Source organism: Rosa chinensis, chromosome 2 (genome assembly GCF_002994745.2).
Source record: "Rosa chinensis cultivar Old Blush chromosome 2, RchiOBHm-V2, whole genome shotgun sequence".
Classification (NCBI taxonomy): domain Eukaryota; kingdom Viridiplantae; phylum Streptophyta; class Magnoliopsida; order Rosales; family Rosaceae; genus Rosa; species Rosa chinensis.
In genome coordinates this window covers 28,104,238-28,248,416 of record NC_037089.1, presented here as the reverse complement: position 1 = coordinate 28,248,416, position 144,179 = coordinate 28,104,238, and the positions used below count along the sequence as shown (strand labels likewise).

The window sequence follows — 144,179 nt, the reverse complement described above, 5'->3', positions numbered from 1 at the left end:
GGGTCGCATCAACACCATCGACAGTGGTGCTCCCATCACCAACATGTCTCACAGAGCAAAGAAGCGCTACGTGCATGCCAACCACCCCAAGGAGTTGTGCAATATCCGTTATGAGCAGTCCGCCAAACTCCCAAAATTAGGTTGGGAGCCCATTACCTTCTCAGAGGAAGAGGAGCACGGAGTACATCTGCCCCACGACGATCCATTCTTGATTGACGCCATACTCGATAAATGGTCAGTGGGAAGGATCCTTGTCGACAGCGGGTCCGCTGTAAATGTCATCTTCAACAGGTGCTACGACAAACTCCGATGGAACAGAAAACTACTGCAGGATCATGAGCCATTGCATAGCTTCTTTGGTGACGTCACACAACCATTAGGTTCTGACTACATGTGACTGGTTATCGGTGCCAGCCCAAGAACGGCGGAAATCCATACGATGTTCATCATTGTGGACTGCTTCAGTTCATACAATGCCATCATTGGTCAACCAGCACTTAACAAACTCAAATGCATCATCGCCGGGTACATGCTCCTCATGAAGTTCCCTACTCCCAACGGCACAGGCTGTGTAAAGGGAAGCTAATAGTGGGAAATCATGCAGCGGAACCAGATATCTTCGAAGATCCCAGAGATGACGAGAAGAAGTATGTCAAAAAGGAGCCTATCAACCCGGAGACATCTTTGAGGGTTATCAGCATCTCTGATAAGCACCCTGAGCAGATAGTCCTCATCGGGGCTCAGCTAGACCCAGAGGTAGCGGCTGAACTCACCCAGTTTCTACGTGACAACGCCGCCATCTTTGCATGGTCCTACGCTGACATGTCAGGCATCTCCCCCGAGATCATCACTCACAAATTAAGTATCAAACCATCCGCCTACCCTACCAAGCAGTGGCAGAGGGCCTTTGATGAGGAGAGATACCGTGCTATAGCAGAGGAGGTTGCCAAGCTTCAGAGCATTGGATTCATCCGCCAGGTAAATTACCCTAAGTAGATTTCCAACTTGGTCATGGTCAAAAAACCCAGCGGAAAGTGGCGAATGTGTGTCGACTTCAAGGGCCTCAACAAGGCATGCCCCAAGGACAGTTTCCCACTACCCCGCATAGACCAACTGGTCGATGCAACCGCTGGGCACGAGCTACTCAGCATGATGGATGCCTTCTCCGGCTACAATCAGATCAAGATGCACCCTGGTGACCAAGAGTGCACCTCCTTCACCACTGACGAAGGCCTATACTGCTACAATGTCATGCCGTTCGGTTTGAAGAACGCCGGGGCAACTTACTAGCGGCTGATGAATGCTATGTTTGCTGAACATCTGGGCAAAATCATCGAGGTCTACGTGGACGATATGTTGGTAAAAAGCATAAAAGCCAGCGGACACGTAGCAAACCTCAGAATCATATTTGCCATTCTCTTGGCCTATGGTATGCGCCTCAACCCAGAAAAATGCTTCTTCGGCATCACCGCCAGCAAATTTCTGGGTTACATTGTCAGTGAGCGGGGCATAGAGGCCAACCCCGACAAGGTACAAGCCATCCTCAACATTAAGGCTCCAGAATGGAAAAAACACGTTCAGAGTCTCCAGGGCAAACTAACCGCCCTCTCTCAGTTTATCTCCAGACTAACTGACAGGTGTCTCCCATTTTTCAAAGTCCTGAAGACAACCCACAAGAAGGTCATCGACTGGAACCCGGACTGTGAGGCAGCGTTCCAAAGCTTAAAGGAGTACTTGGCGGCAGTTCCACTCCTCTCTATTCCTGTACAGGGGAGACACTATACATATACCTAGCGGTAAGCTGCGCCATTGTCCGGCTGGAAGGCTAGGATGTGCTCCCCGTATTCTACGCCGGCAGAGGCATGCACGGGGCCGAAATAAGATATCCACCCCTGGAACAGCTCGCTCTTGCACTCATCGTCGCCGATAAGCACCTCCGCCAGAATTTTCAGTCCCACACGATTCATGTCTTAACAAATCAACCGCTGAGGCAAGTAATGCAGAACCCTGAGCACTCAGGCCGCCTCAGCAAGTAGGCCATCGAGCTCAGTGAGTTCGACATTGACTACAAACCAAGAACCGCCAAGAAGGGCCAAGCGGTGGCGGACTTCATTGCTGAGCTCACTTAGCGTCAGGATGAACCCAACATAGAGGCAGAGCCCAGCACAGCAATGATAACCGCCGAGGAACCAGCCCCCCAGCAATCAGACTGGAACCTGCACGTGGACGGCTCCGCTTGTGCCAAGGCCAACGACGGCAGAGTTATCTTGACAGGACTAGGGGAATAAACGTAGAATACGCGTTGAAGTTCAATTTCAAAGTCTCAAACAACATGGCTGAGTATGAAGCGCTCATTGTCGGCTTACTCCTCACCATCGACTCAGGAGCTGACAGCGTCAACATATTCAGCGACTCCCAATTAGTCGTCAACCAGGTCAACGACAGTTTCCAGGCCAAAGACCAACAGTTGGAGGCATACTTGGGATACGTCTGGACGCTACTCAAAAAATTCAACTTTCACACCATCACTCAGATCCCCAGGGAAAAGAACGCCAAGGCTGATTCCCTAACAAGACTAGCAATCGCTCAACCACACCAAAGTCCAGCAGACACAAGGGTGGAATATCTTGACAGGCCTAGCATCACAAAAACCCTAGTGGAAATCTTCAACATAGAGGTCAATCCTAGTTGGAACGAGATCATAGAATATAAGCGTAACGGAACATTGCCAGAGGACAAGGTCAAAGCACGACAGCTCAAGCGGAGAGCAACCCGCTACAACATCCAAAATGGCAAGCTTTACCGCCAGGGGTTCACCCACCCCAACCTCTGGTGCCTAACCCCAGAAGAGGGAAATGTCGTGCTGGCAACGATACACAACGGAGAATGTGGCAACCATTCAGGCGCCAGGTCCTTAGCTAATCGCACAATGCGACAAGGCTACTTTTGGCCCACGCTCGGTGACGATGCCAGGAGGATATCAAGATCTTGCCACAAATGTCAACAATATGCTGATCTCCCATATGCCCCGGCGGAACCACTGTCGATCATCATTGGCCTATGGATTCACTCAACGTAGGGCCTTGACTTGATGGGTAAATTCCAAACCGCCAAAGGCCAGTTCAAGTACATCATTGTTGCCATTGACTACAATAGCAAGTGGATCGAAGTAGCACCACTAACGGCAATAACCACCGCTAATGTAACTCACTTCCTCTGGAAGAACATCTACTGCCACTATGGTGTCCCCCACACCATCATCATAGATAACGGTATGTAGTTCAATAACAAGGAACTCATATCTTTCACCGCTAACTTGGGTACCAAGATGAGTTTTGCATCTGTCGCTCACCCCCAAACCAATGGCCAAGTCGAAGCAGCAAATAAGATAATCAAGAAACTGCTAAAAAAGAAGTTCGATGACGCTAAGGGTTTATGGGCTGAGAAGCTGCCGGAAGTTCTATGAGCCATCAGAACCACCCCAACTTCCGCCACTGGTGAAACACCGTTCTGCATGATGTTCGGAACTGAGGCTGTCCTACCCATTAAGGTAACTCAACCTACCGCCAGGGTCGAAGGCTACTACCCCGAGACCAACGGCGAGGGCGTCAACCTCTATAGAGACCTCCTAGAAGAAAAACGACACAAGGCCCATTTGCACAATCTGCAAAACAAGCAGGCAACGGGTATCGCGTTTCTACAAAGCCAGGGTCAAGGCCCGGAACCTCCAGCTGGGGGACTGGGTAACGAAGAAGGTCATTCCACCGCCAACAGCACTCCGCCCAACTTGGGAGGGCCCATATAAAATAGTGGAAGTCGCTAGCCCGGGCACCTTCTACCTGATGAACAAAGATGGTATCACAACGACCCACCCTTGGAATACCAAACACCTTCGGTATTACTACAAATAGTCATACCGCTACCCTAGAGCATCTTGACTTAGCTAAATTTTTGACTCAGCTAAATTTTTGACTCAATATTTAGCTAAGGGAAGCTACCCAACGGGTACAACCCCACTTTTTTGTAAACGCTAACATATCAGCTATCAATGAAACGAGGAATTATTCAAACCATTGTCGCCAAGTCCAAGCACAAGAATCAACTGGCAACGCCAACAATATTAGGCGGATTACGTCCACTACATCATGCACTTGGAACAATTTTAATCCCTTTAATGTTTCACTGAGTCGCAAAACAGCAGCCAAAACTCTAGCAGTTCACAAGTATTCAAACAATACAATTAGCAAAGGCATCCACACTTGAAAAAATCTCAATATAAATACCAACTATATATTAAGGGTCGGGACTCCCCGCCCAAGAATATTGTTCAGTTACAATAGGCCTTAGCGGCGCAAAAAAAAAAAAAAAAAGACAAAAGCCTCAGCGGCACTACTTCAGGTGCTGGAGCCATCTTTATGGCTGAAGGGCATCAGTGGCAGCCTCGCCCTCTGGCAGCGGTTGTTGCTCAGACTGACCGCTTGTCTGATCGGACCCACTAGCAGTAGGGCTCGGCATTATAATGGTACGGGTGTGGGCGGCCAGAAAGCCAGCATGGGAGACCTTAGACTGAGTAGGAGGTGGGGTTCGCTGAGAATCGTCCGCTGGACGAGTACCACTCATACCACTACCTGAGCAGGCACCCTCAGCCTCAACAAGAACCACATCCCTCGCAGGAGGCGCATTCTGACCAGATGGCCGGGCGAGCTGAGATGCCTTGACCCAATTAATGGGGCCCTTCTGGTTCAGCAGTTCCACATTGGCCATGGCACCGGCCTTTGCAGCCTCGGCCATGGCTTTCTTGTATTCCGTTGACTGCTTAAATGTCGCCACAGCGATGGCTGCCACACGTTCCCCCTCAGCTCCCAGGCGAGCAACCTCGCTCTCCAGCTTCTTCACCTCAGTGGACCTGGCGGCGGTTTCCCGCTGAAGAATCTCAACTTTCTTATCCTTGGCCGCCACGCGATCCTGTAACAAGGCAATATCTTGCTCTAGCTTGGAGACGAGGTCATTCTGCTCCAAGTCCTGCTCAACGGTAACGACCAACTTGCCACCGGCGTCCGCCGCACCACAGTCTGCTTTGGTCAGGCACCGCTCCACATCCGCCAGTCTGTCCTTGGCCTCACCCAACTCCCCCTGGAGACCCCTGATCTCCTCCCTAAGCTCCCGCTCAACCCGAGGCTGGTCCGACGCCACCAGGAACAATTCATGCAGCCCAACCAAGAGATGTCCAAAGGCCGAGCTGAAGGGCGATTGGTTATCGGCGGTTGAGCGCACGATCCCCTCCAGGCCGCCAAACCCGAGCCGCTCGCAAAGGTGGAAGATAAACTCCCGCTCAGGCCCCGTCAAAAATTCAGCATATGCGGCAAACAAGTCGAGGTCGCCCGTCGACCCCTCTGGCCCAACGGTCACTGTTGCCTTCAAGGGGGCCTGCCTTGCCTTCTTCCGCTGATGGACCCCAATGGTCTCCACATCATCCTCGTCATCCTCGTCGACCGGAACGTTTTTTCACCGCTTCCCATGGTGTGCCACCCGAGTCACACCGGCGGCAAAGGGGAGTGCTCCCGTCTGCAGCTCCAGCCCCGCAATAGTCATTGGCCCCTTTGTGGCCGCCACCCTCTCCTTCGACCCAAGCCTAATGGCGGGCACCCTCTCTTTCTGCTGCACTGGCGCAGCAGTGACATTGCCGGCACCACGGGTGAGCCATCTGGGTGAGCCATCTGGGTCAAGGTGTGAGTGGTGCGGCATCGGCAACACCATGGAACTTTAGACTGGCTCAACGCTAATGTCTGAGGATCGACGATCGTCCGTTGGGCCTCTAGCCCAGAGGCATACATGCTCTCCAGGAAATTGTTTATCTCAGCGCGGTCCATGGCTTTCACAAACTCCTCGCGGCTTGCTCTGTTTTCCGGCGGAGAATCTGTACCAAAGCAATGGGTTAACCTGACGGTATTCAAACCCAAAGACACAACTACATAAGGTACTTACCAAGGGCTCATGTCAGTTGCTGATCGACCAACTGATCCCACCCAATAAGTAGGCAGAGATCTAGCAAATTGTGGTTCTGCCAGCAGCCGCGAATCCTTGCCAAGCGGCACTCTTCATCACGTGTCAAGCTATAACGCATGCCCACTACACACAAAAAAACAATGGTCATTACAAGGGGAATTGTCATGCAACAAAAAAAAAACCAACTCTAAACGGCAGCAGACCGACAACCTCGGATAGGTTGGAATTCCGACTTAATCCTGAATGTCGGCTCCCCCACATTCGACCCGGCTTAGTACTCCCACCCATTGGTGGCAATGTAGAAGGTCCCCAGCCAAGGTGACATGGAGTCCTTCAAGTTCTCGATTAGCTTGGGTGCCCCCTGGCGGCGACTCAAATTCACTTGTCCACTGCATCCTTGGCGTTTCACTTACACCAACTCGTAGAAGTGCAACACCTCCACCGCGGTTGGAACCTCACAACCGAACAGACGCCAAAGTGAGTTGAGCGCCATCAGCAACGGCCACATATTAGGGAAAATTTGCCCAAAGGCAATGCCAAATTCACAGACCAAAATCTGGAGATTTGGCAGCAGCAGGAGTGTCACTCCCTGGAGGAAGATCACCTCGTGCACGGCGGCATGCCCCGCTGATAGGACCGACGCTCTTTCATCCTTCAACGGCGATCGCAGCTTCACAACACTTGGCAGGCGGAACACCTGCTTCACACGGTTGACGGCATCCACCATCATCGGCCCTCCCGCCTAGTTAACCGTTGTACCATCGCGGAGAACCCGGGCTGACTCAACCTCTTCCCCGCTAGACTCTCTCCCCCCATCAGCAGAGCCGCTAGCGGCACTGTTACTCGCTAGTCTCTCCTCCCTCCTCTTGCGAGCAGCAGCATCCTCTCCTGCCCTAGAACTCTCAGGACGACCAGCACGACCCACGGTAACTTTCCAAGGTATGGCTTGTAGCGGTACAATGTCCAGCGGTTCGGACCAGGAAGTTCCTGCAGGGGCAGACGGAAGCAACGAGTCAATAAAAACCCTATCCGCCACATTAAGCGACTCGTCAGACCCGGAATCCTCACCGCTTGAAATCTCTATGAAGCTAGCCATCCCAAAACCCTAAAACTCAAACCAGTCAGTTGGAACAGGATCTAGGCTAGCCCTTTATCAGTTACATCCAGAAGCATCAAGAACACTCGCCCAGAAAACACCAAACAAGAACAGATTACCCATATACTCAAAAGCCTAGATTCGACCATCCAGCAAACCCCCAGACCCCAACCCTCTACCAAACACCAAACCCATCCCCGAAACTTGCTTTACACCCTCAGAGCACAGCGGAGAGGAACACAGTACCCCAAATTGAAAAGAACAAAAAAAACCCAGAAACCGATAAAAACAAACAAAGAAATCCAGTAAAACAGGGATGAGATTCAGAATACCAACCTCAAAGATGAAGACTAGAGTGCTACCGAAAACACTTCTCTTCACGGCAGAAGATCTTCGTGCTTCCAAACACTGGATATCTTCACGGAATCTCAGCAGTACTTCTCAGGACGCAGAGCGAAGCTTGAAGACGACGACACAACGTAAAAAGTACGAAGTGAAAAAACACAAGGTTTCCCTCTCTTTTATGTCAACGTCAAACAAATCTAGGCCATCCGCTGAAAAATGACATCGCACTATAACGGTACACATGCCTCACAAGCACACTTACTCTATGGATTAACCGAGGCGACGCCTCAGTTTCAAAATCAATAATTATCCACATTAATGGTGAGGCGATGGGCGTGCTGAGGAGACGTTATCGCACACGCTAATCCAATACATGTAGGCCACGTGTCTGGCACCATCCGAAGCGTCTGTCCAAGGTAAACATTGAAAAGCAAAATCCTCAATCATGGAAGCACTCAGCGAGATAGTCTTCGCTAAGCACAACTCCGCTAGTGGAACTTCTCCCTTTCCATCTTCCAAGCGAGATAGTCTCCACTAAGCGCAACTCCGCTAGCGGAACTTCTCCATTTCCATCTTCCAAGCGAGATAGTCTCCGCTAGCGGAAATTCTCCCTTTCCATCTTGCAAGCTAGATAGTCTCCTCTAAGCTCAAATCCGCTAGCAGAACTTCTCCCTTTCCATCTTGCAGGCGACAGTATCCGCTAAGCGCAACTCCGCTAACGAAACTTCTCTCTTTCCACTTCTCCCTCAACACCTGGGAAGACAGTCACCACTGACCACAATGCCATGCACCAGGCTACCGTCAGGCATGTCTTCACGATAATTCCGGCCACTTATCATCAGTGGAGGGACTTCCGCCAGCGGCGATTCCCGAGGCAACACCTCACTTTGATAACGAACGCAACGTGGCGTTGCAGTCAAAACATGATCCTCCAGGACAGGTAGAGGGAGGCGTCAACAATCTCCGACGGCCCTAATCAGGCACGTTGACCCCCGCCACTTAGGTATCAAGGATTGGGTTCGCTACCCAACACCCTCTGCTTAACGGAGCTCCCCTCCATAAACAATACATTGGCCAAACGGAGGTCTATCTTAGTCGGGGAGTGGGGGAGGGGCCTAACAGGGGCCCACCCGGAAGGGTCTAAAGCGTTTTCTCAGTAAGTCCATGGTTGACAACGCATTGACGCTAATTATGCTTTTTGCAAGACTGGCGGAAGCAACGCTTCGTATCGCTAGGCAACTCCCCAACCAAGATTGCCCTCCTTGATTGGGGACTTTGGGGACTTATACTTACATTGGCATTTGTAAGCATAATTAGCTATAATGAACCATGCTCATGATACCACCAGCGGTACCAACCACCGCCAATTGTGTGACCTACGGAAGCACAGCCAAACAGGCTACCGCCTGAGCCCTGGCTCGCCCCCAAATCACGGCTGATGCCCCGCCACGTGCCGCGCCAAGTTAGCATCAATAGCTTCAGAAGCTGGGGACTGAAGCACATCAGTCCCACATCAAAAACATGGAGAAGATCAATTCCCTCCTTACCTATAAAAGGTTCTTTCCTCTCTCCTCATTCATTACGCATTTAATACTTATCTATTGTTACTTTGTCAATATAAATACATCGACTAACTTAGGCATCGAAGAAGAAAAGACCGCCTAGCGCGGTCTCCCTCTGACGCCCTGTGTATTTTACTTGACAGGTAGCGGGGATTCTGAGTATCATCGATGACGGTCCGCCCATCAGACCAGCGTTAGTAAAGGTTTAGCTACTACTGAACTTTAAACATCAACAGATACATTCTCCAAACGAAAGTTCACTATAATGGGCTTTGCGACCAATAGCGATACACAACGACAACATGTTGCACATTAATACAAATGTGATACACGCCATAGCGCACGGGCGCGATACACATGCGATTATCCTCGTTTGTCCTCCTGAGTCTCGTGCAAGCTATCTCTAACCAAGTCTGATTCCTTAGAAAATGAGGAACTCCAGAAGAAGATCACTAAATTGGAGGATTGATAGGCTAGCAAGGCTTCGGTGGGAAAGACTGGGGGCAGTTCCATGGCACCACGCTCCGCCATATCGCCACCTGATCTCTATCGTTGTAACTCGCCGCACCTCCAGCAATCTTAGTCCTTGGATTTCTCACTTGGATAGGCTTTAGGGTTTAGGCAAAAGGGACTATTACCTAACAATGTCTATTCCCCATAAATTTCAGGTCCCAATGCAAAATAGGCATACCAAAAAGCAGACCAGCCAGTCAATGCCTCAAGAAAATCTAACGTATTTACACAGCAAGCAAGCCTATTACTCGCACCAAAAAAAAAAAAAAAAAACAACAACAACAACAACAACAAAACAATGCAGAAGCTAGGTCTCGCCTTCGGCACTACGTGTCTGCTCCCCTACTCGATCTCGCTCCTCCGCTCCATCTCGCTCTCCAACATTTTCACCTTGCACCTCGCCCTCTGTATCCACTCAGGCCTCCCGCTCGCCAGTAGAGCCCTCTGCCCCACGATCGCTAACTTGGCCCGACACATGCTCTGGTACAACCTGTTCCCGGATAACAACCCTAGCACCTCGACCACCACTCGCGGCACTGGCCAATGATCTCGCCGTCTTCTTGGCCTGCATATCCATAACCATCTTCTCCTGATCAATCCAACCGGCAGTGATATCATCTCGGTTTTAGTGTAGGGCCCCATTCGAGAAGGCCTTGTTCACCCTCTCTTGAAAATGGTCTGATCAAAGGTAGAGATGCACCGCCTTACTTGTGCCATCCCTCTTAATCTTCTAGATTTTGTCAAAATGTGTCGCGGCAACTGCGCACCTCGGCAAAGTTACTAGCCCAAGTCTGCTGCTCAGCTAACTCCTTCCTCAGTCACTCCATCTCTGCCTCCCTCTCGCCCGCCTCTAGCTCAACGTCTCACAAACGGTCAACCTCCCTTTGCAGAGTACCAACCTGCCCCTCCAAGTCCACTACGCTCTCGAAAAAATGAGCCAAACTCTCCAGAGCAGCCAAGCGAAGCTCCAACTCCGCATCGCATTCCCAAACTTGCCCTTTTAACTCTTGCAGGCGCTCTTCAGGCTCGCTAACCCGGGCCCTAACTTGATCTACCGCCTTCAGGCCATCCTCCGCCTGCTGTAGCTTCCTGATCAGATCCAAGTTGGACTCCCTCAGCGGAATGATAGAGTTCTCGGCCTCTTGATGATGAGCCCCCTCCACTGCGAGTGATCGCTCCAACTCCATCCTCCTCACGATCCCTTCATCCATTTCTCGCCTCATATCCTCGCACTCCACCTGGCCTTGGTCTAGTGCACTCTGAAGCTCGCATGCCCGCCCCCTCTCGGCATTCAGATCCCTCTGCAGTCGGGCTATCTCCTAATCAAAGTGGGCTACCAACTCAGCCGAGGCATGGTAATTCATGTTCATAGCCTGCACTGCACACCATGGTGTCAGCATACCTACACAAAAGAAATGAACAAAACATACAAACTCATAGCAATACATACCCTCATCAGCCTCTCCTGAGTGTCCCGATACCCCAGGAGAGGATTTTCAGCATTCGTACGACTGCAGTCACAATGACAGCTTCGTAAGTGGGCAACCATATGCAGGATGGCACCATCAGTAACTCCAATCTCGCCCAGGGTGCACACGAGACCACCGGCAACCTCATCGCGAGAACCCCGGGAGCCCCCACTCGTCGACCTCGAGTACGATACATTCTCAGTCCGAGACCTCTTGCCCCCTAGAGTATCGACACTCACATCGACTGGGGGACTCTAGAGCCGAAGCTACGATACTGTCCTTTTCTTCAACCTAACCCCGTCTGTGCGGGCACAAGTGTCCGTTACTCAGATCCCATCCCCCTCGCCAACCTGACCGTGGGCCTCGCCTCAGTAACCTGGGCACCCCCAATCACGCCTTCTCCAGACTCCGGTTGCACCTCAAGAACCTCAACCATCAGACCCGTCTCGCCTACAGCTTGACTGGTTACCTCCTCATCTCCACTATCAACAGTAATGACCACTCGCAAGACTAGACCGCCAGTGTCATTGCCAAAGACAGCATCCAGTTGTTCCAACACCGCATCCTGCACTAGATGAGCACGAGCGCTAGTATCGCTTTGGTGACGCTCCACTTCTTCTAGCAACTCCTCGATGGAGATCTCCACCTCAACCACTAGCTTAAAGGCCGAGCCACATCACCAAGCTCCACCCCTCCTGCCGAGACTCGGGGGGACTGTCTCGCTACATCTCGAGTCTAGGGGGACTGGTGCTCGCCAACAAATACTTGGGGACGCTCGCCCATTTCACCCACCTTCCTTGGAGGCCCCTGGGGACTTCGTGCCAGTTCTTGAGCAACCTGTGCCTCATGCCCCTCGGCACCAGCCTCCTTCGGCTTGTTGATTAAGATACTCCAGCACAGTATCAGGAAACCTCAGATACATCTCGTCGGGCAACAACATGTTCACCCGATGGTCAGTCATACGCACCTTATCCGGGAGATCAACATCAACTCACCTTGCAATCTCCGATTCTCGTAACAACCCTTGGATAATGGTATCAGGATCGACTTCAGCGTACGGGGCGTCGCTCTTGCTAGAGGCCTCGTTCATATCCGCTGCAACATACATGCACAATGTTAGCGAGGCCACAACCCAACAAACGATTTAACACCATGAGCAAAAAACAAAAACAAAATATAGAGAACCCCTCACCCGGACACCTCCCCAACTGAAACCTCTCGTATATCGGGAGCCTACACAGGAAATAAAACCCCTTCGCTCCCCAGGGAAACGCACCCATCACCCTCGCCACACACTTCCGCTCCAGCGTGCTCAGGTCAACCTCCTGCCTCACTAGGATACAAAGAAATGCTATTAGCATACACCACAGGCAAAAGTCTACCAAAAATGCAATCACGATACTCACAGATGGGTTGGAAACGGGTCAGAATCCGATACACCATGTCCAGGTTCTGCCAGCGGCCTCTAACCAAGCAAGGCCTTCCCCGCCAGTAAGCATAAATGTTTAATGGCAGGTCCTCAATAATAGCGGGGCCACGTGTCCTAAAATTTACAATCCGCTATCGCCAGCTTTCGTCAAGTACTGCATCTTAAACATAGACTTAAACTAGCCTATGCTGGGGCATAGCAGTCTGCTGAGCTTCCACAGCAACATTACCCCCATCAGTTGCCTCAGTGCGTTTGGCGATAGCTGCCGTAGCGATACATTTAGGCACGATAGCAAATACTGCAGCTCCTCTAGTATCGGGAACATCAACCCACACTTGAGCTGATATTTGTAAAAGCATGCCCACCCCACCTCGGGGTGGCTAAAATATTCACCATCCCTCAAAGGGCGCAACAAGACATTGCCCGGAATCCCCCAGGTTGCCCTAATTTCAGCGATCTGCTCCTCCGTCATACTCGGACCGGGCTGAGTAATGGGCATATCGCTAAGGAGCAACCGCCCCCGCGGCGAGTACAAAATCTCCAACACTTCAACATTCTCCACCTCAGGCATATCGGGACCCACAGTTGACCCAACCCTACTTGGAACTCCACGAAACGAACCCTTACCACTTCCTCGGGAAACACCCTCGCAGCCTCCTCGAGAACCGCCCACGGCACCCCCGCGGGGAACACCTTCGCCACTACCGCGAGAAGCGCCCTCACTCGAGGAAAAGTTAGAATGGTGACTGACTACAAAGATGTCAATAAAAAGACCATTAAAGATGGTTATCAAATGGCTCAAGCAAGAGTCTTGATCAATCAGCTCAAAGGAGCTAAAGTCTTTTCAAAATTCGATGCAAAGTTGGGTTTTTGGCAAGTCAAGATGCATTCAGATAGTGTTCCTCTCACTGCATTTGGAACACCACAATGTCATAACGAATGGTTAGTAATACCTTTTGGCCTAAAACAAGCCCCTTCAATCTTCCAGGGAAAGATGGATGACATCTTCAAACATGTTGCTTAATTCTGTGTTGTTTATATCGATGACATTTTGGTCTTCTCCAAAAACAGAGAAGGAACACATGAAACAGCTTTACAAGGTTGTTAAGTTAATAATTTAACATGGAATCATTCTAGGAGAAAATAAAATCTTTTTTATCCTAGATGAAGTTGATTTTTTTGGTATAAATATGGGCTAAATATAAATTACTACCCTGTGGTTTAGGTCCAAAATCAATTCAGTCCCTGTACTTCTAATTTCATCAAAAAAAACCCTGCACTTTCAATTTTGATCTAATAGGTCCAATTTGTTAGTTTTCCGACAATTGAGTTATTTACTTGTTAATGTGGCTCATATATGGCCTATGTTTTATGATGTGGTGTCAAGGTGGTCTACATGGTCAATTTAGGAGTGAGTCCTACTAATAAAAATAAATAGTTTTTCAACAAATAATCCAACTATAACTTGAACCCATAACAGAATATTAACGAATTGGACCTATTAGATCAAAATTGAAAGTGCAGGGGTGTTTTTGATGAAATTAGAAGTTCAGGGACTGAATTGATTTTGGACCTAAACCATAGGGTACTAACTAGTATTTAGCCCTATAAATATCAAGAATGAAGTGATAAAACTCCAACACCACATCCTTGAGAAAATCTGGAAATTCCCAGATAAAATTTCTGATGCGAAGAGTCTAGAAAGATTCTTGGGAGTCATCAACTATGGAAGAGATTTCATTCCCAAAATCTCAAGATTAACAGCGATGTTACCCCCTAAAACAAGTTCCAAAAGAAAATGGAACTTCACAGAAGATGATGAAAAAATTATGAAGCAGATAAAATCTCTCTGCAAGAATCTCCCTCCTCTACAACAACCAGAAGAAAATGATGAAATCATACTCCAAACTGATGCTAGTGATTATTACTGGTATGGTGTTGTTCTAGCAAAAACATGTAGAACTAACATTGAAAAGATCTATAAATTTTGTAGTGGCAAGTTCAGCCCTACAAAACAAAACTATCCTACAGGAGAAAAAGAAATCTTGGCAGTCAAGAAAACAATTTTAAATTCTCCAACTTTTCTAGGAAAACATTTTAATGTACGCACCGATTGTGCTAGAGTAAAAAATTTTAAAAATTTTAAACTTGATAAAGCTGCTGATAGAGGAAGATTGGCAAATTGGCAATTATTTCTTAACCAGTATGATTATAATGTTGAATTAATTATAGGAAACAAGAACTATCTTCCAAACGCCCTAACTAGAGAAATCCTAACTAGAGAAATAGCAATGTTCAACCGAAGAGAAGGCGATGAAGGTCGCAATCCTAGAAACATAAGAATAGGAAAAGAACCTGAAAATGCTGAGGAATCCAAAGAAAAAACCCTCAAAAGATTTTTTCTAGGTTCAAAAGGACTAGCCTCAACTGATCAATCCCAGGGTAAAGGATTAGCCAACCCGTCTCAAACAGCAGAAGGTAAAGGCACATCAAGACCGTTCAAGGCTGTTGCTTTGCTAAAAAGAAAAATAGCTCAATCTGGAGTTATAAATGTCTTTAATTATGAATTAAAAACTTTGAAGAACCTGTGTTTAGAACTAGCAAGAGATTAGCATACTACTAGAAGGCTATTTTAGATGACCTTTTATATGCTTTTTAGGAAAAAAAACAGTGGACTCATGTTCCCAGCTTTGTTTGCCCTAGCTAAAGAACTTCATGAAAATGCCAACCCGGCCAGAGTTTGAAGATTTTTATGAAAATACATAGCAGAGTGCTGTCCATAATAAAAAAATCCAGTATCTTGAAGATCTTGAGAGTGCTAGAGTTCCTGTTTTAGCACTAAAAGAATCAGATTGGTTCAACTTCCATAACCTTATTGGAAGTCATAATTTTGACTCATGTCGTCCTCCAACTCTCTTAATTTCTTAATTGGCTCTGGACCTTATGTTGGAAGATATGTGGCCAATGTTCAGAATGAACATCCTCAAGAACATAAGTTTTAGCTTGTTGAAATGGTTTTGTCCATAATCTCTGGACTAAAACCAATGATGATCTCAAGGGACTGCCACCCATCATAGTCAACACAGTCAAAAATGTTAGGAAAGATGACTGCATTCTTAGGTTAAAGTTCAGATCCACTCCACCAGAATGGATTCAGAAGAAAAATGGTGAAGTTGAGTATATTTCTCCTTATCATTATGTGAGAATTATCCAAGGAAGATATCTTCAACCTGCATGTGTAGGAATAATGGTCAAGCTAACTCTAGCATTCCTTGGATGAAAACTATGTCTCTGGAATACATCAAAAAGATCATTAAAGAAGACACTGAAAACACAGTCCTAGCAGCAGGAGAGAAAGTCATAATCACTGCCTATGATCACCCTGAACTTGTTAGCAGTGACCTTTTTCTATTACTCAAGAGAAAAGAAATCGACTCCACGTTAGCCTGTTTACAGTGGATCGAAAAGCTTGAATATGACAACCACTACAAAATGTATGCAGATACAGATGTAGAGGAAAATGAAACTAAAGCCAAGATGGAAAGCAACTCTTTTGTCCTTGGCCATAATTATGAAACAGATGAAAACATGTGAAGCAGCAGGTGTAGAAAGCATCGAAAGCAACTTTGGCTTTTTCCAAAAGATGCTTTTTACTTTTCAAAAGACGAAGCTGAAAAACATTTCACATAAAGGAATCTGCTTTTTGTCAATCAACCTCAATCATCTGGAGCACTCACAAGAGCATAAAATAATGGAGTTGTGCTATATATTTTGATGTTTTGAATTTTAGTTTGAATTCTGCTCCCTATATAAGGAGCCTTAGTTTCAGTTTGTAAGGCATTAGAAAATTTAGCAGAAGAGTCTTCTCTTAAGAAGTAAGAAAGTCATAGTAGCAGTGTGCTCTTTCCTTCCTGTCTAGTGTGGAGTGGTATGCTTTCTTTTTCAAGTAAGTATCTGTAATCGTTTTCAAGAAAGTCATGTTTACCTGAGAATGAGGCTCTGAATTTATAGCTTGTAATTATGTTTGAATAAATAGTTTCAGATTGCTCATCCACTTCGTCACTATTTCAATATTTCAGTTTTACGTTGTTTGTTCTATATTTGTGTTCAACGTTAATCTATCCTATCTTTAAGTTTAGATTTTCTGTTTCTTAGGAAGATTTGCTTCAGCTTAGGATAGAAATAAGCAGCAGTGATTCCGCCTGTTAAAGTAACTGTTAGGCAGGGAGCCGTTAGGTGAAAAACTTGGGCATGTTGAAGGCTAGTTTTGTTTTTCTCACAAGTTTGAATAGGTTTTTCTAAGAAAAAAGTAAATTTTAACCCAAAAGTCAACATAGGATACGTTAGGCACTATCCTAAAAATGACTACTCTTATGAGTCTTTTCTCCTAAGTTTTGTGTAATTGGGCAAAATACCAACTTGTTGGATTGATTGGGCAAAATACAAATTGATTTTAGGTAAACGGGCAAAACCCGAAAATTTTATTTCATATATAGCGAGGTACTTGGTTGTTCCACAAAACAGACTCCCTTTTCATCTGTCTTTGCTCTAATTCAGACTTTACCCTCGTTCCTGCAATCTTGAGAACACACACAGCTAGCATTTTCCCATAAGCCTAGATCATCCCTTCCCCAAAAGAAAAGAAAGAAAGAAAGAACCATATGTCGTCACTTGTATCAGGATCAGAACATGGTACGAATGAACATCAGAACATATAGCTCACAACATGATTGAATGCAAAAAAGTCGATAAAATAGCTGCTAGCTAGCTACGATACAGACAACTAGCTTTTGATAGTTTTATTTTCTAGAACAAGACCATAAGAGCATGTTTGTTGAGGAGGATTGGATAGGACTGGACGGGCTTAAGTGACAACAGGGATTCAATTAAATGTGACTATGCAGTCCCCAAAACGCTCCCTACACCTTCTTACACAATGACTCCAAAATTCATCGGACTGTGGAAGCAAGTCTTCTACACCGCTGAAATCTCATTGTTAGTCTTTCTTGGCTTGAGCCTCATCGTTCTCATTCACTCATTTCTTTCTCTTTAGTCTCCTTCGACTACTCTTTTTCAGGTTCAATTTCTCATGCTCTATCTCTTGTTTGATTATTGTTCACTCTCCCCTTCCAACGCCCTCTACCTTCTTCTTTCTCTGTCAACTGTAATTTATTTTATAAAAGACTATGGAGTGAGAACCTATTGTTATTTGTTTATGGGTTGTGATATTTTACAGATTTATTAAGGATTTGGTGTCTAGGTAGCTTGATATGCTAAGAAGTATGATCAATTTCATGACTGGGTTTATTGATTTGGGTGTTGGAATTGATGTACGTTGTTGAGTTAGAATTGCTATGTATTTTCAATTCCTTACTCCTTCCAAATTGGGACAGTTCAATCTTCTCATAGGCAGTTTGTCTTCTCTATGTTTCACATTATATTGGGTCATCTTGTTGGTACAAGAATCAGCCATAGAACAAATGGCCTTGTTCTGCTGAAAGTACAGTTCCTCCACTTAGAAGCAGGACTTTCTGGAAAGCTTGGCTAACAAGAACAAATGAGATTACTGCTTGTGTTCTGTCAATTTTAGTTTACTGGCTTGTTTATTTTGTTGTGTTAGACTACATTTGACAATCGTTCACTACACATTTATTCTAAACTCAACTGAAAATATTCTTAATTTTAAATATATAGGGTATAATTCAACATGATATACTTGATGCAAGTTCTTGAATACTCCTTCTATGTATATCGATACCTCATTTGCAAAAAGCATTTTATACACTACTACAAAAACTGCATCACACAACACCCATCAGACAAGAGATTAAAAGTTTACCGTCGTCTGATAACATGAACTCCATTGTACAACGGTGTTAATGAAGTTCTGTTGTGGGAATGCTACCAAATTGATGACTTTTTCTTCAGAGTTCTATCACACAACACAATTATGCATGTTCTGTTGTCTAAATGACACAAAATTTAGCGGTAGATATCCCGCTATCACTGAACTCAAAATTCTCTCCCAAGACAACTTCACCAATTTAATCACACAACATAATTATGTTTCATCTGTTGTAAGAATTCTGCATGCTACAACAGTGTAGTTGTTTCTGTTGTATGACTAGAACGGGGCGCCAAATTCTGCACCAAATTTTGAGTGGGTGGCAATGTTGTAACACTTTAACACCTTCTACTAGGTATACCGAGTGTGTGATATAAAAAAATGTCACAACAGATTGTGGGCATTCTGTTGTGTGAAAGCTCAATTCTATTTGAATTGCTTCCCCCAAACCTAGCCAGGCAGCCAAATTTCCCTCCCTAATTTGACATTGTATACTCTCCTACGACAGTTATTTAATTATCTGTTGTATGATGAACTTAACTCTTCTACGACTAATTTATTGAAGTATTCAAGTCTTACCAAACCTAGACAAATATTCTCACCAAACGTAGCTATCTATCGAGAGAAAGAAAAAAAAAAGAACCCAGAAACCTTCTTTCCCTCTCGATCACTATTAGAACTCTAAATCACTATCAAAACTTTCTAGCCCGAGTCAAAACACTCTCAATCGCTCTCAAAACCTAGATATCAGGTTCTAGCTCTCAAAACACTCTCAATCACTCTAACCAAATCGCAGTCGAAAATCTCGAGAAAATAATCCACACCCTCGCCGCCGACGGCCTCTCGGTCCTCCCCAACTGCCTCTACAATGCCTTCGCCGACCCCAAACCCGCCGTCGAGAAAGAGTCTTTGAGTCCACGCCAATTTCACATCCATCCATCTCACCAAAGGCTCAAGAACGCCGACTCCGGCGTGGGGGACGATGTCGCGACGCCATTGGGTTAGTTTACTGTGTTTATTGAATTCGATCACTCTATCAATTCTTTAATCTAAAATTTTGTTTACTGGGTTTATTGATTATAGGGAAATATCAAAGCTTTACATACAGAAGAGAGATTGGATTGTAGGAGTTGACGATTGACAAGTCTAGGTGACTGAATTTCTGTTTGTTTGAGTGTTTGATTTCTGGTATGCTTTCTTTTCAGCCCATTCTTTTCTTCTTGAGTGTTTGATTAAGTGTCTCAGCGAGTTTTGTCACTCTGGGCCATTTTTTTTTGGATTTTTTGGGTTTTGGAGTTGGTTTTAACTTTATTTGTTTATTTTTGGGGGTTTTCCCGATCTTCGTTTTTGTGGTTTCTTCTTTAGAGTTTTAGAAATCAGAGACTAGTTGGCGAAGGGTGATCATGATATATATTTGTTTATTGAGGAGGATGAGAAAGTAAGAACAATTTTGGTAGAAATCAACGAACCCCCTTCATTTGTGGTTTTTTTCCCTTTACTTAATTAAAATTTCTTGTATTTATTGATTGCACTAGTATTTTTCGTTATTATTTGTTACTGGAGATGATCGATTTTAGATATGGCATATGGTGTGCATTACTACATTAATGGCTGGTCACGTTTTTCCAATAATCTCATCCTGCATGAGAATAAAGAAGGATATTATGTGGGATTTCCTTTGTGGTTTGAAATATCCTATGAAACTATGATGATTGAAGAACCCTAAAAGATCGACAATTAGATGGTGAATTGCTGATGTGGTTGAGTAGACGAGTTTATACTTGAATTGTGATTTGAATGTCAAGTCTGGGCACTTTGATGTATTTTTCTATTTGTTTTTACACTTGTGTCAGATTGCTACTGAGTGTGTTTAGCTCAGATAATTGCTATTGATTTGGAATTGCTATTGTCTGTATATACATCTCAGTGGTGATAGAAACTTTGAAATTGCTATTGATCCAGGTATATATGGAAGATCTTAGCAACAGGTAGATTTTCTTTCATAGCACTGCAGTCGAAGAGTTATCCCATATTCCCATTTAGCAGGTAAAACTCTCACGAGGATATCACTGCGAGAAGTATAAGTCTAATGTTGTAGAACCTATTTATTGAAAAAGAATATTCTATCTGATATCTAAAGTATAGTATGTTATCTGTAATTAGCCTTTCGACATAGCCATTATCAACTTGTGTAGTTTCTCTGCTTTGCCTGTTCTTTTTTCCTTTCCTTTTTTCCCCTTTTTCCCATCCACTTGGGTTGGGTTTTAGGGGTCATGTATTCCCTTTTGCTTTTTCCCTTTGTTTTTTCTTTTACCCCTTAATGGGTAATGCTTTTCTTCTTTAGGGTGGTGACTACGCTAAGAGCTTGAAGGAGTTCAGTGCCAATAACATTAGGGACACCTTCAGAGTTATGCTTGAGATGGGTGTGGTTCTTATGTTCGGAGGACAAATGAATATTGTTAAGGTTAGATCTCTTGGTAGTGATTATTACAAGTTTCATTGTTATGTTATGTTATTTATTTTGTCTTTCAATGATTTTGAATAATGTGACGAAAATTGTGCGGTTGATTGATTTTTAGGTGGGAAGAATGGTGGATTGGGTCAGACGGGCATGGCAGCCCTCTGAAGATCAATTCTTGTCTGTCACACCAGTTTGGATGTTGTGGTCTTCATGCGCACTTTCATCTTCAGGTTAGTAATGGAGGGACTAGTAGTGTTAAAAGGGTATATTGAATATTTGAATTTAAGTTTGATTTTGAATTGGGTTTTATTTTATTTTCTATTTTGTGTCTGTGTGTGCAATTTGAGGGGTTTGGCTGCGTATTAGATCAGTTCTTTTGGTTGACCAGCTCCATCTTGGTGGTCTGTAGTTTTATCCTCATCTTATTGAATATATTGGTTTAGTTTCTTGTGGTTTTGCTTTAATATTAGTATTTATGAAGAGATGAGTTTGCAGTCTCTAATATGAATCATTTCATTATGTAGGAGGGAGAAAGTAGAAGAAGTACCTGAAATAACCCATAGAGTATACCTGGATATTGATATTGAGGAACAGCGCTTAGGTACAATTTCATGCCAATACTTTCATGTGAACTACCTTCTGCTGATTGCCTATTAATTTCTTATTAACTGATAATTTCCTATTACCTTTCATTTGCAGGTAGAATTGTGATTGGATTATACGGTCAGGTTGTACCAAAAACTCTTGGTATGTATTGATCTTATATCTTAATAATGTCTTTTCATCAGAACCTTAGAAACCTATTTTATTTCGACTTTCAATTTGTCACAAACTTGTTGGTTGAAGATAATCTACCTCTATTGACGCATGCAAATTTGATAGTTTCTAGTCCTTTACTTCATTTGATATGATTATGAGCTTTTCTTTTCTTATCAAAGTTTGTTGAAAGTTATTGAGACGATACTTTTTAATGCCCGATGGCTTACAACCTCAATTAGCACAGGCAAACTCTGTTAGTTGCAGTTTCTTGTCAAATGATCAAGGTTATCTCATACCAGTTAACTGCCTAATACCTGTATCTTTTTTCTCCTTTTGCAGAAAATTTCAGGGCATTGTGCATAGGTACTTGGACCTGCGATATTTGATTACCAACTGAACCTGTTCATGTTGTCATTATGCTTATTGAAACTTGCTTTAAATGCAGGAGAAAAAGGTAAAGGTGTTAATGGAAAACTACTCCACTATAAGGGAATACCATTTCATCATATCGTATCTGGGTTCATGATTCAAGGCGGAGAAATCATTCATGGTGATGGGAAGGGATATGAATCGATATATGGTGGCACTTTTGCTGATGAGAATTTCAAAGTGAAACATTCACATGCAGGTGTTTAACGTCAATGTTTTTGGCTGTCACTTTTGATTCCTGAATGATCTACAGTTTTGCACTAGATTTTTTATTATTATTAAAACTCTGAAACTGTATCTTCTGTGCAGGTACTGTTTCTATGGTGAATACAAGACCTGATTCCAATGGCTCACAGTTCTTTATCACCACAATCAAGGCAAGTTCGTAAGCTATTCTTCATGTTGAAATTCTGACTCCACAACTTCAACTCATAATGTTTTCTATTTGATAGCTCTAGCCAGCATTATAGACTAGTTGCAGGTGTTTTTTGGTGCCTTGTGGATCTGTTACTTTTCTTTTGCCTCTATATTCTCTGGAAAGTGATAAAATGAACAAAACAAAGTGGGGATGAGATTATCTTTAAAAGTATGGATCAACTATGCTCTTGAATTAGTTCAGATTGATTGAGAACAATCTGAAATGTTCTGGAGCACGTTGATACTAATCAAAATAATTGTAGTACTGATAAATTGGCAGGCTCCCTATGTTGAGATTCCACTGCACTCATTGATTAGTTTTAGTGAATAGCAGGAGACATGCCCTGTGTAATCTCAATCTGGTTATTGTTGATCATGAGAGCTGAATTTTGCTTGTATGATAATAATGCATGCTACACTGATTTATCTGTCAAGTATCAATCTATAGAACTATAACTAAAGTTGTTTTTTTTTTTTTGGTTAACAAGAAGTTATCTGCACATATTAGTTATATATGGTATGGTGCTTCCAATGAACTTAACTATTATTAAATACATAGGGTATTAGTTGTGCAGGTAAAATATGATATATCATTTTCCCCAGTTTCATCATATATCAATCAGACAAGCAAATAAGAGATGCTATGGAAAATAAAGTTTGGGCATCTATGTTTAAAGAAGATCACATTTGCCAATCGTTGGGTCCCAAGTGAAGGCTTTCCTCTATGTCCTCTAGGGAAGCCAACATGAATCTAAAATAATAACTGGTGGTCTTCCTCATTGTTATGTTTTTTCATTGTATCTGCTCTATAGCAATATTTGGAGCAGAAATATGTTGAGCTAATTAATAGTATTAACTTTCTTTCTGCAGGTTGAGGCTGAAGTGTAAAAGTTGGAGCAGCTCAAGTCAAGTAAGCTCAAACAGATCATTTTGAAAAAGAAGTTGGAACTAGAGCATCCACCCGACACATTAGGTGCAGCTCCCTTAGCACTACACTATGCAAGTATGAGAGAACTTTAGTCGCAAATATTTCTCTTGCAAAGATTTGTTTGTATCAGTTTTTGCTATTTTTCAATGTTAGCTAGAATGCAGCAGCTATCAAGCTAGCTAGAATGACTTCATTTTTGGTTTAATGGTGTGGATACATAAATGTATAGATGATTGACAAAGAATGCTAGCTCTTTTGGTACACTAGACACTTGAATTAGAGTACTTCATTACGTACCATATATTGAGCATTATATTTGTGCAAATATTCCAGGTACAATATCCATAATTCATGAACAATAGTGAATTAAATTACGTGGTATGAATACACATATGTCGTTAATCACACAACAAATAACTTGTAATCACACAACGGTCCCTATAAAATTTTATTGTCTCATTAGTACTCACACAACAGAACAAATACGTATCAGTTGTCCAATGCTAAATCACCCAACGGTATAGAAACAATGTCTTGAATGACTTGTGAAGAATTTAACACTGAGCCTCACACATACAACAGTTACTTACGATACTTGTTGTGTGAAGGAACAACCAACAACAGTCGCCATATTTTTCTGTTGTATGATAAGTTAACCAACAACAGCGTGTACTTACTTCTGTTGTCTGAATGTTATTTTTCTGTTGTGTTAGAAGTTAACCAACAACAGCATGTACGATCACCATAGAAAATGCGCCGCATCCAATTTCTGGCATTGGCATGGGCAGAATTGGTGCAACGGTAATAAGCAGTGCGTTGTGTCTATGATACACACAATGGTGTTTCACCGTTGTGAGAGTATGCTCATCACACAACATCGAGATAGATGATAGACATGGTCCACATCACACAACAGATTTCCACTGTTGTGTGATGCAGTTTTTGTAGTAGTGATAGTTGCATGAAGAAGATTGTATATGAAAGTGCTGCGTTGCACAAGAACTCTCCACAATAACAACCACCATCACAAAACTTAACCCAGAACAATTCTAAAATTCATTTATATGTGTGAAGGTACTCATATATGCCTGGTTTATGAACAAAGGAGCGAGTTGAAGCATAGGAAATTTGAAACCCATTGTTGATGTTGTTTGTGCTGAGGGTGTTGTCTTCCTATCAAATTTGGTATGCAGGAAGAGTTTCAAAGAAAGAAGAAAGAGTTTTGAAGAATGGTAATACTCCTTTATGAATCCTCTTCTAGTCTTCTATCATAAAAAGACTTGTAACCATAATTGAAAAGTTAGACCACAGAAGCATCAGGAATTAGATGTAAACTTGTTAATACAAGGTGAGTTGACACAAATACAAAGCTAGTGCATGTAGTGTGAAATATGCATCATAAGATTAAACTGTTTTGTATGATGGTACCGTTGTTCAATATGAAATAAAGATTATTGACTTAACACAAATACTCACAATCGTTGTACGAATCGTGTCAAGATAGGGAAGTATTAAGCCCAAAATTATCGTACCATGGGGATTAGTGGCTAACCTACAATCCTTTGGTAGTCGGAACTAAAGACACTTAGCATGCATGCAAAAGAAGAACAAAATAAACAAAAATTCTACTCTAAGGCACCAAGCCTTAGCAATGTTCGGCTTTGGTTCTCACCAAAGCCTAATCAAGACTAAGAGCATAGTGGTGGTTATTTACAATGAGTCGGAGTTTCAATATTTTGAGGGAGAATTTTAGATTAACAAAATGTGATGAAATGTAAAGCAATTAATAAAAATGAAAAGAAATTAATAAAAGTATAACCAAATAAATGGGAATGTCGGGTGTTAGGGAGGTTCCTTCACCCGAATTCTATGTGTCGAAGCTAATATAATGTAGATACAAATCTCTTACTTTGGCAGTAGTCGTATCCAAGGTAGTTCAAGGCTCAAAGACCGAAATTACCTTTCATGATATTCCTACTCCGGTTCAAGGGTCGTAGGAACTCACTTGACATGAATTAGAGCCGGTTCAAGGGTCCCTAATTCACATCAAGAGGCGTAGAGATTGAGGAATTAGACTACTAAGCGACCCGCCCGCACAATCACGCAACGGGTGTAAATCACCATGCTTATATCCCCTCGAATACGAAATTGAAGGTTTCTAGCTTAGGAATTAGAGGGGGTCAAGCCTCTAACTCCGTCCTAGACATGCTCAAAATACACACCCCAGAGTTGACTACGCTCCTAGATATGCATTTCAACCCAACAAAAATAGATATAAGCATCCATCATATGAAAATTGCATCATTACATTAAATTAAATATCTTTTACAAAAAATTTAGGCTAGGGCACACAACCCTAACCCCCCAACAAGGAAATTACTCACAACCCATAATCATAGACATCAAGATTACAAAATTCAAAGAGAAAAGAGTATAGAAGTGTCGGAGAAAACAAGGGTAGCCACAAATAACTAGAAAGCTAGCATGACTATCCTTGAATTACAACTCCCACAATTACCCAAGTCTTGAATCTTATAGAGATAAAGCCTTTGATGAATCCTTGAAGTTTTGAGTAGTCCTTCAAATTCCTAAAATAAAACTAAAGAAAGTATGGAAAATGGAGGACGATGAGAGGAGAGAAGTCCCAGATTCGACCAAAAGTCCTAGGGTGTAGAAAAATGGGTCTTGAGCTTGTGAAATGTGTGCAAAGGTGCTTAAATACCCTCTTGGGTTCAAGGGTCAAGATTGGACTTGTACCCTAGATCCAAGGGCTCAAAAACAAGTAGAAAATGGTTAAAATGAAAAGACTAAAACAACCTAATAAAAATGTAGAGAATTAGAAGATTAGAAAACATTTTGGAAAATATAAATAAAACCGAAGGGTAAAAGTGTAAGAGAGTGTGTGTCTAGTGTGAACACAAATAAATATCTCATCTACATATGTGATGTGTGTGACGTGTGGTCGATCCACTATTATTATTGTCATTACATCTATTTTGAATTTGAAATTTGAATACAAAGATGTAATACAAATGGGCTTGGGTTTTCACTTGTGCTTCTTTGGTCTTGGGCCTTGGACTTCATGCTATCGGACTAAGTTGACTTAGTTGACCCGGTGGTCAACTAGTTGACTTTTCATCATTTAGTCAGAGTTGACTTTTTGCTCGAATTCGCTACTTCTTTCATCTTTTTCCTCTCTTGACTATAAATTCCTACAAATGAAGAAAACAAAGTAATACTACGAAATAATGATTGAGTATTCACTAATTTCAAGATAATTAGGGCTAGAAACACACGTAAATTGCGTATGAATCAATTATGTGAGGCACTTGACTATATATCTGTTTCTTGTAATTGAGGATCCTTTTTTTTTTTGGAGTCCTCTAATGCTAGTTGTTCATGTCATTGACTCTCCAAGAACATAGACCTTGCTTGTTTGTTGTTTGTCCCTGCTGTTCTTGCTCTGTGTCTCAAGTTGGTTTCTTTTCCATAATAAAATGGGTCTTTGCAAGATAATATTCTTAGTCCACAACAAGCTGCTTCTCTTCATTGCTCTTTCAGGCAGTTCTCTGCCCTTTGGGTTGTTATAGCCAAAGAAGCTGTAAACGTAGATAGCATAAAGTTTTGGAAGGAAGTTGGACCTCCTTGGTTCAATGAGTATGTATTAGCTGATTTGTCTAGTTGATGAATAAGCGTGGCTCTCTACTTTGCAGAGGCCATTTTGACCCTTTAGGATGCCCTGTATGTCCACAGTTTATTAATGAAATTATTTCCTATTTGATAAAAAAAATGTAAAACTATCACTAGGCCAAAAAGCGAACAGACAACAGACCAAATTCGTTGTGTGATTTGGATGATCTCCGTTGTGTATCGGAGCGTTGTGTGATGAAAAATGGCACAACGGTGGAAACCCGTTGTGTGAATCACAAACAGTCAACACTTATTTGGTTAAAACTGTTGTGCCTTCTCTCGGCAGATGGCAACTGTAGTTGCCGCGCAGTCGTGCTGCACATGTCATTGGCATCATTCACACAACGAAAGTTGTTTCCGAGCCGTTGTATGAAAGGTGAATCAGACAACAGAATTTTATTTTCTGTGTTGTATGAGTTATCCTCACACTTCACTTTTGGAAATTTTATTGTTGTGTGTTAGTTTTAGATAACGTATTCTAGTTATTACAGTTGTGTAATTGTAAATCAGACAACGTATGTTTGTTAGAACCATTGCATGTTATATAAGGATTCATTGTGTGAACATCCAAATTGTTACTTCAGACAACATTATTAACATAAGAAATTATGTTGTGTGATAATCATCTTTTCTGGATTTTGTGCATTGTTAATAATGCTCCATTTTACCTAATGAACAGTGACTAATTATGTGAAGTTTACTATATTAGTGCTTGAAATCATTATCCAATGAACAATGGTTAATATTTACACCAAAAGCAATGTGATACATCAATAAAATTCCAATATATCCACCAAATATTGAATCCAAGTATTATGTCATTGCTATAAAGTTTCATAGCTAGCTGAATTTACATGATGAAAGAAAATATATTTTGCTTCATTGCTTGGTATTCCATGCTTGATCACTTAGTGACTCTTTAGGCAATATTTCACTAGATATTCCCAAACCTACAAACAAAATAAGCAAAATTCAAGGTTATGAAGGATTTAATCAAGTAAAATAAATGTCTGGTCATGGGAAGAGGATCTGATAACCTAGTTTTTCACTCATTTCTAAGTAATCAAAATTGCAAAAGCATTAAGATATGTCAACCAAAAAAATTGAAAACCCAGAAAACAAAAAGTTAGGGAAGTGTCATAACTAGCTGCTATCTTATCAAAGTTGGGTTCCTCCCTTGAGGGAATAATACCATATCTAGCTCGAGTAGGAAAATATCTGAAGTAAGGAAAATATATTACAACTAAGCATTAACTAAAAACAAATATTGTACTTCACCAAAAGAACATAATTCAACCCAGAAAAAGTTCACACTTGACAGCAGCAAAAATGGTATCAGAAGCTCCTAACAAGGCATTATTATAATGCTTCTGGGTGAAAAGACCTCCTAGCAAAATTTACAAGTCTACAACTCATTTATTAATACTCAGAACCTAGGACCTAAACCTTTACCTGCCCTCCCCACCAACTACCCACAACTCACCATCAGACCCATCAAACTATCTACCCAAAAGTACCTAAGCAACCAAAATTAATAGAATCTAGTTCGATGTTATTAAATTCAATTTCCTCTATTGAATTATAATAAGCTGTTTGAAATTGCTCATCTAGAAATGTAATTATCAGGTGCAAAGTTAAAAGACTCCAACCACAGACAAAATCACAACCAAAGAATGTCAAATATGAGTACACTGCAAACTCACCCTGCAACAGGCTGAAAGTAAAAGAGTTTATCTTTGATACTGTTGGGTCCATGGATTGCATGTCAACTATGTATCTTATATGTAGATGACTCACTGCTACTCTTGATTTCTCCAATGCTTCTGAGTTAGTACTACATTTCTTTAGCTTGCTCAGCGAGGCGACCTTCTTTTGGTACTCAAATTTCATAAGCTCACCTGCCTACCCAATAATAGTCAATCCCAAATAAAATCGAGTACACAGCTAGCTGATACATAGTAAAATAAATAACACACTAATCTGAAGTGTTAAACTGGTATATCTAGTTTTGTAATCTGAGGTTGCTGTGTATGACATTGATACTAGTATGACAAGAGACCGCAATCAACAAGAACAAAGAATTATAGAGACAATTTGACAAGTTAATTAGAGTCATTTAATTATATGAAAGTGCAAATGAATTCCTCTAAACATGATCAGTATAGTTCTGTAAGAAGCCGAAACGTACATTTCTTGCCCACATGATCAGTATAGTTCTGTAATAGAACAAAAAAGGTCAGAAGACTTCTTTTTAAGTCATAAACATTACTATTTTAACTCTTAATAAGCAGTCAGCTTGACCTGAATTGGTGCAGACAAACTAGATATATCCATCAGCTATATATTCAAAAAGAAAAGAAAAGTTACTTTAAGTAGATACAAGTTAATTGCAGTAGAAACTAGTAGATATATCCATCAGTTATATATTCAACAAAAACAGAGGTTACTTTAAGTAGATACAAGTTAATTGCAGTAGAAACTAGAAGCAAAATACAATACAATTGGCATAAATATGTGGTGTTTGTTTTCCAAATTAAGACAAAACACAATAAAACAATGACAATAGAAGCTAAATGAATAGAAACCAGTTTACTTGATTAATGCAAGTTAATGTTTACCAACTAATGTTACTTATAAACATCGAATTGATATAGTATAAGAATCGCAGGTATCACAACTACCACAAATAACCTAATAACAAAGACTAAGGAAAAAGTACCAAAGCATGCTTATAACAATCATATTCTTAAAACCAAATCCAGAACAGTGTATTAAAATATCAATGATATAACAAAATGTAAGACTTATAAAATTACATTTGAAAGACATCATATAACCAACTACCCCAAACTGAACACGAGTGAAATCATATGATATCAAGCACGCAAATTATCCTTAATCAATACCAGCAAGGAGCAATATTATCTAATCAGTCATCTAAAACCTCACCTGCCAATCCAGCAAATCAACAACAACATTCTCAGCCACCCCGTTTTTGGGTTAAAGCTCTTCCAACACTTTGGGATTGGAAACCTCAACAACTGTGGCAACTCTCGTGTTCTCGCTATCGAAAATCCCTCTCTCTTTGATCAAAAGAGGATCTATCAACGCAATCGCTGCTCAAATTCAAAATAAAACCCTTAAATGAAACTCAAATTCCATTCACAACAAAAACCCAGATCCAATTCCACCGAAAGCTTTCACCTTTATCAAAATCTCAATGTTACAGCAAAAACCCAACAAAACCCAAATGTAATTCCACCTAAAGCTTCCACCTTTATCAAAATCTCACACTTACAGCAAAAACCCAGATCAAAATAGACTCTAAAAGTTTAAATCAACTTACAAGACCAGTCATCGGCGAGTTTCTGACTCTGAAACAGGAAGGTGTTCCAGCCTCTCTCCACGGCGGCCGTCATGACCTGCTTGCTCTCTGTCCAAACCCACACCATCTTCTTCGAGCTCCCAAACGACGTCGTAGAAGAAGCAACTGATGAACTCTGGGTGGCCTTGGTTTCCATTGGGTGTTTATTATGTGAAGAAATCAATCTGCAAATAAAAGGCAACCACATAACCATAACAATAAAATAGAACAATTAACTAATAGACAATTAAATATACATTTATTGGGGTTGCTCGATGAGGAGTGCATGAACGGCTTGTTAGCCTTGTTGGGGTCGCCATTGGCTTCTCGAATCATCTTCTGCTCCCCAATGCTTTGTACTTTTCAGAATCTCAGACAAACTCAGCATGCTTTGTACTTGATATATGCCCACAGTTTACTTTACCTAAATAACTTAAGAAACTGGGTTTAGGGTTTAGACACTAAAAACATATCCTCAAAAGCATATTGAGGTTTACATCAGCAGCAATATCCAACAAACATAGTATATAGGAAATGAGGAAGTATAATTGCAAGTTTCTCCACATATATGTACGAAAAAGCTGTTATCTGTAGCAAATAATGGTACTCGATCCATAAACATATAGTTTCAAAATTTCATAATAAAATTCTCAACCGCACCAACTTACGCTGGTATCATCCTAACTATTAACCCTTCTTAATTCTTACAATTTTACTGCATGATCATGCTACAAGCGAAATCCATATGAATTGAATCAAACAGTGCTCTGAGTGTTTTGGCCTATACTTAAAAATCAAGCCCAAGCATGAATCCACACACACTACCTTAGTGCCCGAAATGACGTCGTCTGAGAACGAAGGGATATGCGAGTACTCTATAGCTGGAACCTCACCATGTCCATCACTTTGACCAAGTTTCAAAAGTCGTTGACTAGAATTTCTCGCAAAATCGTCAACATTAATTGCTACTCATAATGTCTATAACCCAAGTTATCTTATCAAAACTAACAAAAAATCATAAATTTCTAAGCAAAACATTTATGCTGAAAGGCATAAGTAAAAAAATTCAGATGAAGGTGTATTTGCCTAAAGGACTTTGGGACCGAGAAGATGAGATGACTTGAGAAGAGTGGCCGGGTTGGGTAACGACTTGGCTCCGACGGATTTGAGATCCATGTTGAGGAGCTCCGATTTCATTGACTTCACCACCGTGCGGGTTTCATCGGCAAATGCCCAGTGGATCAGGATCATCGCTTAGAGTTTCTCGAAGTCGCCTCCGAAGCACCATTCTCGGCTTCTTAGGGTTTCGATTGTGGCGTCGGAGAGAGCCCAGAGCTTTCCTTCCTTCAATAGCTTGTTTGGATTATAAATCTCAAGTCGAGACAACTCCCAACCCCCAATCTAAGCAGATGCAGAGAGGATGAGACAACCCCAACCCCTAATTTCTGAGAAACCCAATGACAAACCTAATAACAAACCCAGAACCCTTTGTACCAGAACACATAATCTTTCAATTTCCGTAAACAAACCTTTGTCGGCCGCTTTAGGGTTTGAGAGAGAGGATGGGGATGGTGAGAAGAGATTTGGGGATTTGAGAGGAAAGAGGAGAAGATATGGGGATTTGGGTCGGTATATCGAGGAAGAAATGCGGAGGAGGAGTGAGAGGGGTCCAGAGGTTTTGGGTCGGTATATCGGGGAAGAAAGGCGAAGAAGGAGTGAGAAAAGGTCGAGAGGTTCGAGAGGTTTTGTTTTCTATTTTTCCCTTTCGCACAAGATATGGCTAGGTCTAGGGTACGCATTAAACTTTATTGAATTCTCAAGTTGATCCCACAACAGAATTGTAGAACACTGTCGTAGGAGTGCACGACATAAAATCAAAATGTGGAAACATGGAGGGAAACAAGGCGCCTACAGCATTTTGGCTCAAAATGTTGCCGCCTAGTTCTAAGTTCACACAACAGAAAAGCTTAAATCTGTTGTACAATTTCTACAGCTTGCACTAGGTGTATCTAGTAGAAGACATTCAAGCAAGCTTCCTCAAAATTTGGTGCTCAATTTTTCAATCATACAACGGAAATAGTGAAACCGTTGTACCTAGTAGCCCAAATATATCTTCCTTGATCAGACAACACAAAAACAGAAACTGTTGTATGACATTTTGCAAGCTACACTCATACAACATATATAACTATTTTGTTGTCCTTTGGAGCACCAATTTAGAGCCAAATTTGAGTTAGGCTAAGAGGGAAATCTGCCGCTATTTTTTTTTTTCATTCACACAACGAACTATTCTTATAACTGTTGTGCAATGATCTACTAGCTAAAAAGTTCAGAATTTTAACCACCTTATACAACGCAAGTTTTGTAAACGTGTTGTATGATTCACTTTTCTTCATCACACAACACATTTTTTTTTTCGTTGTGCAAAAAGTGTTGTATGTTGAGGTTATTGGCCTAGTGTATATTAGAAATATTATCACTTATTAATAGATAATATTTTGCTCAAAAACAAAAATATTGTGGTATTCAAAATTAATTTAGTCCAGTATACCATCAAACATGGGATATCAATATTATGATTGTTCTGCTCATTAGTACTATGCCTACCAAACATGGGTCAGGTATTACTATAACATAAGCTAGGCTTGTGAAGTCCTGAACTGTTATAGATATTAAGGTGGGGTATAATAGTCATGTGAAACAAACATGCCCTAAGTGACATCAAACTAAGGTCCATGTCAAAGCCCTCTTCAGCACTACTGCACCTACTGTTGTTATCTTCAACCCAAAAGTTCATGAAGATATCTTCCTCAAGTACCAGTAGTTTCCACGCATCAATTCCATTCTCTATATGTGGTGATGATGGCAACGATTTATTTTTTAAATTACTATATGTTTGTCTTAGTTGCAGCTTTAGCACTTAGAGAATGTAAACGTTCGGTAAAGAAGCAAGCATTGCAATAGTTTTTCACATTATTTGATATGTTCTTCCTAGAAGATTGGTTAGAACATAGAATCAATGACTATCTTTATAGCACCAGAATAACTGATTAATTAAGAAAGACCCTCTGAATTATGGGGTCATTTTCAATTTGATACCGAACTATCAAAACTATCAAATTTTATTGTTTTGATACCAAGTTTGCTGCCATTAACAGTAGAGGGGTAAATTTGTCATTTTCGTATGTAATTTTGCAATCAAAATTGATTTTCATTGTATTGAGATGGGGTTTCGAACCCCTACACATAATGCTGCTTAAAAAGGCATCAAAACCACCATGCCACGCGAGATATGCAAAAGCTGCTCTCACCTTTGTACTTTCTAGTACTAGTACAGGCCCTCTACTTCATTCTCTTTATTACCCTATTTATCGAAAGAAAAATTGTGAATTATAAAGAGGAATTTGAATCTCCTTGTTCTTCCAAACATTAATAAATTTAAAATTCTTTAATGCATAACACTAAGTAAACCATATAGAAGATTGTTGTTATTTTTTTTGTTTTTTTTGTCCAAGTAGGTGATCATAAATTTTTGGGGACCATGAGATATTTTTAGAATAAATATTTTACTTTCATGACGTAGAAATCTTAAGGTCATTTTTGTCAAAGAAATCTTAAGGTATTGATACGAGTACTGTAGTAGTAGGTATATTGAATTTTTACTTTTGTTTATAGGAAATAACCATATTGACTATTCATTGCTTGTTTGAATTTGATAATAAGTTTATGAGAAAAGCAGTGTGGTTTTTAGTAGGAATGTTCATGCTAATATTCAAGCACAACTTTCTGCTATTTTGGAGGTCAAGTGCGTAACAGAACATGACAGATATCTGGGCCTCCTATTGCGAGTGCGTAAATCTAAAACTCAAATTTTTCAGTATATGAAGGATAAATTGTCAAAGAAGCTGGAGAATTGGAAAGCTAAAATCCTCAGTTGTGCTAGCAAGGAGATTTTAATTAAGGCTGTTGCTCAAACTATGCCTTTATACGCCATGAACTGTTACTTATTGCCGAAGGGATTGTGTGACGATATTCACAAGTTATGTGCGTCTTTCTTTTGGGGAGATACAGAGGACAAAAGAAGATTCATTGGAGAAGTTGGGAACTTTTGTGTCTTACAAAACATAAAGGAGGTATGGGTTTTGAAAATATATATGCGTATAACCTTGCAATGTTAGCCAAACAAGGATGGAGAATTGTCACAAACCCTTCGTCGCTTGTTGCCAAGTTGTACAAGGCTAGGTATTTTCCAAACTGTGATTTTTGGCAAGCAGAGTTAGGTGATGCACCTTCCTTTTCGTGGAGAAGTATTCTTGCAGGTAGACCTATACTCAAGGCTGGTACTAGATGGTGCATAGGGGATGGTACAAAAATTAATATATGGAATGAGTCATGGATACCAAACTGCTCACTGAGCCTTGTCCAGAGACCAACCCACTCTCCGGTTGAGATGGTGTCTGATCTCATTGATGCGTCTAATAAACAATGAATTCCTCCCATTATTCACGGGATTTTTTAATCTTCAGTGGCAGCCAAAATTCTTAGTATTCCTCTAGCACATCGGAACAGACTTGGTAAGCACTACTGGTATCCGGATCGCAGGGATTGGTACATGATCAAGAGTGCTTACTAGCTTGCTCGGAAATAGGTTCTTGGTAATGCCCTAGCCTGATCATCTAATGGAGATCTATTCAAGGAGTTATGGAGAAAGCTTTGGAGGGCACGGGTGCCTGGAAAAGTGCAGATTTGTGCATGGAGGGCTTGCTGCAATTTTCTTCCTACTCGTGAAAGACTTACAACTAAAGGGTATGAAGGTGATCTACACTGTCCTCTGTGCCATTATGTTGTTGAAGACTCTTCTCATCCCTTTTGTACATGTACTACGGCTACCATGTTGCTATCCCAAGCTCCCTTCTATCTGCAAAACTCATTGCTGCCTAATATCAACTTTAAAGAATGGATGCTGGAAAGGGCTATGCATCTCAAGATGGAAGTGTTTGAGAACCTTCTGATGCTTATATGGGGTTTGTGGAAAAATCAAAACTCAAAATTATGGGAAAACAAGGCCAGTTCGGCCTCTGACATCTTTCTCAAGTGTATAACTTGGTTGGATGAGTTTCACCAAGCTAGAAAGTCTGATGCTGCACTCCAAGTACAGGTCAGTAAAGGGTGGAGGCCGGCAAGCACAGCTACTCTTACTTTGAATGTGGATGGAGCGTTTCTTCCTCATATAACAAAAGGCCGGCTGGGAGGTGTTCTTCGTAATGCTAGAGGAGAGGTTCAGGCTGCATTTCAAGCTTAGTTCCGTTTGTCAACTCTCCAATGCATGTTGAACTTCTTGAAATTTAGTCGGGTTTGCAACTTGCCAGATTGAATAAAGTCCAGTCGGTTTGCATTCTGTTGGACTGCTTATTGGCTGTGCAAGACATCAATGGCAGCTCTCCTATTCTATCGGAGTATGGACCATTAATTGAAGACATCCAGCTCATGCTACAACAACGTCATCCAATCCAGGTTTCGTATGCACCTTGGGCTTGTAATAGATTAGCTCACAGGCTAGCTAGTTTAGCATATGAGTCAGAGCAAAGTGTGTGCTGGCTACATACAACCCCAGATTGTATCAGGGACATTGTACAAGAGGAGCTCCCTCCTCCCACTTAACTCAATGAAATCCTAGTCTATTTTACCTCAAAAAAAAAAAAAGATAATAAGTTTATGAGATTTACACACACACATAGAAGGCCCTTCTGTTAAGGGATCTTTTTTTGGCATTTGTGGGACCCACTTTTCGATCACATATCAGCATCTCGACCAGTCAGTTATTAGGACTCCATGAATAGATGACATCTGCAAATTTTCAGCTAAATTGATAATTTTTAAAAACTAAATAAAATCAATGGACGAATCAAATCTGTCCAACCTAAATTTCATGTATATAATTGTAAATAACAATTTTAAATGCCTTAATGATGTTCAATTTGGTTAAAGATTTACAGAAGAGATCTACTCATATAGACCTAAAATTAAACTGAACGGTCGAGATATTCATATGTGATTAAAAATTGGTCTAATAAGCAATCCTTTAAAAATTAAAATGACCAAAAAAAAAAAAGTTGCCTCACTAGAAGGACTATATATATATATATATATATATATATATATATATATATATATATATATATATATATATATATATATCAGATCCTATCCAGAGCGAGGTTAGGGTTTACGGTCACTTTTCGGTCTCATATCCACATCTCGACCGTTCAGTTTTTAGGTACTAATGTATAGATCATCTCTGCAAAATTTCAGCCAAATTGATGATCTATAAGGTATCCAACTCATTCAAACCAATGGACGAACTAAATCTGTCCAACCTGAACCGTACTAGCTTTAAGATAGTTGTCAATGCCTTAACGACCATTAATTTGACTGAAATTTACAGAGATGATCTATACATTAGTACCTAAAAACTCACCCCAACCTAGTGGATGAGCTGCATGCATCCTCACGCAACAAGAAAATGATGGAAATGACGAAGCTCATGTTTGCAATGCAACGCCAAAATTTTTGTTTGATTGCAATATTAAATACTGAAATGATGAAATTGACCCTCTACAACCTCTATTGCCAAGTCAACCGTTATTAGAGGTTCTTAATAGCGAGGTATGAAGTTGTTAACGATAACAAATTTGAGGTATCGAAACGACAAAATTTCTTTTTTCTTTTTTTTTGAAAAGTAGTTTCATTGAATCAGATAACGATTACTTCGTTTCGAATGGCATCCCTTATAAAGTTGGGAGCTAGTACAAACCACACTTGACTATCACTATCCAGAAGAGCACAAGAAGCCAAAGTATGAGCAACTACATTAGCTTCTTGACGCACATGATCAACATTAAATCCCATCTGGCCTTGTAATAGTTGCCTTACTTCCTCAATTAAGACATTCATCATAGACAAATCTTGTGAAGGAGAATTAATGGCTTGGACCAATACTGAACAATCACTTTCAAAAACAACAGCTTCATGTTGCAAAGACCAGGCTAATAGAATGCCATCCCTAAGAGCCATCAGCTCAGCATGAAAAGGTGATGTAAGTAGAGCATAAGGTCGCATCTGTCCAACTATAAACCTGCCCTCAGAGTTGCGCAGTACACAACCCACTCCTCCTCGTCAAGACGACGGTTGATAAGCACCATCACAGTTCATCTTATAGCAGCCCACTGCCGGATTTCTCCACCGTACCAGTTGTGGCCTAGACCTGTGAGGATATGTATTGTACTTCTTAAAATCTTCAAACCAACCCATAGTTAAAAGTAAAGTCTCCGAAGCATGCTTTCCTTTCTGTTCCCACACATGAGCATTCTGATTCTTCCATAATCCCCATATTAACATGAGAGCCTTATTCAATTCTTCCTGGGATAGCTTTGCAATCATAGCCAAGAACAAATCTTGAATAGACCCAATGGTCGGTCCCTGCATAGCTAATTGTGCTCTACTCCACACTTCACAAGCATATGGGCATCTAACGAATAAATGGAAACTATCTTCATAATTATGTGAACATAGACTGCACTCCATACTACCAATGTAGCCCTTAGTACTAAGACTAACACGTGTAGGGACTAGGGAGAATATTGCTTACCAACCTCCATGCATGCAATGCTACCTTACCGGGAACTTTTGCATTCCAAATAGCCTTCCATACTCCCCTCAACGGATCAATAGGTGGTTTAGGAGCTAGAACAAGTCCAAGTGCCAAGTCCTTTGCCACATAATAAGCATTATTAGTTGTAAAGAAACCTTTCTTATGAAAGTGCTAAACCTGTTGATCATCCCGTGTAACTTGGCTCAATGGTAAACCAAGTATCAACTCAATGTCCGCTGGAAGAAAATGCCTTTGTAACATGTTTAAATCCCAAGTCCGAGTGATTGGATCGATAAGCTCCGTAACAAATCGAGGAGCATCTCGACTAGGGGGAGAAAGAGGACATCTAGGATACACATCAGGGATCCAATTATGCCTCCATATTTCAATCTGGGAACCATCTCCGACCTGCCACCTAAGTCCACAGAAGAGAACTTGACATGCCTCCCAGATACTGCTCCAGGAAAAAGAAGGTGTGATTCCCACTTCAGCCGTCGCAAACTCATCAGTGGAAAAATATATAGCCTTGTATAATCTGGCAATAAGAGAATTGGGAGTATGCATCAACCTCTAACTCTGCTTCGCTAACATAGCTAGGTTAAACCAGTGCAGATTTTTAAACCCCATCCCACCATCCTATTTAGAAACACACAACCGCTCCCAAGACCTCCAATGGATCTTACTTTTTTCCTCTGAGTCCCCCCACCAAAACCCCGCACACAATTGATGCAAGTCATCATATAACCCCACTGGTAGCTTGTAACAATTCATCACATACATTGGAACATATTGTCCCATTGCCTTGATTAAAATCTCCTTTCCAGCACCACTAAAAAGCTTTGCTCTCCAACTCACCACCTTCTTCGTAAGCTTCTCTTTCAATTAGCTAAAAGCCGCTGATTTTTTCCTGCCTACATGCGTCAGTAATCACAAATATCTATCATGATTGTCCACACGCTTAACTCCTAGCAAGCCAGCCAGACTTTCATGTCGATGCAAATCCATACCCCGACTAAAAGCAACTTCACTCTTTTGTAGATTAACATGCTGCCCTGAAGCAATCTCATACGTATGCAATATATTTCTAAATTGTTGGCACTCCTCCTCAGTCGCAGTCCCAAAGAGAAAACTATCATCGGCAAAGAGTAGGTGATGCAACACCGGAGCACGAGAATTAATCTGAAGACCTTGCAGCCATTGTTGATGCACAAAATGTTCAATCAAACTAGTCAGACCTTCTCCACACAAAATAGATAGATAAGGTATAACGGGTCCCCATGTCTGATACCCCGAGTTGGCCGCATATAACCACGAACTTCCCCATTCAACTAGAAATTATCAACTCCACCCACTCCTCAGCAAACCCCAATCTTAGTAGCATGCTTCTCAGAAAATTCCACTCAAGCCTATCATAGGCCTTACTAATATCCAACTTTAAAGAGAAATGTTCACCGGACTCCCGTCGTTCATTATGTAAAAAGTGAGCGACCTCTGTAGCTACAAGTGTACTATCAGAAATCAAACGACCCAGTACAAATGCACTTTGCAATGGGGAAATCACCTGCCCCAACAAGATCTTCAAGCGGTTTGCCAATACTTCAGAACAAATACGATACAGCACATTACATAATGCTATGGGCTGTAAGTCTGTCATGTCCTTAGGCTCTTTAACTTTCGGGATCAGAGTAATGTAGGTAAAATTTACCTCTCGGAGAAGGTTACTAGATGTTTAAAAAAACCGTACCGCACTACAAACATCATTGCCCACCGTATTTCAATACTTTTAGAAGAAGAAAGGGACATGCCGTCAGGACCAGGTGACTTGGAGGGATGCATTTGGAAAGCAGCTGTTTTAACCTCATCATCAGTATACAGAGCTATCAACCCTCGGTTCATTTCACTTGTCACCTTTGGAGTCACCGTTTCCAGAATGAGATTCATGGCCGCTTCACTCATGCCTCTGTGGAAAACATCTTCCGATAGTATTTACTCACCACACTTTCAATTTGACTAGGTTCAACCACCCACTACCCATTATAGTCCAAGAGGCCCTTTATGGTGTTACGCTACCGGCGATTTGATGCCCGCCGGTGAAAGTATGTCGTATTCCTATCTCCAGACTTCAACCACATCTCTTTTGATCTTTGACACCAAATGGTCTCTTCTTGAGTCAAAAGCTCCTGCAATCGACTATTCAACGCCTGTTTCTCTTGGTGCATAGCAGAGTCCAAAGGGGCCTCCAACAACTCATTTAAGCGTGCCCTAACTGCCCGCATCTCCGTTTGCCTGAATTGAAACGTCTCCCTCTGCCAAACATGAAGGCTATCTCCCGTACGTCGAATTTTTTGACAAACCTTATTCATAGGGTCCCCCTGTGGCTCTCCTTGCCACCCAATCTTAATAACCTCTTCACACGCAACATGTTGTGCCCAAAATTGCTCAAACCTGAAAAGTCATTTTTTCCTCCCAACTTGCAGACTAGGGGATGTGCACACCTCAACCAAGAGTGGACTATGATCTGAGGAGCTAAAGTGTAACTGCGTTGTTGTAGAATAACTAAATAGCCGCCGCATGCCATTCGTCCAAAGACTACCATCAAGACGTTCTTTAGTTTGATAATCTGACCAAGTAAACGGACTCCCACGAAACCCCATATCAATCAAAGATCAGTCCATCACACACTCACGGAATGCTCGCATTTGGAGTGGCCTTCTCTCCCCTCCTCCAGTCTTCTTTGAACTCTCAAGGATCTCGTCGAAATCCCCACAAATCAGCCAAGGCAAGGATGACTGTCCTGCGAGCTGCCTCATTAGAGCCCATGTCTCCCTACAGTTTGAGCATAACCATAAATCCCCTTTAGCCGCCACTCATCCGGCCACCTCCTTACTCCTATGGATACATCCACATGCCTCTTCGAATAGTTAGGCACATCGTTCATCCATAACATGGCTATACCCCTCAACTCATCTCCCTTAGGTTCACATAAGCAGTTATCGAACCCTATCTTCACTCGCAGCATCTCCATTTGCTTTACATCACACAAAGTCTCAGAACGAAACAAGATCTGTGGCTTCTCCTGGCCTGATGATAATGATCAGATCCCTACGTCTGTAGTTCCCTACAATGCCCCGACAATTCCAGGCCAAAACCCGGAACGCCATGCCTTCTCCGGTCACCGTACGTGCGCCGCTTTTCATACAAACTCAGAGCAGGCTCTGCTAACGACAAAATTTCATTGTTGGGTACCAAATTGAAAATGACCCCATAATTCAAGGAGTCTTTAATTTGTAATTAATCCCATAATAAATTATGAAACCTGCTAGGAGAAAATATATAGAGAAACTGATCGATATTTGTAACATATATAAGTGAAGGAGAAGCGAAAATTACTAACTTTTGTAAAGCAACAACTGCATACATGTATATATGTACATGGGTAATAATGTGCATTTACTACGTACTACTTCCAACCGGCTAAATCATTCATAATTTTTCACCAATCATATCAGTTTTTTCTCAGCTGCATGAAGTTGAAAATTAAAGAAGATCAATGAGCTGCCAAATATGTTGTTTTCTTCGTTAGGACTCATAAAAGATGTATGAATCATAGAGGTACATGATGTTTCCAGTCAATAGTACTCGCTGAACGTGCCTGCTTGATGTCTTGCTATTTTCTCGGTACGTCGGTAACTTGGTGTATACCGGAACACCAAATTAACGAGTCCTCGCCATCAATGAATAATAGACAAGGACCACCGAGCATCTTCCTTTTTCTGGTGAATATGCACTGCATCAAGGCCAGCAAACCATGTGAAGATAGACTTGAAAAACGTACGTGTTGATGTCATAATTTGGTTCGACAACTACTTTTGACTTTTCAACCCATTCCATGTAGGACATGTTGAAATGTCAAAGAGCCCACATAGGACTATGACCCTTCAACGAACTTAAACCTTTCATCTAGAAAGAAAAGGAATTCTTAGACATAAATAACCATGACTAGTGAGATGCCAAACCATGGTATTCTACGTCTTTAACTCAGGACCTCCATCTCTTAAGCCTTGGACGGTCACCATGTGATCGACTCACCTTCATAGATGACAAGGCAAAAGCATATCATGACCTCACTACCAGAGAAGCATAATCCAAAGTTGATAACCTCCCGTATCTTAAATTAACCGTTTACTAGTCATTTGGATGGTAAACGACAACTACTTCTACTTTTTACTCTGTTTTGATACTTTTTAGTAGCCCTAAAAGTTGACTTTTTGTTCGGGTCAATATTTGAGAAAATGTTATTCATGAAAGTTGTAAAGGACGTTAAACCAAGCGCGTGCATATGTGGTACGTAAAAATCAGAGTTCGTATACGAAAGTTATGAGAAAAATACGAAGTTACTGTTCATAGTAAGAAATAAAAGGTGGAAACTACTGTGGTAAGTTTCCATTTCGGAAACTTACCGAGCTCTTTCTCTCTCCTCTCCCCCAATCTCTCCCTCCCTAATTTTTGATGGTTTCTTCTTCCCCACAATTCTTCGCGGTCCGGCCACCAACCGGTGGGCAGCCAGCCACCACATGATCGCCTCTTCCCCCTTTTCACGCTGGTGCCCTTGGATTTCGGCAATTTGGCCGGAAAACCTCGAATCAAAGCAAGGTTTCTCACGAGGGAAGTTTGAGCTTTTCCGGCTATTCAGCCATTTCCGGCAGTTTCCGACCACCAAATTTGGACAGTAGGGGCGCCTCAAGCCTGTGATCATTTCCCCTAAGGCCATTCACTTCAATTTGCAGTGTGGAGGTCGAATCGACGATTGCAAATTCTAGGGTTCGTAGGTTTTTCAGGGTTTTCTTCACCAGCCAATTTCGAGTGCTTTAAGGTAAAATTGGAATGTGTTGTAGTTGAGAAAATTGTTGGGTCTGTTGTGATGTTGTTGCTGCCAAAATTTGGTTGCTGCCACTGTTGGTGGCGCGTGGAGGCTAGTAGGGTAGGTTTTTAATTCCTGTTTTAGCCCAATTAAATCCTATAAATGCTATGGAGCTTGTATGTGAAGTTTGGTGGAAATTGAAGGAGTTTTGTATCGATTGAGTAATTCCGAAGTTTGGGATGTCGATAGTTGAATTACGAGAATCCGACCGTCAGATTTCTCTCGGTTCTGCCCTAGAACCTTTAAACTAATGAGTTGGTATTAAGGGTGAAGTTGGATTAAATTGGAAAAGTAATTGGAAGTTTGATTTAGGGGGATAAGATATTAGAATCGTATTTAATTGCCGAATCTTTATTCACGAATTATATTTATGTACAGGGCGACATACTGAGCTATTGCTCGACGAAGGAACTCGTACGCGTGATCGTCTAAATAGTACAATGAGTAGACTTTTGTTTTAAATAATGATGCATGCATTTATTTTGAAATTATTGATTTATTTAATTATCGTTTTATTTATCGAGCATAATATTTTGCTTTGGATTATAATTTTGACATTGTTTTTCCATATGAATTTCGGTCACGAATCTATTATACTTGGATTTGGATTTATGATTTATTTTCAATTATGATTCGGAAATGGAATTTTGAGCCTTCGATAAGTATCTCCGATATATGGCTTTTATTTGAAATCATGATTTAAGTGATTTTTTTTTTCGAAGAATTATTTTCCAAGGTGATTTCCGGAAATTTATAATACATTTCTATTTGTCAATATTGAGATTTCTAGAATATTTTTCGAAAATAGGATTTTCGATGGAATTATATTTATCGATCATTTCTCGCCTATTGGTTTATGAATTCCAGATTATTTTGGCTTGGGGGGGCCACGTCGTTGGAATATGTCTTTTCTCGTGAGTTATTGGGGAAGCCTTACTGATTTTCTATTTTCGTATGATTTTAACCCACCATACCTGGGTAGTCATATTTATTGCTAGGTAGCTCATTAGTACTCCTCCCTGCTTACTATGTGTTCGTGGGTGAGTAGAGCAGAGCATGGGATGCCCCAGAATGTGGGACACTCCAACCCGAGCCTGGGAGGCTCCCTTATTTGTATGGTGAGAACTTCTTCCTCATATTTGATTGATACCTTTAGCTAGCGGGGCTAGATCGATTTCTTTTGACCAGCGGGGCTGGAATGTTTTCACGAATTTTCGTGTTGCGAGAAACATGTTTTATCCATGTTGTATGCATCAAGGTTTTTATAAAAAAAAATGAACATGTGTGAAAGTATTAAAGCTTTACTTTCATTTGAATTATCTTACTTATTTATTTTTGTCCACGCACTCTAACGTGTTTTAAATTACTTTCCCATGGGCCCTTCTATTTCAAATGCCCAGTTTGCAGGCGAATTAGTGGAGGTCGGGTGTACATGGCATTTGAGGCATAGTTGTCACTACTTCTGCATTGTAGGATCTCCTGATCCTTTACTCTTCTTTTTATATATCCTTGTGTTTTAGTATTGCTCTGATAACCTTTGGGATTATTATTGTTAAGTTGTGTTTTGTGAAAGTGGAATTGATGGTAATTGGGAGCAGGGTGGCTCCAGGAGTATAAGGTTGGTTTGCTTGAAGTGTTTTGTGCGTTTTACAGGTTGTGGGTAATCCACTTTCGGCGGAAGTTCTGCCAAATTCTTGGTAGAATTCCTTCTAAGGTGGGCCTCGCAGGGCCTCTTCGGGTTTCAGGGTGAAACCTGGGGCGTGTCCAGTCAAATCAAGAGTTTCAACCCCCAAGCATAGAAGCCACGACCTCCAAGGTTAAGGCCTCGACTATCAGGATTACTCTTAGACAAAGATGTTGCAAAGGAGACATAATTAGCAGAAATCAAGGACCTCCTCTTACCTACTAGGCCAGGTGTCATGCGATGATGGCAAGTATGGTCCATGGGCATGGCCTACGAGTGATGTGAGGGGAAGAGAGCACACAGTGGTGACACTTGTCACCAACCCTGTCAAACCCATCATGGAGTGTCAGCAAGCACAGAGTACTAACACCCCGATTTTATGGGATTAAGCCCATGCCTTTCCGTTCCACCTCAACCACTCTTCTCTTATAAACACCAATCCTTTACAAGCAGAAAGAGGGGACTTCAACTCTCTCTTCTCTCCCAAAGCTATGTCAAAATGCATAGTCTCTTCTCTCTCTTTCTCTATTGACATGTCAACTTCATTCATATGTCAAAATGCTTAAGCATTATTCTTTCTTCTCCAATCTCCATAAATGTTCAAACACACTTATCTAACTTAGGCATCGGAGTGTGTTTGGCCGCCTTAGTCTGGCCCTCCGATAACCTTCCATCTCTTCACATCTGCAGGTCCTTTCCATAGAGGTCTGCCAACTCGAGGCAGTGAATGCCCAACATCAGGTGGAGGATATTGTACGCCCAAGCCAAACTTGATGCTTAAAAGGAGGTTGATATACGCCCAAGTCACAGATTGGACGCCCATGTCATAGATTGGACGCCCAATGTCATGTGGAGGAATCCCGTGACGTCAAGTAAAGGGAGTCTGAGACCAAACTATCAGTTTCACCCAACAATAGAGCTATTATGATGAACCTCCTCAAACTTCAAGTGGTGGACGTCCAACGTCATGAAGAAGACGATATAAGCCAGAGCTAGACTATCAGTTTCACCCAACAAAGAAGCATGGAGGCCAAACATCAGGTGAAGGAAGTCTGAGGTACCAGTTTCACTCAACTAAGGAGCATGGAGGCCCAACATCAGGTGAAGGAAGTCCCAAGTGAAGGAAGCCCGAGGCAAGGCTACCAGTTTCACCCAACCAAGGAGAATGGAGGCCCAACACCAGGTGAAGGAAGTCGGAGGCGAGGCTACCAGTTTCACCCAACCAAGGAGCATGGAGGCCCAACATTAGGTGAAGGAAGTCCGAGGCGAGGCTATCAGTTTCACCCAACAAGGGAGTTGGACACCCAACGTCAAGTGGAGGAAGCCCAAAGCAAGTTTATCAGTTTCATCCTACAAGGGAGTAGACAACAAACGGTCATACTTCCATCTATTCTCAAGAAGGAATGATAAAGGCCTTCCTGCCTCACTTAAGAAGAAAATAGCGCTATCTAAGGCCAAGTTTCCAATCTTACTCAAGGAGGTCAAAGGAAGAGGACCATCGAGGTCTTACTTCAGTAGTTTGGTTACAAGAGCTGGACGACCAAGACTAGGCACAGGACCACCAGGGCATACCTTCAGTCCCAAGTAGATGACCAAGGCTACTCACATAATCAACTAATCGAAGGAAAAGATATGCCCACTTGAAGAAAACAACCCCACTACTTTACACTTTGATTTCAACGGAACTTCTGTTGACTCGTTGATGCCGAAATTGGCATCATCAATACTTGTTCATCAGCAGGATAATTCCAAGAAGTAGTCGAAATTGGCTTCCATAATTCTTTGAGCGAGATCATCGTAAGTCTAAAAGTAACTAGACTGTTTGCAGAGGCTTATAGGTAAATCGATGAGATCCCATCATCCAGATGTGGGATTCAAATAGTTCAACCACTTATAAGTACAGTATCTAGAAGCTGATCGAAAATCAAGTGGGGAGGCTTTCCAGAGGATGGAATAGAGATCTATCTGGTCACTAATGTTGTCTAGTACGTCTAGTCCTAGCTTTTGATTATTTCATCCTCTGTAAAGTCTCCTTGCTATATCTTTATTCTTGAGCTTCGTAAGCTTCTATATCGCAAACAGACCAAAGGTAAAAAGTAAGACTCATACCCTAACTAAGATATGTTCTATGCCCGGCCAGGCTTTCTTTCATTATCTTTTCTTTGCATTTGTTGCTAAATACTATGGTTGGTAGATCGAAGGTATCAGAGTTCTTTGTTTCTTTTTAAGCAAAGTCACCCTGGTCATGAAGGTCCAGCGTGCCACATCCACCAGCGATGATGACAAGGCCAGTGGCAGTTAAGACCTTGATGGTTTTTTTTTCCCCTCCGCGAGAGAAAAACCCTCCGTAGATCAAGTTATTGAGATAATATTCAGCATAATTAAGCAATATGTATCAAATAGGGTTTTTCTGAATTACCTTTATATGATATAGAGAGCTATGTAGAGTGATTTAGAGTCCTATATAATTAAGGAATGTTTAAGGCGTAAATCATACTACAATTAAATTACTGTTTTAGGGAATCAGAAATCGAATCTCGCTGTGTATTCTCATTGATAATAGGGGCATCTTTATATAGAGGATTACAATGCATAGAATCTCAATCATACAAGGAAAGTAATCGTACATTTAATAGGAATCTAGATCCTTCTAATTTAACCCTATTACCACTAGAGCAAGTAACTTATAGTTTGGGCCAAACACAAATTAGGGTTTACTTAAACAATTACTTCTTTCTCGATTTTTGCAGAAAAAGACTCATAGAATCTTCATTTCCACGTCGGGCCGGCCCTTACTGGGCTTTACTTAACAGGTTTTTGCTGAATATGCCTGGACTATGTGGTTTCGTACTTTCAATCTGCATCACTCGATAAACTCGATCTAATCGAATTTTAATCTCTGCTAACTGCAATAGAATTCAACAATGACTGATTGAAGTGAGGCCACATCAATCCTGGGCTTTAGCTTATTTTGGACATTTGAACAATATGACTAATCTTCTCCGTGTAGATCAGGTTGAATTTATCCCCTATAGAGTTCCATCAGTTTCAGTTCTATTAAATTTAGATTCCTGTGGCAGCACAAAGTATGTGCTCTTCAGCTCTTCCATGACTAGCTCCGCTCTCCGCTTTTTCTTTTCCCTAAATTCTTGAAAGTTCATATTACTTGATTAAAATAGAGCGCCATCTTCACCTTATCCACCAAATACCTGAAAAGGCATACAAAACAAAATTGGTAAAGCCAGACACTACATTGATGTAAACAGTACTAGAAAAATAGTTCATTCCTCATTTGCTACTTAATTAGTCGAATTGTGTTCTAATGTGCTTTGTGATTCAACTTAATTTAGAAACAAAATAGATATCGACATTTGAGATATAATAAATCGATCAGTTTGGTTCCAGTACGAGCAATTAGGTAAAACGTGATACCAATGTGGGTAGAGTCCTACTATGAGATTCCGATTTTGGCCATTATTTTTACGGTTGTTCAAAGAAATTTACATTATATTCCCAAAAAAAAAAATTTGACATTATAGAATTATATATATACAGGATAATGGTTGCAAAATCTGCAATATAGACCTTGAAAATTTACATGTGTGTGTGAGCACACACACACACAAATAAGTAGCACTCGCTTGTTTCTCATATGAAAAGTCTCATTTTGATTTGTTATATTTGACTTTAAATAATGCAACCACCGTAATTAGCCTCCTGGGTCAAGCCTTTAAGGTGGTTGAATTATATGAAGGCAACTATATAATCAAAATACACACACAGAGATATATACACACACACACACACACACACAGAGATCCTATTCAGAGCGAGGCAACGCTCTGAAATTAAAGTGCGAGATTGGAGTTTAAGGTCACTTTTCGGTCGCATATCCACATCTCGACCATTCAGTTTTTAGGTACTAATATATAGATCATGTCTGCAAAATTGTAGCCAAATTGATGATCTTTAAGGTATCTAACTCGCTTAAACCAATTGATGAACTGAATCTGTTAAACCTGAACCGTACTCCCTTTAAATCAGTTATCAATGCTTTAATGACTATCAATTTAGCTGAAATTTTGCAGAGACGATCTATATATTAGTACCTAAAAACTGAACGGTTGAGATGTGGATATGCGACCGAAAAGTGACTCTAAACTCCAATCTCGCACTTTGATTTCAAAGCGAGGCCTCGCTCTGGATAGAATCAGTATATATATATACACACACACACACATACACACACATATAAATAAGCAACACTCAGCTTGTTTCTCATATGAAAAGTCTCATTTTGATATTTTATATTTGGCTTCAAATAATGCAACCACCGTAGTTAGCCTTCTTAGTCAGGCTTTTAAGGTGGTTGAATTATCTGAAGGCAACTATATAATCAAGAAACACATCTTAGCTAGCTCATCTTGCACCTGTTTAAACCTGCATAAGTAATGTAAAGAGACATGCCACTATATTTTTAAAAGGCTATCTCTCTCTCTCTCTCTGATAGAGTTCCCCGTTCACGACCCTTTTCTCACACCTCCTGAAAGGCTCCATAAGAAACCTGTATAAATAAAGGCAAGGGAACCTATAGTAACCTGGATATTAAGTTCATGCCACCGAAGAAGATACTATGGCCATTGACGTCCATTTCTTGTATCCACAAAACTGAAAAGGTTTACATAAAAGAAAAAGGACACAATCTGTTGCAGCAACACAATAATAGTTATTTTCATCACCTTCCTGATATATTGTTGGAAGAGATATTCAGGTAATTGGTGGGTCTTAGAGCAAGTTCACCCGTTGGGTCACCAGGTCACCCACTATTCACTACTTTTTAGTGTTAATTTCACCCTCTAGGTCACGAGTACAGTGTATTTCGTGCCCTGGGTCACCCTGTACAGTGTTCTGGGTCACCATGGCGACCTGCACAGTGTATTTCGTGCCCTAGGTCACGGGTACAGTGTATTTCGTGACCCATAGAATGAAAATATACACTAAAAAACATTGAATAGTAGGTGACCCGGTGACCCAACGAGTGAACTTGCTCTTATAAGGGAAGAGGTTGTCAGCTATATTTTCATTTTCAGTAGGCCAAAACCAGAACCAGAAAATTTCATTGTGGTCTTCACGTGGGATGGGGTTGGGGTTGGGGACGGGACCAAGTTTTTTTTTTTTTAAATATTTTTTTTATTTATGATGGGGCGGGACCAAGTTTACTCTTCCACTCTTAACTCTTGCACAGGTAATGTAAAGAGAGATGCCACTATACCGTAAAAAATACTCTCTCCCTCCCTCTCTCTCTGAGATATAGTTCTCCGTCGGTGTATCTTTTCTCACACCACTTGTAAGGATTCATAAGAAACCTACATAAATAAAGGCAAGGAAATAGTAACCTATATATTAAGTCCATGCCACCAAGGAGGATAGTGTGGCCATTGACGGGCATTTCTTGTATCCACAAAACCAACCAAAAAGGTTTACAGGAGAAAATGACACAATTTGCTGCAGCAACACAATAATAGTTATTTTCATTACCCTCATGAATTATAATATTTAAAGTCCATAGTACGCCATATGACGTATTGCAACACTATCATGTATAATACTGCATATAAATTCCTCTCTATGAATAGAGATATCTCACTCTCTCTCAACCCTAGCGGCGCCATCTAGAGGCGCTGAGCATGAAGACGGAGATCTTTGCCGCCCTCGTACTGCGCACCGGACTCGATCCTGTGTCGGTTTCCTCCTCCTGTCTTTTGTATGGCTGGTTTGTCAAAGCTTGGCTCCGAGTTCAATCGGCTCTCTCCGATCTCTTATAGCCGATCCTATCCTAAGGGAGACGATCACTACTGGCAAGTGCTTGGCCTATTGGGCTGATGATGGTGGGACGGAATTTGCTGTTTTGATGTGGCATCCGGGCGGTTTGGCTCGACGATGGCAAGCCGATGTTGGTGGAATCAATATTTTTGATGGAGGAATTGTCGTGCTTTGGCTGCGAGCGTTGAGTCATGGTGGCCGCAAAGACCCAGATTGGGTGGCAACTTGGTTGAGAAAGAAAGTGGTGCAGAAGAGTGACAACGGTGTAGGAGGACCCTGGCTGAGGATGACGGCTGAGATAGGTGACGATGCTGCGCTGGGCATCGACCCCGAATCCGAGGTGAGACGAGGCTGGGTGACCAGAGCATTTGAGCAGCCCAATACCTGTAGGGGAATCAAGGGTGCAACTTATGGTTGGGCTATGAATTTGAGTTCTGTCATCAAGAACATTGATACAATGAGTCACCCTAGGGGAAGTTTGTATCAGATGCCTTATGGTACGGCGGGGAATGGTAAGAATACCAAAAATGACATTGACTCATGTGAGAAGACTACAAACAAGAGCCACGAGACCAACCTGATGCCGAGGTTGTTGGCTACTGAAGAGGCTGAGGGCGGTGCTGGTTCCAACCCTAAGGGGAAGGAATTGGTACTTCCTTAAGTCTCTATGCTATTAGACATCTGGTCACAAGCCTTTTAAAGTATGATTAATCTCTATGCGCTTTTCTAAGACGTTTCTAGTTGTTATTTGTACCATAATTGCGTGTTTGCAAGTTAGACTAGATGAATGATCTTTCCCTTAGGAAGCGAGGTTGTTCTTGCTTAATTAGTTAGGCTTGCTTTCCAGCGAGCGTCCCTTTAGACTTTAATGAGTTTGGTATTGGCTTAGATAAGTTTCTGGCTCTTTCAGACCAGTTTGCTTTTGTAAATTCTGTTAGACTCTGACCTGTTTTCATGGCTTGATTACTAATGAAATAAATTCCTATTCAAAAAAAAATACTACATATAAATTCGAATCAGGTGACCCCTTGTAGCATATAAAATTCAACTTTAAAGTAAATAGAACGCCATGATGATAGTGTTGCAATCCTACAGTCAAGGGATTAACGTACAATTTGAGGAAGGAAATAATATACAATTGAAAGAACTATGATTGTGGATCCTAATTAATATGCAAGATTCTGATCTGAATAGAACATGACATTTCCAGTCAATAGTACTCACTGAACATGCCTACTAAAGGTCTTGTGATTTTCTCAGTACGTCGGTAACTTGATTTTCATCCCTATGAATTACTGACTTTTGTAAAGCTACAACTGCATGCATGTATATATGTACATGGGTAACAATGTGTACGTACTACTTTCAACAGTCCAAATCATTCATAACTTTTCGCCAATCTTATTAGTTATTTCTCAGCTGCATGAAGTTGAAAATTAAAGAAGATTAGCGAGCTGCCAAATATGTTGTTTTCTTCGTTAGATCTCATAAAAGACGTATGAATCATAGAGGAACAAGACATTTCCAGTCAATAGTACTCACTGAACGTGCCTGCTTAATGTCTTGTGATTTTCTCACTACGTCGGTAACTTGGTGTATAGCGGAACACCAAATTAACATGTCCACGCATCAATGAATAATAGACAAGGACCACCAAGCATCTTCCTTTCTATGGTGAATATGTACTACATCAAGGCCAGCAAGCCACGTGAAGATGGACTTGAAAAATGTACTGCACAGGTAGATTTGCTGATTTTGTTTTTCAGTCTCTCTTTTGCTTCTTTTCTTCTCTTTTGCTCTAAAATACCTACAAAACATATAAACAAAGTAAATAACTATAAAATATCAAGAACTAACCATGAAATATAATGAAATTTGATATAAATAATGTACAATTACGCGCCTATCAAGATATCACTATTGTGATTATTCTGCTCTTGAGTCCTACGCCTACCAAACATGGGTCAGATATTAGTATAACATAAGCCAGGCTTGTGGAGTCCTGGACTGTTATAGAACTTAAGGTGGGGCATAATAATCCTGTGAAACAAACATGCTTTAAGTGACACCAAACTAAGGTCCATGTCAAAGCCCCCTTCAGCACTATTGACCTACTGTTGTTATCTTCAACCCAAAAGTTCATGAAGATATCTTCCTCAAGTACTAGTAGTTTCCATGCATCAATGCCACTCTCTATATGTGGTGTGGATGGCAACAATTTATTTTTTAAAGGCTTAATAGCTGAAATACACCCCGACATTTCTTTCTATTGTCAATTTACAAACTAACTTAATAATTTTACTCAATAACACACCAATTTTTTCAAAGTTTGCCGATTTACACATTTCCGTTAACTTTTGTTAAGTTTCAATATCAAGTGGCATCATGTGCGAAACACGTGAAGGTAATTTGGTCATTTCAATTCTTATTTTAATTTTAATTTTTTAATCTTTTTTTATTTTATGTGTCAAAATCCCACTATCCTTTCTGATAAAAGAAAATTTTCCACTGTTCATGAATCTTTATTTTGTTATGGGAAAAAATGATTTTTACATGAGCGATTCAATTTGATGAGCTCAAATATTCATCATATCTCAAATGATTATTGAAAAAGCATACCAAAATGCTGAAAAAGAAACCTAGATATTAACAAGACAAGTCTACATATGTTAAGCTCATCTCATATATATATATATATATATATATATATATATATATATTACATCCAACCTTTTGAATCATTATTAACTTCCATTTCTTTTTGAAAAAAATCCAATGCATCTGATAACGGTGAGAAGATCTTTTTTTCTTTCAAGTAAAAGATTAAGAAGAATTAGATTAGATAACCAAAAAATTAAAATTAAAAAGACAAAAATACCCTCACATGTTTTGCTCATAGTGGCACTTAACAGTGGAATTTGATGGAAGTTAACGGAAATGTGTAAAGCGGTAAACTTTAAAAAAGTTGGTGTGTTATTGAGTAAAATTATTAAGTTAGTATATAAATTGACAATAAAAGAAAATATCAGGTATATTTCAGCCATTAAGCCTTTTTTAAATTACTATATGTTTTTCTTGGTTGCAGCTTTAGCACTTGGAGAATGTAAACGTTCGGTAAAGAAGCAAGCATTGCAATAGTTTTTCACATTATTTGACTTGTTCTTCCCAAAAGATTGGTTAGAACCTATAATCAATGACTATTTTTATAGCACCAGAATAAATGATTAATTATGAAAGACCTCCTGAATTATGGGGTCATTTTCAATTTGATACCGAACTATCAAATTTTATTGTTTTCATACCAAGTTTGCTGCCATTAACAACTTCATATCTCACCGTCAAAGACCTCTATTAACCGGCTATGTGGCAGTAGAGGGGTAAATTTGTCATTTTCATATGTAATTTTGCAATCAAAATTGAATTACATTGTAATTGAGATGGGGTTTCGAACCCCTGCACCTAGTGCTGCTTAAAAGGCATCAAACCCACCATGCCACGCGAGATATGTGTAAGATACTTTCGCATTTCTTTTCTAATACTGGTACAGGCCCTCTACTTCATTCTCTTTATTACCCTATTTATCGAAAGAAAAATTGTGAATTATAAAGAGGAATTTGAATCTCCTTGTTCTTCCAAACATTAATAAATTTAAAATTCTTTAATGCATAACAATAAGTAAACCACATAGAAGATCGTTGTTATTTTTTTTTTGTCCGAATAGGTGATCATAAATTTTGGGGGACCATGAGATATTTTTGAAATAAAATGAATACTTTTTTTTTTTTTACTTTGATGACGTAGAAATCTTAACGTTATTTTTGTCAAAGAAATCTTAAGGTATTGATACGAGTACTGTAGTAGTAGGTATATTGAATTTTTATTTATAGGAAATAAATATCAAACCAATTGTCATTCATTGCTTGTTTGATAATAAGTTTATGAAATTTTACACACACATATATAGAAGACCCTTCTATTAAGGTATCATTTTTTTGGCATTTGTGGGATCTATTTTTCGATCACATATCAGCATCTCGACTATTCAGTTGTTAGGAATCCATGAATAGATCACATATGCAAATTTTCAGCTAAATTGATGATTGTTAAGTTATCAAACTAGATCAAATCAATGGACGAATCAAATCTGTCCAACCTAAATTTCATGTATATAATTGTAAATAACAATTTTGAATGTCTTAATGACGATCAATTTGGCTAAAGATTTACAGAAGTGATCTACTTGTATAGGCCTAAAATTAAATTGAACGGTCTAGATGCTCATATGTGATTAAAAAGTTGGTCTAATAAGCGATCTCTTAAAAATTAAAATGACAAAAAAGAAGTTGCCTCACTAGAAGGACTACACACACACACACACATGATTTTATGGTCACTTTTTGGTCGCATATCTACATCTCGACCGTTTAGTTTTTAGGTACTAATGTATAGATCATCTCTACTAATTTTCAGCCAAATTGATGATCTTTATGGTATCTAACTCGCTTAAACTAACGGACGAACTGAATCTGTCCAACCTTAATCATACTAGCTTTAAAGCAGTTATCAATGCCTTAATGATCATCGATTTGGCTGAAAATTTGCAGAGATGGTCTATACATTAGTACCTAAAAATTGAACGGTCGAGATATGGATATGAGACTAAAAAGTGACCCTAAATTCTAAATCTGCACTTTAATTTCAAAGCAGATCTCCGCTCTAGATAAGATCTGTATATATATATATATATATATATATATATATATTAAAAGCGGTTCGGTGCGGCTACCGAACTGCTTTTTGGGTGCATTTATGGGTAGTAACTGCATTTTCAGTACAAGCTACCCACCCCTACTTAAAATGACCCAAAAAAAGGTTGCCTCACTAGACGGACTAGACGGACTATATATATACATGGAGGCGTTCTTGAAGAGGATGCCCGCACTGTCTCTAAAGTGTGGACGTCCGGGATTTCTCCCCGTTCAAGCGTCGATGGCGCTACGCCTCTTGTCTAATGGAGGCCAGGGGCATCCCAGACCAGTTTGCAGTCGGGTGGAGTCGCCGGCTACCAGTTTGCAGTCGCTGCCCAGAACCTTGAAGTTGAAGGTGAGGTCACTACCCAAAACCTTCGACCTCAATCTCTTTCAACCTCTATTGCTGTCCAGAAGCGATCTGGGATGCCTCTGGCCACCGTCCGGCACTATTCACACCTTCGTCGCCACCTGATTGCTGCAAAAGCATTAACGCCCGCACTGCCGCTGCCCAAAACGGGCCTGATATATATATATATATATATGTATATATGTATATATATATATATATAGCGAGGTCTCACTCTGAAATTAACGTGTGAGGTTGGAGTTTAAGGTCACTTTTCGGTCTCATATCCACATCTCGACCGTTCAGTTTTTAGGTACTAATCTATAGATCATCTCTGTAAAATTTCAACCAAATTGATGGTTGTAAAGGTATTGATAACTGCCTTCAAGCTAGTACTGTTTAGGGTGGACAGATTCAGTTCGTCCATTGGTTTAAGTGAGTTAGATACCTTAAAAATCATCAATTTGGCTGAAATTTTGCGGAGATGATCTATACATTAGTACCTAAAAACTAAACTGTCGAGATGTGCATATGAGACAGAAAAGTGACCTTAAACTCCAACCTCACACGTTAATTTCATAGCGAGGCCTCACTCTGGATAGGATCTGATATATATATATATATATATATATATATATATATATATATATAAGCCTGATTGATTGCCTGTTTAGACATAAAGTCAGTAAATTTTCAATTAGAAATTGAAGATATAAATATTTATTATCCAAATCCAATGTTGTTACACTCAGCCCAGTCGAGTGGACGAGCTGCGTGTATCCTCACGTAACAAGAAAATGATGGAAATGACGAAGCTCATGTTTGTAAATAGACCTGTAAATGGACCGGATTTGGATCGAATCGACCTAAATCCAAATCCGTTTACTTAAAAAACAAAATTTGATCCAAACCCGCTTAGTTAACCCGGTGGATCATTGATAGCTCGATCCAAATCCATATCTGTTTACCAAATAGCCACCCTCAAGTATAAGGGCCAAGTTATAGTGTGGGGATTATGAGGGGATATCATACCTAAGGGATTGAAAAACCCACTCTAGCTAAGGAAAACCTAAAAGATGCTAGATGAATATGCAAATGTACAAATTACAAACAAGGGATCACAAGTAAACCAAAGTTCATGGTGATTATATGCAAGATGGGGTAGTGTTTTGATTTTAGTTTTGGAAATGATTTGATTCGGAAATAGCTAAATGAATACTTGAAATGTAAACTAGCTTAAGCTAAATTAGATGTAATAAAATGGATGAGAGTTAGGACTTAAGGTTTTCACATCTAGCCTTTCTTGCAAACAATGATGCTTCAACAATGAATGATGCCATTTTTAATTATCCAATTTCTCTCCTTGCATCCCTCTCAGGTATGACAAGAGACATGCTCCTTTGATGATATCAAGCAACCCCTCTCGGGTGTAGTACTTAACTACTTAAGTCATGCATTTCAATCCGGTTAGGTATCTAATGCATTTACCTAAGTGCATAAAGCTTGGAGATGAAGAAATTATGCAAACTAACCAAGCTTATCTCTAAGTGATTGTAGTTCACAACCCTAACATGCACATATGATATGCTATCATGCTTCAAACAACCAAGGTTAATCAAGCCTTAATTATTTCTCATGTCATGGCAAATATTCATACCCAAATTGATTAAGTTTAAGTATAAACACTCAACTCTTGAACTAGCATGTTAAGGCGCTAAAGAAAAGTGCATCAAACATAATATTTACATCAAAGTCATACAAGATTGGCTAGGGTTTTCAATCCTAGCCCAACAAACTAACTACTCACTCATAATCAAATACATAAGCTCCAACATGTTTATGAAAATCAAACTAAAAAATAGGGATAGAGAAGTGACTAGTGATGATCAAATTGAGAATGGTGTAGATGAACTCATGGAGGTTTTGTCATGGTGATGATGATTCCTCAAGTGATGCTAGACTCCTCTCCTTCTTCTTCAAAGATTGATGATGGAATATGAGAAGTAGAAATGGTCAAGTTGTGAAATGGTGGAATGGTGAAGCTTGATGTATACGAAATAGAATGGGTAGATGGAAAAGATGATGACTTTGGTGGTGGTGGTGGTATTAGATGTTATGGATTGATGGTGGTGGTGATGGAGGTTTTGTGGAGGAGATGATAGTGGATTGTAGAGAATATAGAGAGAAAAAGATGTAATGAAGTGATATATGGGTGATGCCTTAAGAGTTTGATGAAGGGATGCTTATATAGAGAAGAGAGACAGGAGTAAAATGATGAATGGAAGCAAAAGGGAGCAGCTCAAGCAACAAAGAAGCATGGAGGTAGAATATGAGAGTGGTAATAGATCCTAAAAACAAAGGAAAGGGGTATGGAAGAGATGGAGTAAAAAGAGGGAAGTAATGATGAGCTATTAGAGTGTAGAGTAGAAAAATATGACTTAGGAGAAGAGAGGAGCAGCTAGCTCTCTTTATTGTGCATGGGAATCATGAATTTGTAGAATGTTGGGGTCGTTTTGGCTCACCAAAGTCAATGACAAAGATGGAGAGAACTCTATGCACCATGCTTATTATCCAAATGATAATATGATGGATTAATCTTGTCATAATCTTGTAGGATTCTTATATAACTCTCCTTAAGAATTGTAGCAACAAAATCCTTTCAAAAATGCACAACAAATCCGTCCAAAATAGATTCTCGGCCAAGTTACCCTTATTCGATCAACTAGGATTCATTTTCTGCTTCCAAAATTTCATTCAATTGAATCTTCACCAAGACTTTGGAATTGGCCTTCGACTTCTTCATACCAAATATTCCTTGATAAGTTTAGATCATGATGGTAAAATTTCAGAGCTTATTTCACCGTATTTCAGCCGGAATTGCTGCCGGAATCCATACAGGTCCGATGTTACAGTTTTCATCTTTTAGTCAGGAACTTGAACCAATCTTTTGAAGGCCTTTCACTCCGAATTAACTCTTGAACTCTTCATAAGAAATGATCCTTAGGATGTCTAGAATAGATCTGGAAAGTTTCAACTCATTTGGAGTTCGTTTGATCAGGCTGCCAACCCTCCTTCCTTGTCTAGCTCGCGTTCTTCTAGCCAGAGTAAGAAAATGTGCTAAGGTTGACTTTTTAGTTCATTTCCATGCTTCTCCATCATTTCCTAGTATAATAAGGAAAACATAATAAATAAATATAGATAAACACAAAGGTTAGTAAAATTATAAGATTAGGGGAATAATGGAATTAGATTAGTCTACATTAAATTGGGCTTTAGAACAAGTAATTTCCATCTTTTAGGACACAAATATGTATATGAATTATGATCCAACAGTATCCGCCGGATTAACAGATACCCGATCCGCTAATAATTTCAAATATTTGAGAAACAGTATCCAACAGGATCGGGTATTCGTTAATCCGACCCGTTTATAATTTCAAATATTTTAAAATTTTAAATAGTAATATTAAATTTACATCATGATACCTCATAAGATATTAATAAAATATTAAAACAACATGAAAAGTATTACCAAAACTAGAATTACAATATCAAAATTCTTAATGCTTCTTGGAATCTTTGGTGATGGACTGTTCCTTAGATTTCTGCAAAAAAATTGTATTTAGAAATTCTTCATATTTTCTATTTTCTATTTTAAAAAAATAATAATATATTTATAAAAAATAATATTTTATTATTACGAAAATGGGTTGGATCATTAATGGATCGGATCGACCTAAATCCGTATTTGATCCGTTAAATAAACAGGTTAACGGATTCGGATCATTAATGGATCAATGGATCAAAATAACCAAGGATCTAGAGCGGGTCCAGATCAAAATCCGATCTATTTATAGGTCTATTTGTAAAGCTACAACAGCATACAATATATGTATGTATGTGTGTGTGTGTGTGTATTTATGTACGTGGGTAACATTAATGTGTACGTACTACTTCCGATAGGTCAAATCATTCATAACTTTTTGCCAATCTTATTAGTTGTTTCTCAGCTGCATGAAGTTGAAAATTAAAGAAGATCAACTAGCTGCCAAATATGCTGTTTTCTTCGTTAGGTCTCATAAAAGACGTATGAATCATAGAGGAACATGACATTTCCAGTCAATAGAACTCACTGAACGTGCCTGCTTAATGTCTTGTGATTTTCTCAGTATCTATAACTTGGTGTATAGCAGAACACCAAATTAACGAGTCCTCGCCATCAATGAATAATAGACAAGAAAGGCAAGGGAACCTATAGTGACCTAGATATTAAGTTCATGTCACCGAGGAGGATATTATCGCCATCGACGTGCATTTCTTGTATCCACAAAACCGAAAAGGTTTACAGGAAAGAAAGGACACAATTTGCTACAGCAATACAATAATAGTTATTTTCATCACCCTCTTAATTTTTTGAAAATGGGGGTTTGGAACCCAGCCTAACTAGGAGGCTCAGCCCCACGCCCGTTATTTATATTATTAAATAAGTTTTGCTGCATTGAGGGGGATCTAATACCTGAACCTTGAGCAAGCATAATTGTGTTACAATTATCCTCATAGAGAACATCCTCTATGAAAGTAGGAGCCTCATCTAAACGAAAATCCACAACATGATCTAAACTAGCAAAGTGAGCCAATCTATTTACTACACTATTTGCTTCACGAAAAATGTGTCGAATTTCAATCCAATCAAAACTTCACATGAAAATTCTACAATCATCTAAAATTCGACTAACCTCGGAGTTGTCCTCCATTTGTTTGTGGCACCTTCCTTATTTATTGTTGGTAGAAATTTTCAAGTAATTGATAGGTCGTATAAGAGAAGAGGTTGTCGGTTGTATTTTCATTTTCAGTTGGCCAAAACCAGAAAATTTATAATCTTCTAATTCTCAGTTAATTGTTCATCAGCAAGCAGAGCAGACATTGTGAAATTACGGTTTTTCCCTCCATTCTTTGCTTAATTGCGGTTTGCTGTTTGGCCTGGGTATAAAAGGCGCTGAGGTGACAGAAGCGATCCTCTTTCCCTTTCTTCATGCTTGGCTAATCTCTGTGTTTCTGTTGTTGATAGAGTGAAAGAGAGGGAGAGAATTACAGAGAATAGGTGCTGTGAATTGTGATCGTGTTTGTTTTCCTTTTATGGTTTGTTTCGATGGACGCGACCTTTTTTCTTTCTCCTCGTTTTTGACTCAGCTCTGCATTCTTGGGAGAGAGTTGCAGAGAATAGGTTCTGCATGTTGTGATCGTGTTTGTTTTCTTTCCATTTAGGGTTTGTTTGTTCCTTGCACGTCACTGATTTGGGTTTTTAGTGATGCAGGAGTTCATGTTAGTAATGAGAGGGAAGACGAAGATTGGAATTAGATCGAGGAAAGCAAGAGAGTACTTTCTTTGGCGGTTTTGTTTTGTTGGCGATTTCGGGTTTGTTGGAAACTCAGGTGCATATGATTTGCTTCAATGGATTAATGTTTTCTTTCACTTTTCTACCTGTTGTAATCGGTGTTTGTTTTGTTTTTGTTGGTTCAAGGAGCTATTGGGCTCATTGTCGCGATCTTCTGTCTCTCTCTCTCTCTTTCTCTTCGTTTTTGGCGGGTTCTTCACATGTAGAGGTATGTAGTTGTTGGGTTTTTTGTTCTCTTTTTTTCCACCATTTGTTCCATTCAATTGTATTACAAGGTTTCAATTTACAGATTCTCAAAATTAGTTTTCATGCATTGACAACTACTCTGCTGAAAAGTTGGATTGTTTTTTTTTTTGGCTGATTGTTTGCATTTGCTAGGGATGTAAATGGACGGGAATGGGAGGTGGCAGTATTGCTTTTTCCTCAAACTTTTGCACTGTTGTTCTTTCTTTTCGTTGTAGCTCCTAATTGAAATTGGTGTCAAGAAAAACCCTTTCATGTATAGTAATTACTTGATTATTGTTCCACTTTATCCCTTCCAGATAGGAATTTTGAATATTTTGACTACAAATATAGTATAAAATAGACAGATAACAAAAGAATATGAAGTTGGGAGTCATGACCATTTTCAATATTTTGGAAGCCTCATTGGTTCCGTTTTCAATATAAAGGTTCCTCTAAATTTTTTACTGTTGTTCTTTGTTTTCGTTGGATTTCTCATTTATCACACCAAGATATGTACCTTTATGTATTAGTGAATTATTATATGAAGAACAAACATTAATCAAACTCTAATCCCACTGGTTAGATACAAATCTATGCCTCTTTAACACAATCTAACATAATTGAATATCTGTATGTGCTGTCTATAGATCATGGGAAGATGTACATGAACCTCAGTAGTCATTTATTTAGAATTTAGATAGATTCAATGAATGCAGGTACTACATGGTTTTGCCCTTCACAATTAATCAATCAAATGATTTCAAACAGAATATTGTGATAATGATATGTTTAAGATCACACGTTTTATTAATGTGTCTCTCATTTCTATAAACATTGAAATTGTTGTTTAGTTTGTTTTGTATTAAATCATGGCATAGAAATATCGAACTATTTTGTATTCATGATTGGTATGGTTATTTTTTATGTGTTCTTGGGTGGTCTGTTTGAGTATGATCACATTTGTTGTTTTAATTTTGGGTAATTTGAGAACTTTGGCTTTCAGGTCTTTGGATTTTTTTTTTGGGTGTTTTTATTTGCAGGTACCAAATTTTTTTTTTTTTTGGCATTCTTTATTTTTGATTCCAAATGCAACATTTTGCTGTTTCTTCCCTGCAGGGATATATATTTTCACACAACAACTGACCTTTAAAAGATTAGGTAATCAAGATACTCTTTTTCGTTTTTATGAACTAAAGTTTGGCTTCCTATATATAATGTAATAAACTCAAAGCTGTTTTTGGCATTTCAATTTTGCGATTTCTGTCGGGTACTTCTAGTAAAATAACACTATTGCAGCTGGAAGGCTTGCTGACCGAAGGGAGCACATCAAGACTTCGGTTAGTAAATGTTTCCCTTGATATATTAAATGAATGACATGACCAAATTGAATTTGGTGCTGCATATTCACCTTCTTGCCTTTGCAATAGTTTACATTATTCTTTGGCTATACAAAATATTGTACTTGATGTATAGTAATAATCCCCCAGAATCTCCTACACTGCTTTAATTTTTCAGGTAAAATGTTGCATTTGGAAAAGGAAAAAATGGACTGAAATATCATGTCACTTTTTGTGTAAATAGAAATGGAGGCAGCAACTTTTTGGACAACGTCCATAGCTAATCATCACTAGGCTAACAATCTCTCAGCAACTGATGTCACTTTTGATATAGTCACTAGATTAGCCTATAAGTAGATCACTGTATTTTGGAGAAGCTGTTTTAATAGCATTTGTAATGTATATTTGAACATTACCAGAACATCTATATTATTGGTAATGTTAGCTCCTGATATAGAACATGAATGAATATATTTTTGAGAATCTGTTTTAACAGCAGTTGTATTATATATATGAACTAAATTTTCTATCTTTCAAAACTTGCACAGTCCGTTCCAAAACCCGCAGCAACGCGCGGGCATTTATGCTAGTTATATTGATGTTATAGCAAACTCTCGATACCGTGGTCTTCACGTGGGATGGGGTTAGGGGCGGGACCAAGGCTATGTTTGGTAGGGCTGGGCTTTTCAGAAAAGCTGGCTTCTGCTTATTTCTGAGAATAAGTGGCTGAAAAGCAAAACTGCTGAGTGTTTGGTAAACTGGCTTTTTATAAGAGATGTCAGTGGCAGAAGCAGTGGCAAAGTGTTTGGTAAATCAAACTGGCTTGTGCTTTTTGTTTGTGGAATGACCAAATTAGACATGAGAGATTATTTTGCCTTAATTGTATACAAAACAATGTTGTTCAAATGCTCTTGTTATTATTTTTAATCTTTATTATGTCCTTATTAATTTTTGTTAACTTTCAATTTTTATAAATCATGATGACTATATGATTAATATTGGACAATTTTAAAAATAACTTATACAAATATATTAGTAACACTAATAACAATTGGTTTCTGGTTCGCATCAAGTAACCACAAAAAATATCATAACATATTCAAATGTTCATGTTATTACGCGCCTACGTATTCTTCAGCTATTATAGCAAATTTCTGAAGTTGTGGGATTTTAGAAAATCATTTAGAGGAAAAGAAATTACTATGGTGCAATCCTTGCCATCCATAATTCCATAGATTCATCACAACCGTCAGATATTAAGTAGAAGAGGCCTATATAACTGCTGGACCACGTTAGAACGATCAGGAGACGCGAGAGAGAACCAGAGTTCTCTGACCCGAACTGCAACCCGCGACCCGATCACGTGACCCGACCGGAAATCCCTCCTCCGGCCACCTCTTCTCGGCGGACCACCGGAAATAGCCTCGTATCGCTGTCGCCTATGTCCCTGCGGTCTCGGATCGTACATGCATCAACGGTGAATGGAGAATCGACGACTGGAAGCTCCGAGACTTCTTCGGCGATTTCCGGCGACTCCGGCCACCTTCTGGGCTACATTTGGTATGAAATCTCATCTCCTCGTTATACTCTGCAAGCCTGTACAATTAGATTTTGAATTTGATCGAGTTTTAACAATTTTGTTTCTGGGTTCCTCTCGGCTTCGATGCCGTCACCGACGCCGGCGACTTCCTCGGCCTTTTTGGGCTTCATTTCTTGCTCGGCTACACCTACAGGCCAACAACCAAGAAGCTGGTTGAGTTGCTGGCGTGAAGATCATCCGTTCGTCACCATTCCAGTCTCAGCAGTGAGTTCTTGGAACTGAGTTTGGGTCAATTGGGGTCAATTTCTGGTTTAAACGGCGTCTGTGATCAGAGGGAGATCGAGAGATTGATGCAGCATCTAGATATCAATCGAGCGACTTCCTCACCAGGATGCGTTCTGTAGTAAAGAGAGGATGAAGAAAAGTTGGCTTCCCTGAAATTGGGGGAGGATGTGGGTTCAGGTCATGATGTGATGGTGTTTGGCTCGATTGCTCTGTGCTTGGGGTTTTCGTCATGAGAGGCTGAGGCGGCGTTAGAGGGAGAGTGAGGAGGCGTCTGTGATGAGAGCCCGACGGCGTCAGAGGGAGAGTGGAGATGGGATAGAGATTAAAATGTTGTGCGGCCTCTGATCTCATCTCGAAGGCTTGATGGCAATCTGTAATTGCCTCTCCCAAGGGAGGATAGAATCTGTCATTTTGAAACATTCATTTAGCTACAGTAAGTACCGCTACAGTAACTGCTGGCTTCTGAAAGCTGGGGTCAGGCAGCTTCTCCTTTTCACGAGAAGCTACGGTGGCTTTTCGAATAAGCTGAGCATAAGTCAGCTAACCAAACGCATAGTCCTCTTGTGCCCCTGCTAAAAAGCCCGCCCCCCACCACCCCCCCCCCAAACAAAAACATAGCCCAAGTATGGAAGTCCAACAAATAATGTAAAGAGAGATGCCATTATATTGTAAAAAGGCTGTGTCTCTCTCTCTCTCTCTGATATAAGAATCTGTCGATGCACCTTTTTTCGAACCACTTGAAAGAATCCATAAGAAACCCGCTTCCATCGGTTTCTTCTTTCTTCTGAGTTTGCTGAATTGTTGGGTGGGTTCTGCACTTCTGCCGACACAGAGTGGGAACTGGGAAGAAACAAAAGAAGAAATTGAGAGGGTTCTGCCGCCTCCTCTCTGTTCTTTCTTACGAATTGCCCCTGCCTCCTCTTTTGCGTAATTACCCAGTCCAGGTGTTGGTAGCCTATCGAACGAAAGGTGAGAGAGAGGCGGAGAGCGACAGAGGAAGCCTCTGTTTCTTTCTCTTTTCTTCTGCAGCTTTCAAGTTTTGACCTGCTTAACCAAAACAGAGCTCGCAGCGATGAAGACCGAAACGACGGCATTTCAAATCGACCTGGTTTTTCCCATCGCTGTTGACTTTCATCATCAATTCCCTCCAACCCTTCTTCAAGGTTTGTTTGATTTTTTTTTTTGTTTATTGTTTTGATTTTTGTATGGTACTGGGTTTTGTGGGTTGTTGCTTCCCAGAACTTATATAAAAATGGTTACTGAACTCAAAGTTCATAGCTTCCAAGCTTAATCTACAACTACGGCACTGGGTTTTAGTTTTTTTCCCTCAATTTTTGTCAAAGTTTGGATTTTCATCAATATGAATTGTTTGAATAGTAGGGTATTGGTTTTGGATAGGATTTTGATATTGAAATTGATACTCTGCTCATAGGCTAGCATATAGGCTCTGCACCATTGAAAATGTCTGGAGGATTGGGTAATTAGTGAAGGAATGTATTGCAAGAGGTAGTGAGTTAGTTCAAGCTATTGCGAATAATCTTTTCAATTTGCCTTCGAATAGGGACTCTTTGCTTTCAATCTTTTCAATCCAAAGAGCTGGTAGGAGGCAGAGGCAAAAACGTCTGGCCACTTTAATTGCATTATATACTGGAGCTCACTGTAACTACTGAGTTCTGATATGAGTGTTCTTTGTTATATGGTCAAATAATGGGTCACAAACACCCTTAAGTAAACCAAGTGTTGTTGTTGAAGTAAAAACAATTTTCAGTAGAATAGGATTTCCAGTCAATTGTGAATTTGTGATTGGGTTTATGTTTTGAATTTTCGGACACCTATGAAGTTTTCTAATTGAGAGGAAAGTCTTTTTAGAGATTTAATTTCGGTCTCCAAAATCATTGAATCGATGTGCAGGGATTCAGAAAGGTTGATCCAAACTGGTGGGAGTTTGCAAACGAGTGGTTCCTAAGGGGCAGACACATTTATTGAGAAATGTTGTGAGGAGAAAACGCAACAATAACTTTCCCTCTCAGAATTGATGTTCTGGATTTCTGGTATGTGTTTTGATTTGGGAAAGAACATTTGTTGGTTTTTTGCTTAATACATTTTCCTATTGAAGAAAATTGTTACTGATGCGAAAGATTTGTATGTTTGATTCAGTTTCGCGGTTGGACCTGATTCTCAAGTTTGCAGCTTTAAAATCCCAAAAGCCAGAAGAGATTTAGGGCTTGACATAGTTTAAAAACCATGGGAGAAGATGACGTGTACACAAAAGATTGGAGGGTTGAATCCATTCCAGATGAGTTTCTCAAATTTTGATTTGTTTTTAGTCTTTCCCCATTCTCTTCTTTTTACTAAAACCTGTCTTCTTACTAAAAACATGTCTTCATTTGTTTGTGTACAGCTCCTTGCATTCTCTGGCTCATGCCTACTTAACAGTAATCGACCCAGATGATTTATATGATCTGTTACATATGCCAATGTAATTCATACGTGATCTGTATGATATAGTATTGTGTAATGATTACATCAGTTTAAATGGTTAGTTGTAGTTGGAGTAACCGTATCGGAAGTGCTTAGTGAGGGTGCACTTACTATTCTTAGTTTCTTATTCTTTCCTGTTGTTAGAATTGTACTTAATTATCTCAATTATTTCTGCACGATCAAATTGATTTTCCATGGTGATGTCTACTCAATGTTAATGATCTGTATGTCTTATCAACTTCACGTTGTTCAGTACATAATTTTTGTAGCTCTGTTTATTTGAATCAGTCATGTAGTGTTTCTAAACTGTAATACATTGCCCTAAAAAGGTTCTTCCCTTTTCCTTTCCAGTTTTAACAGTGTGATTACCCAGTTCTGAAGCTTGAACCTAATATGTTACAAACATTACCCAACTTCCCATAACGATTATGAGTTAGTGTTTGCATTGCATTATTGATATGTGGCTTCAGTTGCTTGCCTGTGGAGGTTAATTTCATGGTATTGTTAAGAGGTTGGTTGTTCCTCTTGGAAAATTGGTTTATGGAGTGATTCATGGTCTTGGTTCGAAAATTGTTCTTATTTTTTCTTCATTTTGGCTCATGGTACTATCAGAATAGGTCTACAACTATTTGTAAATATTCTTCTGATATTAGCTGTTCTTGAGTTTGTAGTGCTACTTTCTGCACTTGTACATTTTGGTTTAATGAGAATAGCTTATCAGAATGGTGAGTATATATTTTAGACCACTCAGTTCACTCTAAGACCAATTTAGATTTATTATCCTCATATCTATATAATTTCCTACGCAAATGCAGGTTTTTGATATTGAAGTTGATGAGTTTTGGTCTGTAGGGATAAGTGGAACAACTAAGCTTCATTACTAGAAAAGTAGAAAGAAAATACTTTTGATTCTAATCTTGAAGCCTATGAGCATGTTACAATCAACGAATCCACGAATCTTTTAAGATAGCAAAAAGTTTCAAATCTGTTTGTTGCAATATATGTAAAGCTTCATCCTTTATTTTTTTGGTAGGTTTTGGGATTTGGTTTGTTCATACCTAAGAAGATAAACAAACTGTAATTAACTATTTCAAGGTGATTTGTATATTTCCTTCTCTTTTTTATTTTACAGTTATTGCATCTTTTGCATGATCAAGTTAACTGGGATTTTGTATGTACAGTCCATGGATTTGCAGATGAGTCTTCAGTTGAAGATGCATTTGAGTCTGCCAATGAATTAGGTCAGTGGTAAATCCCCATTGTAGAAACTTGATACCAGCTTGGTTAAAATACCAGGTGTTTGCTTAATTTTTCTCTTTACAAGCTTGTTTAAAATACCAGCTTTTGTAATATGTTTATAACATTTTGAATTAATGTTTCCTAGCTTATAATTGTGATTATATTACGTACATCATGAGTTGAGGAAAAAAAAAATTTAACCCGCAGCATCGCGCGTGAGCACTTTCCAGTAAATTCAAATCAGGTGACCCCTTGATGGCCCTCCGTTGTTCGCTAGCTTACACTACCTAGTTTAACTCCCAACTTTCTTTTCTTTTTGATGTTCATTTCTTTTGGAAAATTGATGTTCATTTCTAATATTGTAAATTAGCAATTACTGTTAGACAATAATATTCGACTTATGACTTGTTTCAAACATGTATGTCGAAAAAACATGCATGTCTTTCGACCTGCATTGCCTACATTTATGTGCTTGCAATACGATGAGCCCCACTATTCAATAAACAATAAGTACTGTAAGACTCCCAATATCATGAAAGGATCGAAGAACAACATGGATTATTTGTTTCAATGAAAAGCAAAGAAACTGTTAAACAAGGACATCAGACATCATACAAAAACATTATTGTTGTCGGAGACGATAAGTAGGAATGGCTAGTAGATGTTTGGCCCTTGGAACTGTTAGACCAAACTCCTCAGTCATGTCCAACTCATTTGGCAACATATTATCCGGAAGTTTCCAATTAAAGCAATGCATAAGTTGCGCCACCACCAGAAGGACCACAGTTAGCCCTAGATGCATTCCAGGGCAACCTCTTCGGCCAGAACCAAACGGAAGGAGTTGGAAGTCCCGTCCACGGAGATCTATATTACTACCGGCAAACCTTTCCGGTATGAACTTGTCTGGATCAGTCCAAGCACTAGGGTCTCTCCCAACTGCCCAAACATTTACGATGACGCGCGATTTTTGGGGTATGTGGAAGCCGTTAACAATGCAGTCTTCAATGGCTGCATGGGGGATCAACAATGGAGCAACTGGATGTAGCCTCATGTTTTCCTTCAACACCATGTTCAAGTACTCTAACTTCTCCAAGTCTGATTCATCCACCATTCTCTCCATGCCTACTACATCTTCTAACTCTTTCTGGACTTTCTTCATCACCCGAGGGTGCCTAATGAGTTCGGAAAGTGTCCACTCAATTGCCGTTGCTGACGTGTCCATTGCACCGGCAACCATGTCCTGCGAGGAAATTAGTTTGCAGACTTGTGTTACTTATTACATATGGCATAAATGAAGATACATCAAAATAGGCACTAATGATATCCTCTTAATTTCAGGCTAAAGTAGTGAAGTGTACGTTTGGTTATCCACATATTTTAAGTTCTACTGGACTAATAGTTAGCATTAACCCTACGGTCGAGTTCCAACTACAAATCCCATTCCCACAGTATCAGTAATTATCACAAAAAAAATATATTAAAAAAAATAAATAAATGTGTCACTAGATGAGTGATAGCATTGATTAATTGATAGTCTATGCAACAGATATAACATGTTAAATATACTACTAGACTCTATGATAATTGATATATAAACGCAAGACTTACCAGAATTATGGCTTTGATATTGGAGCGTTCAATTTTGTACTCAGATTCTTGCGATCCCATGAAACCCAACATGACATCGACAAAGTCTTTGGTCCTTTCTGGATCATCCTGAGATTCGATGTGCTCGTCAATTATCTTCTCAAAAAAGTCACCAAACACCTTGCTAACAGCCTTCATTCGCTTTGTTAAACCCTGGAGGTCAAATGGAGCAAGAAAAGGAAGGTAATCTCCAAAGTTGGGGGTGCCTGCTAGATGCATACCCTCTTGAATCCAAGCCTGGAAACCCTTCTCATCAAATTCCTTATCCATGTACTTCTTTCCAAACACCATTCGGCACGTCATGTCTGCATTGAGAGACGAAACCTTGGCGCTGAGATCAACCGTAGCATGATCGTGGGAAGCCTCTCGGATGAAGTTAATGAAAAGATCAAGCTCTTCTTTCCTCATGGACTTGAAAGAATTGATTTTATGGTTGCTGAGTAATTCAAGGGTGCACATCTTGCGAATGGTGCGCCAATAAGACCCATACTCGGCATAGGATAAGTTCCTTTGGCCATAAGAAATGTGCTTTGCAGCTTCATGCGGTGGCCTAGTGGCAAAAGCTAGGTCGTGCGTTTTAAGAAACAACTCAGCCGCTTGAGGGGATGAGACAACAATGGTAGGCACCAGGCCTAAGCGCAGGTGCATGATGTCACCGTGCTTTTGGGCTAGTCGGTGAAGATCGACATGAGGGAACTCCCCTAACATGAGGAGGTTTCCGAGAATAGGAAACCCTCTTGGACCCGGAGGTAATTTTTTGATCTTCTTGTTATTGCTTTTGGAAATCCATGCTTGCAGTACATAAACAATAGCAAGCAAGCCAATTGCCCAAATCCAACCCATGGATAGCTAATCTACACAACTATGGTCAATGAGCTAGCTAGTATGCTCAAAATGGTCAAGCAGTTTAAATATAGAGTATTGATTCATCAAACTTCCGAGTATTTATAAAAGCAATTTGGTGTCTCACTACTTATATGGTTCTTAGTCATAATTCTGTCATGTTTCAGAAGTTGTAGTTACAATTTCTATGACTTGTTTTTTAGTCTTTGTCAAATAACTACATGAATTGGTTCGAGCAGCAAGTGCCACCTCTCACAATAGGATCTTTAAGGACTTATCCAAAGGACTGAAGACGAAGTAAAAGACACACTTCTAGTTAAGATCAATGCAAGATGTCAAGTTTACTATTGTTACTGCACTTCATGAAACAGAAACTTGATATAGTAATTGAACCAAAATATTGATAGATATGGGACGAGAATTATTTTTAGTTGTTTATGAGTTTCTTGTCACAAGCTAAGTGTAAACTAATACTAAACGTCTAAACTGAAGTGGTTATCGAGGAAGCGTGACATTAACAATAGACAATCACTAACTAATCTTTGTTTCCTTTGTGATAAGTGAAGAACAACTTATATTTGGATGAATGAAAGATCCAAGCACTTTAAAATATAGGGTCGATCCGTTTTATGATAGCATTATTGGAATTAGGCCGGCATATATGATATGACAGAGAACTCTAAATATTCCCCTACTTCTTTCTAGGCCTACATGGATAATTTTCATTTATCCACCAAACAAACAATTTTCAACTCACTCGATGGGAATGAATCAACTTTGTTTAACTTGATTCGCAAGGGATACAGTATGAAAACCAAAGAACAAAAATGAAAAAAAGAGTGATTGTGTACCAAAAAAAAAAGATGTTGATGAATGGTCAAAATTGATCATACTCCATGGAACTCAGAGAATGCCGTAGTGTCCCTTAATTTCGAGGCAAAACCGAAAGTTCCTGGCTACATGTCAATCATAAGAAAGTAGACATCAAAATGGAGTATACAACTAATTGCTGTATACTCTGTCTATGCTTTGGTTTTTAGTCAAAGTAGCTATTCAGAGATGTAGGATTATAGGGTTTCATTGGCTAACTTATATAAGGAACAAAATTAGCAAATGAAAAAAAAAAAGGAACATTAAGATGAAAGTTATAGGAGACAAAGAGTCCACTAGACGGTGGAAGCACTAATCTAAAACTAATTACAATAAAGGCTTGAAGCTATTACAGTATAAAGATGAGGAACGTAAGTTTGAGGGATAGAGCTAAATTCCCAAAGGTATTAGAGAGACGAGAGAATGTTTTAGGTATTACAGTGATCGTTATCACAGTTCTATGAGCATAAACAAACAAATCTTGATTGGCAAGTAGCATACTGTTGACTTCCATCCTGATCAACTGTCACTTGGGAGCAATTTGAAGCCAGTCATCCCTCTTCTGACTCTGCACATCAGCCCATAAATTAGAAAGAAACCAAAGACATGAGAAAGAAACCAAGGAGATGAAATTTTCTAGTTTAAGGGACATTATACCGTCCCATACATAACATTAGTCCCCATACATTTCACATCTGCAAGGTACATGCACCATGATGTCCTATAGGGCGTAACAGTAAACTGGAAATTCAAAACGCAATTAAAAATTGATTCTTGACAAGCTGGCAACTTGCATATTTGCAGTGCTGATATCAGAAACAGAGAGGATAGAGATACTCTATTGGAAGAGATTCATACCATTTATGGCTTCCATATCATCTTCCTTGTAAACACCAAGGGGCGATCCATGGACAGATAAAAGGGTCTCCCCAGGCTTTGGGAGCCTTCGCGTTTTGGGTGTGACCCCAATAGATAGCCTCAGGCTACTAACCTGCAGTATAAACCACAGTTTACTAAATGACTGGAATATCTAGTCAAAGAAACATTAATCAACGGGCTCTTTTTCTTAAAAGTTTATTTAACGATGCCAGAGAACAACAGTATGACAATCGGTAACGTATCTGTTATGTAATCTAGTCACAATACCAAACCAGTCGAGAGCCACAAGCAATGAACATAAGCTAAGGGCCATCAGAGTTGCACAGCATAAAAGTGAGTCCACACTAAAGATTAACAAATGTCCAAACACTTTAAGAAAAAGAGGAAACAAACATAATGGAACCGAGTTGAGACCAACAGTCCCCTACCAAAGAAAAAAAAGCCTTCTCAATATTGACTAGTGAAGATATGATCATTAGACTGTTCAGCACTCTAGATGTGATTACAAAATAATTCCTCATTTTCTTTGTGAAGCATTGAACAATGGTTAAGGCTATCAGGGTTACACAACAAGACAGAGTCCACAATTAGATTAACAAATGTCTGACAGAGAGAAAAAGAGGACACAGATCAATCCTATCCATTATGGAACTGAATTGAGACCAAAAATCCCCCAGCCCAAAAAACATTCATAAATAAATATACTGTAGCAAATTATCCCTTTCAGTCGTGAAGAATAGCAAAGAGGGAGCTATCTTAAGAGTTTTGAAGTAACTGAAGCCCCAAACAAAACCCAAAATTTGGCCTTATCCAACCTTCCTCCATCCCGAACCCACTAAAATTTCCACACACACACACACAACTTCTTTCCATCCATCTGTCCTACAGAATGGCCAACCCACGGCATCCCAACAAAGATTTACCTTTTGTTTCACCATTAAATCCATGTTTTTCTTTTCACACACAAAGCAACCCTCTGAACAGATTCAACGACAGCTTCATTGCCTACTGGAAATGAAGAAGGATGCAATCAGATGATTCCCATCATTTTTACATACGATGCACCAGTGAGGAGAAAATTCTCAAAATCATCTTTTCTGAACTCTGAAGCATTTCACCCAAATGAATCTTTGCATCTGCAACCAGATAACCAACCTAGCTCGCAAATTGCTAAGCATCAAAAATTTGCTGGGAGACATAGGATCCTGAAGCATCCAGCATCCATCTCGAATCTGGTGTAGCAGGCATGAACATAACATGTTCCAGTAAACTTAGCAAAGAGCATCATTCCCAATCTCAGTGCCGCTCATAGTTCTCCCCAAATCTCATCCCAGGCAACAAGAAGTACACCACATGAGGGTACAATCACCAATACTTATAAGTTAAAATAAGCAGGCGTAATAAACTAGCTGTCAGAATGATATCGCCAAACAAAAAATACTCCCGGAACCCTCTGCCTAGGACCAACGGCAACCTGCATAATTGAATAGATCTTCATACCTTGAGAAATACCTGAGGTTCCTACTGGAACCTCTTCCTGCTAAAGAAGCATCCCAACCATCTGCTTTGCTGCCCTCCACAACGTTCATAGACTCTCTCATTCTATTTTCTAACTGATTTGCTACACCAATCGGATTGTGAACAAGGACAACTAGTAAGCAGACAAGGTACGTAACACTGCTTGAACACTATTTTTTTTTTCTTCTTTTTTTTCTTTCGGAAAGCTTGAACACAATTTAACCTCCCTCCCAAAGAAGAACGCCTTTTTCCAACCCATTCCACCACCGGGTCCCAAAAAGGTTTAGATCTCAGATTACTAATCCCAAATATTTTCAAGGGACAAAATCTCACCTGGGAGATAATTTTTCTTGTTCATGTAAATTCACTGGAGCAAGAGATTACTTGTCATTGTTAGCCGTCAGCACTAATGCAAATCAGCTTAAAACTTCTTGTAGGTCCTAAAGATAGATAGTAATGGCATATACACTTTTGGAACTAAAGAAAATCAGATTAAGACTCCTTATAGGTCCTAAAGATAGATAGTAATAGCATATACACATTTGGAACTAAAGCAAACCACCAAGTTGTTTAGGCCTTCTGCTTGTTCCAAGGTACAAAAAAAAAAAAAAAAAAAAAAAAATGCTAACTAAAAGAGACTACATGCCGAAAAAAACCAAATTAAGTGCAGCTCAATTAAAATCAGATTTGGAAAAGAAGCTACAAACCCCGGGAGTTTGGAGAGAATCATGCTGCCCTAGCATCTGAGTATCAAATGGCTCCTCTAAAACCTACAACACAAATATCATTGAGGTAAATTTAACAGGAATACATATATGTATATGTATACACACACATGTGTTGTGTGTGGTTTTGTGTATGATGATGGATGTATGTATATATTTATCTATGCATGTAGTGTGTGTGTGTGTGTGTTATCTAATCAAAGTGAAGCGCCTTCTAAGATCACCAAGTCTTCAGAAAGCATGTTACTATGAATTTATAGCATGATAATAAAATATAAACATATAAAAATGCAATTGAGAAAGTTGATTTCCTTGAGAGACAGATTGAAACCCCTATAATTGACACCAGAAACTTACAAAATCTCTGATCTGCAGATTATCACCACCCAAAAACCTTGATCTCTCTGCCACCAATCAACTCAATCGTGAGATATAAGCAATACAAGAATAATGAGGGGTGCAAATTTATTACTCTAATTCTAGCACTCCATGCCTGAACATAAGAATTTGCTAATACCTGCTTTACTAGAAAACTCAAAGCCACCCAAAGTTTGGCAACCAGAATGAGCCATAGAGAACTGGTTAAGAAGAGATAAATGTAAATCAGTTCCATCATTCATGGATACTTTGCCATCGTCACCAATCCACTCAAGTTCTAGATGTCCATTTTCTTCATTTTTTACAAATTTCAAATTCGGAAAATTTTCTTTAAAAAATTGCAAAACAGGTGTTTGCCGCTGCTCCTTGGTGCAATACGAGCGAAGCAAACGCAATTTGGTCAGCACGTGTTCAATCTCCACGTCACTAATAGCCTTAACGGCAGAAATTCGTCGCTCAACTGCTAGAAAGAAACAAACAATAGAAGCATCTTGTCAGCGCAACCAGTAATCACTAGAGCTTCACTATAACTCAGTAACTGAAATTTGGGTTTGAATTCTGAACTTAGAGTTATTAAATTCAAATGCACATAAAATTGCTTATAGAAGCAAAATTTAGGCGCAGGATGATAGATATGAGATTAGAAAGTCACAACTTGATGATTGACAGACAACGAAAAAGAAAAGGCATCTCATCAAAACTGACCCTTATTACAATTAGCACCATTTTTTCTATCAAGGTTGACGAAAATCTGCCAATAGACACACAAAAACAGCACAAGAAGTCTCAAAGTGAAATTATACCATCTGGGTCCGTAAACTGATCTTCCTGCCTCTCATTCTGGGGCTCAATTTCCTCAGCGACTTTCTGTACAGTTTTCTTACCTCTTTTTCTTCCCATGTGAACTGTCAATTCGCTATTACACCCAACAAGAAAATCAAAAATCAGCTGTAAAATTCACACACAATTCTCAAACTCTTTGCTACCACAAATACAAAATACTCAAACTTTTCGGTATAATTCACAATCAGAAACACCCAATTATGATATTATGAGCAATGCCCAACAACCCAATAAGCATACTCCTAAAAATTCAAGGAAAAAGAAAAAACCCCTCAATTTCAAGAACTGAATGTGAATCAAAACTAGGGTTTTGGTGATGAGTAACACGAATTGGAAATTAAAAGATTGACAATTTAGAAAAAGAGAAGTGAGCACATACCTAATGGGTAATGATGGAAAGGGCGAATTGTGGTTTAGGTGAACAGAGAGAGAGAATTTGGAGCGGACTGACTGAGAGAGACGAAGAGTGGAGAAGAAAGAGAGAGGAGCTTTTTGGGTCTGTGCCGTTATATTGGTTTACTAAATCAACGGCCAGATCTCGATCACAGAAACAAAGAAGCGGCAACTTCGATTTTGAAATAACTGACAAGAGTTCGTAGTGGACGTTTGGATTGGTGACGTGGAGACTTTTGCATATGTTTTTTTTGAAGAGGACTTTTGCATATGTTGGAGATTAGGATATCCTACCATATTTTGCTGGAAAAAATCATTTAAAGAAGCATGGTATGTTCTAGAGGCTAAACTAGAGTACAATAAAAAAAAAAGTTCTGTGTTGCGTTTTATAGTGTATTTTGGAAGAGCTGTAAGGCCAACGATGATCAAATTAGAGTACAATAACAAAAAAAGTTCTGTGTTGCGTTTTATAGTGTATTTTGGAAGAGCTGTAAGGCCAACGATGATCAAACTAGAGTACAATAAAATAAAAAAAAGTTATGTGTTGCGTTTTATAGTGTATTTTGGAAGAGTTGTAAGGCCAACAATGATCTAAAAGTCATCGTTGTCACTGGCCTATACTTGAGTTTGAATTGGAGGGGAATGAGAGGAAAAAATTGAAGAGTTAGGTTGCGATGAAAATTCATGGATAATCAATTGATGCAATTGTCACTGGTTGGTGACAGTTAGATTAATATACACATTCTTTTAACACACGTTTTGAACCTCTAAAACAATTCAACGATAATGAAATTTGATACACACAAACTCTCTCTCTCTCTCTCTCTCTCTCTCTCTCTCTCTCTCTCTCTCTCTCTCTCTCTCTCTCTCTCTCTCTCTCTCTCTCTCTCTCTCTCTCTCTCTCTCTCTCTAGTCAAGCCGTCATTATTGAAGTCATGTATGATCTACAAGTGCAAGTAAAACTCTTTCTCTTCTTAGAAATACTAGGCTCCCTAATTAAGCACATGTTCTGCATGGCTCGATCTATCCTAGTTTGAAGGAATAATAATGTTAGGTCTTTATTTCAAAAAAAATAAAAAGGTTTGGCCCTAGCTGCCAAATTTATACAGGTATATATGGACATTGTTTTATCCATTTTCTTTTATATATTCCCATTACCACTCCTACCATTGAGTTCTATCTTACTTCTTAGAAGCAGATTTCAATTTGAACACGGATCGATTGGCCTAAACTTCCGTCGAGAAGACATCGGAGGATCGGAGGAGAAAGGATCGATGTCATGTAAGTCTAGTTCTCTTCTTGCAGTTACGAGTTACGATGTTTTCGAATACAAATTGTAGTGTGAAATCTAAAATACTGTGATCGATGCTAATGGTCATCAATTCACTCAATTGTATTAGTTGACATTAGTTGTTCTTGGTTGTTTTCTGTGCTTCATACGCAGTCTCTTTCTCCTCGGTCTTTCGAATGGGGCTTGCTTAGTTTGGGTTGAAAGGTTATAATGTTATATGATTAGTCGGTGATCAATGTTACTTGTTTTTTCGATGAGATGATCAGTGTTCTTGTTGGTTTTTTGAATGAATGATAAAATGATAATGCTGTTTCGTTTCGAACTAGAAAAAGGAAAATGGCATGGAGAACTATGTAGCTAGCTACCTCATTCTAGTTAAGGATTGAGACGATAATCACTGATGGATTTTTTTTCTTTTTTTTGGGAGCATGATGCATTAATAATCATTCATGTGGTTTGCTCAACCTATTGGTATTTTTAAAAGATTTTAAACTTTTAAAATTAATTTTTTTGAAAGGTTTAAAATTTATTTTTGATTTGTAACTTATGTTAAATTCTATAATTATTTGGGGGTTATAAGAGTTTCATTTTGGATTTAATTTTCTGATTTTATGGTGTTTTTTATGATGGAGGTTACATGATATTCGGAACCTATAAAAGACAACAACCATATATAACGTACGCAGATTTAATGAATTGAAGGTCTTTCCTCAACAAAATAATTATTATTATAAAGTCAGAGTAGAATATTTTTATCTAATGATCGATTAGATTTAATTAATAGACATAGATTTATTATTTCATCACTACTATGTATAATTTTTTTATTTTATGGTGTGTTTTATGATGGAGGTTACATGAGATATTTAGAACCTATAAAAGACAACAATCTTTTTAGGTTGATGAGAATATGAACTGTTATCTCTATTCCACATTTGCATGCTCCCATTCTGTTTACTACTTTTCATATTTTACATTATTATTTTGGTCAATGGTTCTATGTAGGGCTGTCACTTGGTTTGGTACAAACAGATCGAATACCAACCGATGTTTTAAGTTTGATAAACCGACTCTTTGCTAACTGAGACTGATAAAACCGAATCGAAAATTATCTAAAAAGTTGGTTTGGTTTTGATAAATACCGAATATACTGATTATCTAAATATTAGCTTTATATACTATAGTTTTCAATACACATACATGTATATTAAGAAATAAACATAAAAACTTTCATAATAATACATGTATTTTAAGTAATCTGGTCAAAGATGGTTAAATAACCTAGTGTTATTAAAAATGGCTAAGCCTTGATGTCATTATGTACAAAAGAAAGCTATAATAAGTAGATCAATACACAGTTAACGACTATAAAATTGAAAAACCTAGTATTGTTCATTCTATTCTATATTACAAACAATTAGTTGTTCTAGAGTTGGTAATACCGAAAACCAAAATACCAAATTTGGTAGATGTGTTTAAAAACCAAAAATTTTGGTTGGTAATTGGTAGCTCAATTTTGAAACCGAAAGCTTTGGTTTTGAAGTTGGTAATATCTATAACCGATTAGAACCGACCGAGTGACAGCTCTAGTTCTGTGACTTGGAGATTCTATTCAAGTGTGAATGTGCTCATAGTAGACTATTTGGTCATTTGTACTGGGGTTGTGTCTTGGAGTTTTGTAAACCTCAACAGTTGCACGAAGGTAGGCTATAAAGACTTCGGGACAATGTCTTTGAAGTACTTTACCATACCAAGCTAGTTTTCTTACTTTATTTTTACTATAGGGCTAAATACTATTTAGTACCCTGTGGTATCAGACCAACATCGATTCAGTCCCTCGACTTTCAATTTCATCAAAAACACCCCAGAATATCATCTTCTCTTACAATAGGTCCCTCCGTCTGGATTTCGTCAATTTCATATGTTAAACTGCTGACATGGCATTCCAACTCAGCAAAAGTAGGGCCCACATGGAAGTCAAATTCCCAAAATGACCCTGACCAACCACATATGGAAAAATTCAAAATATAATCCACACTTTGAGGTTGAGGAGACTTGAACCCACCCCAACCTAAATGCAAATGAAAGCCCCAACCACCAGACTACTTGCATTGTGTTAGTATATTCTAAACAAAAATAACATATATCTTGTCTGGTGGACTATGAACACGGGCCTCAAGCCCATCGGTGAGCACCTAAGCTCACTTCTTCAGGTCACCGACATAGTCCCAGCGGACCTAGACGAGAAGAGCCTCTGGCCCACACAAGGTTTCTACATCAAGGTCTCCGACTCTTCCCGCTCCATCTACGTAAGCCTCCCATCGGAACAAGACGACATCGTTTTGAACAACAAGATGAAGCCGGGTCAGTTTATATATGTGGACAGACTGGAGCCCGAGTCGCCGGTTCCGGTGGTCAAAGGAGCCAAGCCGCTCCAGGGCCGGCACCTTCTGATGAGTACGTCAGAGCCGTTGATGGGTCTGAGACAAAAGGGAGGAGACAAAACAGAGCAAATGTCAAATTTGAAGCCAACTTGAAGAGGGTCCTTGGATTTGAAATGGGGGTGATGGGGTTTCTTTGTCTCCAATGGTGTTAAAGAATTTGGATTTCGATCAGTGTTATAGTACTCCAGTGAAGGACAGGCCGGTGAGGAATGCGGCAATGTCTCCAATGATATATGTTATTTTTGTTTGGAATATACTAACGCCATACAAGTGGTCTAGTGGTTGGGGCTTTCATTTGCATTTGTGCTGGGGTGGGTTCGAGTCTCCCCAACCTCAAAGTGTAGAGTTTATTTTAGATTTTTCCATATGCGATTGGTCAGGGTCATTTTGGGAATTTGACTTCCATGTAGGCCCTACTTTTGCTGAGTTGGAATGCCATGTCAGCAGTTTAATGTCTGAAATTGACGAAATCCCGACAAAGGGACCTATTGGATGAGAAGATGATATTCTGGGGGTGTTTTCGATGAAATTTGAAAGTCGAGGGATTGAATCGATATTGGTCTGATACCACAGGGTACTAAACAATATTTAGCCCTTTACTATATATACCATATCTAATAACTTGTTTATTTTTGTTTTGTTCAAATTTTTCTTTCTTCATTTCCAAATTTTTTTTTTTCTTCTATTTTCTCAAATTCACTTTTCAGTTACTTCGCGAAAGTTTTAAGAAAACACCAGATAAAGGAATATTTTTTTCTCTGACCTAGTGCTCTACTAGGGTTTACTTTCTAGAGTTCTAGGAAGAAAGTTTTGATATGCCATTTTGTGATGGACATACTTAGTTGGAATTGTCGGGGGATCTACAATGACACGACAACGAGAGCATTGAAAGATATGATTGCTCATGACCATCCTCAAACAGTTTTCCTTTGTGAAACAAAGATTAGCACCCAATATGGGTTTCGTGGTCTACATCATGCCCTAGGGTTTCCTAACTCGAAGGAGGTGTTGAGTGTAGGGTAGTCAGGTGGACTTGTGATGTTTTGGAATGATGATTACAGCGTGTAGGTTCGCACGTCTTCTGCCCATTATATTGACCTGGAAATTGGAGGAGGGTCGGGTGATTTAAGTTGGAGATTAATGAGGTTTTATGGCTACTCTTACACCGCAGAAAGAGATCTATCTTGGAAACTACTAAGGGAGTTGCGCGACTTGGATACCCTGCCTTGGGTTGTTATTAGGGATTTCAATGAAATCCTCAATAACAGTGAAAAGATTTATGGTCCTTTGCGAGTAAAGAGACATATGCGTGGCTTTTGGGAAGCTCTGGGTTATGGGGATCTCCTAGATTTAGGTTTTCAGGGTGTGATGTCTACTTGGTGGAACTTAGATACAAGGTTAAGGCGGGATAGGGCAGTTTGTATGCCTTGTTGGTGTGACATTTTTTTGCTATGCTAGGGTTCGTCACTTACCCCCTAGTGATTCTGACCACGTACCTATTCTTCTACAAGCTAGTCCAGTGTCATTTCCTCACAGTCCAAGACATAGGCGCTTCAAGTTTGAAGCTTTTGGGCTCCAACACGGGGAATGTGATGAAGTTGTGAAGAATGCATGGGTTACTGATGTGGTTGGAAGTCCTATGTTCAGTGTTGTCAAGAAGATTGAACATACTCGAATGAAGCTTGATGTATGGCAGAGGCAGACTTTCAAATCACGTCAACAACAAATGCTAGGGATTCAAGAAAGACTAGAAGAATTGCTTGGGGCACCAAACTCATCAGCAACTCAAGATGAGAAGAAAGATCTCATGGGACGTTTACACACCTGTCGCATGAGGAAGCCTTCTAGAGACAAAAAAGATCAAAGGTTGCTTGGTTGAAGGAAGGCGACAGGAAAACTAGTTTTCTTCACTCGAAAGCTTCAAATCGAAGGAGGAAAAACATGATACAAGGTTTGTATGATGACTAAGGCCAGTGGTGCGACGATGATGATGGTGTGGAGAAGGTTGTTATAAATTATTTCTCTAAAATGTTTCAGGCTTCAAACAATGATTTGGAAGCCGTGGAGGTCATCTTGAGGCAATACAGCCCTGTGTACTTATGATGAAGTAAGGGATGCTCTATTCCAAATGTATCCAACCAAGTCCCCAAGACTAGATGGAATGCCACCTCTTTTTTTTCCAACATTATTGGGACACAATTGGGATAGAAGTAACAGGGGCAGTTCAAGGTTTCTTGCAGTCAGGTCAACTTCTTCGTCAGATTAATTTCACCCATATCTGTTTGATACCCAAGGTGAGTAAAATCTGGAACATATGTCTGATTTGAGACCAATTGCTCTTTGCAATGTGATATACAAGATTTGTTCGAAAGTTATTGCGAACAGGTTGAAGGGGATTCTCCATTTCGTTAATTTCTCCATATCAGAGTGCGTTTATACCGGGGAGATTGATTACGGACAACATCTAGGTAGCCAATGAGGTTGCTCATTTTGTTCATAACAAGAGAGGAGGACGTGACTTCTATATGGCGTTGAAACTTGACTTAAGAAAGGCTTATGACCGGATGGAGTGGACTTTTCTCAAGAAGATTTTGGACCGGTTTGGTTTTGCACATGCTTGGATTAAGATGGTAATGCAGTGTATTAGTTCTGTTAGATATTCTTTTCTGGTTCGAGGAAAACCCCAGCAAGTAGAGGATTAAGGTAGGAGGATCCATTATCCCCTTTTCTTTTCTTAATTGGCGTTGAAGGTTTTTCGGTGCTGCTTAGACAGAAGCAGGATTTGGGTCTTCTCCAAGGTATTGAGGTATGTGATGATGCTCCTGCTATGAACCATTTGTTATTTGCAAATTAGTATGTTATATGCACAAGCTACTTTGGAAGATTGTTATCAGGTTCATGATGTTCTCGAAACGTATGGGCGAGCTTCTGGCCAACTTGTTAATTTCGAGAAGAGTTTAATTGTGTTAAGTAAAAATGTTTCAATTGCTATGCAAGATGAAGTTTCTAGTCTGTTGGGGATAGAGGTGGTATATTCTCATGAAAGGTACCTGGGGTTACCCCCTTATGTGGGAAGGAAGAAGACATCCATGCACCTTCCAATATATTAAAGAGAAGCTGGCCAATAAACTTTCTTGCTGGCAAGGGAAGTTGTTGAGCGGTGCCTACGTATGCCATGAGTGTCTTTCAATTGACGAAATTTTTTTGTAATAATCTTGAGCATATGTGTGCCCGGTTTTGGTGGGGTACTGCAAATGATAAGAAAAAAATTCATTGGAAAACTTGGAAGTTGGAACACATTGTGCAATCCAAAAGAAGAAGGAGGGCTTGGATTTCAAAGTCTGTCAAATTTTAATTATGCTATGCTGGCTAAGCAAGCTTGAAGGGTAATCTCTACTCCTAGCTTTCTTATTGCTCGAATTTACAAAGTAAGATATTTCCCTACTGATTGTTTTTGGAAGGTGGAATCACATCCTTCTCCATCGTACTCTTGGAGAAGTATTTTCTCTACTAGGGAACTTCTTCAACAAAGCACATATTGGAATATTGAGAATGGTTAAAGTGTCAATATATGGTCTGATTGTTGGATTCCTAATTTACATAATGGTAGGCCTACAATGAATGCTACGACTTTACAGGAGACTACTAGAGTATGCAATATGTTTTCAAGTGTTGGAAGATGGAATGCAGATTTGATTCATAAGATTTTTACTACTACTGATCGAGGCTTAAGTGGTCTTGAGTACTCCTTTAAGCTCAAGAAATGTGAAAGATAGGGTGGTCTGGAGGCTGGAAAGGAATGGGAGGTTCTCTGTCAAATCTGCTTACCATTTTTCTTTTTCTCATTCCAAAGAATGAAGTCCTTTTGAACTTTCTATTAATGTTGATTTCTGGATAAGATCTGGAAGGCAGTCATACTTAATTCAACGAAGATTCATATATGGAGAGTAATCCAATATATCTTACCTTCCAGAGAGAGGTTAGTTTCTCGAAGAGTGTAGTTGGAAACACAAGTGTGTGTACTTTGTACAAATGCAGTAGAGACAACTCTGCATCTATGTCGAGATTGCCCATTTACTAAGAAATTGTTGCAAAATAACGGAGTGTTGGTCCAAACTTGCCTTAGCCCGGATGCACTGACATGTGATTTGCTTGGTTGGGTGAGAATTGTTGTTCAAAATTTGTCCTTGAAGCATTTGGGAGAGTTGTTGTACTTACTATGGGGTACTTGGAAAGAACTAAATAACAGGGTTTCGAATGAGAAAAGTTGCCAGCCTTGGGATGTACTACTAATGAATACTACAAGACTATAAGATTTCTGTTTTCACAACAAACCAAGTGTGAGACTGAATGCTAGAGATCGGGTAGTTTGATGGAAGGCTCCCGTTGTTGGGTTGTATAAGATTAATATGGATGGTAGCTTTAACCACATCACAGGGAAGGGTAGGTGTGGCTTTGTGGTAAGAGATAGTACTAGTACTATGATTGCAGGAGGGGGAAAGCCTATATATGGATTATTTTCGGCGGAAACAGTTGAAGCTCTGGCTTGTGAATTTGCCTTTGCTTTTGAATTGGATCAAAACTTGGTCCCAGCTATAGTAGAAACAGATTCTCAACTTGTGCAGCAACAACTCTCTAGGCATAATAGAAGCAATTGGTCTTTGCTTGGACGTCTTTATGAGGACTTGGGTGATACTTTGAGTTCTCATGCTAGTTTAAAGGTTAGTCATATTAGAAGAGGAGCAAACATAGTAGCACACATGATGGCTACTTATTCTAGCTCATTGTCCCAGGATTGTTTTTTCTTCTCTACCCCACCTTTTCTAATTGCTACAGTTGCAGCTGATCAAAGTCATATGTAATCTTCCTTATTTTTAATAAAATTTGACCTCCTTGATTCAAAAAAAAATAATCACTTTTCAGTTTTATAATCTAATTTTATGCAATAAAACCCAAATTTTCACAACATAACCAAATCCATATCTTGGGTAGACGTCATTGCGTTGTCCATCTCCAATGATCGTTTGTGAGGAATGTGGCAATCATTTGGGTGGCGTAAGGCTTTGACAAAGGCGTTATGTCGTGTTGCTGATTGGGGTTGGGTGGCGGAATTGTTGATTTGCATCGCTTAATGACTATTGGAGTTGTTGGTCATACTAACAATAACACAATCTTTATATAGCTGAGTGTTAAATGGTGTTGGCAACATGTTCTTTCTATTTTAGTGTTTGAATGTCCGAAAATGTAACTTATTTAGATAACAATTTATTTATTGTTTTAGGGAATCAGAGATTGAGAGAAAATTGTTGTGTATTCTCATTGATAATAGGGGCCTCTTTATATAGAGGATTACAATGCATAGAATCTGAATCATACAAGAAAACGTAATCATACATTGAATAGGAATATCTAGATCCTTCTAAACCCTATTACCACTAGGTCAAGTAACCTAGAGTTTGGGTCAAACACACAAATAAGGATTTACTTGAACACTCCCCCTTTTGTCATCCAAACGCGGTGCTTCTCTCGCTGCCTCGCTAAAAATCTTGTCGAGTAACAAAAACCCAGTGGGACAAAAATAACCTCGGTCGAAAGGGAAAAAGAGCACAACACACCCTTGACGTTTCGAGACCATACATGTAGACACCTCCCCCTGATGTCTGCATCTCCCCCTGATGACTACGGCCATTGGAGTTCGGATAACTTCCACAAACGATGCTACCAACATGTTTCTCGAAAGTGAAATTTAGGCAATGACTTAGTGAGCAAATATGTCATACTGTCCTCAGATTGAACCTAGTTCACTTTGATCTTGAGGAGAGTCTGTTGTTGCTGATTATGCTTTGTGTTGTCGCTTTTGATGTAGCCTTGCTTCATTTGTTCAAAACAAGCAGCGTTATCCTAAATGCTCGTAGGCTCATCTGTGGTAGACTTCAAACCACAATTGTTCGAACATGCGTAATTATGGATCTAATCCATAAACATTCACGAACCACTTCGTGAAGAGAAATAATCTCTATATGGTTCGAAGATATAGCGACTAAGGTCTGTTCTGTAGACCTCTAAGATATCACAGTCTTTTCCCATGGTGAACACTTAACCAGCTTGGGAATCACCTTTGTGTGGGTCAAAGAGATACCCAATATCAGTAAAACCTTCCAAAACACATGTCTTTTTGGGATGGGGATAGTGGACGTAGGCCAATGTTGGCGGCGATCCTGGTGTGTGATGGGTCCGAATCCATCATCTCTCTGTAGGGATAGAACAAACCCATATTAGTCGTACATCTCAAGTATCGAAATATATCTTTTACACCAATCCAATGGCGTCGCATTGGCGCAGAGCTATATCTAGCTAACAAGTTCACTGCAAATGAGATGTTCGGTCTTGTGCATTGAACTAAGTACAATAATGCGCCTATTGTACTCAAGTAAGGCACTCCTGCCTCTAGCACATCTTCGTCATCATCCTTTGAACGAATAGGATCCTTTTTTTAGGATCAAGACTACGGACGATCATGGGGGTGCTTGGAGGCTTGACCTTGTCAAAATGCCTAAGCATCTATCAACACAATGCTCAAGTTCCAAACCGAGACATAATCGTGTTCCCCCAAAATTCTTCATCTCAAACTCGGATTTCAAGTGTTCAGCGGTTTTCCTTAACTTCCGATGAAGATCATGTCCAACATGAACCTCGATAGAATCCAAAACTTGTTATGAAAACGCGTGGGCATATCCCTTCCTAATCAAGTAGTCACTTTAGTGAGCGTTTCAACCTTATTGCAAACGCGCTCCATGGTCTAGAGCCACTTAACTTGGGTAAATGAAGTCCACCATGAACCTTCATGTATATTCCGTATCTAGATCCCCATAGAGATACGTGGTGACCACATTCGTAAGCCATATGATCAATTATTTGGAAACTACCAAACTGATAGGGTAGTGGAGTGCAATGAAATCCATTACGAGAGAATATGTCTCATCATAGTCGATTCCAAGGTGTTTTGTGAGAAGCCTTGCTCCATAAGGCGGGATTTCATCTCTTTTTCTCATGCGTTCTAACGAAGACCCATTAGTCAATGGATTTTATGTTAGGAGGTGTTGGCATCACCGGCCAAAAACCTTCCTCTTCGTTAGAGAATCCAACTTAACCTGGATCGCATATTTAGGCCAAATTTCTCTACGTTGGCATTCATTCATCAACAGAGCGTGGTTCGATATCATCTGACTCAACAAACTCATGCACAACGAAATGCACAACTACATCATCAATTATGATGGAGTTTCTATCCTACGTCTCATGTACACTAGTATAATTTTCATAGAGCTCTATATTCTCAGGAATAGGTTCTGACGTCGAGGCGTCTCCCAACGATAACCATAATCCGGAAGATTCTCATGAGACTGATTTTGAGTCTAGATGATCAAAGGATTAGAATGTGCCAAAGTATCCTTCGAACTCACGGGGCCTCCCACGCATCCTAGCTAGGGCCATGACCTATAACGCTAGAGTGTCACTCTCTTTGGCGTTGGCGTCATGCCTACTTCTATGTAGGGTGGCGCTACATCCTCTCGTAGGGACGTACTTCCTTGCAGGCATATTTGCAGCAGATGTGTGATCTCATCACTTTAGTAGGGATCGAGATGAGACACAGTGGGGACAGACCATGACAATTCATGTCGTTCCTGCTGAACATCTATGTTCTTATCTCCCCCTAACAACGGGAAAATTGTCTCATCAAAGTGACATCCGCAAATCTAGCGGTAAGGAGATCACCTTGCAAGAGCATTAAGTGGCGGACAATTGTTGGAGTCTCAAATCCAATTGAGTTGCCCATTCGTCTGTAAGGACCCATCATAGAGCACTGTGGCGGCGTAAATGGCACATTAATGGCACACTCAAATATGCGTAAGTACGATATTTGTACCTAGTCACTAGCTGTAACGCAGATGTAGATTGAGTGGCAGTGGGTCGTAGATGAATTAGCATAGCTGCATATGATATTACATCACCCCAAGCGGATATAAGGAGATTGGTGCGCATTACCAATGTCCGGACTACCATCGTAGTCGTTTCTGTGAGACCATTTGGGTGTGTTCATCAGAATATAATGTCCAACATCAGTCTCAATGCAATACCATCAAAAGTCTTCGATATAAACTCTCTAGCATCGTGAAGTCCAATTGACGGAATAGGATGATCCGGGGAGTGAGCCCGTTTTTGTATGATATGTGCTGGGAGTGTAGCATAAGCAGTATTTACAAGTGGACAATGGCACAACACTTGACCAGCGTGTTTGAGTGTCAACCAATATCATGAGATATTTAAACGTCCGCAAGTTGGTTGAACTAGTCCACAAAATCCCCACGGATTCTATGTAAGAACAGAATGAGTATTTTTATATCCTTTGCATAGGAAGGTCTCAGTCCTAATTTCCCTAAGGAACGAGATTTGTAAAAAGAGCAAAAGGCTTTAAAAGCAACCAATGAGGATTTCGGTTGGGCCTGAGAGTCAGAAACACTATTTGAAGCAAGTTGGTGATTGCAGCATCACCATGATGGCCGCCATCCATGGCATCATGGATAGGGACTGCTCCAGCCCTAGGCTGGTGGTGGACGGAGGCGGTGCCCTAAGCAGTAGCGTCGGTCACACTTAGTCCAGGAATCAACTTTTGATTCATGCTTCGTTTTGCTCGAGAGAAAGGATGTCCATGTGAAGTATTTAGTAGATAGATCATCGTATCATGACCAGGATGACCTATCCTGTCGTGACAAAGCCAATATGTGTCTAAATCCAAGAGATATTCTCTTATAACTTCATTGGATTTAATAACTCGAATAGTGACACAGAGTCTACTTAGAGAGACACAAAAACTTCTCTAAGATGCGCCTTTGTTCACAATCGTTAGAGGTATTGCAAAGGAACACATTTCCGTTCTCTACATGCATTTTCGCATGGAATCTGTTGGCTATTCATAGGTGCAATTTGCCCTAGGAGCGTAGAGAGTTTACGTGATAGTAATCAAGGTGCCATTTGGCAAGGGGAACTTGGGCTATTCCATGTCCTTGAATTAATACTGATGGCCCAGCCAACGTAGTCACAAAGTCATATGCTCAGAATCAAAATGGAGTCATAATGAAAAGAACTCAAAATTTTATTCATAAGCCAACGGAGTTACATCATTGTCTCTTTGACCAAAGAAAATCTAATCCAAAATGCTAGCTAATGCAAAACAATGGTAGTCGTCTAATCTCTTTCGATAATTCCAAAATAAATGTGACCAGGTGAGTAGAGAGATGTTGGTGGGGCAAGGCTCGCTTAAGTACTACTAATCTCAAAACCTTCCTAGACATCACACTTACTTTGGGTGAGACTACTTTGAAGAAAGACTAAACCATTGGCATTTACTACAAAGTATATGGCAATTGCCTATTACATCTCTTGGAAAAATAAAGACTTAAACAGAATTGGCAATCTATTGATCCCAGCCAAATTTGTAGTCTTTAACCCTTCACTCTAGATCATCTTCTTGATCTTCTTGTTCCATATAGTGAGCTTCTCTTGCTTCACAATATGCTTTGTAGGCGGTGACAATTTCTTCACGAGCTCTACAAATGTGTGCCCAATGACTGGATACTCCACATCGAGAACATACATCTCTTTGCTCAGACTCTATTGATTAAGGAGCTTTGGAAGTGTCATTTAGATGGCTCTTAGTGTTGGTGGCACCACCAACATGGCCAGAGGCGTTGCCTCCCTCTTTCTTTCCACGTTGACCTCTTCAGGTTGGTGTTCGCCTATTTTGACGGTTACCTTCCCAAGTAGAGTGATTATATAGACCAGAACATCCAGTAGTATCCCTAAGATTAGGGTTTCGCTCTTGGCGCCCTCTAGTGGGGGCGTAACTATAATTGGATTCCGGAATATGCTCTCTTTCCACGGATCTCGAATTATAGTTCTTCACAAGGATGTTGTCATGCTTTTCAGCGACATTCATAGCTCCAATGAGCTCATGAAACCTTATGATCCGTCCTGCAATAACATCAATTCGATAGTTCTTAGCAACCATCAATGCAAAGACGGGGAATGTAGAGAGAGTCTTCTCAATCAACATCGCATCTGTGATCTCTTTACCACAGAATTCCATTAAGAATTTAATGCGAAGTGCTTCGAAGTTGTAGTCAAGAACTGACTTGAAATCACAGAAGCGGAGGCTATGCCATCTCACTTCTAGGTCAGGAAGCAAGGAGTCACAGACGTTGTCAAATCTTTCTTTGAGTGAGACCCACAGCCTTCTGGGGTTTTCTTCATTCATACACTCGTACTGGAGCGAATCATCCATATGACGAGTCATTAGGATGATGGCTTTCACCTTATATGCCTCTAAGGCTGCTCTATTTTCTTCCAAAGCTTGAGCTTGCTTAACAGTTAGCACGTCCTTGCTAGGCTCAAGAATCATATCCAGGATTCCATCGGCCTTGAGATGCTGGCGGACATCACGAACCCACCTACGATATTCAGAGCCAGTTGTTCCCAATGGAGCAAAGTCCAATTTGTTCAGGTTACTCATCCTGAAAGAGAACAAGAAATTAGGGTTAGTTTCGGAGTGTAAAAGGCTACCACAAAAACATATAAAATTTCTGAGCGTAGTAGCTCCCAAGAAATTAGGAATTTCTGAGCGTAATCGCTTCCAAGAAATTAAATTCGAAGAGATATTGGATTAGATCGAAACAATGATGTTTGTGGTCGATCATTTTATCAAAACAAACTCTAAGTTTGGAGGACTCTACAAGCTCCAAGCTTGGAGTGAGCACGAACCCCCACAATTCAGCTTAATTTGGTCTCCCCTATGATGTAGAAAGGGGGGTAAAAGAAGAGAAGTTGCAAGTCCCCTAGAAAAAGAAGAGAAAATAAATAAAAACTTCAAAAACGGGAACTTTTAGTAAAAATTACCTCAAAATAGGTTGCAGGAAAATTTTGCCGGAAAAAGTGGTTGGATGAAGTTGTCAGAAAATGGCTAGAAAGTCTCCTGAAAGTGGCCGAAAAAGTGACCGGCGGTGACGTGGTAGTACCGGTGCTAACGTCGCAGTGCTGAGCTGACATGGCAGAGCTGTTGCTGACGTGGCGACGCTGACGTGGGTGAAGTTTCTGGGCTTGGTGGGCTTCTATTCTTCCTTCTGCTTCTGGGCTTGGGCTTCTCTTCTGCTTCTAGGCTGCTTGGGATAGAGGGAGAATTTACAGATGGAATATGCAGGCAGTGGCTTTCTGTAGGCGATTATTCCTGGGGTCGAGGGCTTCAAGTTATGTGGCGGAGGCAGAAAAGGTTTTAAGGTTTTATATTCGGATTTAGGGTTTTAGCTATTTGTTTCAGGGTTAGGACGTCGTGCTGATAACGTGTTTTAGGAAAACAATATTTGAGAGAGAATTGTTATGTGTTCTCATTGATAATAGAGACCTCTTTATATAGAGAATTACAATGCATAGAATCTGAATCGTACAAGGAAATGTAATATACAATGAATGGATATCTCTAAGATATTGTCCGAGATTATCTCTAATTAAAACCCTATTACCACTAGGTCAAATAACGAGTTTGGGCTAGTCACAATTCGGATTTCCTTAAATAAACATTTTTTTTTTTTTTAGAGAATTCAATGTTCGATAAGAATGCAAGGCCATAAGTGAGTACCATCACTACCATGTATATTTTTGCTATGTTATGTATTTTTATATAGTTTTTGAGTATGCTTTTGTGTAATAAATCTCATATTTTCGTTAAAAAAAAGTGAGTGCCATGTCTAATGTACACTGATTCAGTGAATTGAAACTCATTCCTTAACAAATAATAATATAATTATTAGAAAGTAAAAATAGAAAAGTCTTATCAAATGATTAGATTCAATTAAGGGAAAAAATCAGGAATAGTCACTGAGTTATGACATATTTGACACTTAACTCACTGTATTTTCAACAATATCACATAACTCACTCAATTTTGAAACTGTCTTTCACATAACTCACTATCGTCTAACGACGTTTATTATCCGTTAAATATTTGAACTGAAAGGGTCATTTTCGTCAAATTCACTGTGAAAATATCGTTTAGTTGAGTTAGAGCCTGACTTTCTCAAATCTTAGAAAACTAAAAGGAGAAGAACTAGAGAGAGACGAGAGTGGAGTGAGAGGAAGAGAAGACAAGGAGAGATGAGATTCTGACGGATGCTGGGAAATCGACGTGGTTTGGGCGTGCTTGGCGTGGCCTTGAGGAAAGTAGAAGCCTTTGGAGTTCACCGGAGCCATTTGGACCATGTCGCCGGCGCAGGCCTGCCATAGCTGAGGATCCACGCTTTTCTCCATGTCTTTCATGGTTTCGGGTTTCTGTTTGAGTGTTGTGTTCTGGGTTTGTTGGTTTGATTGACTGTGCTATTTCAAAGTAATAAAGGCTTGAACTTCATGAGAGAATTCGAAGAAGAAGAAGAAGAAGGTCTTTGATTCAGTGAGTTAAATGCTCTGAGCAACAAGAAAACAAAGATCCAAGAAAAGAAAAAGGTTAAAACCAACATAAGAGGAAAAAGTGGACCTCTACACCTCTACCCCTCTGCTCTCTCTCTCTTTCCAATTTTTCAGCTCTGAAAAGCCCCTAGTTTTGTAGTCATTCATTCAGATGTAATCAAATATGAAAACATTGAGCTTTCTCTCTTCTCACCCCCAAACAAAAACAAAATGTTTATAATATTCAATGAAAATTAATGAATTTTGAGGTTAGCTGCTGACTTCAATTCCAGATTTTGCTTGAGCCCAAGCTTGGGGTTTTCGGGTTGAAGGAGAGAGAGAGAGAGAGAGACAGAGACAGAGACAGAGACAGAGAGAGAGAGAGAGAGAGAGAGAGAGAGAGAGAGATGATTAGGAATATCTTGATTGAACGAAATTATCCCCCAATATATTACACGTGATCAATTATTTAACGACCAAGTAGACGGTAGTGAGTTATGTAAAAAATGGTTTCAAAATTGAGTGAGTTATGTGATATTGTTGAAAATACAATGAATTAAGTGTCGAATATGTCATAACTCAGTGACCATTCCTGATTTTTTCTCATCTAATAGGTTTTTGTCTATTTACCCCATTTCTAGAGATTTTTTTCCCACTTACCCCATTAAGTTTTTTAAATTCTCTCTTACCCAAAACACTCTAAGGAAGTCTTCCCTAATACCCCATTAAGATTTTTTTTTTTGTTTTTATTTTTTTTAATACCATTTTACCCTCACCTTTGTTACTTAGAGAGAGAGAGAGAGAAACCATAGGAGACTTCGTCGGAGCCCTGTCACCGGCCGCCAGATTCTGGTCATCGGTCGCCGGAATCTGGCCAACTTTCGCCAGATTCTAGTCAACTTTAGCCTGATTTCGGTCACAGGCCACCGCCCACCGGACTTTTCAAAAAACCTCACCGGAAAGGTTTACTGCCCCAATAGACATATATTGCCCCCTAATAGAGGGGCAATAGACGTCTATTGCCCCTCAATAGACGTCTATTGCTCCCTAATAGAGGTCTATTGCCCCCAATAGACGTCTATTAGCCATGTATTACTCCCCAATAGACATCTATTATCCTCCAATAGAACTTTCGGTTGCCAAAATATGAACTAATCTCCTAAAATTTAGACAATAAAACTTTGTTTAAAGAAAAAAACGAAGAGATTATATCAATTTAAAAACGTCTATTGCCCTTTAATAAATTTTTTTTTTTCTTTTTTCTTTCTTATGAGCATTCTGTTGCAAAACAGAAGTAGCACCATTTTTATTTGCAGCGACGAAGCTCCATCCAAATTAAAAAATAATAATAAAAAAAAATTAAAAACCTTTAAATCAAAGGCACAATTGCCTCCTTATTGAAAGAAATGGCGTCCAAAACTACACTTTCAATTATCATGTCAAATGAATATTCGCATAGCTTGGTGTCTTGAGAAAACTACAGACTGGAATCGCTTAAATTTAGAGAAATGCAAAAGAATGAACTCCGGCAAGAACCAGTGCTCCACTTGACCTGAAGTCGACTCACAGGATCATCGTTCTCCTCCGCCACCAGCTTGGGTCGAGCACTGGGGGGCTGAGGTCCTTATCGGATCGGGTCCTCGGGTCGAGTGGCAGAGATCGGTCTTATAGAAGCCGGTGATGACCTCCTCGATGAAGTAGCGAGTCGGACTGAAGTGACCTCTCTCCCGGAGCAGCAACGACTACTTAGTGTCGTCGACGAAGCCGAGAACGAAGGCGAAAATCACTGCTACAGTCTGGTACCCTCCGGCATTGGCGGACCTCAATTTAGACCAAATATTGGCCTCACGGTCTGATCGGTTTGACTGATTTGATGAGAATTACAGAGAAGAGAGAGAGAGAGAGAGAGAGAGGGAGGGGAGAGAGATTACATTCGGAGAGATGAGAGAGAGAGAGAGAGAGCACTCGGAGGGAGGAGGGAGGTGAGAGAGGGGCTTCATGCAATTTCTTAATTAGGCTACGAGGAAAGTTGTTATTTCAGTTTAAATTGGGTTAGTGGGAATAAAAATATGTTGATGACGTAAGTGGGATAGTTTTAGCCAATTTTAGTGCTTTGGGTTAAAAATCCTTCGATTAATCCACATAGATTTGCCGTTTCATCACCACTAAATTTGGGCCGGATCCATATCCGGAATGTCAGATACACCATAAATAAAAAGTCATCTTTAGAACCACCAACAGTGCACACTCTGTGGTCATACCCTTGTCTTGCAGACCTTTCGAATCGTCGAACTCTGCCACCACCTATCCCCTAGATTCCCAATCATGGCCTTCTCACCAATATCTATTGTCCACCTGGGCACATATGCTAGTTTCACCAACTCCTCTGCAGATTACCTTATAATATTTAGGCAGAGGAACAAGAACAACGTGAAAGAACAAGTGCTAAAGCCGAGCTCTGTACAAGTTTGCAATGTCATGTGAGTGACTCAGGATTGTTTTCTTCTGTTTTGCCATTTGGGTTTTCAATTTCATCAACTATACATGGTTCATGTTCCTTGTTTTATTTAGCTTAGGGGCCACAATGTCAAATATAGGTGAGTGAACCCTGTTTCAGTGACACTCAATAGAATAGCTCAGTAAAAACAATGGGTGAACCTATAATCTAGTATTGAATTTACAAATGCTATTTTGAAATGAAGCTATATGTGAACCATATTATTATCCTGGGGGAAGAGATTAGACCAAAGGGTATATCTTCTCAATATATGCTTGTATATATATGCCATAGACAAATATTGAGAATTTTCTTCTTAGCACCTTGATAGTGTCAATCTTGAACTGTCGTTTGCTGTTTGTAGCAATCAGACCATTCGTCACTTAATCATTCTTTTTCTCCTAAGTTTTTTTCTTGGAAATTAGTGTTTCTGCTGCAGGCCATTACATTCATTTGACTATATGTTGATTGGATTGGATATTTCCGATTGAATAGTATCATGGGGAATTCAACTGTACTGTATTCTTTGCTTGCAGATATGGTGCCGATTTTGCTTACCGTTGTACTTCTGTTTCTCTCACTGTTACCTTCTACTACGAGCCTCCACGCTGCAAGTGGTTTAACCCAAAACAGGAGAGAGGTAATTATTGCTCGAAATGGTGCTGTTGCAACTGATGATGGCCGATGTTCCAAAATTGGGATGACTGTTCTTCGAGAAGGAGGTCATGCTGTTGATGCATCTGTAGCTGCCGCTCTGTGCTTAGGGGTGGTGAGTCCGGCATCAAGTGGCATTGGTGGAGGAGCCTTCATGCTTATTAGGCAAGGCAATGGGAAGGCACAAGCCTTTGATATGAGAGAAACTGCCCCAGCGCTGGCTTCTCAGGTCTAAATGCATGACTGAATTACTTTTTTAATTTGTTGTCACTTTGACTGCATACGGTAGTTACTAAGTACAATATTGCAACAAAGAATGTTTTCCTTCTTTAATTTTCGGGAAAAAAAAAAAAAAAGAGTACCGACTCGGACCACATATTCTAGCTGATTTGATACAGTACCTCAAAATATGTTTTCCTACTCATCATTACTTCTGAGTTCTAAGTCAGTAGCTGAGAAGTAAAATTATACAAAACCTAGCTGATTTGATTTGTTCAGTTTATCTGTTTAGTTATTCATCCATTAGGAGTTTTAATCAGCCTAGCGCATATGTATCTTTCTTTGAACTGAATGCACATGAGTTCTATAACTAAACAAAGTAGTTTTCCTGTCTTTGCAACAAACCTGCACTTTGTTGTTATTCACATTAGTTACAAGTTTCTGATATAACTTAGTCGTGCCCTCTCTTGAACTGCATATACACTATTTTATCCTCTAAGTCATGAGTCGTTACTGTTAGATTTTGTTTCTTTCAGAACATGTATGCTGCCAATGCTACTTTGAAAAGTAAAGGCGCTCTCTCTGTAGCGATTCCAGGGGAACTTGCAGGCCTTCATGAAGCTTGGAAACAACATGGAAGGCTTCCATGGGAAAGGCTTGTAAAGCCTGCTGAGCGCCTCGCTCGTTTGGGATTTAAGATTTCACCATACCTCAACATGCAAATGACTATAACAGAATCAGGAATTTTGGCAGATGAGGGCCTTCGTCATATATTTACATCAAAAGGGAGGCTCTTACAGACAGGTGTAACATGCCGTAACAGGAAACTCGCAGAGACACTCAGACAAATCTCAAAGTTTGGTCCCGTAGCCTTCTATAATGGTTCCATTGGATCCAAATTCATTAGAGATATTCGAAAGGCTGGAGGAATACTTACAATGAATGATTTGCAAAGTTATAAAGTTAAAGTGACAAAGCCAGTATCTATTGACACTCTGGGGCATAAAATACTAGCTATGCCTCCCCCTTCTGGAGGTCCTCTTTTGATACTTGTGAGTATATCTCTGTTCTTGCATTGATATTACCTGTTTGTTTTTATATCTTATTTTTTCTCTTTTCTTTTGGCATATCAAAAAGAAAATGAACTTAAAGTAGGTCAACTAATGGAATGTGCCTGTCAATTCCATTGACACAGATGCTAAACATTCTTTCCAAATATGGAAATATTTCTGGAGTTTCCGATCCTCTTTGGGTCCATCGACAGATTGAGTCCTTGAAGCATGTATTTGCTGTGAGGATGAATCTTGGTGACCCTGACTTTGTTAATGTGACTAAAGTTCTAGCTGATATGCTTTCTCCTAAATTTGCCGAGGAGTTAAAGAAAACCATACTTGACAACATGACATTTGATCCCAGCCATTATGGTGGCAGGTATGTCGTTTCACAAGGAATTCATCTTCTGTTATATTATACATCCAAATAACTAATTATTTCTTCTTTTGATTACCAAATTTTATCTGATGTATAGCAAATTCTCTCTCTACTGGCCAAGATTTGTTGACGTATATTTTGTTTCTTGCTAAATCTAAATGACCGGAAGTTATCTGCACTTGAATAAAAATGCTTTATGTGCAACGTATTGAAAGGCAACATGTTAGACTGTTAGTACCGCATAGTAACATTGGCTCATGTCCATTAGTATGTTTCAATCAGAATGTGTTGCATTCATCCTTAATCAATATATAAAATTTGCCTAGCTAACTAGATTAGTGTGGTTGTCGTTGCTTTATTACATATACTCAAAATCAAAGATTTTTATCATTTACATTTGGTGTATATTTCTTAACAGGTGGGGACAGATCAATGATCATGGCACCAGTCATTTGTCCATCATAGATCATGAGCAAAATGCCATCTCCATGACCACTACTGTGAATTCATACTTTGGTGCACAAATGCTGTCATCAAGTACAGGAATAGTCCTAAACAATGAAATGGATGATTTCTCCATACCTGGAAATGTTTCAACAGTTCCACCACCAGCGCCAGCCAATTTTATCAGGCCGGGAAAAAGACCATTGTCATCAATGACACCTACCATAATCCTGAAGGTAATGCTTAACACATATGGATAGATGAGTAGAGAGAAAGCGAGAGAGGGGAAGAGTACAGAACTATAGGAAGGCAGTGGGATCTCAATATTATATAATCATCCAACTTTGTCCGCTAAAGAGGAGTATGAAAAACAAATCAAGATGATGTACCTTCGTTCAACTCCTTAATAAAACAAAATCACTATTCTTTTAACTCCACAGTAGAAATTGAACTCAGCTTAAAAGTTAAAACCCCTAAGGCCGTAATCAATTACCTAGTCCAATCAATTTGGGCTTCTGTGCTTAGTTACCCCAAATCTATATTTCCTTGGAGTGCAATATTTCAGTGTGTTTCCCTACTATTCTTTGACAGGATGAGCAACTTAAAGCAGTTGTAGGTGCAAGTGGAGGAGCCATGATCATTCCTGCAACAGCAGAGGTCCTCTTAAATCATTTTGCAAGGGGAATGGATCCACTCTCTTCTGTCCTGGCTCCACGGTTTTATCATCAGGTTTCTGCCATTCCCATACTCTCTCATACTCTCTCAATAAACTTCCACTGTAATTTATACGCCTCATGTAACTCCTCTTATTATCATCTCATGCTACAAAACTTGATCAATGCTTAAGGGGGGAAAATGCATCTCTGAGGCTGTCTGTAGTAGGTGATGCATGCAGCTTATTTCCATCCTTGACTAACCTGATATATTTCTGTCTGGCAGCTGTATCCTAATGTGGTGCACTATGAGAACTGGACAACCGTGATAGGTGATCACTTCGAACTTCCTGCTCAAATCAGGAAATCCCTACAAAAGAAAGGCCATGTCCTTGAGCCTCTTGCTGGTGGAGCTATTTGCCAGTTTATAGTTATAGAAGTTTTGAAGAAAAATGGAGGTAGTCAAGAGTTTGTGGCCGTGAGTGATCCAAGAAAAGGAGGGATTCCTGCTGGTTTCTAGATATTGGGTTGGTGTTGGGGGAATGTAATTCATGATAGTTATTGCTATTACCCATCTCTTCCCCTCTACAATTGTTAGCAATTAAATCTAGAACGAGATTGACAATTTCTTTAAAATTGCTTATGTTTTGTGTTCCTTCGCTCCAGGAAAAACGTACTATGGTTTTGCTCATCTACCGTTCTGCCCCTTTTGCCACTAATCAATTGAAACCCAAGATTACCGTTCTGCTCTTGTAACTTCTCTTATGGATGCCAGGAGAAGGGGGACTAGGGAAACATGAGTTTTCAATGGATTTGCTATACAAGGTCATTAACTTGAAGTTGGAGATTTTTTAGTATTGTTTTTATACCTCACACACCCAGTCCATCTCATAAGTGAAATTTGAATCGATGAATCCCGTTATTGATAAGTCAAATTAGGGCTGCCACTTGGTATTACCAAACCGATCGAATACCAACCGATGTTTTAAGTTTGGTAAACTGACTTTTTGGTAATCGAAACCGAGAAGGCCGAAATTGAAAATTACTAAAAAAGTTGGTTGGTTTTGGTAAGGTGCGGCTATTGCCACCCTACCATTTTCTTTGTTCACCATACTTGCTCATTACACCCTACATTTTAATTTCAATTATTAAATTTACTTATTTAACCCATTTCTCTTTTCAAGAATATCCTTATATGACATATCCAATTAGAAAATAAATATTTTTAATAAAAATCTATCATTTAATTTATACTCATAAAAAATTTAAAATTTATTAAAGTTTCCTAATAAAATCATAATCTAATTTACTCCCATTTTTTAAATTTTTTCTTTCAATTTCAATGTTTTTTTTTTTTTGATCAAGAACTTCAATGGTCTCTATTTCAATCTATGTAAAAAGATCAGTAAATTTACAACTATGATCAATGAAGAAGAGATTGATTTTTTTTCTTCGTGTTTTAAATTTTTACTTTCAGTGTTCACAAAGAATATTGTAGAGATTTTGATGAAGTTAAATGCAATGATTTTGTGAATTGAATAATGAATTAACGATGAAGAGGCATAAAAAAGACAAAGAAATAGTAATAAATTCAAATTTGGGTTAAGAACATAAAGATTAATGTTATCCAATGAGAAATTAAGTAGTCTTATATTTAATTAATTACTTATATATTTATTTTTTCTTACATATTTGGATTTTAGAAAATTAGTATACTTATTAGTCATTTTGCACTTGGGTAATATAGTCTTTCAATAATTCAAATGTTTGTAGGGTGAACTAAGAAAATAGTAGGGTGGCAATAGCCGCACCCATACCGAATATACTGATTATCTAAATATTAGCTTTATATACTATAGTTTTCAATATACATACATGTATACTAAGTATGAATATTAATACTACTAATGTAATAGTACATGTATTTTAAGTAACCTAGTCAAATATGGTTAAATAACCTAGTATTATTGAAAATAGTTAAAACTTGATCTCATATGTACAAAAGAAAGCTCTAATAAGTAGATGAATACAAAGTTTACGACTATAAAAATGAAAAACTTAATATTGTTCATTCTAATTTATATTACAAAGAATTAATTGTTCTAAAATTTGTAATATCGAAAACCGAAATATCGAATTTGGTAGATATGATTAAAAACGTAAAATTTTATTTGGTAATTGGTAGTTCAATATTGAAACTGAAAGTTTTGGTTTTGAAGTTGGTATAACCAATTCGAACCGACCGAGTGACAGCCCTAAGTCAAATAATCAACAAGCCATATGAGCAGTATGATGATAAAGGGCAATAGTTTTGCCTCCCCTTTAGTTAAATACTTGAATGTAACTCGGTAACTCCTACTACCATGCGGATGGGTATAGCAAACAACTTACCCGACCCATTCAATTCTCTCTCTTCTCATTGTAATCAAAAATTGAAGCCCTAATCGGGCAAACACTAGATCCATAAGTAGGGGTCATCATGGGTCGGCCCTATACCCTAAATTTTAGGGCTTATGGTCGGGTCAGGGCTTAAATATGCTAACTCTTACCCGCCTGAAAGGCCCTAGCTTCTAAGGCTGAAAGGGCTGGGCTCTGGCCGACCTTCCGAATATGGCTAAATAGGGTCGAAATGGGCCGAAAATGGCCTTATTTTGTTTAACAAAAAGAAATACAGTTTTTTTTTTCCTCAAAATGTGGCTTAATAATTATATAGTTAATACAAGACTCATTATTTTTGTTGATCATATTTAATACACACACACATACATACAAATTAACTTATAACATTTATAAATATTAGTTAATATGTCTCTAAATCTCCCAAAATTAATTGTTGTTTAACAATGGAAACAAAAATTAAATTAAATAAAGCTTAAGAAATCAAACAACTGACCCGACCCGACCCGACCCAACCCATTCAATTCTCCCTCTTCTCATTGTAATAAAAAAAAAAAACCATAGCCCTCTTTATTTTTTTTTAAAAAAATGACCCTCGTCTTTGTTTTCTGGCAAACACTAGATCCATAAGCATGGGCCAAAATCAATTTTATTTCAGTGTAGTATCGCCGCCAGGTGTACAATCATGGTAAAAATATATATGATATGAAGAAACTTTCACTTTCTTCCTGAGACTTGGCAAGTGTTTATTTGGTATTACAGGTTTCACCAAATATGATGCCCAAAACATCTTCTTCTTTTTTTAATCAAACCCAAAATATCTTTTACAATGAAATCATAATTTTTTTGTTTTTAAGAATTAATGAAATTATATTTAAGAGAATAGGGCTTTGCTCACTATAACTGAAAACTTTTACAGTTATAGCCCCTAAATATTAAAAAAATCTTTAAAACTGAATTATTCAAGAAGCACAAAAATGTAACTTGACAAAAGAAAAAGAAAAAAAGATCAACAAATTTTTCAGAAAAATTACCCACAAAATAAAAGATAAAAAAGAACGGAAAATGGAGCATTAATTTTTTTCCACGTTTGTAAAATAACTGTTCACATAATTTTCTCTCATACCTACCTACATCTTTAGGGTGTGTTTGGATTCTAGTTAAAGTAAAATAAACAAGCGGTCAGTAGGGATCGAGAATTGCATCAGGAGTTTAGACAAAGTTAAAATGATCAGAATTTTTGAATTGCATTAGGAGTTTAAACAAAGTTAAATGATCAGAAGTTCGATTCTTCTCCTATATAACAGAGAGGAAAATTAAACAAGGAGCCAACATTTTTGTTTTTTTGTTTAAAGAAGGCCAACACAAATATTGAAAAAAAAAAAAAAAAAAAAGTAAATGTAGTAATCTTTATTTTACTTCTTAACTAGCTACAGTGTGGGCCTAAATGATAAACATAATAAGCCGACCTGACAAGAAATAGCGATTTGGAGGGAGTTCGAGAAACCCTCGATCACTGGAAAATGGCTCCGGCGGAAGCCAAACTGGTCGAAGCGGTGAGCTCGCACTGGAGCTCGAAGGCATCAGGGAGGTATAAGGCCGGAGGAGGCTCTTGAGATCCAGGTACTTCAATTCTTTGTCTTTGTCTATGTATGTGTATTTGTTCTTCTTTAATTTGTGTTTTTGTAGTTGTTTGATACTTTGAATGCAGAGAAATTTGGGGGAAAATGAAAATACGGGGTCGAGGGATTTACCTAAGATACTGTTTCTTTGTTGGGCAAGAGGCTACTATTATTTCCTAATAAGTTTACATCCAAAAACGACTTTGAGTTTCGGAGGAATGTTTAGATTCCACATATATTTGAGCAGAGAACTTTGGAGTGGTTTGGAGCATTCTGGAAAAAAAAAGTAAAGAGGCTCATTTTGTGGAGAATTTTCTATCACTTGAAGGTTCCCAAATATATTCATGCTCCCTATTGCTCTTAGGAGTAGGAATATAACACATAACATCAGGCAAAATTTGATGTAAAGCAAATTCATCATCGCCTCAAAGTAAGTTAGCTAAAGGAAAAGGATATTTCAATTTATAGTCTAGAAATTAATATTTTCATCATTCTCAACTGACCACCTAATTTCATCACATAAAATGAATCAAGCACCTAAAATTCTTTTAGAAGCCATAGAAGCATTTGAATGTTTCTTAACTGATGAAAAGAAATTATGCTTTAGAAGATAAATGCTCTCATTATTTGAAGCCAGAAATTTTGATGATCCGTAAGAATTTTTCATCCTAACTTAGAAAGAGTTGCTTGATTAAAATTCTTGGTCGTTCTAATTCAGATCAATAACGTTTTGGTAGGAATTTGTTTGTAAGTTTCTAACTAAAAATAGCACAAACTAAAACGGGTGAGTTATGTGAATTATCATTCTTTGTAGCTTTTGCATCTCTTGTCACATTGTTGGTTGATTTCTATGTTGTAGTTAGTTAGTAGGATTCTAGTGTTTTTGAATGACGAAGACACCAACTTTCCTTTATAGATTTATTGCAGAACTCAAATTGCTCTGTAGGATCAATCAGCAAGGCTTGGTTCAGTTGGTTTGGGTGGCTTAGTAGGTTAAATGATGACAGTCCAGGTTGATAACTTCTCTTTTGTTTACAAAAAAGAAGATAAATTGATTAGTTTTCATGGCTGAATTGATAAATTGAGTTTGTTTGTCTTTCAACACCTTGGTCAACTACTCCAAAACATTCCTAGTATCTTCGATTGTTCAGGAAGTACCTGGGAAAAGTTGAGGACGGTTTTCTGAACGTTTAACTTGAAGCTTCCTTTCAGTTCATATTTTATAAGGAAGTCACAGATTTAATTTTATATAAAACTAACCATATTATTGTCTCATTCTCAGGTCATTGATGGAGACGACGAGAAGCTTAAGCTTTTAGGGAACCTTGAAGCAGATGATGTGGAAGAACGGAACTCACATGGCGCAGTTATTTATGTTTCTCCTGAGTGTTTTAAAGATTGGCAACCAAAGAAAATTGTTATGAAAAATAACCTCTTTACTGTTTTTCACTCCTGAGTCTACACATACATCTAGAGATAATGCATCATTTTTACATTATACGTTCTTCGAACTTCTATGTAATCTTATTTGATTAAAAAATAAAAATAAAAAACTGTTGTGCTTGTAGTGGCTTTGTACAAGTGGGAGTTGCATCAAATGTTTCTCAGGAGATTGTAGGTTGGATATGGCTTGTTTTTCACGTTATTGTTGGGTGCATTTTTGACTTTGTGGAAATTTATGGGATAGGGAATCCTAGGTAGATGCGTGCAGGTGCGGTTTTAGCTGTAGCAGTATACTTTTGGATTGCCGAGATTGTGGGGATGCACCGTGGACCATTCAGCTTTTGGAGACTACCATTTGTTCTAGAGATTTTCGGATTGGTGATAGTTTTTGTGCAGTTCACGAACTTTGTGATGAGATATGATTAGTCATTGAGACATCCTTCAAAGAAAATATTTAGAGGACCGATTATTCGTATCTAAAGTCAACTTAGCATAGATTTTACCTGCTACAATGAATTTTTTTATATATTATTTTTTTACAAAATTTAACATATTTTCCTACCTCTTTAGGCAACTTATGGGGTTATACATCTCCAAGAGCAGATCAAAACACGAAACCAAGTATAATGCAAATTATTATAAAGTCGTTTATTATATTGGTTGTGGCTGCTTGCATTTGTACTCCTACACAATACATAACATCATGTATGGTGAATTTTCTCCAATTTATCTATAAGTTCATATCAAATATAGTAAAATTACAAATTGCTCTCGATTATTAGACCGACTTTTTGATCACATATCAACATCTCCACCATTTAGTTTTTAGTTCTACATGAGTAGATCACTTATGCAAATTTCCAGCCAAATTGGTGAGTTAAGGTATCGAAGTAGATTAAATCAATGGACAAACCAAATTCCTCCAATTTAATAGGAGCATTTTAATGTGACATTTTAAGTGTTATTTCCTCGTATTTACTTGGTTATTTCCTTGAATAAATTCTTGTTGTTTAGGAAAGTTTCTATTTTTAGTAATAGTTTCTATTTTCAGATCCTATGGAGCAAACAAGCTGAAATGAGCTCAAAAAGAGAAAGAAAAGCTAGAGGACGTTGGAGAGAGATGAGACAAGTCAAAAGGGCTGCATAAATGAGCTGGAACGAAGAAGTAAAGTTTTCCTGGTCCAACCAAGAAATCCTGTTCAGAAGAAGAAACTTTGTCAAGCAAGACTCCTGAGCCAACCAAGAAGCATGATCGAAATAAGAAAGGAAAATAACGTTGGGAGAAGATTCCTGGAAGCACTAGGAGACATCATGGCTTGAAGATGAGGCATGGAGGCCCAAGATCCTTCTAGGTTAATGTGGATTTCAGCAAAATAGATAAAAGCCCAATTGATTTAGGGTTGTGACGTCAAAGAGGAAATTTTGGAGAATATATGTGTTTTGCCGTGAAATACCAAGAGGAAAAGAAGGAGACAACGTGAAAATCAAGAAGAAATCAAAAGATTACGTTGGAAATATTCTAGGGAGAGTTTTAAGGGATGGAGAAGTGTGTGCAACAAGAAAAAGGTCCAAAACAAGTCCAGATTCGTCCCCTACTTTCTCTCAAGATATTTTGGCCGAAAATGATGTATAAAATCAGAATAAATTCATGGAAATTCTGCAACTATATATGAGGGACTTATTTTGAAGGCTTTTGATTGGTTGGATGACACAACAGGGCTTACATGGCAGTCTGTGATTGGTCGAAGCTGTGTGGCATTTTCAGATAATTCTTTGGGAAAATAAAAGAAGATTCATGAAGCTTAGAGACCAAGTTCACGTCCCCTATATATACTCCCCCTAGGCTTGACGTTTGACATACCTCTTCATTCAGAAATCTCTCAACGTAAAAGCTCTCTCTCTCTCTCTCTCCATTCTCTAGTTCAACTTCTGCATTTTCAAGAAAGGAGAGGAAGAAGAAGAAGGAGCTGTGAAGACCTAGCATCCACCATCCACCATTGAAGCCGTGAAGAGTTGAAGCTTGCTTCCAAGATTCAAGTCCAACGTTCAAGCCTCCATCTCCATCTCCACTCACGGTGTAATTCATTCTTTTTCCTTGTAATCACTTTTGATTTTTCCTTGTTTGGATTCGTATGAATGAGTCTACATGATATAGTAGATAAAACAATGACACATTGGTCACGCCAAAATAATTTTATTTGGCTTAATGAAATTTTTAGTTCATGATATAGTATACAATAGTATACTTATTAAATACTTATAGTTGATTAATACAACATAAGTTAGGTGGAAATTTCATCACTAATATATGCAATGGTATTCCATATAGGTAACGTAATACAAGCTCAATTGGAGCCATCAATCAAGATCTGCAGCTCTTGAAATGATTGTTACCTTAGCTTTCTGAAGCATCAATTGTGAAAAATTATTAACAATTGCAATGGATCATGCCCATAGTTGCATTATATGCAAGACAAATATGTTTGTCATTATGTTTATCATGAACATTCGTAGTTCAAATTTGAATTTATTGATGAACACGTGGTTCATATTATTGTTTGACACTGAAAATAAATGTCAAAATTATATACTCAAATTTCGAGTCTGAGATAGTGGTCCATATGGGTATAAACATATACTCCAATAATAATATAATGGAGGATCATAGTCTCATCAAATTTTATATTGTACTTAAAGCATTGGGCTCGAGTCTTTACAATTAGAAGCTTGTTCTAAAAGTGGAGTGAACAGAGGTTCACATGTACTCATAAAGAGAGGGACAAAAATCCAGACATAATTAGAGATCAAGAAACAAGAAGTTTCGATTTATTTGATTGTATAACAATCAGCGGAGGAATTTTAAGTCCTCATGAAATTGAATCAAGAAACATGTAGTTTCGATCTCATTATAACTTGACAATTCTATATCAAATTATCAGAATAAATAATAAGAGGAGATCAAATTGAAGTCGTCAAACTCATGAAAATACATACCTCTATTATATTGGAAACATAATTGATATTGTTGATACCAATTCGTGAGTACCAAATGCCAAAATAAAGAGATATTCATTTAGAATCAATAATTGATACATGCATTAATATAACATTATAACAAAATAATCAAAAATTTGTTGAGTCTAGTTGGTTAGGATTTTTGGCTCTCACCCGAGGGACCATGGTTCAAATCCTGGTAATGGAATGTATTTTTGGTTATTTTTTCACAAACGACATAATTATATGAGGTAGACATGATAAAAATAATCATAACAAAATAATCAAAAATTTGTTGAGTCTAGTTGGTTAGGATTTTTGGCTCTCACCCGAGGGACCATGGTTCAAATCCTGGTAATGGAATGTATTTTGTTATTTTTTCACAAACGACATAATTATATGAGATAGACATGACAAAAATAATCATAAGTAACAAATGTTCATTATGATCGCATAAAATAAATAATTATGATATGTATCAAATAATGGTAATAAAATGAGTTTTATTATAACAATAATTATCGGGGAAATAGTTATCAGTTTTTTTTTTTGCGATGCTCTCTTTTTTGACTCCCTTACGGGAGGTTTCTCGACGGCGACTTTTATCAAGGAGTGGCGGTCTTGTGCTTTTGACTGAGAGGAGGGTCCTTTCACTTTTCTCTAGTCTAACTCTTGGTGGTGCCGACGGGACAACTCGCCTCGGCTCCTTGCTCCTAGGCTGTTGCCTAATTTTTCTCGTCGCCGGCTATGGTTGTGGTGATGGTGGCTCTGTTACCGATCGAAGATTGGATCGGTATGTTAATTATGTGGGTTCTCTAGGGAGGATGGATGTGAAGGCAGGTACCAGTGTTCGGGATGCAGCTTGCAGCGATGATTGGTCAGGTTGGTTTGCCTGGGATTGCATTGATCTAATGGTGGTGATGGTGGATCTGTCTTGCTCGTCAGGGGACTTGAGTTGCTGGGCATCCAATCTAATTATGCAATCTGTCCTTGATGGTAGTTATGATGGTAGTGGTCAGTGTTCCCATAGGAACTTGGGTGGCGGTGGTCTCTACAGTGGTAATGGTGGTCTCTATGGGGTGGCAGTTTCTATAGAGACGGTGGCTGTTTCCAAGAGGGTGGCGGTGACGGCAGAATTATTGGGGAGGCTAGGGTTTCTCCTAAAATGCCTTGCTGGGCTCTAGGGTTTGCCCTAGGGTTTACCCAAATTGGGCCTTGGATGTGGTTAATTTTGACAGGGCTATAATGTGGAAGGTGGTCTGTCACCTTTTTGGGTCCATTTTGGGTTGTCTCCTGATGCAGAGGATAATGTGGAAGGTGGTCTGTCACCTTCTACTGCTAGTTTAATTTAATTTCTATTTGGGTTGCAAAAGTCAGTGCCTTAGTTGTTACCTTTTATGCCTGCTTCAAGGTTTCTGGTTTTTGTTAAAATAATGGTGCGTGGACTTCCTAAAAGGTGGGTGTACTAGGGATTATATGGGGCGCTATTTGTGTAGAATAGGGTTTCTTATGGTTCTAAGGGACTATTGCTTTATGTCGACCCCATAGGGGTGTTTCGTTCTTATACTGCTTGCTAAATTTAATGAAAGGGCTGAACTATTTTCGTCAAAAAATAACAATAATTATCGAGGCGAATGTTAATAAAATGAGTTATTAATAACAATAACTACCAGATAATGGTAATATCAATAGAAAACAAACTAGACCTAACAAGCGCGGCCCAGAGAACGCGCCTCACGCGCGGAGAAAAAGGAGAGAGAGAGAGAGAGAGCGTCTTCGAGAGAGAGAGAGAGCGCCTCTCCCGGCCGAACGCCGTCGGCTCCCTGCCGTTTGCGTTCCGGTCCGGGAGAGGAAGTTTTCCCGGGCTAGCGGCATGGATCTCTGGCGGAGGCCTGGTTCACGGATGGTGGAAGGTGGTTTGACGTTGGACGGGGCAGATCGGGTGAGATCTCCTCCCCTTGGGTCATGGGTGAGATCTGACAAGGAACAACGAAGGGGTGATTGCCAGCGGCTGTTCCTGGCGTCACGGATGGTTCAGGGTGTACGGAGGTGGCTGGGGCTTCGATCCCAGGGCAGGGACGAGCTCGGAGATGGTTCGCCCCTTTCTGGGCTTCAATCTCGGACATCGACCAGGTTTGGGGGTGGCCGGCTTTGTGGTGCGGCGATGCGGTGGCGTAGGAATACGTTGCTGCAACGTGGTGGTGCAAGGCGGCGGTGTGGTGACGATGGAGAATGCTGGCAGCAAGTTTGGAGGAGGGCGGCGATAGTTCCTTGCGGGAAGTGGAGGTTGGGCCGGGCCGCCGTGTTTGGTCAATTTTTTATTAGGATTTTAGTTTCAGGTTTTTGGTTAGGTCAAATAAAACGTCCCTACTCAATTGAGCTAGGGTTTGGAGGTTTTGGTCGTGTTGTGGAGCCATCTATATGGTGTTACTCCTGGGAACAATATGGTAGAATTTCGATGCTGTTTGGTTATCAACGGAAAGGTGGATTTCCCTTGCACGTGGTCTGGCGGTTTATGGACACGGTGTGGAAGAGGGTGGAGTGGTTCGTCTGGCTGTTGGTGACGAGGTCGTATCGTGACACTCGGGATTGGTTATCTTTCTTTGTAGCCTGGGGTGATAGGCGTAAAAATTGGTTAGGGGTTGGACCTTTTCGGTTCATGGATGTTACTATTAGTGACGGACCCATAACTATGGATCTTGGTAGGAATATGTGTCGTGGTGTTGATACCACAACCGATTATTCCAATGCTTTGTAATTCTTTTGGTTATTAATGGATTCTATCTTTTCTCAAAAAAAAAAAGATAATGGTAATATCATGATAATTGTAACTCTTGCAACAAATACTCATGACAAATTCAATTATGTAAGAATTGTAATAAAGGTAATTTAAACATAATAAATGTGATTAAATAGATAAAGATAAGGAAACGTAATTACGTTTAATCGGTGCCAAAATATAGGCTTAAAATGACTAGCTAAATAAATAAATAGAGACAAAAAAAAAACGCTTAGACATAGGCTTAAAATTAACCGATGTCAAGAACATTGGCGCTGATCTTGTCATCAACATGTTTTCCATTGTCTATAAAATATCAGAGACGTTGAGCTTGTTATCTTCACTGACAAATTCTCCACATAATTTTAGCTGGGAGGTAATCCGATGCATAGCGGAATTGAAATCAGTGATAGAGTTGAAGTTCTGAAGGCACAAATGCGTCCATTCATATCGTGCTCTAGGTAGAACAATGGTTTTTTGGTGTGAGCAAATCGATCAGCCAATGTTTGCCAAAGCTCAAGCAGGTTTTTAACCGTAAGGTACTCATCTTTTGAGCTATTGTTAAGATGATAACGCAAGAAAATCATAGCCTTGGCGCAATCTTGTACAGATGACTTATTGTCAATTTTGATGGCATCTCCAAGGTTGTTAGCCATAAAGTGAAATTCGGCATCTAATAGTTCTTGCAGAAATTTCAAAAGGATCAAAGTCCAAGTTTGTCAGATGCGTCACCTTTCTACAAAGAGAAAAGACGAGATATATCAAGATCAATAAGTATTAGAACAATATGTTCTATGAAAAATGATAGAAAAATCATATACGAAACAAAAGTTTTGAAGTGTTCATAAATATGAACAATGGATCCCATAGGGAACATACGAGAAAAAATATTCGCGTGATGTGTCTATAGAACCATAGGTTCTAAGACTACTCGGTCAGCAGACTCGAGTCTTGACTATTGGAACAATGGTTCTCAAAGTCGAATATGAAGCATAAATCTCAATAATTAGATTTTATAAAAGATACATACAAATATATGTAAATGATTGCATAAAAAAAATTGATGTTCATCTAGGAGAGAAAGAAGAAAAACTCATAAATCATTAGCTTTGGTCATAAGAAACTATGTTGCACCATAAGGCTTGCGGATCATCATGGAGTTCAAAGAAGAAGAAGAAGAAAACTAAGAGCAAATGCTTGCTGATAACGTGTTATAAACTAGAGAATAAGAGAGAGATAGAAGAGAGAAACATAATATGGGAGAAGGTAGAAGTGTGTATTTCATTCTCATTAGACCCCTTTATATAGGGGTAGAGTTTACATCATAAGGACGTAACTCATTAGTATTTACAGTGAACAGTCATATATATATATATATAATATTTACAACAGATCCATTGTATATATAGGCTTCATTGTTGTAAAAAGAGGATCATCGATCTCTTCACTTTTCCAACTTCCTTGTACTTAAAAAATACATTCTTTCTCTTTGTGTAAGTGGCGCGCGCGCGCACACACACATTATGACCCTTCAAGTGAGGGATATTTTTTTTTGGTATCTTAAGGGATTCTTTGTGAGACCAACTTTTCGATCACATATGGCCCTTCTAGTGAGGGATATTTTTTTGGGGTATCTTAAGGGATCATTTGTGGGACCAACTTCTCGATCACATATAGTCCTTCTAGTAAGGGATCTTTTTTTGGGTATCATAAGGGATCCTTTGTGGGATCAACTTTTCGATCACATATAGACATCTTGATCGTTAAGTTTTTAATACTCCTTGAATAGATCACTTATGCAAATTTTCAGCCAAATTGAAGACTGTTAAGGTATCGAACTAGATTAAAATGGACGAACTAAATATGTCCAACCTGAACTGTTTATGTTTATAATTGTAAATCACTGTTATGGATGCCTTAACTATTATCAATGTGGCTGAAAATTTACATAAGTAATCTACTAGTAATCTCATATAGAACTAAAAACTGAACAGTGAACAGTGAACAGTGAACATATCCATATGTGATCGAAAAGTTGATCTAATATCAATCCCTTAAAATGGTTAAAAAAAAAAAAGGGATCCCTCGTATACATAATACTTTAATTACCAATACGTTTACTTACTTAAAATTGAAAAATCCATAAATCGGAGACAACTAAAGTCGTTTAGTTTGTGCTGTCCTACACCTTCATTCTTACTTTGGATTTTGGCCAGAGAGGCTCTGTTTCAAACGGCTCTTTCTGTCTGCGGGAATTCCCGCCAGGCTTAAAAGTTAACGTCAACCTCTCTCACAAACATAAACATAACCTTTTCTTGATTGGTTTAATTACCACACACAGCAGTTGCTCTCTATTCTGATGGAGGCCCCAAACCCTCTGACCACTTCGTCGGATTTCTACGCCTATCACCTCCAAGCATGCCTAAACAAGAGACACCCATTTGCCGGAAAATCCATCCATGCCCAGATCATCAAGTCAGGGCTTCACCTAGGTGTGTTCTTGATGAACAATCTCATGAACTATTACATCAAAACTGGGTCTTATGTCGATGCACGCAACGTGTTCGATGAAATGCCTGTGAGAAACAAGTTTTCATGGAACACGATTCTCTCTGGTTACACAAAGCAGGGAAGGCTCGATGCAGCTTGGGGTGTTTTTAATGAAATGCCTGAACGCGACTCGGTTTCGTGGACTGCGATGATTGTGGGTTATAATCAGATGGGGAGATATGGTAATGCGATTCGGATGTTCTTGGACATGGTTTCGGATGGAGTTCCTGTGACCCAGTTCACTGTTACTAACATTCTTTCGGCTTGCGCTTCGATTAAGGGTTTGGATATTGGTAGGAAGGTGCATTCCTTTGTTGTTAAGCTCGCAGTTGGCAGTTATGTTTCGGTTGGGAACTGCCTTTTAAATATGTATGTGAAATGTGGTGATCCGGGGACTGCACAGATTGTTTTTGATAGGATGAGATTGAAAAATGTATCGAGCTGGAATCATATGATTATGTTACATATGCAATGTGGTCGTGCAGACCTTGCTCTTGCACAGTTTAATCAAATGACGGAGCGCGACATTGTTTCTTGGAATTCAATTATTGCTGGATACAACCAGCATGGGCTCGAAATGGAAGCAGTGGCTACCTTCTTAAGTATGGTGAAGGATTCTTTTCTAAAGCCTGATAAGTTCACCTTGGCAAGCATCTTGTCAGCTTGTGCTAACCTTGAGAAGTTGGAACTTGGAAAACAAATACATGTTCTTATTATAAGAGCTGGATTGGACACATCCGAAGCAGTGGTTAATGCTTTGATTTCAATGTATGCCAAGTCTGGTGGGTTGGAAATTGCTGAAAAGGTTTTAGAGCAATGTGGGACTTCAGATCTCAATCTTATAGCTTTTACTTCCTTATTGGATGGATACATTAAGGTTGGGGATGTTAACCCAGCGAGACAGATATTTGACTCATTGAGAGAATGTGATGTGGTAGCATGGACAGCTATGATTGTCGGTTATGTGCAGAATGGGTTGAATAATGATGCTTTGGAGCTCTTTAGGTCAATGATAGAAGGAGGCCCCAGGCCAAACAACTACACCTTAGCAGCTATGTTAAGTGTCAGTTCAAGCTTGGCTTCTTTGGATTATGGAAAACAAATTCATGCAAGTGCTATACGAACAGGAGAAGTGTCTTCGGTTTCTGTGGGCAATGCTCTAATTACCATGTATTCCAAAGCTGGAAGCATCAGTGGTGCAAAGCAAGTTTTCAATCTGATTGACCGGAATAGAGATACTGTTTCTTGGAGTTCCATGATTATAGCCCTGGCTCAACATGGTCTTGGGGAAGAATCCATTGAACTATTTGAGAAGATGCTGTCACTTGGTATTAGGCCCGACCATGTAACTTATGTTGGGGTGCTCTCTGCTTGTACACATGTGGGGTTGGTCGACCAGGGCAGGAGCTACTATAATTTGATGAGGAGTGTACACAAGATTGAACCCACCCATAGCCATTATGCATGTATGGTTGATCTGCTTGGGCGTGCTGGGTTACTTCAAGAAGCATACGACGTGATACAAAATATGCCAATTGAACCTGATGTAATAGCTTGGGGTTCACTTTTATCTGCTTGTAAGCTTCATAAAAATGTTGATTTGGCTAAAGTTGCAGCAGACAAATTGCTCCTTATTGAACCAGACAACAGTGGGGCCTATTCAGCCCTTGCTAATTTGTATTCAGCTTGTGGAAGGTGGGTAGATGCTGCAGAAGTAAGAAAGCTAATGAAGAATAGGAGAGTGAAGAAAGGCCAAGGATTTAGTTGGCTTGAGTATCAGAACAAAGTCCATGTGTTTGGGGTTGATGATGGAGTTCACCCACAGAGAGATGGAATCTACAAGATGATGGAGAAAATCTGGAAAGAGATTAAAAATATCGGTTTTGTCCCTGATACTGAGTCAGTATTGCACGACGTTGCAGAAGAATTGAAGGAGAAGATGCTTATGCATCACAGTGAGAAACTTGCAATTGCATTTGGGCTAATAAATACTCCAGAGAACAGTACGCTGAGGATTATGAAGAACCTCAGAGTTTGTAATGATTGTCACTCTGCCATTAAATTTATATCCAAGCTTGTGGGAAGAGAAATCATTCTGAGAGACGCTACTCGTTTTCACCATTTTAAGAATGGGACTTGTTCTTGTCGGGACTATTGGTAGGCATAAGGATGAAGATTTAAAGATGGTTTAGTGTTCAAGTGTACAAAGATTGTTGTATGTAGAGGTTGATACTCTACATTATCCAAAAAAAAGAGAAGAGGTTGATACTCCACAAAAGCAGCAGTTGATGTGCTGGCTGACTAGTTAGTTTCATACGGCTCCAGGAAGCTGCTAATATGGTCAGTTTACATTTGAAGGTAACTCTTCTTGGCAATCATGTCCTTGCTCTCTGATTGCTGCTATACGAGATAGTTGGTCTTTGAGACATTTAATTCCCAAGGATTGAAGCATGGTTTTGGATGTTGATAACACGGAGCAAAACCAAACTCTGTGTAGGTTTGATATGCATTGTGGAACCATTTACTGTTGACTTAAATTATTGGGGTCCATTGGTAATCCAACATGGTCAGTTTGAATTTCAATTCTTAGCATTTCTCAACAAATCTGACTTCGACACATACCTTACTTCTGGTAGATTTGAGCAGTTACTTTTCAATACGATCTTGGAATTATTATTTGGGAGCAGAACGATTTTGCTCACATATGGTTTTCCTTTTTCATTCTTTCTTCATTTTAATGTTATATAGATACTTAGATAGTTTTGTTTGTTATTTAAAGACTGAAATTCAATTTGTTTATCCATGAAGGTTGTCACCATAACGCAGCTGGGCTGAACCTTAAGAAATAAGGACTCTTTCATAATTGTTTGGTTCTGATGCTTTTGTGTTCTCTTTTTGGCTTCTTTCTTTATGGTGCGTTTTGAATTCGGCTGCTTTTGTTGCTTTGCTTTCTCATTGTGTTTTTGCAAACTAATACATACTTTAATGTACGCTGGCTGCATTGATTTATTGTCATTATAGACTGCACCTAGGTTAGTCCTCCCTCACCTGAAAATAAGCCGACCCATAGACTGCTACTGCTCGAGTACAAAGTGACTGTTGGAAGGTCTAAAATTAGAGAAACAGCTCCATATTTGTGTTCATATCCAAATGGTGTTGCATATTATATCTTTGGTAATTATCACTATCACTTGCATCTATTGGGCCCACTGCTGGCAATAGAGTGATTTTAACTGTTGCAATTTGTTTTCCAGGTGAAATGCTTACAAAGTGGCAAAGAAGTAAAACTATTTGAGAATATGGAAGTCTAGGCACATTTCACCAACCTAAACCTTTGATAATGATCTTAAGAGAGCAGCTCTTATGAATCAAGCCTCCCTAGCCAACTCACTAGCCAAATCTGTGTGGATGGGTAAATGCTTGAAGTGCAGAGATCTTATGTCTGCCAAGGATCTGAAAGTCGTTATTTCTCTTCAACGTGGTGGGGATATTCTATGATGCTCACATTCTTCTTAATGGTCTGAAATGGAGAGTTGGGATTGACAGTTATATTTCCGGAATGATTCTGGGACTGTGCTCCTCTAGCCACTTGGATTTCTCAGATCAACTTAGTGTGACTGTTCACTATTACCGAACAGAGTTGGAGTGTTGCTAGATTCATGGATTTCCTCTTCTCGAGGTTATTCTGAAAATTCATAGCAATGACACTTGTTACTAAGGATTATAAGGGAAAGTTTTCTTTTAAATCTGCTTATCCTTATCTCACTTTCCTTATGCGGTTGGGGCATCTAACTGGAATTTCTGGAAGGTTCATATTTTCTCAAGGTTAAAATTCATTTCTGTACTTTCATAGAAAGCTGCTCACTAGTTGGTGAAGAGTCAATAAAAAGTTAACTATGACCCTATCTGTCCTAGATGCTCATGTAGTATTGAATTTCTGAGGGTTTGGATTATGTGTTCACAGATTCTCTTGCTGCTAGTATTGCACTGGATTATGCTAATATGAAAGTGAAGTCTCCAGAACTATAAGAAACTCCTTGGTATGTGACTCCTGACATGCTCTTTGCTTTATTTGTGAATGGAGGTGTAGAGGGATGTCTGTTGATGATTTTAAGCTTTGGACGAATTTTTTGTCAAGTATATAGAAGAAGACGAATGCCATGTGAGTTGTTCTTGCACTTTCCAGGTGTCTGTATGATTGTTCTTTGTTCTAGTTGGATTTTCAGATATTGTATTGTACAGTCATCGTCTTTCCCCTAATTTAACACTTTTTCTGTTGTTAGGCCAATCATTCTTACTCAGCTAAATGATTGTGTCTGATGAAGTTTTTTTTTTTTTTCATGATCCTGCTTCTATTAATTCTCAGAACAAATTTGATGCAGTAAAACATTAGATAATGAAAACTTTTCAAGTTAGGTAGACCAATGTTTAATTGCCACATGAAGTGCCACATCATGTGATTTAAAAGTGGATCAGTAGCATTGTCCAATGGTTTGTCTTCCATTGTTTTCCAAAGTCTCTAGTTTATAACATGTAGGTTCAGTATTTGAACAGGTTGATGCGGTCATCCCTTGATCTGAAAATTGGAAACTGGGTTTGAACCGTTCATGATTAATTAAACTTCAATTTTGCAGCTATGTCTACATACTAATAAGGGTCCTGCTTTCTATGAGCTTGTTGTAGCAGATCTTGCTTATACAATAGAAGTGAATAGAACATGTGAAGTTTGTAGCTTTGGAGTGGTAACAGTGGAAATAATGACGAGAAGGCATCCAGTCGTCATCGTCATCATTTGCATTACCAGCCTGACAAATGCCAATTGGGGAGATGTTTTGTACCACCTCATTTCCCCTCATCGTACACATCAAGGGAAGTGCGCTCTCTCGTGAAGATGGCATTTTCCTGCTCGAATTGCAGTCTTCCATCTTTCCAAGAATGAAACAAGTCATCTTTCCAACAATGAAACAAGTTTTCAACAACTCAGAACTCAGAGGCTGCATCATTTGTCAGTCATTCCCTATGACGATAACATGTACTGAATCAATTCTAAGAAAGAACATTCTTCTTTCCTCTACTTCAATCTATCGTCAGCGACGGTCTTCTAATTTAGTGTCTTTGGCTCTTTGCCGTGCTTCAATTAGGGTGAAAGTTTGAAGTTGTGCCTGGTTAGAATTTGCAGCCAACTGGGAAATCTACCTGCTTCAGTGACTCCTGTAAAATTAACCTTGCAATTTCAATATTGTTTCAAGCACTATGAGTGAGAATAATGATGATGCTTGACTTTAGTGTGCTTTAATCATGAAAATGTTATTTTAAAGCAGCTAAAGTCACAACCTTGATGCATCAGATATGATGACGATCCATCACATTCTCTTCGCTGTCTGAGAATTACAATTTTTTTGTGCTCATAAACTGTTGTAATTTAGATTCTTAAACAAAACAAACAAAGAAAAAGGTTCTGAAGTAGGTCACTGATCACTGGTTTCATTAGTGAAAGTAAGTAGGACCTACAGAATATTCACCTTATTGATTGTTTATGACTACAATGTCTGACGGCTTTAAAGCATTTGTTTCTGCTATTACTAAGCACAACCAGAATTTTCACGTTATTGATTGCCTAATGCCTATGAATACAATGACGAGGCCCCTTTCTTCTTTGAATAACAGCAAAGGGGGCTCATACTACGCACCCTACCAGCCGCTCTCACTACTTTCTTGCTAAGCACAGTGTGTGGAGAAATAGAATTTCTCAACCTTATAATTTCATTTTACCCTCACCGCGAAGTGTTCATTGGTATGCTTATATAGATGCACCTTTTGAGTGAACGAGCGAGGTTTATCCACCCTCTCGATAAACGTATTTTCAGCTCACATTTTTATAATCCAAACTTGTTAATATTTTCAAATATATTGAATAAAAAGCAAACTGTCAATCAAATTGCACCGTTTGTATCAGACAAAATGGACGATTCATTCAATAATTATTAATTTATTTAATACAATGAAATGATCAGTAATTTTTGTTCACCAAAAAAAAAAATTCATATACATAATATTATCTAACCCTCAATTCATACTGACACTGAATACTCTCTCTTAAAATACAATCGGACAACGTTTTTTTGGGTGCTTAATTCGAGCAATTAGCATTTTCGCCGCATTAGCGAGATGTGTAAGCAACCACCAACTTCTCAAAGCATATATGCACGCAACCACATCAAGTAGTTACCAACTTTGTAGGGAATCTCTTATTATCGAGTCATTCACACGCAGTCACGCACTCAACTCATAGCTGGCGCTGCTTCCTTGTTATCTTGCCCCTGATTAGCTTAAAACAAATCTAATGAAAACTCCACGCCATAGCCATTAGCCAGCACACTGCTTTTTCACTAACCCAAAACTCCTACACACTTTGCCTACAAATACTAATCCCACCACTTTCCCATTTCTCTCATTCAGACCCCATTTCCATTTTCTTCCACATTCTCAGTCTCAAAACCACCACCCATGGCGTTTCACAGGCACCTTTTCAGAAGCGTTATGAAACCCAAGATTGGTGGTGCTAGGGTGTCTTTCTCTACCGTTCAATCTGCCACTGCTGACGAAGCAGCTGTGCCTTCTTTGCCGCCGTTCGATTACGAGCCGAGGCCCTACAATGGGCCACGCGCCGATCAGGTCTTCGAGAAGCGGAAGAAGTTTCTGGGTCCTTCTCTTTTCCACTTCTACCAGAAGCCTGTATGTTTCTTTCTTCTGGGTATTTTTGGGTGTGAATTGGTAGAAAAGTGAAAAATGGATTGATTGTAATGATTAAAGTATCAGTCTTTGTAAACCAAGATGGGGACTTTTCAATTGGGCTAGTATTAATCTTTGTGTTTTTTTAACCAAGATGGAGACTTTTCATTTGGATTAGTATGAATCTTTGTGTTTTTTAATCAAGATGGAGACCTTTTCAATTGGGACATTAGTTTCAAGATCCATTTATATTGTGTCACATTGGAAATTATTAAATTTAACTAGGGACTCTGCCACCCCATAGTGTGTGTGATTTGACGCATATATGTAAGTATTTAGATCAGTCCAGATTCTTGAGTTCTGATGCCCCTATATACCTTATTGCGTTATGTCAGTCACCACTAGTTCATTTGTTTGTTTGTTGTCCACTGTTGTATTTTGGGTTTTAAAATTTTTTGTTGTGTGCACAGATCAATATCGTAGAAGGGAAGATGCAATATCTGTTTGATGAGGATGGCAGGCGCTACCTCGATGCTTTTGCTGGAATTGTGACTGTTTCTTGCGGACATTGTCATCCTGTTGTTTTGAATGCTATCATGGAGCAGAGCAGGCTTCTTCAGCATGCTACGACCATATACTTGCACCACACAATCGCAGATTTCGCAGAGGCATTGGCTTCAAAAATGCCTGGAAATTTGAAGGTTTGTTTTCTTCAATCTGTATCTCCAGATGAGTTCTTGACATTCAATATGATTCTTGTTCATAGTAGAAAATGAGTATAATCAGTCGGTTAGGTATATTTAAGCCTTTGCTCTGACATGTTATATAACTACCAGAGCACTCTTTTTATTCTCTCTATTTATCGCCTTTTGTTGCTTTGCATATTTTCTGTACTCGACTTGTATATCTTCCGATATAGATTGAAACACATGCTTCGTGGTATGAATCTATGTCAGCGTTTATTTGATACTTTAATTTTGAACAAGATGATTGTACTTGCAGGTGGTATACTTTGTAAATTCTGGGACAGAAGCAAATGAGTTGGCGATGCTGATGGCTCGTCTGTACAGTGGTAGTCTTGGCATGATTGCGTTGAGAAATGCATATCATGGTGGAAGTTCCAATACGATTGGTTTGACAGCGCTGAACACATGGAAGTATCCAATTCCACAGGTTTGTGCTAAAAAAGTTGTATATTTAGTGACCTGAATTGAGAACTCATCCAAGTTTGGTGTAACTACAAAACTCTCTAATCAGTTATACACACACTTGGTGGAACATGCCAATTTTCTGAAAAATCTGCTGAAGAGCAGCTCCAATGTTGCAGGGTGAAATTCATCACGTTGTAAATCCAGATCCATACCGTGGAGTCTTTGGCTCTGATGCCAAAAGTTATGCTGAAGATGTGCAAGATCACATTGATTATGGGACTTCTGGAAAAGTTGCTGGATTCATATCGGAAACAATTCAGGTCAGCACTGGTTTGGTATCTAATGAGGCCTAAATTAGTACATAAAACCACTATGATTAGGCAGCTGATGATTGATTAGTTTTTTTTCCTCTTTATCTAAATGTAGGGAGTTGGAGGAGCAGTTGAATTGGCCCCTGGTTATTTGAAAATGGTTTATGACATTGTTCGAAAGGCTGGTGGTGTCTGCATCGCTGATGAAGTACAAACTGGGTTTGGCCGCACTGGAAGTCACTATTGGGGCTTTGAAACTCAGGGTGTCATTCCTGATATTGTAACTATGGCAAAGGTCTTTAACATATCCATTAGATAGTTGTGTTTACTGCCCAAAGGATTGACTTATGTGTTTTGATGTAACTCAGTAGTTTATGATCAAGGTGCATGAGTTTTTTGCCAAAGATGACTTGATTTTAGTGAAGCACAGTACTTATTTGCAAAACTAGTTACCCAATTTATTCCCAATTTACAAATTTTCAGGGCATTGGAAATGGATTGCCCTTGGGAGCAGTGGTGACTACACCAGAAATCGCTAGTGTACTAGCACAAAAGACACATTTCAACACATATGGTGGAAACCCTGTATGCTCTGCTGGAGGGCTTGCAGTTCTTAAAGTTATTGATGAGGAGAAGCGTCAAACTCACTCCGCTGATGTTGGCTCTCACTTGCTTGGTCGTTTGAGAGATCTTCAGCAGAGACACGACAGTTAGTACCCTTAAACTTTGTACTATTTTAGAAAGTGTCTTTCTCTGTACATATATCTCTGTAACTAAAGCACCTAGCACTTATGTTTGCCTCTCTCATGGTCCTTTATCGGATAGGAGATTAGCTGAGCTAATAGGTTTCTGAATGTAGACAAACCTTACTCTATAGAGCTGAACAGCCCTTGTCGCCAAGATCACTCTCTAAAACAATAGAATTACTCTTTCCCATCATTTTCCCTTTAAAGAGATGTTAACCCCACCGATTCTACAGTTAGCAAATATGATGGGGTAAAGGGGTGACTGGTGAGAGGCAATTGTGGGAAAGGCCATAGAATTTGATTGCTCCGCTTTTCCCAATCTTCAAAATTTCTTAAAGAAAAAATGGCATCATATTCCTCACAAGTTGGTGGACATGGGCTGAGGTTTTGACATTGCTTTACAGAAATACCCCAATTAAATTTTGAAGATACAAAGAAAGTGGATAGTTATATTTTATGGAGCGGTAGAGGTCTTTTCTTTGTTTGGTTTATAAATCTGCTTGAATCAAAAGTGAATGGTGGACCTTCTGAGGTTGGGTATGTATAGGGTCTCGTATGTTTTTGGCACTGTGATGATTTTATTGGTGAAGCTGGTTGTGGCTAGTTGTTGGCTTTTGGGTTTATTTTCAATGACCATTAATTGTGAGAACAGGGAAGGTTTCAATTTTCCTAGGTATGTGGTTGTGTCCCTTTTTGAGCTATATTTGTGTGTTCATGGTGTTTGATTTATGCTAGTTTTCGTTGTGTTGTTAAGGGGTTATGTCGGGGTTTCCTGAATCTGCCTTCTCAGGTGCTTGTGGTCTGGTACTCGTGGCTTTTTTATTTCGTCTTTTGGTGTTGGATTTGCAACCATCGAGTGTTTCTCTTGTATTTTTTTTCCCCCAAATAAGGACAATGTTTCATAAAGGACTGATGTAAAAGCTCGGAGGCGACAAAATAGCAATAATGGCAGGTCATATTTTCCTTTGGTGCATGTTGGAGGTTATGTGGTTGGATATTAAACAGACCTTTACCTGTAAAGTTTTGGTAAAAATCGTCGCTTTTACTTGCTAACATATTTAATTTTTCTGAGTCCTGGAGCATACCTCAAGGTATATGACTTAATCCCCAGAATAGTTCGTGTAGCTTTATCTGTTAATATAGGTAATCAATAATCTCCCTATTGTTCTTTTGTGTAAGAAACTATTCTTTGTTAATGAATTGAGAGCTGCTGATCATTTCCCAATTAGTGTCATTAGAAAAACAAAGAGTGGATCCAAATTAAATAGGTGTAATATGTCTTTTACAATATCTTGGTTTGGTCATTTCTGAGATGCTGTGGGGAGAATGTCATAGCCAATTTAGACATAGCTGATCATTACATGCAGAGTTGGTTCTGTTATCCCCTTTCTGTTACAATTGTATCATGCTTAAGACATTGTTTTATAAGTTGTCAAAAAAAAAAAGGCATTGCTTCATCACCTCACTAAATACAGTCTGCATAGTGCCTACTGTAGGATCACTTGTATTGTATTTGGCAAGTCCTTTCTGAATGCCGTACTTTGTTCTCTAAATTGGTTATATATTAGTGCATGTGTTCTTAATTTCTTTTGTATGATATTTTGTTCCAGTCATTGGTGATGTGAGAGGCCGAGGATTGATGGTCGGAGTAGAGCTCGTGACCGACAGGACTGAAAAGACACCTGCTAAGGCAGAAACTGCGGTGTTGTTTGAAAACCTTAGAGGTATTAAGACACCCTCTCAATTCCTCGTATAATATGGGAAGCTCCTCTTTCAAATTACAGTTTCTCCATGAACTTTTTTACTACATACTAATTATTATGTTCTTCCTGATTGAAGAGCTGGGAATTCTGGTTGGGAAAGGAGGTCTACACGGCAACGTATTTAGGGTAAAACCACCAATGTGTTTTACCAAGGACGATGCAGGTACTTTTTATGTCATTTACTTGTTATAATTGAGCACATATCTGACTTCCTGAGAAAGAATAACCTGATCAACACTATCAGAGACACACACACACACACAACAGAGATGACGTAAGTTCAGCTGATAAAAATCAATTGGTGTTCACATTGTGACGAAATACCCAACTTACCTGTCTATATGTGCAGATTTTCTTGTAGATGCAATGGATTATTCCATGTCAAAGTTGTGAAGCCAATGCTTGAAGAAGACAACGAGGTTCTGTACTTTGTAAATTGCTTTGCTTAGAGGCTCCTCCACTAGGAAACTTGAATAATGTAGTAAATGTACGGTGAACTTCCTTGAGTTTTATGGTCATTCAATGAGAAATAGCCAGCTTGGTGTTCCCCGACACCCCATTCATCAAAAATTACAAGTGCATAAGTAAGTAAAAGCATAGTCCTTGCCAAACAAAAATGAAGCGAAATCATCATGAAAGAGGCTGCTCTTCTGAAATTCTTGGGGTTTCAACTTTCAAGCTTTTGATTTTGAGCTAAAATGGAGGAGGGTACGAGACTATGAGGAGGGGAGATGTGAAGTGGGGCAGATCTCAAATTAACATCTTTGGCAAATTAATTTTGTGTTTACATGTTGCTCATTGCCAAATGCCAATTTGCAGACAAACTTTTTCATATCATCTCTTCTTCAATTTTGCAACCCTAATCGTGACCGTGCTTCCGTCGTATTCGTATACCTTAATTTTATTCGTTCGCTAATTACACGGTAACTAAAACCAGAATTTTTTTTTTTCCTAAAAATAGCAAGAAAAAGAAGAGAAGAAGAGGAGATGACTTGATTGCCTCTCTACCTAGCAAAACCTTAACAGCTTGAGAAACTTATACCTACCTGGCAGTCTGGCACCAATACTGCTGCTAATTTCTCTATATCCAATGCCACCTAGCACCTTGAAATAGTGACTGAGACTAGATTTAGCTGGGGTAAGTTGACAAGAAGGTAGTTGCTTTCACTTTTAGTAGTCAACCTCTCCATCTAGATTAACAGAAAGAGTAGCTAGGTAGTAGTTCACATTGTAGCAGTTCCACATTTTTCTTAATCTATCTATATACACTGCCAGTTTCGTTGTGATTCTGTAAGTCTATGTTGGGACGGACTCATAATCTTTTGCTCAGTAAAAATGCAACTCCTAATTGCTTCTGTGATGCTGATAAACAAGGATTTGGCCGAGGAAGCCTAATATGAGGTGTAGAGAATTCAATCAATTTCGTGATCATTTGCTTAATGCTGCTCATATACAGAAGCGTTAGATGTAAGGTAAAGCTCTTTCTGTATCTTTATGAATCTTTTTCCTTTGGAGCTTTTCTGTGTTTGTTTTTGTTTTCTTACATTGTCTCAATTCATTATCTTCAGGTAGTGATTACTTTCTCGTGTCATTGATGAGAAAGTCTATTCAATCCGGAAGAAGAACTTGGTTCTACAGTTTCTTCTTGAGCTTTTCCAGTGACCAGAATCCCAATGAGCAAAGAGGCAGATACAATTCTTAGCAGCTCTTCAACGATATTGGATAGAATCAAAGTGGAAGGCCTCTATTTGGTATATATGTACAACTGACATAGTTAAGTATTCTTCTTCGAGATACAAACAAACATTAAGGATCTGCGACATATTGTCACCAGAGAACATTACAGAATGGTAAATAGCCTAGAGAATTAAGAATATGATTTTATCAGCTACTGTAGTGAGACATGTTTTGAGTTGCCAGAGTTGTTGGTTAGCATTCTAGTTTTTTCCTTAACTGAAAACTGTTTCTAATTGAATCTATATATTTGGAAACATAAATTTATAGTTTGAGGCATCTAATTGGTTACAATTTTCTTTGTCATCAGTGAATTGAAAGTTCCAAAGACCTGGCCAGCTTATTTGGGAATTGCAAGGTTTAAGGGTCGTGGCCATGCTAAGATCACAGGGACTTCTGGTGAGACTCACACTTTCTGCAGACAACAAAGATCATGCAACTCCTTACCAGCTGGAATCATGAACCACTTGATGTTTGACCATAAACCGATCAACAATACAAACTCAGGAATGGAGATTATCTTTCATCATTTTACTACTTCAATAGACATTGCGAACATTGCAAAGAGGAGAAGATATTACTTGCAAAGGAAGGAATGCTAAGAAAAGGTGTCGGGGAAGATTATACAACATTCTTTGCTAGAGCTATATGGTCATCGGGCAGCAAGGGCTGGCCCATCAGGGAGTTCTCTAAAGGCGAAAGCCAAGGAGTTAGTAATCAAGGAGGGATTGAAATGTAAGAGACTTCATGGTTCAGATAATTAACTACCTAGGGACAATTAAATGTGGAATGGAGATTGAAGATTGTATGTTGATGATCATGGTGACTTCTGTTTCAGTTACTTGGGACGAGCAACTGTTAATTTTATTTTATATCTGAGATTCTGAGTCATAATAACCCTTTTATAAAAAGTCCAAAGTGTTGTATTCAAAACCCATTATCTCTTGTGGTGATCAACTATTTGCTCACTACTTCTGATGATTATGAAATTGCATATTATATATGATAACCAGGAACTTGCTAATGCCTTCATGTTTTGAAACTGTGAGATGATCACTGAGTTATCGTTATTGTTATGCTTGTGTTGGTGTTGATGCATAGAGAAGTATGAGCAGTGCTTAATTTTGGAATTGGGAGCATTCTGAGTTTTTACTCCCAGAAGAGTTTATGTTTCTAAAGAGCCAATGTTGCTGGTGTAGCATACGACGGAGGCAAAGAAAGAGTAGCATAGCATGGATTAGAGGAGTCTTAGGATTTTTAATTACAAGGACTTTATGGATGAAGATGCTGCAGAGTTCTTATCATGAATTGGTTTTACTCAACCTCAATTAATTGAAGTCCATATATATATATTTGCGGGCCTACCAACACAATCGATCAGAAGTCCATGATGAAGTAACGGTACGTTTCTCTGACAACTTGTCAGGTCATATGAAGACGGTATATATGAACCGCTTTGCTGGTTCTCCCTGTGCCACCAGGAGTAATGGTGAATAATGAGATCTCTGGTCAACCGATTTGCTTATGATTATCTGTACCGCCTTGACTTGAGAGAGCAGCAAATGATGTTATTTCAACATTAAGGTTGCATTTTCTTCAATGATTTTCATTTTTGTGCAGAGACGTTTTCCTTTCTTTTGTTACAAGGCACGCATTCATTATAGTAAGAGCATACACGAAGATTGTACCACACTTTATAGAATGCTACATTTGGGTTTACACAAACAACGTTGAGTTTCAGTCAGACATTGGGTCTAACAAACATAGAAATTGCAGATCAAAAGCAACTATGATGATATTAATAGAAGATGTTTACTCTAATAAACACATGCATGTTTCTCCGTTTCTCATACACATACCATCGAAGGCCGGAGCTAGCATCTGAGGAAATAGCTAGCCGGTAAGTAAATCTTGATCCAACTATGAACACTAATAAGAGTTATTGCAAAATCAATTGATCGTTTAGAGTTGGAAGTAGAAGAGAAGGGGAGAGCTTTATCTTGTGCAACTCAATAGACCTGAGGGTCGGTTAGTTCCCTCCATTGTTATGGTCCGTTGGATCTCGCTAATCCAACGGTTAGGTTTTCTTAACTGATTCTCGCGGGCAATTATTCTTTTCGTTATTATTTTTTTATTTTTTTTCCTATTTTCTTATACATATAAACCTTTTAGACCCTGCAGCCTAATCAGTCTGGACTCTCTGTAGAGCTCTGCCGTTTCTCAATCTCTAGGTACATCTACTCCTTCTTAGATCAATATTTTGGGTTTATATTTGATTCTCATATTTGCGTGGTTTAATTTGGGTTAGTTACTTTGTCATATCTGTTTTTTTTTTCTTTCTTTCTTTGTTTCATCATCTGCTAATCAAGGCAGTAGTTAGGTTTTGCCACACCAATATTATCTCTGCATGTGCTTTGGTTTTAAAAGAATTGCTTTCCGTGGTTTTGATTTAGTATTTGGATGTGGAGATGGGATAATTAGAAAATTTAAAGGTGGATAATTTAGTTCGGTTTCTATGTCATTTGAATTTGAAGAAATAGCATTCTAGGTGAAAGCAGTATTTTAGTCATGTGAGCCAGCAATGATTTGGAAAGTTAAAAGTTCATCCCAAGGTCAAATTTTTGGCATGGGCAGCCCATGCTAAACAGCATGCTTCAGAAAAAGAGGCCAGATGCTTGCTGAAAACCAATTTGATAACATTGTGTGCCGAAAGATGGGACAAAATTCTGACCATGTTGCGATTCATTGTGAAGTTGCTCAACTACTTTGGTCCAATTTAGAGAACCCGATTTTGCATGGAATCCTCCGGAGGGGTGCTATCCTCTGTTAAGTTCAACACCTAGAGGTCTTTTCTTTCCAGATCAGATCATAATAGGTTATCAATGGGAAAAACAAGATGGTTCTCTCAACGTATGTGAAAACAGTATTCATCTACTATGGTACTTAGCACCCAACAATAAGGAACAGGACAGTTTCTTTCATAATGCCATAGTCAGCCAGCTTGCTCCCATCATCTAATACTATTCCACAGTAGATAATCTTCTGCTGCTATGGTGGAAATCCCTCATTGTAACTTGTATTACCACTCAAAAATTCAAGATGTATCTGCATTTGAATAATACGAAACCCAAGGTCGACAAGGGTAGACTCATTTTGTATGCAGCAATCAGCCAAAGTACCGTTATCCTCCACTTTCTTGCCAGCAAAGATGAGCCTCTGCGCATTTGGTGCAGTATCCTCCTTATCTGCACATTCTCGATTGTTTCAGAACTCTCAACCTCCAGAGTGATTCCCGGACTTATGGAGTTTTTTTTTTCATATACATAAAAAAAATAAAAAATCATTCCAGAGTGATTCTATTCACAGACTCGACATCCCTTTCTTGAGTTGTTTCCCTGAAATGATTAGCAGCTTCTCACTTGAATCCTTGCCTTTACACCATCTATGGTATCAGAGCTTTCCACCTCAAGACTAATGGTCTTAATTGCCACTCAAGATCTTAACAAAAATGCATATATACAACCTCGCAAACAAGATACCAAACCAGAGAGGTTGAGAGCAACTAAAGCCTTGTGGCTTAGTTTGGATGGAAGGGAACAATCAGATTTTGAGGATCATAGAGAGTCAGGGTAGAGGAATTGTGGGAAAAAGTTTTCTATCGGTTTCTGTTTCAGAAACTTTTAGGGATGTAAATCTGTCTTCCATTTTGTGGAATTGGGAGGCACTGATTAGTTAGTCATCTTCCTGTATTTTCTTTTTGTTCCTGTAATTTTGTCCTCGTGTGTGGACTTCTGCTTCACAGTGTGTTTTAGTAAAGCATCTTTCTTCTCAAACTAAACAAATAAATTAAAACACTCCTTAGTACAGTAGTAGAAAAGCACTAGATATGGTAATTTTCTTCTGTAAGGAAAGATGGGCCTGGATATTGGTATGCCTTTGCAGAACTCTCTAGTCTTTTTCTGCTGCAAAAAATAGGGCACCTTTGAGAAGCTACTGTTAGGTATCAACTGCATGCAAAGGCATTCAATGTCCTTTTTATCAAATACTTCTTGGTATTAGCCTAGTCTATCTTGGAACTGATATGGGACACAAGTATCTTGATATATTCAAGAATATCATCAAGTGTGTATTATTAGTCTCTATAAAGTAATGTTTGATATTGAACAGCTGAAACTGAGCTTGTAGAGGCAGGTCAGATATGCTTTCAGCTTGATAAGAGCGGTTTTTGATGTTTCATGTTAATGATTCTACAACTACTATACTGTCTTGCATTTGATGTTTTTCATGTAGAAAGTCCAAATAACTGGTGTCTACTTTGGGATACCTTATTTTCATTTTCTGGTGGTTTGTCTAATTTTCTTGTGTTTGGCTCAGCTCCACAAGAATAAGCTAATAAACTTGGTTATTATCTGAAAAATGTGCAGACAATTTGAAATTGAGTTGTAATTGTTTGAAAAGATTCACTTATGTCTCAAAATTTAACTGTCTGAGGTTTGGTTAAAAATGATGCGTTGCTATTTATATCAGTACTGACTTTAGTAAAAATTTTGATTCCCCTTGATAAATGGTTACAGTTCAGTAACATAACATCTTCCGTCATGTTTCCACACCACACACACACACACACATATCATGTAATGGAGTGCCAATATATTGATACGTAATTTGAGTTGATTCTGGTTATGTAATTACTCATGTGAATTTAGACTTTTACAATATCTATCCTGTTTATTGTTCACGTTGAGTTTTATCAAATTTTGTGGAATCATTCAATGACATTTTGAAGATGGTAATGTAGGGATTTTCATCTTCATTTGGGATTTACAACGAGGCCGAGGCTTTATCCAGAATGAGCATTTTGCAGACTACTTCTTACCAACCTAGTCTCTGTGTCAGAAACACTTCTCAATCACTGCACCTCTCTTCTAAGCCATATATTTTACCAGTCCATGCTAAACTTCCCCTTCAAAATCCTTCCCTGGCAATCCGTAATGCATCAAATCAGCAACAGTGCATGCCCATATTAAAGAACCAGAAATGCAGGGCTGCATCTACATACCAACATTCTTCACTTGTCTGCTTATTGGGCGGCAAGGGAAAGCATGGAAGTGATAACGAGGTAATCTAGAGACCATTCTTTAAGTCCTTCTGTGCCTTGCTGCAAAATAGTTGGGAGTATATATGTTGAACTATGTTGCTATAAATACAGGACGTACATATGGTTGAACTGAACTATGGGCTTATTATTTATCAAGGTTTGTTGATCTAATCTTATATATAAAGTAATATCTAGTAGGGGGATTAGTGATTTTTGTCTGTGATCTATAGGGAGGCTTGCGCCTATAATATAAGAAGAGTTGAGAAACACGTACGTTCTTTGAAATGTGCACGAGTCTTTGCGAGTGTCCAAATACATATCAGTAACACTGTATATACTCACTGTACATCTTATGCAACCAGGGCTCCCCATGGAAAGCTCTTGAGAATGCAATGGGTAATCTGAAGAAGGAATCATCGATAGAGGATGTATTACGTAAGCAGATTGAAAAGAAAGAGTTCTATAAAGACAAAGACAGTGCAACACGTGGTGGTGGCCGTGGACGTGGTGGTGGCGGCGGTGCTGGTGGCCGCGGGGGTGGTGGTGCAGAGGGCTCTAGTGGATCAGATGAAGGCTTTGCCGGAATCATTGATGAAACATTTCAAGTGATTCTAGCTACTATTGGGTTTATTTTTCTGGTATAATCCTCACTACCATTTGTTAAACTTGTTTTCTTCGAAAGGTAAGATGAAGGATAAAACTCACAGTGCACAACTGCACATAAGTCAAAACATAACAACTAACACAAGACTGGCTTGTAGCTAGCTAGTAATATGAGTATTAAATTAGTAGATTGCTGCTTAAATGAATAAGCTTCCATGGTTGGCCAATATTCTTACCAATCTGGCTGTAAAATAGGTTGTTGGTATGGGAGAAGATCTATGAGAAACAATTTGATTTCATAGAGGTTACCCACGTCATTGATTGTTATAATTTATCACGTCTGTGTTGGCTTTAATTTCATGGGGTGTGATGTTTTGATTATCATGCTTTAATCGAATGTGAGACCCTTCTTTTTCTTATTGTAAATATGGTTTTAGGACAACCCATCATGTGTCCTATAACACCCTCATGCGATATCTAATTACATTTGAAACTTGAATTTTTGTTGCAGTATGTTTACATCATCAGTGGCGAGGAGTGGGCTCGTTTAGCGAAAGACTACCTCAAGTTTCTCTTTAAAGGATCCGAGAGTGCTCGTTTGAAGCGTGCCATGGACAAATGGGGAAGGTTCTACCAGAAGCTGACTGAGAAGTTGTATGACCAGGTTGGAGAAGGCCATACTCAGTACCCCAACTTGGTGGGATAGCCCTGTGAAGTACCGCCACATTGTTAGATCTTATTTAGCATCAAATTCAGATCAATAATCGAGTCGCACTAGTATCGGTTTGCTCACCTTCCCTCTACATTTTGCCTTTGTTGCTTAAAAGTCATTTTGATTGACCAGGACGTACTTGTTGGTCATATCGAATCATTATTGATCGAACTGTGAAAACTTGGTTTTACATTTCTTACAAGAGCAATAAAACTAGCTGCAATGTGGATAGAAAATTAAGTTGCAGTAGCTGGAATACAAGATCACAACTCTCTTCATCTTTTTCTTGCCTTGTTGACTACGTCATAGACCAGATGCTCTGTGCTAGTGTAAATACCATGTAATAGTAGTGATACGAAAAGTTACCAAAGCTCAGTGTAGATTCGTTATACTGAATTATACACGGTCAGTTTTCTCAAGTACATTGAGTAGTCAGTTACAAACATACATCGAGTATAGTTAGTTTTCTCGATAACATTTAGAGTCGGCTTTTGTAGCATGATGAGGGTCACTTTTCCCTCCATGCCTCCTGGACTCCGTATCCGGCCGGATCTGTTTCGTAGTGGTGGGAAGCTACAAATTGTTTTAGTTCCATTTGCAGGGTTTTCTAGCAGAAATGAATATCATTTTTCACATCTTTATAATGGCAGTCCAGACCTGTAAATGGACCGGATTTGGATCGGATCGACCTAAATCTAAATCCGTTTACTTAAAAAAAAATTAGATCCAAACCCGCTCCATTAACCTGGCAGATCATTGATAGCTCGATCTAAATCCGTATCCGCCGGATTAACGGATACCTGATCCGCTAATCCGACCCGTTTATAATTTCAAATATTTTAAAATTTTAAATAGTAATATTAAATTTATATCATTATACCTTATAAAATATTAATAAACTATTAAAACAACATGAAAAGTATCACCGAAAGTAGAATTACATTATCAAAATTCTTAATGCTTCCTGGAATCTTGCGTGGTGGATTGTCCCTTAGATTTCTGCAAAAAATTTGTATTAGAAATTCTTCATATTTTATATTTTATATTTTTTTAAAATAATAATATATTAATAAAAAATAATATTTTATTATTACAAAAATGGGCCGGATCATTAACGGGTTAACTGATTCGGATCATTAATGGATCAACGGATCAAAATTTTCGATCCAAACCCGTCCAATAGCCACGAATTTGGAGCGGGTCCGGATCAAAATCCGATCCATTTACAGGTCTAAATGGCACACATCTGTTTATTATTCCATGTGATTCGTAAAAAAATTTCACAACGCAAAAACTCTTATTCTTTAACCTTCCCAAAACAAAAACTGTTCACTTTCAAAGCACAAAGAGGACCCTCACTAGTAATCTATGTGACCAATTTCAGTACAGTAAATCCCTCGTAACAAAATTTACATCATACAGATCCATCTATAGGCTCGATAACTAAATTCTCAAGATAATTTTTCCTAAGACGAGATAATTTACAAAAGGAAGAACTGAAAATAATTTACTTACAAACTTCCTGCAGTCAAAATGGCTATATCCACATTTACAGCTTCTCAAAATATGGGATGCTGCTGGAAAAATGTCAGAAACGCTGATTATGCCTACACATCTGTACACAATCAGAGGGTGCCTCTGGTCGTGGAACAGTGGAACGCAAAATTCTCCAGGTGGTTTATCTTGTTTGGATATTGAGCTTAGCTTTCATATGCTCTTTCATGTTAAGATTATGTAAGCTCACGAGGACGAGTTGTCCAAAGCGAGCTCAAAGCTCGAAGGCGTTGGAAGTACTCTCCCAAAGCAAGAAGGCCTCGAGCTGCCTGGCGGATAGTGAGGATGCGTGACATCTGCTGTAACGTCTCCTTTCGAAGATGATCAGCCTTTTTGGAGAAAAATATCATTTTGCCAGAAAAACACGTCAATAAGATGTTAAGAAAACTAAAATATAACTTCCAACTGGAAAAATCAAGGTCATACCAACTACCTACAAGACATGACCCAAGACTTTATCATGTCAACAAGTTATGTCGTTCAGATGGTAAGTGCACCCCAAAACTGTATGTTATGGCTAGACCAGTATATTTTTACTATCTAATATGTTCTGTAATCAAATATTATGAATCACAATAATTCTAAATCAGAAAGTGCGACAAAGATCTGGAACAGTACACATTACTGTCTCCATTTTCAATCATTAACTTAACTATTATATGATTTTATTTTTTCTTTCCAACTAACAGGGCCTTCTTGGAGCCTGTCCTGTCTTGTCAGGGTGGATACAGTAAACTACTATAATGCTTGGTCATTTTCACCCCCGTCGTATCACAAAGTGACAATGTCGATGAATAATAAAATAAAGATTGATCCTCCATCTTGAGATAATCCATGCCTAAACTAACAAGTCATGCCTCCCAAATGCCTTCACTTAGAGAAGGCAAGAGGAGATTCTTCCCTTGGAATAGAATCTAGATGGCCGGTCCTTTTTACTAGGCTAGAAAAATACTTCTACTCAGCACACATATTTAAAAATTGCAATCTACATGCAAGCATTAACATTTTTATGAATTGATGAAGATAAGGTTACAGAAGATTAAAATCAGTAGATATTAAACCCACTGGCGTTAGAATTTAGAATGAAACTATTCAATAGATCTATGGATGTATGCACTACATTACCTGGTTCACAAAGCTCACAAGAGCTTCCAACTTCTCCATTGCAATGGCCATCTGTGGGACATAAATATCTTCACCCAGAGGATCAGCTGCCACAGTCTGAGCTAGAGTGAGCTGTAGTTTATCCATACCTTGCGAAAGAGCATCTTCTGCTTGTTGACATGATTGCCTAAGGCTGCTAACATCCAAATGTTGTTGCTCTGCCAAGGGGTAAAGTTGAGGCAGAAGAACCTGTAATTAACAAAAACTAATCAACTAGAGCACCCTACTCTGAGAATGAAATTTGATTTCAAAGAATATGCCAATGAAGTCTTTTCGAGTAGATCGGTTTTAATCATATTGAGTAAGCATCAGAGAATAAAACAATAAGTCTTTTCCTAAAGCATCACCTTAGTAATTGATATGCACACTCCATAGTCTTAGCACAACATCAATACGAGAATATAACCAGATTTGATTTCACTGGATTTCTGATGCAAAAGCACCCGTAGTCAGGGTTTTCTGGACTTTACCTAGCTAGTTTGGAATTGATCAATTTGAATGACACTGAAAGTATGTTAAATCTTTGCAACACATGCATACTTGTTGCGGTGTATGTAAGGAAGCGGTATTAACAAATGCTGCATTAGTCTTACAGTATACATTTTTCATTTTGAGATTCATCCGAAAATAGATTGAAGCAAATCACTTCTTATTTCACTTTTATCCTCCATTGCTACTTTTTGTTGGTAATTCTAATATCATACAAGTTCTACTGCAAACCACCAAACCAAATATATGGAGCAAAAGGTATCTCTGTTTCATGAGTTCAATCAAAGAATACATTACCTTAAGAAGCTCTGAAGGGCGAAATCCTCCAATCCATGAGAAAAACCGCTCAGCTGATGTTTTCCACATCCCAGACATTACATAGAAAACATCAACTTTTGCAGCTTTTGATTTCATGCTGAAAAGTTTAAAATAGTGACTCATGCCGCGATCTACAAGGAGATGAAGCTCTATGTCACTTATCTGAGCCTGCAACGCAGTCCTCAGTTCAAAAATCTGCTTATTTTGTTCCTCCACCCAGTTTCCGTACTCCATCTCAAATGCAGCAACACCTGTGGATGCCAGAGTTTCGAACTTGAGAAATACAAGAACATGAAAAAGCAAAGATAATGATACTAGTCATAAAATATACAAGCAATTATAAATAACAAAGGAAAATTTGTCAAAAGTATTATAAGCAGCATGCAATAAATTTGATTTATGGTCTACTGAACTAAAGTCAAGTACTCATGTTCTACCTTCTGCGAAATTATCTATCTATTCATAGGGAGAAGCAATATAAAAAGCATATATATTAAGATTTCTATAGGAAGTCATGTACCCATTAAAAGACACTACCATTTCAAAAGACAGAACTTCAACTTCACTATGGGCCACTAATGTAATCTTAGCAAGAACAAATTGCACAGCAAAGGCTTTATAATTTGGCACAACGACTTGATGGTGAACTCTGACGATGGAAGATTTTTTCATTCTCATTAGAATATTGGTAAAACCTCAAAAACAGAAGGAAAAGCACAAAACTAAACAGATTTTGCAGTTTCTCGCATACATTCTGACATCCATAAAACTATCAACCACCTATAATTTCATATCCAATGCTAAATATACTAGTGAACTTTGAGGAGATGAAACTGAAGTTATGGCAGAAAGCAACTTAAACTTAACGAACAACCTGGATTCATGGTGCCAGAATATCCCAGAGGATTAGCATCCAGTCCACTTCCAATATAAAGACCCTACAGAAAATCATCCATTGCTTCTTTAATTTACAAGGGGTAAGCTAACTATTGATCTTTAGGAACTCTCAATAAATTGCAATATGATAAAAGCAAGCTAAACTTCTCCTGACCTGTTGTCTTGCTCTATCAAGCTCTTGCTCTAATTGAACAAGCTTTAAACGACTTGTTTCCAACTGCTGAACATAGGCCTGTATTTGAAAAGTCATCAAATTAGTTCAAATCACTTGTTGCATGTATTAATATCTTTTCAAATGCATACCACTTCCCACCTTCTTTCTCAGCCGGCTTTTACGAGCAGCCTCCCGATTTTGAGCAAGACGCCTTTGGACCTAAAAATTTTAACATATAAGATTTAACTACTATTTATAAGCTGCTATAAAAGTTTTCAGCATAAAGCTCCAAATATGACTACATAATGCATTCTACATTCCTGAATAAATTGCTCAACCATGACATATACACATATCAGTTACAATAACAGAACGGACAACTTAAACTCAAAACAAAAACACATTTTATCTTGTGTTCACATAAAAGTTTTGTCATAAACAGCCACATGAATAATGAATATGACACAACCACGTAGTTATTTTTATTTTATTTTTTCCTATAAGACATGATATTTTATTGATTTAGAATAAAGTTTACAAAGGAGTGGACAAGACACCCGCTAAGAAAAAGTCCTAGAAACACCAGCAAAGACACCAAGTTAAAAGCAACAGATTAAGTAACTGCTGCTTTCCAATCGAAGTGAACAGCAAACGAATTAAGCGAAACATGTGGTTATTGAAGTAACCAACAGAGTAATCAAACAGTTTAGAAACCATATAAGAGCCATTACGAGTAAAATTCCTCCCCACCCCCCGAAAAAAATAAAATAAAATAAAATCTGCAACATTTTTACTCCATCCCTACCCCTATATTATGACACTCTTTAACACAACCAGTATCCACAAACATATACCACTAATGTGTTATACTTTACTACATCTAGCAAGCAAGCACCATACTATGATTAAGGTCATTAAGCCTATCACACTGACAAACATTGAAATCAATGAATGAAAGATCTTAGGCTAGTTTATAGCACATGGAGGGTTAATGCTGGTTATATGCTTCAACGATGAAGGCCAATTATTGTTTTTCTGCCCACTGGTGTGCCATTTGTAAAATGCAGGCAGGGAGAGAGGGTAGATTATGTTTATGTGCAGTGTGAAGGTACTTTTCATCTGTGAAGAGGTTGTATATGGAGGCTGGTTTGAATTGGGAGATCCAAGCAGGGAGTCTTAATCTATTAACTGCAACAAATTTGGTTGTGGAAAACTCTGCGGTTTGCAGTGAGTTAGCTGTCAGATGGGTGCTTTCGACAGAAATTAGTAGGACTTTTAATGAATATAGAGAGGCATGGATGGTATAGATTTCTTTGTTTGCTGCCTGCGGACCAGTTGTCCACTGTTATTGTATCATTCATTTGGAAACATTACAGTTTGTCTTTTCAAAAAAAAAAAAAAAAAGAGGAGAAGAAGAAGGAGATATAGAGGAAATAACATTGTTGCTCAAAACTAACAGCTTATAAGTTTGCAGACAGTCAGAAGCAACTCTTTCAGTTCAGTAATCATGTTTTGCAACCCAGGAATGTAGGTCAATACAAAGAGCCTGATCTTTAGTTAAATAAAGAAAGGAAATCTGGAAGTGAGGCAAAAGCACACTCTCTTTTACCTTGTCCGTAGGTTTGGTTGCTTCTTGGTCATACTTGCTCGAAGGTCCCAGGATTCCTTGAGAGGCATCCTCTGACTGACGCAATAACTTAGAAAACTGACTAATGTGGCTCCAAGAAACAATAACCAAAAGCACTAATTTCAAAACCTTTACCTGATTATCTAGCTGTGTGTCTGCATCCATGATCATGGATGCTGAGGCATTCAAATTACCATTACTCATAAAGCTTTCTCCCCACATGCTCATCTGGTGTATTGGCTCATAGGCACTCATCCTTCTAGAGGTGACAAACTGGGTGGAAGAAGAGTTCATGGTTGTTCGACTGACAATGGAAAAACTCAAATCAGTTTAATACCATAAAGCATGTGATATAGAACCTAGATGAATTTTGGAGGTACATAGTGACTAATTCTGTAATCTGAATCAACATGTCAAAATCAAAATTCAAGTTTAATAAAGCCAGACCGCAACAAACATACGTGCGGCATTCAAACTAATATTTTTGGATGCTGTCATCATAAGAACATGATCAAACAATTAGATTTCAAATAATTAAATATGAAACTGAATTTAATAAAAGAAGGAAGGGAAAAAAAAAACAATTCTTAGTCTTGCAGGTATGGTTGAAACAAGTACAGGTCCCTGTGTTAAAATACTCATTATCATAAATTTGTGACTGACGGTTGGGAAAAGAAGGCCGGCATTTGTATAAAGAAGCATATCAAAATGTACATTGTTAAAATATCCATGAAGAGATAGAAAGGAAATAAAGAAACCTGGCATCAAAAGTTTAATAGCTATCTACGATTTAAAAATACACAGATGTATCATAAAGCAAAAGAATAACTTGAACCTGTTGAAATATTCTACTTCTGCTATAGTTAAAGCACATTAGCCTAAGCTTCTAAAATGTACTCTATTATAAAGTTATATAAATTTCACACTGTACAACTTTACTTTTGAAGTCAACGGTTCCATGTAGTTACGGTACACCAGAACTGAACCAAGTATGCAATACCACAGGACTCAAGAACACCAGGTGTCAGTATCTAAATTTACATGTCGATGCATGTAAACACAGTGAAATAAGTTAAAAGAGATCGACAACAAGGGGATGAAGGAACAGTTTCAGAAACAATTCTGAATCAACTGAACAAGTTCATTATTTTCTAAAATTCCAACTTTTAAGACCAGATGATCTAAGTTAAATCGTAACGTATCCTCAATCTCCAGATATGCAAGGGAAGCAGGCAATACCAATTCAAAAACTCCAAAGTTACACACCTATACTTGATCCTCTATTAACAGCAAGAAAAGCTACAGAATTCATTGCGGTTGGATGACAATGTCTATGAATCAAGAAGCTGAGAATGTCGAACCCAACAACAACAAAAGGATCAACAACACAGAGAAGTGAGGGGACAAATTCAGAAAATCATAGATTTCAATCCGCCAACCTTCTATTGCTAAAACAAGAAAGGATAGCACTGCTAAGAGTTTAACCATTCCACCTTCCCTCCACTTCCCAAGTAAAGCAGTTCCAGACAACGATGATAAGAAATCGAATACAATCAAAGTTTCAGCACAAGATCAAACAATCCAGACCCTCAGAAAGACACTTATTCTTATCTCCTAAGTACACAAAACAAAAAACAAAAAAACTAAAGAAGTAGGTGTCTATGATGGGAAAGGGAAGTTGCAAAAATTGGAAACTTATCCTTTCATGTTTTTTTTTCTTTTCTTTCTTTTCTGCATCCAATCAATGAGAACCCCAAAAATGATACTACCCACAATCATCAAAACACAAAACAGAGGAAAGCTTGATATGTAAGCAAGAACAGAAAGCCAAGCTTTCTTGCATTAAAAACAAAACCCCAAAAAGAAAAGAAAAAAACCCAAAACTCCAACTTACTTACAGATACTAAAAACTTGAAAAACAAAAGACAAAACACAAAAGCAGAACAAAAGATTGAACCTTTGAAAGCTCAGTAGGAGCAAGACTGGTTATTTTTCCCGCTCTAAATTCAAGCAGAGCAAGCAGGAGGAGGCCTTGTACGAAATATGTGCGGAAGAAGAAGAAGAAGAAAAAGAAGAAGAAGAAGACGAGTCAGCTATGTCTCCTGTTCCAAGTTCCATCATCTTGCAGAAGAATCAAGTGGGAAGACGACACCTTAATAAACACCTCCACCACTTTATTAATCCCCTAAATTCTAATCTCCCCATTAAGATAATAATATATTCCCTATTTCAATTATTGACTAATTTTCATTAATTATGTTTTTTTTGTTCTCTAAAATACAATTATTTTCAAGAATTTGTTTTGTAATTTTGTGCTGGACCTGAGAGCGAGTGTTGTACAGTAAGAGCGGGGGAGAGAGAGAGAGAGAGTGAGAGTCAAAGGATTACGGCATAAGAGCCCAGGACGAGCGTCGTAATCCACATCCTTTGTCTCTCCCCCGCTGGGACATGATGACATCCCACCCACCGCTAATGTGCGCACCAGGTGGATCACTCTTCTCTTAACCTGCGCACTCATCTAGCTACTGTTCAGCGCGTTAAACAGCAGACAAGCGTAACGTTGCATTTATATTATTTTCAAGAGCAGTGTTTTAGAGCTAACTGGTTAACTTTTTATTTTTAAGATTAACTTTTCAGTCACATATCATCATCTCTACCGTTTAATATTTTTAAGTCTTTATGAGTATATCACTTCTGCAAATTTTCGTAACAATATTTTTGTCATCAAATGTGAAACACTATGGTGCAATCAGTAATAAAATCATCCTTTCTTTTTGTATGCATAGATTGAAGGTGAACCAACAATAAAAATAAGCATGAAATTTTTACCATAAAGTGCTCACTATCCTAGTTGCTAGAAACAAAGGACTACGTTTTTGTTTGTCACTTTTCTAACGTTGAATTCTTCAATTTGCATTCCATTGGATGATTCCGGCGGAGAACTTTGCTGGAGATAGGGGAATTGTCGGACGGGAGGGAAAGGAGAAGTGGTGTGGACGCGCGGGCATGGGCGAGTGGTGGGAGTGGGGGAGTTGATAAATTTGCGGGGGGTGGCGGTTTGGAAAGAGTGAGACAGCGTTTGGTGGTTCCAGGGTTGAGTTTGTTTGGGGTTTTGGGGTGTGGGGTCGGCTTGTTTTTAATTATGAGTTTTTTTATTGTCTATGATTGGATTTTTTGTTTTGACTTTTTAGCGGGAATAGTAACGGCTACGTAATCACCTTCCTTTTGGCGACTAGTTCAATTTCAGTGCAAATATGCACTATTGTAGATTAGGGGAATTATGCCTCCAATTAGGGCAAATGACCATCTTGGTGCTTTAGTTTCCCTCTTTCCAATGGTACGTAGAATTGGTTGCAATTATATTCCTAAAGTTAGGGCAAAGATCTACCACAGAATATTTGAGGTTTGACGATTAGATTAACTCGTTATAGTTTATAGATGCAGGACTTTCTACGTAGGGAGGTGAGCGTCCTGAGGTGAAAGTGTGAAACACGGCAGTAGAATGAGGAGAGGGGGAAGGGCTATCAGGGCAAGTACTAAATGTCATATATGAAGAGCGGAGCTTCTGCTATCCACCTAGGTGAGGGTCACCTAGGTGACGTGGCAGAACGACATAGGACGAAACCAAAAGGAGAGCTCGGTGCTCTCAGACCCGAAGCACGACCCGACCGAGGAAACCCAGCCAGGACGCAGACCTCCGGCCACCGATCGACGACGCAAGACCCCCAGTCTCTCCGACTGGTCGTCTCCGTCACGCCTGTGGCCTTGGATCGCCCATGCACGGGACGACGAGGGCGACTCGACGGTGAAAAGTGGTGACTGCTCCGGCGAGTTTCAGCCATTTCCGGCCACCGTCTGAGCTTCTTGTGCTTTTCCGGCTATCCTGGCCTTGGCTTCCACTTCGATGAGCTGACCCATTTGAATGGTGGCGATGGAGGACCAGACCCAGCTCAGAATGAGGTCGTTGCTGGCGATGGCAGGCAGGGAGAGGTTGGCGTCGTCGGACTCAAAGACGGAGAGGAGCCACTTCATGTCGCCGATGGAGGACTCGAGGAGGTTGGAGACCTTGCGGAAGTCGGCGGTGGTGGTGATGGAGAAGACCGGGCGGAGAACGTGGAGATACCACCTAGGTGAGCACCACCTAGGTGGATAGCAGAATTTTCGTAGAGCTATTTTCTGACAAAAATAATAGAGGCATTCCATTTGATGACACGTTTAATCTAGGGCATTCCTTCTCCTCCTCCACTAGTTACTTTTAATCTATTTGATGACACATTTACTTATTTAGAATGGAAAACAATCATGAATCGGAGACAAATAGAATGGGAGAAGAAATGAATCGGTATTGATTCCGAATGATTGATTCCTAAACTCAAATTCCCCCTTCGTAATCAAATTCTTGAACATTCAGGAATCGATTCCTGATAAATAGGTGCATGGGACCTACACCCATTCCGATTCCTTCATGTATTAGTAAACACATAAATTCTTTTACCCAGAATCATTCCAATTCCTTTATGTGTTAGTAACACAGGAGTGTTTTAACTCCGTAATGATTCCATTCCATTCCAAGTAAGTAAACGTGCCCTGAGTCTCATTAGCGTGAACTTAATCAAACATTAAGAATCTTAAATTTAACTTCTACTGCAATTTAATACAATGTTTACCACTACAGGATCTGAATCACTAGTCTCGGTCTCACCTAGAACAGCACAAATGTCGCTCGAGAAACAAAGGGCATGAAAAGGTTATAAATATCGGTATCTTCATACCTATCGGTACTTTGAAAAAATGAGATATCGGAAATATCGGGGATACAGGCTACGAAAATATCGTTTATGAAAAAAGTCAATTTATTAGAAATTTAAAACTACATATAAATACATATAAATGTCAACTTCATCTACATCCAAAAAGAGACTCTAGGCGGTTGAAAAGCCGCTTGCTGGTCTACGAAAATGCAATAATCAAACCAAGATATATGACCCATATAGTGCGAATTGTAGTGATGAACATGATAGTTATAGATCTCTTTAGAGTTGCCGACTGTTTCCCCTATAAGGGGATAATAAGGATGAACCCAACTGGATGACTGATCATATACTTCTCCATATTGATTATATCCATCAGCATCATAACCAAATTGATTGTTGCCTTCATGAGATTCATTTGAGATCTCACTGCGCTCTGTGCCTAAACTGATAGAGTCAAAACTTAAGGCAATAGAAGAAACATCAGATGGGGTACTTTGATCATCAGTTGCACCTCTAGTCCTTCTCCCATATCGGGTCTTCTCTTGAGCACCATGACCAGCTGTTCTCACTCTGTGGTCTTCATCTTGGGTGGCATGATCAAAATTACTTTCATAGGTAAATTGGAATCCTCCATCCACAGAAGATTGTCCATATTCATATCTTTCATCTCCACCACCTGTTCCGCTTCCACCCTCTCCACCATCATCAGAACTATTTGGAGTTGCTGTACCACCCCACGCATCATCACTATCTGAATTATCTTCTGGGTTTTTAACAACTTCTTCAGATAAGACTCTCTCTACGTTGATTCCAACATTAGTTGCAGTTTCTATAACTTGTGGAAGAGGTCTTCTATCTTCATCATCGAGGTGTGAGGCATAATCCAATCATGAAGTGGATCAATGTCATTATCAAGCGGCTCGCTTGCAACATGAAGTAGATCTATATACCTATTCACCTATTCCATTTGATAGTTACTTTAGCATTTGAACTTTTAGATTCTTTATACTATTCAACATACTATACACTCACAGACTACACAGTAGTTTCATTATTCCTCACTTTTTCAAGATGCATAGCTAAAATTTAATACTCCGTACTCTGCACTCTCTTCTCATCATGTCATCCATATATGGTTCTTTGACTTCCTTTTGCAATGTCATTTGGCCTCATTTGAATAATTGAACCTTTATGGCTTTATCTTCTTTCTATTATTCAACTACAGAGTTACAGACATAGTCATAGACTACATAGTACCAAATCTCTCCTCATACAGATTTACATTTAGACTTTTAGAGAATTACTTCTCACCCAAAATCGCCTTGTGGGTGTTTCTCCAGGGTAAAGATTCGCCTTGAGGGGATTTTCTACTCACCTAGATTCACCTTGAAGGGATTTCTCCTCACTCAGATAGTCAGATTTGCCTTTAGGAGATCTCTCTTCACACAGATTTTCATTTAGAGAATTACCGAGTTTTTTTAATTTATTTTTACCTCAAATTTTACAAATATTCCTTCACTTTATCAGGGATATATTGCAAATATCTAATATATCGGGGATATTTGACGATGTCGGAGAAATTTCGCAGATATTTGACGATGTCGGAGAAATTTCGCAGAAACGGTAAAAGATAAGATATTTACCCCCTAGATATATCGATCCGTCGAAAAAAGGAGATATCGGAAGATATATCAGAAATATCGCAGAGATTTAAAACCTTGGGCATGATGACTTCTTCACCTTCCTCCGTCATTTCGTAAGAGTAATTAATTAACGGAGGTTACAAACACTAATAGTCCTAGGGTTTCCTAGACACTATGAAAACCTCATTATTGACTTATTGAGCAGCCAGATTAAGCACGCAAACTCAACAGATTAAGCACGCAAACTCTAAGCCAACAGATAATTAAGATAAAATGAAGAAGCCAATAATAACAAACACAAAAGGATATGATAGTTTGGTGATCCTACCTAACTTAAGCAATCTAAAAATGCATGTAATTGACCCTTCAAATGATCCTACGGCCGGGGACAAGAGTCGTCGACTCAACATCTTCAAGTTGATACTATAATATAGCTTATGTCTTTATGATATGGATCCACCAAAGTATGAAACTCTTGTCTTGATATAGATTTTCTATTATAAATCTTAAATGTCATTCTTTTCTAGATCTAGTCTTATTTGTACTAGGGAAACTTCATGGCAAATTAACGGATCGGTGTATCAATACTAAACTATCTGTCTATAGTAATTAATTAACTTTATATAGTCATAGACTAACTCAACATCAGATTAAATTTTCTTCCATCTTTATTTTCAAAGAAAAATAAAAGTTGCGATGCTTTTGAGATAAAAGGTCGTTTGCAACAACACG

The 144,179-nt window shown here is 39.0% G+C and overlaps 7 protein-coding genes, 2 long non-coding RNA genes and 1 pseudogene across 17 annotated transcripts; 7 read left to right on the top strand and 3 right to left on the bottom strand.

The window, feature by feature from the left end:
- Positions 1–19,247: 19,247 nt before the first annotated feature.
- LOC112184047 (peptidyl-prolyl cis-trans isomerase CYP21-1) lies at positions 19,248–23,219 on the top strand. The gene is made up of 10 exons (XM_024322343.2): positions 19,248–19,265; positions 20,610–20,729; positions 20,845–20,956; positions 21,074–21,131; positions 21,251–21,327; positions 21,426–21,473; positions 21,825–21,848; positions 21,931–22,113; positions 22,224–22,291; positions 23,202–23,219. The coding sequence occupies exons 1-10, from the start codon at positions 19,248–19,250 to the stop codon at positions 23,217–23,219; spliced, it is 726 nt and encodes a 241-aa protein (XP_024178111.1).
- Positions 23,220–60,395: 37,176 nt separating this feature from the next.
- On the top strand, positions 60,396–62,812 carry LOC121051387. The gene is made up of 3 exons (XR_005805558.1): positions 60,396–60,921; positions 61,011–61,092; positions 62,226–62,812. It is a non-coding gene; the product is annotated as an uncharacterized LOC121051387 (long non-coding RNA).
- A 2,083-nt stretch (positions 62,813–64,895) lies between these two features.
- LOC112190104 lies at positions 64,896–68,406 on the top strand. Of its 4 annotated transcripts, XR_005806878.1 has the most exons (5): positions 64,897–65,434; positions 66,183–66,322; positions 66,429–67,847; positions 67,934–67,993; positions 68,199–68,406. It is a non-coding gene; the product is annotated as an uncharacterized LOC112190104 (long non-coding RNA). The 4 variants fall into 4 exon arrangements; XR_005806876.1 differs by having other exon boundaries at positions 64,896–65,434; positions 66,429–67,993; XR_005806877.1 differs by having other exon boundaries at positions 67,934–68,406.
- A 126-nt stretch (positions 68,407–68,532) lies between these two features.
- LOC112190103 (cytochrome P450 71AU50) lies at positions 68,533–70,481 on the bottom strand. Its single transcript, XM_024329529.2, has 2 exons — positions 69,600–70,481; positions 68,533–69,231 (listed from the first exon to the last, which is right to left on the bottom strand). The coding sequence occupies exons 1-2, from the start codon at positions 70,479–70,481 to the stop codon at positions 68,614–68,616; spliced, it is 1,500 nt and encodes a 499-aa protein (XP_024185297.1). The 3' UTR covers positions 68,533–68,613.
- Positions 70,482–71,633: 1,152 nt separating this feature from the next.
- LOC112185819 lies at positions 71,634–76,521 on the bottom strand. 3 transcript variants are annotated; one of them, XM_024324131.2, is made up of 7 exons: positions 76,074–76,510; positions 75,655–75,767; positions 74,991–75,314; positions 74,831–74,877; positions 74,456–74,518; positions 72,210–72,342; positions 71,634–71,919 (listed from the first exon to the last, which is right to left on the bottom strand). In XM_024324131.2, the coding sequence occupies exons 2-7, from the start codon at positions 75,749–75,751 to the stop codon at positions 71,903–71,905; spliced, it is 681 nt and encodes a 226-aa protein (XP_024179899.1). In that variant the 5' UTR covers positions 75,752–75,767; positions 76,074–76,510; the 3' UTR covers positions 71,634–71,902. The 3 variants fall into 3 exon arrangements, with proteins under 3 accessions (XP_024179899.1, XP_024179897.1, XP_024179900.1); XM_024324129.2 differs by lacking the exon at positions 71,634–71,919 and adding an exon at positions 71,964–72,092 and having other exon boundaries at positions 76,074–76,521; XM_024324132.2 differs by lacking the exon at positions 71,634–71,919 and adding an exon at positions 72,058–72,092 and having other exon boundaries at positions 74,991–75,311; positions 76,074–76,511.
- Positions 76,522–77,240: 719 nt separating this feature from the next.
- LOC112188635 (glutathione hydrolase 1) lies at positions 77,241–99,066 on the top strand. Of its 2 annotated transcripts, none has more exons than XM_024327788.2 (7): positions 77,241–77,368; positions 95,348–95,694; positions 96,221–96,736; positions 96,880–97,115; positions 97,534–97,795; positions 98,151–98,288; positions 98,499–99,066. In XM_024327788.2, exons 1-7 carry the CDS (start codon positions 77,362–77,364, stop codon positions 98,730–98,732), a joined length of 1,740 nt encoding a protein of 579 aa, XP_024183556.1. In that variant the 5' UTR covers positions 77,241–77,361; the 3' UTR covers positions 98,733–99,066. The 2 variants fall into 2 exon arrangements, with proteins under 2 accessions (XP_024183556.1, XP_024183557.1); XM_024327789.2 differs by lacking the exon at positions 77,241–77,368 and adding an exon at positions 94,554–94,794.
- Positions 99,067–111,623: 12,557 nt separating this feature from the next.
- LOC112186510 (pentatricopeptide repeat-containing protein At2g22070) lies at positions 111,624–114,282 on the top strand. The gene has a single exon (XM_024324958.2). It carries the CDS (start codon positions 111,807–111,809, stop codon positions 114,156–114,158), a length of 2,352 nt encoding a protein of 783 aa, XP_024180726.1. The 5' UTR covers positions 111,624–111,806; the 3' UTR covers positions 114,159–114,282.
- Positions 114,283–118,123: 3,841 nt separating this feature from the next.
- On the top strand, positions 118,124–123,532 carry LOC112186512 (alanine--glyoxylate aminotransferase 2 homolog 1, mitochondrial). The gene is made up of 9 exons (XM_024324963.2): positions 118,124–118,732; positions 119,200–119,430; positions 119,732–119,902; positions 120,057–120,200; positions 120,307–120,486; positions 120,675–120,900; positions 122,548–122,661; positions 122,777–122,863; positions 123,050–123,532. The coding sequence occupies exons 1-9, from the start codon at positions 118,505–118,507 to the stop codon at positions 123,091–123,093; spliced, it is 1,425 nt and encodes a 474-aa protein (XP_024180731.1). The 5' UTR covers positions 118,124–118,504; the 3' UTR covers positions 123,094–123,532.
- Positions 123,533–126,163: 2,631 nt separating this feature from the next.
- LOC112186513 lies at positions 126,164–131,164 on the top strand (annotated as a pseudogene).
- A 961-nt stretch (positions 131,165–132,125) lies between these two features.
- LOC112188712 (transcription factor TGA4) lies at positions 132,126–139,367 on the bottom strand. 3 transcript variants are annotated; one of them, XM_024327888.2, is made up of 9 exons: positions 139,008–139,367; positions 137,186–137,354; positions 137,033–137,107; positions 135,583–135,642; positions 135,424–135,501; positions 135,244–135,310; positions 134,352–134,623; positions 133,527–133,754; positions 132,126–132,730 (listed from the first exon to the last, which is right to left on the bottom strand). In XM_024327888.2, exons 2-9 carry the CDS (start codon positions 137,342–137,344, stop codon positions 132,578–132,580), a joined length of 1,092 nt encoding a protein of 363 aa, XP_024183656.1. In that variant the 5' UTR covers positions 137,345–137,354; positions 139,008–139,367; the 3' UTR covers positions 132,126–132,577. The 3 variants fall into 3 exon arrangements, with proteins under 3 accessions (XP_024183656.1, XP_024183657.1, XP_024183658.1); XM_024327889.2 differs by lacking the exon at positions 139,008–139,367 and adding an exon at positions 138,490–138,955; XM_024327890.2 differs by lacking the exon at positions 139,008–139,367 and having other exon boundaries at positions 132,578–132,730; positions 135,247–135,310; positions 137,186–137,344.
- Positions 139,368–144,179: the final 4,812 nt, after the last annotated feature.

Bases quoted from the DNA above. Each gene is read 5' to 3' on its own strand.
- LOC112184047 (XM_024322343.2), top strand. The intron at 21,132-21,250 runs GTAGTTTTATCC...TTCATTATGTAG, and splicing joins CAGCTCCATCTTGGTGGTCT to GAGGGAGAAAGTAGAAGAAG. The intron at 21,328-21,425 runs GTACAATTTCAT...TTTCATTTGCAG, and splicing joins TATTGAGGAACAGCGCTTAG to GTAGAATTGTGATTGGATTA.
- LOC112190103 (XM_024329529.2), bottom strand. From the start codon at position 70,481: ATGGGTTGGATTTGGGCAATTGGCTTGCTTGCTATTGTTTATGTACTG. The intron at 69,232-69,599 runs GTAAGTCTTGCG...ATTTCCTCGCAG, and splicing joins ATATCAAAGCCATAATTCTG to GACATGGTTGCCGGTGCAAT.
- LOC112185819 (XM_024324129.2), bottom strand. From the start codon at position 75,751: ATGGGAAGAAAAAGAGGTAAGAAAACTGTACAGAAAGTCGCTGAGGAA. The intron at 75,315-75,654 runs GTATAATTTCAC...GTTTCTTTCTAG, and splicing joins TCAGTTTACGGACCCAGATG to CAGTTGAGCGACGAATTTCT. The intron at 72,093-72,209 runs GTATGAATCTCT...TTGAATTTCCAG, and splicing joins TGATATGGAAGCCATAAATG to TTTACTGTTACGCCCTATAG.
- LOC112188635 (XM_024327788.2), top strand. The intron at 97,116-97,533 runs GTATGTCGTTTC...ATTTCTTAACAG, and splicing joins CCCAGCCATTATGGTGGCAG to GTGGGGACAGATCAATGATC. The intron at 97,796-98,150 runs GTAATGCTTAAC...ATTCTTTGACAG, and splicing joins CACCTACCATAATCCTGAAG to GATGAGCAACTTAAAGCAGT.
- LOC112186510 (XM_024324958.2), top strand. From the start codon at position 111,807: ATGGAGGCCCCAAACCCTCTGACCACTTCGTCGGATTTCTACGCCTAT.
- LOC112186512 (XM_024324963.2), top strand. From the start codon at position 118,505: ATGGCGTTTCACAGGCACCTTTTCAGAAGCGTTATGAAACCCAAGATT. The intron at 118,733-119,199 runs GTATGTTTCTTT...TTGTGTGCACAG, and splicing joins TCCACTTCTACCAGAAGCCT to ATCAATATCGTAGAAGGGAA. The intron at 119,431-119,731 runs GTTTGTTTTCTT...TTGTACTTGCAG, and splicing joins AAATGCCTGGAAATTTGAAG to GTGGTATACTTTGTAAATTC.
- LOC112188712 (XM_024327888.2), bottom strand. From the start codon at position 137,344: ATGAACTCTTCTTCCACCCAGTTTGTCACCTCTAGAAGGATGAGTGCC. The intron at 137,108-137,185 runs GTAAAGGTTTTG...TTATTGCGTCAG, and splicing joins ACACACAGCTAGATAATCAG to TCAGAGGATGCCTCTCAAGG. The intron at 135,311-135,423 runs GTCAGGAGAAGT...GATTTTCTGTAG, and splicing joins TTGATAGAGCAAGACAACAG to GGTCTTTATATTGGAAGTGG.